The sequence below is a fragment of the Argopecten irradians genome, chromosome 5 (genome assembly GCF_041381155.1).
Source record: "Argopecten irradians isolate NY chromosome 5, Ai_NY, whole genome shotgun sequence".
Taxonomy (NCBI): domain Eukaryota; kingdom Metazoa; phylum Mollusca; class Bivalvia; order Pectinida; family Pectinidae; genus Argopecten; species Argopecten irradians.
In genome coordinates this window covers 32,855,131-32,971,936 of record NC_091138.1, presented here as the reverse complement: position 1 = coordinate 32,971,936, position 116,806 = coordinate 32,855,131, and the positions used below count along the sequence as shown (strand labels likewise).

The 116,806-nt window shown below is 35.9% G+C and overlaps 3 protein-coding genes and 1 pseudogene across 6 annotated transcripts; 2 read left to right on the top strand and 2 right to left on the bottom strand.

The window, feature by feature from the left end:
- The first annotated feature begins 1,268 nt into the window (after positions 1-1,268).
- Positions 1,269-8,454, top strand: LOC138323580 (multiple epidermal growth factor-like domains protein 6). 2 transcript variants are annotated; one of them, XR_011208571.1, is made up of 5 exons: positions 1,269-1,760; positions 2,146-4,416; positions 6,943-7,051; positions 7,397-7,935; positions 8,008-8,454. XR_011208571.1 is itself a non-coding variant. In XM_069268286.1 (4 exons), the coding sequence occupies exons 1-4, from the start codon at positions 1,664-1,666 to the stop codon at positions 7,515-7,517; spliced, it is 2,598 nt and encodes an 865-aa protein (XP_069124387.1). In that variant the 5' UTR covers positions 1,269-1,663; the 3' UTR covers positions 7,518-8,454. The 2 variants fall into 2 exon arrangements, 1 of the variants encoding a protein (XP_069124387.1); XM_069268286.1 differs by having other exon boundaries at positions 7,397-8,454.
- A 785-nt stretch (positions 8,455-9,239) lies between these two features.
- LOC138323579 (receptor-type guanylate cyclase Gyc76C-like) lies at positions 9,240-69,313 on the bottom strand. 3 transcript variants are annotated; one of them, XM_069268285.1, is made up of 23 exons: positions 69,177-69,313; positions 47,856-47,976; positions 40,310-40,850; positions 28,277-28,580; positions 24,512-24,658; positions 23,961-24,133; positions 22,747-22,882; positions 22,423-22,568; positions 21,574-21,679; positions 21,149-21,227; positions 20,506-20,623; positions 19,352-19,507; positions 18,864-18,968; positions 18,362-18,433; positions 17,815-17,977; positions 16,740-16,883; positions 15,193-15,367; positions 14,548-14,688; positions 14,080-14,203; positions 12,960-13,203; positions 12,233-12,331; positions 11,836-11,927; positions 9,240-11,064 (listed from the first exon to the last, which is right to left on the bottom strand). In XM_069268285.1, exons 3-23 carry the CDS (start codon positions 40,673-40,675, stop codon positions 10,360-10,362), a joined length of 3,795 nt encoding a protein of 1,264 aa, XP_069124386.1. In that variant the 5' UTR covers positions 40,676-40,850; positions 47,856-47,976; positions 69,177-69,313; the 3' UTR covers positions 9,240-10,359. The 3 variants fall into 3 exon arrangements, with proteins under 3 accessions (XP_069124386.1, XP_069124384.1, XP_069124383.1); XM_069268283.1 differs by lacking the exon at positions 69,177-69,313 and adding an exon at positions 56,774-56,964; XM_069268282.1 differs by lacking the exon at positions 69,177-69,313 and adding an exon at positions 49,667-49,868.
- A 6,156-nt stretch (positions 69,314-75,469) lies between these two features.
- LOC138324384 (multiple inositol polyphosphate phosphatase 1-like) lies at positions 75,470-84,795 on the top strand (annotated as a pseudogene).
- Positions 84,796-96,813: 12,018 nt separating this feature from the next.
- LOC138323578 (multiple inositol polyphosphate phosphatase 1-like) lies at positions 96,814-113,524 on the bottom strand. Its single transcript, XM_069268281.1, has 4 exons — positions 112,743-113,524; positions 110,402-110,523; positions 109,441-109,556; positions 96,814-97,242 (listed from the first exon to the last, which is right to left on the bottom strand). The coding sequence occupies exons 1-4, from the start codon at positions 113,473-113,475 to the stop codon at positions 96,864-96,866; spliced, it is 1,350 nt and encodes a 449-aa protein (XP_069124382.1). The 5' UTR covers positions 113,476-113,524; the 3' UTR covers positions 96,814-96,863.
- Positions 113,525-116,806: the final 3,282 nt, after the last annotated feature.

Below are 116,806 nucleotides of genomic sequence, written 5' to 3'. Positions count from 1 at the left end.
TATAAAACATGTTTCAATCATTGTAAATATCATGTGATATATGATGCTATATCCCTTCTTCTTCCTCAAACTTTATCTATCTAGCTCTTTCGTCTCTCTTATCTGTTTCCCTTTAAGAAAATAATTATGATATAATATTAAAAATATAAAGCCATCTAATGATGAATACATTATATGTGTTGTAAGTTGTAATGGAGTGGGTGTTTGTAACTTAGAATTAACTTGTGCCCGATCCTGTTGCTGATATGACAATACAATATGTTTTAACTAAAACGTCTGTAGAGACCATCAGCGTCAGTGCGTACATGTAACCACTTAAGGTAAATCAATAGTCAGATTGCAGTTAGTACCAAACGTCAAATATGAACATCTGATATGATGTTATGGTTAAAGAATATCTTATTATCGATGATTACAGGTAAGTATTGAATGAGACGTCGTATGTTTCCGAGCAATACATGAAACTTTTCAGAGAAAACGTCATGTATTTCGCTTACAAAATAATGACGTCACAATCGACATCTATCGCAAGGGAGGTAACTCTGTAAAATGCAAAAACACGGCGACTTGGATAGTCTATATAGAGTAATCGGAACAAGTGAATGAAAATGATTCTTTATTATGAATTTAACAATGTCAGAAAAAAACAATCCAAAGAATATGAATGCATCCACATGACATCCGTGCACACAAGTTTACAAGTGATCAAGTGTCGTTGTTTGGAACAAACCTCCTATTGTAATGTATAATTTCATTAGTGCTACGCCTAATTTACGCCATGTCTCAGTGACGGTTCCAAATGACCAGTCTGTTCGTTTTAAAACCTTATTTCAATTAGAACTCTACACGTGATGTACAGCGACAGCTTTTCTAGGTGATATAACATTAATCTTCATCATAACTTTACAGGAAATGTGTGGTCTGACGGTGATGTAGCTTTAATGTTATTTTATAATTAAACAATTGTTTAAAACACGTCTGAAATAGATAATTTGCATATGAAAAAAAAAATATTTTTATGTCATAAATTTTTTTGTGTGTCGAGTTATGCTGTCGATCAGAATACTTTTGATCCGTTAATTAATGTGACATTGAGGAAACAGATTCCTGTAAACATGTATGTAAATAGGTAACATATAGTAACTACTACTCACATTTTATGACCTTATTGACCTTTGACCTTGACGTAATGCTTAAAGAAGACTGTCAATCTCCTACTTGAAACATACACTTCAATGCCTTTTAAGTAATGTTTACTGGATCAAGTAATTAATTATGAACAGTCGCGCTATAAAAATGTATATATTTACATACAAAAATATATTACTTTCCCATACCTTTCTAACCCACGTGGGCGGACGTCGCGAAACAAACTTTTCCATATGACGGACACTATTTAAATTCGTTGCCAGTGGATAATAAAATTTATTACTGAGACAACAGCAGGTGGGTCAGTAGCGTCGTCTGGCACTGTTATGCAAACTACGAATAATTAAGGTATGACTCCCGACGTGCTAAGGTTCTTTTGCGTTTTGAATGGAGTCGTGGACAGCTTGGAGACGGATGACATAGGAACTTATTCCATCCATGAGTATGTCGCCAGCGAACAAACGTAAAATTGTGTGACATCAAGACTAAGTCGGAATTTACCACTGTGATAGATATGGCGGTCCAGTTTGAATTAGCTTTAAGTTTTGGTTTTATATTTGTTTGCTTGATGATGGGAGCCCACTGTCTGCCCTGGTCTCGTCAAGCTATCGGTGAGTACATCGTTGTATAAAACAAATCTTGGTGTAAGAATTCAACTATTTGTAGCATGTTTTGTTTAAAGTGATTTACGGTGAATCGATTTATGTGAATTATTCCAAAATCTAAATCAACAAAAGGTGAACTAATGAAACATTCTACTCTAGTATAGCGCAGATTCTGACAAAACGAAACATCCTTTATTCCAAATGATTTACTACAAGTCAGTGTCATTACGTATATAATAAAAAATGCTGGTCCAAAGAATATCTTTTTGAATTGATTTCCGTCGGTTAAATACTAAACCATACAAATAATGTCAATCTAACTATCAATGCCAATATTTGATATCAATTGCTACAGTATATATGAATTTGGGCGTTTTGATCTATTTGATAGAGTCCACGTGCAGTGAGAACTGCTTGAAAGGATGCTCCCCGGACTCTGGTTTCTGTGATGACTGTGTTGGAGGGTGGTATGGAGAACTCTGTCAATTCGCCTGTGATGAAAACTGTGCTTACTGCAATCGTACAAATGGTGAATGTATCGAGTGTACGCGTGGAAGATATGGGGAATTCTGCGACATGTTGTGTGAGGACAAATGTCAGTCCTGTCATATTCTTGATGGTAGTTGTCAAAAATGCAAAGCATCCCGCTGGGGAGAAGACTGCTCTAAGACCTGTCATGATAATTGTATTTCCTGTGATATAACAAATGGAGAATGCCGTTCATGTAAGGAAGGCTATTATGGGATGAACTGTACAGAAACGTGTGGACATTGTTGGAAACGAGATTGCGGTCGAATATCCGGTGAATGTGTTTACGAGTGTGAAGAAGGTTGGTTTGGGGCAACATGCAAAAACCGATGCCTTGAGAACTGTACCATCTGTAACGATAAAGACTCATGTTCAGTTTGTCATCCAGGTTTAGCTGGTATTAAATGTGATATCAAATGTCCGAGCGTTTGTAGTGAATGTATGTATGATCATACAACGGAACAGGTGTTGTGCACAGCATGCACGGCTGGTCTCAAACTTCCGGCAAAGGACTGTGCATGCCGAGATGATATGTGTGAGGAGTTTAGCACGAAAGATGACAAACATGAATGCACCAAATGTAAGAATGGAACTGTGCAGTATTCGGGTACATGTTGTCCCTGTTCTCATTGTAACGGAGGCAACGGCTATTGTCATAGTACGAAAGGCTGTACAAACGGATGTGAAGCTGGTTTTTATTCTACAGAGTCTGGGTGTGATCTACCTTGTGGGGACCAACATTGTAGTCTTTGTCAGTTAACACGTGGAGGTAATGCAAAGATATGTACCTTGTGTGAAGATGGCTGGTACCCCAACAATGAAGGCTGCAATCCCTGCAGCGAGAATTGTGCCGGAGACGGTCATCCCTGCAATAATGAGACTGGTGTGTGTTTGTATGGGTGTAATGAAGGGTGGCATAGCCATCACTGTGACTCCAAGTGTAACGAAACTTGCGTGATTTGTGACAATGATCAGGGTATATGTAAGTCGTGTGACCTTGGTTATTGGGGGATACAGTGTGAGAACAGGTGTCCAGATAACTGTAAGTTGTGCAACATCACTAGTGGTGCTTGTTTCATCTGCGAGCATGGCTACATTGGTCCAAACTGTACCGATGCATGTGAAAACTGTAAATCAGAGCAATGTCAGTTCGACACTGGTGTTTGTGATATTGGATGTAAGCCTGGTTGGTTCGGCGAGACCTGTACTCAGAAATGTCCGTCTGGCTGTCTTTCCTGTGAAAATTCAAAGTCATGTAAGAAATGTTTGCCAGGATTGGCAGGAAATCAATGCCAACACAAATGTCCAGAAAAGTGCAAAGAATGTTTTTATGATGATTTCACTGAAGAAGTTCATTGTGAAAGTTGTATAAGTTCGTATGACACAGAAGAAAAATCATGCGAGTGCACAATCTCCAAATGTACAGAGGTTGACAAAGATACAAAACTATGTCGAGTGTGCGAGAATGGATGGTTTCCTTACTTGTTCTCTTGCTGTCCATGTTCCAAGTGTGATCAAGGACAGGCAATATGCAACCAGTTAAACAAATGTTCCGACGGGTGTGGCTCGAACCCTAAAACTGTAGCAACATTGGGATGCAGCACAGAATGCAACATTGGTCAATGTAAATGGTGTGAGGTTAACAAGACGCGAGTGGAGATATGTTTAATGTGTTCAGAGGGGTGGTACCCTACCGAAAATGGATGCCAAGCGTGTAGTCGACACTGTTCTGGGGACGGTCGATCATGCGACAGTATCACTGGGAATTGTCTTCACGGATGTCGACAAGGCTGGCATGGCAGACGGTGTCTGACCAGATGCAACGATCACTGCAGACAATGTAACGAAGAGTTAGGTCTTTGTGATTCGTGTGACTCTGGCTTCTGGGGAGACGAGTGTGAGAACACATGTGAAAAAGGCTGCAAACAATGCACAGAAAATATGGACGATTGCGAATCTAATATGAGTTATTGTAATCGGACATCTGGACATTGCACACACGGGTGTAACCCAGGCCTTTTTGGTGAGACATGTGATACCCACTGTAAGAGATGTAAACTGGACAAATGTGACCAAGACAACGGCAGGTGCTTGTCGGGCTGCATAGAAGGCTGGGAGGGACTTCACTGTGATGGTAAGAATAATTCATTGAGAATGTTTTTTCAATGCATTTGCTATATATGCATGTCTTTTCAATGGCGCAAAAGAAGTTTCAGTTTTATATTATTTTGAAGTGTTTCAGTAAAAAGAAGATGCAATAATGAGTAGAATAAGTGTTTGTTAAGTGCATTGCTACTTCAGAATCATGATCTCAATAAGGGCGATACAGTTGTGCAACATTAGTACAATATTGAAGCTTGTTAATCCGGCTTCATTAATTAGTTCTCGTTAAGCCGCCACCTAGCTTCACACACAACTGATATATTTACTTTTTATTCACTATAACATACGGTAAATTCTGTTATTTTCTGGGGTTGGTATTTTCACGGTTTCAATGACATTGAGCTGTGGTCGCGAAAACATCATCAATGAAAGACTGACAAATGGATGAGTTATATTTTTAAAACCGCTAAAATTTTATGTTCTCGTTTTTAGTTCAAATCCCGAAAATTTCGACTCGCGAAAATGACCGGCTACACGGCACGTCACTAATCTAACCTCTTCATTATCTAACCTTTGTTTTAAAAAGCGAAGGTGACTCCTTAACGAGGTCCCTCTATAGTTTTTAAATTGTCAACCTAATTTATTCAAAATAATGTAATACATGTATGCTACAAGTAATTTCTAAAATAGGTTTGTGGTTTATCAAACATTTCTAATGTTATTTCAAAAAATGAATCATTGCTATTTTAGGAAATATGTTTAACATATATCGAATTATAATATAATTTACATATACACGTGGCCGAATGATGTACATATATATATCAATGTATATAACCATTATGGTAAGTTTAATGCAAGGCCACAAATGGCTTATTTTCTGTTTTGCGTCATTTTGAATTTATGAAACCTACCAGCCAGCAAGGCAAAAAAATTAACGCTTTTTCCATAGATACCTTATTTGAAGCTTTTGAAGCGTTCAAATTGTAATATGTTATGTTAATTGCAATTTATTCAATTAAAATATTGGTTTAATTTTATAGATTATACATCTTTTAGTAGGAAAGATAACTTTTTCTATGACACGACACTACATTATTTCATTGCTTAGTTCCTAAACAAATGTTTGGAATGTTTTTCCAAAGGCTAAAAACCTACAAACGCCCGGACGCAAATCAGAAAAAAACACAAATGCGACCTTAGCTAAATAAAAAAAATTAAAGCGTTGTTGTCAAAAATACAGACGTATCTAATGAGAGGCAAAGGTTAAAACATGCCACAACTATTTCAAAACATTGCTGAAGTTGTTTACAATGCAAAGGTAGATAAGGAAATATGTTCATCAGATTGCGATGACCTTTATCACGAATTGTCCGTTATCACGTGATGTTGACGAGACCATTTTGACAAGGTTCATGCATAAATGAATAGTAATCCGGGCGTTTAAATCACAGCAGTTCCTTACAAACACCGTCTGGATGATGGGTCGTGATTGACCTCATTCTTCATTCGGAGGCAGTGTATTATTCCTCGTGAATCTTTAAATACCTTTCTCTGGGCGTGTGTTAAACGTTTGCCAGTCTAAAAGAGAAGTGATATGGGAGACGTGACCGGCTAATGTTATGTTGCTCACCCCTGGTTCGCTTACATCATCTGTCAGTAGAAGCCGAAGAAAGTACTTTTATTAAGCATTTAAAATAGTACTTTATCATAACCATGGCCACCCAAGTGATATAAGATAATAATTGGTTAAAATGACCTTTTGGTATAAGGAAACAGTTATCATGTACATTTAATAGCTTCATCGTAAACATATAGAGTAATAAACTCTACAAAAACAAACAACGCATTCCCTCAACTAATTTATCAAGGTTTTTTTTTCAGTAATGTAATTTTATAAATAAAACAATTTGCATATAATGTGTCATTTTAATCAAGATAAATATGAAATAACATTTAAGCAAATTATCTCGTACAAGCAAATGCACTCTTTAACTTCTGATTGACATGTAGAATGTGAAAGAACCAGAATAACTGTTTGTGTAATCATATTGCTACAGAGACATTTTGTTAATTTTCCATGTCAAAAATAAAATAAGTACATACATTCCTAAATTCTTAAATTCGCGATTTAGGGTTCTGACTAACAATTACTCATTCATGTATATTTTTACAATTATTCGCGAAACAGTTGATATCGCGTTTCAGCCTCTCGCGAAATTACCCGAAAATGTGTATCTCGCATATAGTAACCTTGTGATATGTATGGAGGCCCTATAAAATAAGCTCATCAGCATAAATGATAGACCACGAATAATAATCCATACATTATCCAGTAATTAACAATCTAATCACAAGTAATAAACCACGAGTTATAAACTTTGAGTAATAAGTCATACATAATGCAGCATTATAACTTGTAACAATAAGTGATAAGCCATATATTCAGTATATTACCCACCATATTGGTTTAGATATGATTACCTTGCGTTAATATACTTTGTTAAAATCATGAAAATATTTCTTCAGCTGACGTATCATTTGTTCTTCCTTCCAGTTCGGATATCCGGTGGGTTCGAGCCGATGATGGGCCCGGTGATAGGCGGGGCTGTAGGAATGGGCCTCGTTATCATTTTCATTGTGGTAGCTTTCATTTGTTTCCTCAGGTATGTGCATTTTCATTTTTAACAATAAAATGCTATAATTAATACAGAAGCTTCAAAATGAAAAATCAGAACAAATGATATTGAGTTGAAATATAACTATCACATGGCTGTTATATTCATCAGTCCATCAATCAAATACAAAAAATGTATGACAACATCCATTTTCATTGAGTTGGCCCCCTGTGATTATAAACGACGGTTCTGTAACAACATAGTTTTATGTTATTAAAAAACGTCTGAGATGTTTAACTCTTTAAATGCAAATATTTCAATATGTTTATTCTCCTTCACGTATTTGTTTCAATTATAATAATATATATATATACATGACATTTAAATTTCCAGGAAACAGAAATTATCGGCGACGTTGAAAATCCGAAGACATCCCCAACACCGTCACCACCACGCCCATCATCCTCATCAGCATCATCACCAGAAGAAAACGTCAAAAGCATCATCTAACTAACGCGGTGTCTCAGTACTGTAAAAAGACTTTCCTTCGCGACTATTGAATTTCGCGATTTCCGTTTCAAAATTGGAATTCGCGGTAGTAAATGTTAGATAATTTTTAAACAATAAATGTTAAACATTTCTTTACAGTACTTCATTATCAAGCATTTGGTAGAAGAGTAAGAGTTACTTTTACACCTGGCCAATAGATTTGTGAATACATGTTATCTATAAATAGATTCAGATATGAAATTAATGCTGTTCACACATCCCATTAGCGTCAGAAGAAGTTAGAAGAACGTGTAAGCTCGTGAGTATGTGTGAATGAAATCATTATAGTTTGTTATAAGGTATTATTTCAATAATCCATTTCATTTTGTACGTAATCCAAATATGATTTGAGTTCTTGTCCTGCCATTCTCGATATTCCAGGGGTTACTATCATTAATTGCCGGTATATCCATGCCATAGTGAAACTGATTAGAAGGTAATTTGTGCGACAACAGATGAGCCACCAGGGAGAATAGCTCTTTGATGTACATCGAAATGATTGAATAACGCTACATTGCGTAGCTATGAAGTTGGGAGTCACTATCTATAATCTTCAATGGAAGTCTTTGTAGACCTGTGATGGGGCAGCTTTTTTCCTTATCTGGAATACCATTATTTTCACTATGAAATAATCTATGGTTAGATATTACATCAATGAGAGTAACCCCTGATATATCGATGATGTTGTGCTACTGAAATGAAGCGAAAGATCTTGGGAGATTTCCATGTCGGATGTGTTTTGCTACTCTTCAGAGTGTCTCCGGAATGGCTGATAGGTTGCGCTCAAATATAATATCCACAGGCTTCGGCTTTATTTGTTAATGTTTGTGTTGCTTGTTTATATACAGAGTGGAAATGAAAGTTTCATTATTTTTCGCAATTTGCTGGTATCATAACTATAAATAAAGGTTATTCTAAATGCATTTGTGTTATTTCATTTACAAGGGAATATCTAGTCACATTTTTAATGAATGCCCTAATTTGCTAAGTTGTTGGTTGAGTTGATGTCCAAATCGTTGAAACATAACAATAAAACAAGTAAGAAGTTTCACTTTTAATTTATTCGATTTTATAAGGAACATCACAGGGTTAAAGGAAACCTGTAACAATAAATAGTAAGCCTCTGTACAGCATGTATCGGGATAAACGAATAATTCGAACACTGTAATCAAAACATTATACGGGGACGTGTCACAAAGGGAGGTCAACAAATAAGGACAAGGGAGACAATGCAAGGGTAAATACTGACTGAAAAAGTCTACAGACTGACCTTGCCTGTGAAAACTATACGGATTGGGGACGCCAAAAGACAGGATGAAAACGAAATCGTTATGTTGACAGAATAAATTCGCCAAATGCATTGGCAACATATAGACGGAAAACAAAAGATTTTGGCTATAAAAAGGCGTAGTGTGTATAATGCGTCGATTACTGGCACAGATAGACTGAACAAAGATTCGTTTATCGCATAACTATGCATGTTTCACAATGGATCAGTTATGCAAAAAAATCCATCGGTTCATTATCGATAATGTTTAGTGTGTAAACACATGCGGCGCATCTCATTGATCATCTCCAAACTGTGTTGAAGCTAATTAGTTGTTATGGCTTTCGACTACTTTTTACTTGTAATTTCTTATAAAACTTTATTTTAAAAAAGGATAATGCTTATCGTGTCTCTAAGGATAATGCTTATCGTGTCTCTATTTTGACACAATACATATGGTAAAAAATATGTATGACGCAAAAAGTGGATAGAGATAGGGTTAAAGTTATGGACAGTTCCTTATGAGTGACTGTTACTTATCATTCGTATATAAACTCTATTTAGCTTATTTTCAAATTTTGAATTGACAAATGCTAAAGTTTGTATCTTCTCAAAATTTGCAAATTAACGAACTCGAGTATAATAAACAATAGTAACTTGTTAGAGAACCTCTATTTAACATACCGGGACTGAAATAGACTGTATACAAGAACGTTAAATCAAAAACTTTCGTCACAGAAACAGAAGTGGACTAAATAAATGTTTAGTTTAGTGGTCAATATTTACTAAAACACAGAGCTTTGGTTTAGTCTGAGGAAATTGAATCAACGTTGTATTTGGTGAACAGAAATAGACAGAGGCTTAACCAAACGCTTTGGTGGTTAGCTAGTAGCATTGACAAAAAATGAAAATTAAGGTAACATAAATAAAATAAAACCATGAGCAAAGTTTCAATAAAGACAAATATGGGACACAAACAAATAAATAGGTAAAATAGAAGGGAATGTAAAACTAAAATACTGTTTTCAAGAAGAATAAATATAATACCATTATTGTTGATATTTAAAATGGAAACAAGATTTGATTATTAATGTACATCAACAGATGATTGTGTGGTGTTCGTGAAACACACGAAGTTTTGATTTTGCATATGTCCAATTTAATATAAATATAATGCACTTTGATTGCGTACCTTGAGAGGAAACCTACAAGAAACTTCCAAAATCAGCATTGTTCACATTAGCATCATATAATGATACCGTACAGTCGCTTATATTAGCGGGAATGATATTTTCATGATTTCACGGGGCTCTACTACGATCGCATGATCCGCAAAATATCAAGAGATAGTATATTTCTTAAAACCAGACCGAGAAAATTTAAAAACCGCTAAAATTTGATTTTCTCCTTTTTAGATCAAATCGCGAAAATGTTCCTCCCACGAAAATAACCGGCTTTACGGTATGTCCCATTTGTACAGACCAATGCTAAAGCTGGATATGAGATTTTTTTCTCATGGCATGATGAATATGCAAATGAGCTATATTAGCGGGGATGAAACCACGTCTGAATTGTGCCATTGTTCCTCCAAAGCAATAGATTCCCCCTTTTGAGCAGTGTTATTGTTGATGGCACTCTCCGTGTCCATATACGAATGCCCCTTAGAGTTCCCTGGAAGTGAGTTAGGCATGTTAACATTGATATGGTTCCTGTTGCCAAAGGAACCTCTCCGTGGCTCACAAATATACGCACAAGTATCATTATCGTGTATGTCGAGCATTAACGCAGTCCTCTCCACGATGTCTTGACCAGAACCAGCCCGGTCAATGTTACGTAATCGCCGTTCCTCAAAAAGAATGCCATTTGGACTATGTCGCATCTTGGTCGCAATTGGTGATTTAAGATGTCTATTTTGATTCGGTCGTGGGGAATCCCCGCGTTCCAAACTGGACGAAAAATGTTTTGGAGAATCACACCTGATTGGGTTCACATCATTTTCTCTGAGGATTTCCAGAAGAGGCTGATCTGCCTGTTTCTGCACGATACTATTGCTATCTGAACAATTGAATTCCTGAAATGATTCGTCCAACATGTAGTCGTCGTTTACATGACGTAGATAGGCTCGTCTGCTCTCGCGAGCCCAAGGCGAGTTGTATTTGAATAGTTCGCTACAGCGCCTCAGCCGTTCATGCCGGACCGAGGGGTCTTCGTCTGTCAACCAGAATGTAAACAGTTCGCCTTTCCCCTGTAAGGATGGAAAATCAATAAAAATGATAACATATTTCATTAATATACATTTTATGAGAAGAGAATTTCTAAAACCGTTAAACTTCATACAACTGTATTGGCGGTAGCAATAAAAAGTGACTAAGAAAGAAACACATCTCAAAATATTAAGGAAGAGTGTAGATTTTTATGGATGAAAGGACTTTATCTTTCAAAATATAAAAAATATCATTTATCTATATTTCACCAATTGAAACACCTGTGGTACCGTGAATATCATACAGGGTCTTCTATGACTATGAGTGGCTATGTTTTATAAGGAGTTTAGGAAACTATTAAATTGATGTACCAGAAAGTTTTTAAACTAGAATAAAGGGCAGACAGAAACTTCGCTAGCCAAGAGTATTCAGTATGATACTCTAGGTATCGAACTGAATACCCTTGGCTAGGGGAGTTGAAGGGACAGTCGTTTTACTTTATTCACCATAAGAAATGCTGCTCACCTGCATGACGTCATTAAGGACATATAGTGTATTTCTTGCATTCATTACATTGTATCAAATAGACGATGACGTGACATAATACAAAGGTTTTGAGATACCAAAATGACGTAGGTAAAGCACGATTTACCGTCGAGTAGTCGAATCTTCCGGTAATTGTGAAGTTATAACAATTACGTCAAAATATGACGTCACAATCACCGGAGGGTCGGACTAATCGACGACAGTAAATGGTACTTTACACACGTCGAAACCGACGTATTGGTTAGATAAGTATGTGTTGATTGTACCTTCATGCTCACAAGGCCTCGCTCTTTCATTGTATATCCTCCGAGTTTGTCCAATAGTACTTTACATTCCATACTACAGTTTATCTTCAGAGCTATAAATATAATCATTCAACATACATGAAATACTTATTTAGGAGCAAATTGGTTTTAAATTGAAAATAAATTTGTTTAAAATAACGAAAACAAGGACAACTTTTTTTTCAAAATATTGAACATTCACAATCAATATCAATTTAATGAAATAATTCAAATCAACGATAAAGCACCAGCAAGAAATGAAATTGAGGTTGACCAAGGTCAATCTCTACAGGTATTGTGCAGAAAGCACCCGGTGTACTGAGAAATAAATGTATAAATATTAGATATATATCCAATAATTTTGATACATGACACAAACCTTCACCGTTGGACTCCATCCTGGACGCTGTGTTGACGGTGTCGCCAAATAAGGTGTATCTAGGCATCGTCAAGCCCACAACTCCCGCTACACATGGACCTGAAATCAACATGTATGAATTATAAGACCACTGAATACTGACATTGCAGAATCTGAATTAACATCCAGATATAAATTTTAAGACCACTTTGAATATCGCCATGACAGAACCGTAAATCTACTTAAATCCTAAACAGACCAACGCCTTCCATCACATGTAAGCATGACAACAGCATATATGTATGTAATTGTAATAACTACTCCCGCCTTATAAAAGTAACTGGACTACAAATCGTCCTTAAATATTGCATATATGTTAATGAGCTTTCGTATAAGCTTAAACGGAACTGTGGTCTGGTTCCATAAGAGCCTAGAAAGAATTCAAAATCAAAACAAGTCCATGTGTAATACTCATTATTATTCTTTAGTTTGATTTGATATGACTTAACAACATTCGCCATTTAAGGACGTGTTAGGCTTATAAGGAGAGGAAAAAAATGGAGGTTTTGCAGAAAAAATGACCCACTTGAGGTTCGAACTCTCAACCCAGAGGTGGAGGATTTATGGTGATTTCATAAAAACAATTATAAATGTCATTGATTGTAAAACGTCTATACACAGCACAAGACTGTATTTAATTTTACATGCCAAATGCCAGCTAATCGTCCAGTTACTTGAGTAATCCTACCTGAGTGTATCCCTATCCGTAGACGTAACACCTCATTAGGACGGTGACGGATTGTGAATTTCTTGATTGCTCTCAGGAGCTCCAATGACATTGATGCGATTTCGCCTGCGTGGTTGTCACCGTTCCGGTTCGGTACTCCGCTCACGACCATATAGGCGTCCCCTATCGTCTCTACTTTGTACACGTCATAGTTCCGGATTATCGAGTCAAAGCATGTGTACAGATCATTCAGTAAATTCACCACCTAAATAAACAACAGTCATAGTTCCGGATTATCGAGTGAAAGCATGTGTACAGGTCATTTAGCAAATTCACCACCTAAATAAACAACAGTCATAGTTCCGGATTATCGAGTCAAAGCATGTGTACAGGTCATTTAGCAAATTCACCACCTAAATAAACAACAGTCATAGTTCCGGATTATCGAGTCAAAGCATGTGTACAGGTCATTTAGCAAATTCACCACCTAAATAAATAACAGTCATAGTTCCGGATTATCGATTCAAAGCACGTGTATATGTCATTCACTACATTCGTCACATACATTAATAAAATGTTTAATTAATTCAAGTTCTATAAAAAGGATAAGACGCTGAACATGGTTGTGTTGTATTCATAAAAAAATCCCTGTCAAATTAACAAAAGTCACATCATCGATTAAAGTTCTCTGAAAGGATAAGAATCTGAACGTAGTTGTGCTGTAGTACACGAATTAGACGCTTCATGTCTATGAGTTGCTTTACATCACAAATATTAAATACTTAAATTTATGTGCTGTTACGCATTATATATAGTATATATAACACATCTGTCGTTTATGTACCGTATATTATTACAAATAATATGACAGAAAGAAATTATGTGCGCGACCTTGCTGCATGCAATTAATCGAATTTGTTATATACATGTAATATGATATGCCTCCTCTCTTAAATCCCGCTTCAAATATGAAAGATTGGATCTATGTCTTTGACTGACAATAGGGCATTCATATTACGTTTCATACATTTTATTTGGCTTTTAAATTAGCGTTCGAACTCTTAGATGTCACGCAAAATTACGCGAAAAATTGTATTTCTGGAAAATAAAACAGTTTTAAAATTAATTTGGACTGGATTACCTCCATTGGTGTACTCTCCGCCGATAGTCGTGTGAATTCACAGATGTCGCTGAAATAAATCGTCACCGACTGGAAAGACTCCGGCTCGACATACTCAGCCCGCTTTAGCTGTTCAGCGATGGAACTGTAACAAAGGTTTGTTATAGTTGTCCACATCTTACACATACATAAACGTATCCTAAATCTGTTGTTATAATTAGAATATACCAAACTAAACCAAAATGGCACGTAGGTTTCTTCAGATCTGAAGGCCATTTTGTGTGTCTTTATGTTTGAAGGATATCGTCCATGTTAATTGGCACTCGGAAGCATAATGCCTCGAGGTGAACTTGAAAATGGTAAATATTCTTGGAACATAATAAAGTGAGAAATTCCACCATGGTTATTCTAACTTGGACCTGCCTGGTAAGCCAATACATTGCACAATGTTCTCCCAAGATAACCTTATAAATGACAACTGGTGCTTACCTTGGTAACATACGATGTAGCAGGGCCTCAGTCTTCTTCTTTTCCTCTACCAGTTGGTCGGTGCGAGCTTCCACCAGTTCCTCAAGATGTGACTGGTATTTCTCCATTATCATCATCATATTATCGAAGATGTTCCGTTTCCTGTAACATAAATATAGGTCATTATTACAAATTAATACCTTGAGTGCAAACTTAAATATACATGACGAAATCATGTCATCATGGCAAAAATATCATCAACAGTTTCCTTATGATAACCAAAATATATACATGTAGTATATTTAAGAGTTTGAATTTACACACTCATGGTTGTTGACCACTTCGATTCATATCGTATTATAGTGATAACAAACACTCCATCTTCTATTTCTCACCATGCTGCATTCGAACAACCGGAAGTACAATAATTGTAAACAAGGTTACACAATATTACGGAACGGGTGCTGTTATATGCAGAACGAAATAATGCTACTATTTCTATATTAACAACAATAATGTGGTTTTACAGCACCATTCTGATTTATCAGAGTTACTTCCCTTCGTTTACTTCGACTGTCGGACTGAAACGAAGGGAAGTATCTCTGATAGATGAGTAACTGTGATAGATCAGAATGTGTATGCATATGCTTAATATGTTTCACTTACATGCCCTTTCGCATCGGGGACAGGGCTTTCCCTATCATCCTGAAGTCTGGCCGGACATCAGGATCTTCGTCCCAGCAGCTCTTCATACAGCTTATCACATACTGGTCACACTTGAGATACTTTGTGTCTGGACGGAATACGGGGCGACCACCTTTCTTTACGTTGTCAACGATTTCTGGAGAGGTTGAAATGTGTGGCATGAATCAACAAATCTTCTTGTTAACAGATACCAGAACATTATGTCAATAGTATCGAAACCGGATTTTTCAGACAGATTATTGTGCAGTCATACCTTGTTTTGCTTGGATTACCCTATAGCTAACTCTTTCGAGAGATAAACTTTTTCTTTAAAGGTACTAAATGATTAGATTTACATAGTTTTCTTAGGGTTTTTGACTTCCTACAAACGTTCTTATACATGAAATTAGAATGTTTTCAAAATTACAACATTTAATTTGAAATATTGGCAGTGTTTATCAACGTTAAAATAAAATATCGCCAAACACAATAAGACACTCTATCTGTCGGCATTGGCTGTTTATAACGGAAAGAACCGTGTGCATCTTTGAGTTCAAAACTTGTAGTCGATAAATTGGTGTTTTCAGTCGAAAGCAGATATGTCCATTAGACAGATGAGATTTCCTTCGGTCGGACGTTTTGAATGTTCACGCATCGCGCATGCACATAGGGATTGTTTACACTAGCCGAAAGATAATAATATGAAATAGTGACTATGTCGTTTCTATGTATTTTCAGTTTTTCTCCACTTTGAACAAAATGGTTATACAAACTTTTAGATTTTGTTATTAACACAAAGTACACAGCTTTTACAATTATTTTCAGTTCTATAATTCTTTTTATCTTTTATTACATGTTTTTTTTAAAGATGCTACACCGCCGACAGACCATAAATGATACTGATCATTTGAACAACAATTGGTGTTTAATCGTGTATATATATATCTAATTAACACAAAAAATAACATAAAATGTTTTATTATTCTTTTGGTGCATGCGCAGTCAGAACTTCATTCTATATAGAACATTGTTTCACGGAATTTTTTCGGGATGCAATTAATTATTTCTTATAGTTTTATCTTGAATTAAAATTAGAAGCTCAAACTTTCCAATGTGGGTAATGGTGTAAAGTAAGTAACTTTTGTAACTGAAGAAAAATGTCTTAAACGATTTAGTCCCTTTAATTATCTTATAATGTAACAATGAATATTCGTGGCATCGACTTTTTGGAAGATTTGGAAAAATTGTGATTAAATCTGAGTTAAGTGTGCGTGTTCGATAAGGTATAGATATCGATTTTATAGTGGTGACATCTTGAAATAAACTATAATAAAATTAATTTATTTAACCAATGTAGGGGAGAGAACTCTTAGAAAAGTTTTATAGAAAGCTTGATCATTGATCGTCTTTTCAGCGAAATTACTAAAATCATTTCGATTACATCGCCATTTATAATTGTAAAACAAAATGTAAAGAAAGAAAAAACATAAAAGAAAATCCTCTCATTACGGTAATATCTGAACTCTTACCTTTCGGGGACATATTGCAGTAGCCGTAAGGACCAGCTCTTCCAATGATCTCATGTAAAATTATTCCAAATGAGTAGACATCGCCTTTTTGTGACCCACATTTGCTCATGTTTCTAATATGTTCGGGGGCGCGCCAGAATGAATCTGTTTGAACAAAGAAAATCGATTTATAACATTTCATAGCTGACATAGATCCTAAAATAATCACGAAAAAGATTTCTCATCTGACACAGAATCTGAATGATGTCAGCCGGGTGTTAAAAATTAATCTTATCTTTATCGATCCATGTAAATCCCTGAGGTATGTTTAATTTATATTGCTTACAGCTTCTCATATCAATACAATATATTCGGCTTTATATTATCTAAGATATAAGTGGTAATTGTGTATACACACTGATCAATGGCAATTTAACACAACTATCGTTGATTTAAATGGCTACTAAGAAAGATGAAGTCTAGAATACGTGTATCCGTATAGAGCATTGAATTGTCCAGTTTATAGGCATCATTTGATATTTAATAAGTTTATCATCTTTTTGGAAAGTATGTCACGTGTCGGCCTTTAAATAGTGGTATTATCTTTGAGAGCGTAAACAATATTTATTGACTTGAAGTGTATGCACCACTACATTTCTAGTCCGACTTCCGATTCGAACGCACCTACAGTAAGATGTTTCCGTTTCCCCTCCGTGTGCGCTTAACATTTATGACCGACTCTAATATGTTCCGGCATATATACATATATCATAATACTTTACCGTAAAGCATTTTTTTATCAAATTTGTTGTTGATATTATATCATAGCCTTTATATATTGTGTCACCATAAAATTTTTTTAATCATAAATTCAAAACCGGATTTCATTAACATATTAACGAAAATTAAATTTTGCTTGCACTTCCTAAACTGTGACCTGTTAATCAACATCAAAGATAATGTTCTATATGTAACTGTTGAGAAGTAAATAGAAAAATTCCTAGGCATATGCAGGAGCCGATGGATGAGTATCCGTTATATTATCCTTTTTCTTTATTATGAACATTTCTGTCTATGTACAAGACAGTATACTTACTTCTATAGAAGGCATGTTCATCCTCCATTTTATATGTGCCCGCTCTTACATCCAGAAGTCCGAAATCTGCCACTTGTAGTGTCCAGCGACTGTTCACCACACAATTCGAACTCTTCAAGTTCCCGTGGACGTTAAGTTCTGACCCATGCAGAAATGACATACCCTTTAGAACAATAATGTAAAATATTGATTAAAATAAGTATAAATGCTTAAACATATTTGCAACAATTTGTTTTTTTTTCTTATTTATTACTTTCGGTTATCTTTTAATGCTACGTGTAACAATTTGTAGAATATATTGAGTTTATTTTCAGTTTTAAGGGATGCTTTCACTATTTGTTATTTATATTATATCATATTTAAGTTATTGTGGCAAACCTTAACGTATTTTACTGACGTCATGCAATATTATCTGTAAACCTTTCAGAAATTTTCGTTAAAGATGGTCATAACTATAAAATATTTACGAAATTTATTTTTAATTAGGATGACAACATAATCATTGTTGGCCTCATCCGTTTGATGGATGTACGAAACCATCACTAACCTGTATGATGTCTTTTACGAGCGAAGCGATGAACATTTCATCCAGTTTGATGACCTCATTCTCTAAAATGTCCTTTAAAGGAGAAAAATAGTATCATCAGCAATTATAATGTAGCTCACATGTATTTTCCAATGATACTTAAATATACACATTTCATTCAGTTTTAATACCTCATTTTCCAAAATGGCATTTGAATGAGGAAAAAATAGCATCATAAGCAATAATCATATAACTTACATGTCTTTTTATTGAAAATAAGGCTATATTACATTTGTACTTAACTAGTTCACCCCAAAGACACATTTAGGCTCTTCTAAATAAAAGACTAGACCAGTTCATTATGAAATCTTCGGGTTGAATGAGTTTAATGTCGCATTACCTCAAAGTAGCTTGTCGTTTGGAATAATTATCGATTGACCCATTGATTCAGATGAAATTTACGAAAATGTTGACTTCATATATCTAACAAACATTGGTGTAGACTTCCAGACCTTTCACCTACCTGTAGGCTGCCTTTGATGCAGTACTCAGTGAGCAGGATGAACGTGGGAGGATTCACACAAGCTCCTATAAATGGGTTCACATTGTTGTGCCGAATATCCCTCATCTAGAAAAATGTCACATTTACAACGATTACTGATACTTCTTTACTAGTCTTATGTAGGTTTTTTCCATCATTTAAATGACATAAATTTGATCTCATTATTTCGACAGTTGGATTTACTGTACCTGTGCTGGAGACATTTTCGTGGAGAATAATTTTCACGATTTTGTGTCGCCTGCGGCATACGCAAGAAATAATCGCATATTACGTTATTCCTTTCCTAAAGAGCATTTTGTCCACAATTAATCTCGTATAATCAAAGTAATTTGAATATTAATGTATAAGGTGATCTTGTTTTAAAAAGCACTCCATTCATTAAAAATGAATGCAATGAATTAACTGAACATTTATTCCATAGCAACACATTAACGCCAGAAATAACATACCGTCTTCATTTGCTTCTGCATCTTACGACTCAACACAAAGTCTTTCTTCTCATAAATCTTCAGGGCCACCATTTGTCCTTTATATGTGGCCGTCCTTGTGTAAATCTGGGTAAAGGACATCCTCGAGTCAAACGATTGTTGACTGTTCAGGGATATCTGTTGTGGATAAACATACAATTAAACATTAATATTTGGTTTCATTTCTAATATCACAATAACAATACCGTAAACCAATTTTCTTTCAAGATTTGAAATAAGAGACAAACTTTTTGCGGATTTCTGAAATATGAAACATGTTTAAAGTGAATAGTCGGGCAAAGAAAACCAGTCTAAATGCGTTCATTGGCCTTCCAAAAGTTCTCAAATATTAATACGACGGTCAAGTTCTGCTTAGTTTCCCAGTTCTGACCATTAAAGTAAAGAAAAGCTGAAAGCATTGAAAGCGAGGCTGCGTGGAAATGTAACCACGGACATTGTGAGCCGGGAGGACGTTTTAGAATTTCCATACTTTAAATTAATTTCTTCGTACGCAGACAGATTTTGACGAGACATTTTATTTTTCCATTTCATAAGAAATTATACTGGATACATTCACACCATTTTTACCGACTTTAGCCATCCTTGCCCGACTGTTCACTTTAAATAAAACAGAGACAGATATTATAAGCTATGAAGATAGAACCGTATTTTCTTTGTTCGTGAGATTTACAAAATTACAAGTTGTTTTACAAAGTTACGTTATAATAACAAATAATGATCTTATCATTTTTTCTCTTCTTTCACATAAGTATCTGATAATTGTTACAATTTACTGTGAAAGTCGCCATATACCCTCATTCAGCAGCAAAGAAATTATAATGAAACAGGTCGAACTTTTACTTCAGATGCTATTAAGTTCTTGGGGTCGTAAATTCGTTAATTTTGATTTTTTTTTTTAAATGAAAAACTCACGAAAATCATACTCAAAGGAAATAAAATATTTTAACCATATTCTTCAGGAAACGTCACATATTAGAGCTAAAGAAAACCCTCTTATTTTGTTTCGATATGCATTTTTTTTTATATATCTATCTTATATACATAATACCAAAGACACGATTTATAGAATTCCTGTGAGGAACATGAACAATGGGATAGAGAAGACGGTGTATTACCTTGCTGCTGAGGCTGTCCCGACGATCGTGTGGCGAAGAAGAATGGTTGGGCATATGGATCTCTGATACAGGGATTTTCCATAACAGACCTGCAATCTCTTGTTCGTAACGCCAGTTTCTGGAAATCACAAAATAATATCATTTGGCAATGAAAAATGCGTATATAAGTTAATAAATAATTGTTCTCGAGGATTATGGTTACAATTCAATTAGCAAAAAGGATAATTTATGGACGGCCTCTTGCATATGATGTATTGCATATAATGTTTTGGGGGACTGGGATATGTTTCTCATCATTGATCAATTAATAGTTTTTTTATACTTTTTACTGAAGATTGCTGCCAAGTCTGTGATTTATTTATTAGTGAGTAATTGCGACAGTGATTGAAGTTATACGCGGGTTTTTTTTTGTGGCACCGTGGGGGAACTGCATATGGTGAGAAAAAAAACCCAACTAGACGATGGAATCGAGGTTGACATACGTCACGTCAACCTATGCCGACCTTTTTACCTGTGTGATATATAACAACACTCGGTGTCCCGGGAATAAATACCTGTACTTTATTTGTCATGATTACAGATTTTACTTTTACGACAGAAGAGAAGAAGGCATTAAGGTTGTAAACACGGAAATCGGACTTACCTATACACGATCAAAGCTATGGTAAAAGCCACCAAGGTTATACCTCCGAGAACGCCGCCGATGATTTCTAGGGTGTAACCTAATATAAAATAAATTTGCTTTAATTCTATTATAAATTACATGCTTAATTCTTATTAAATCACAGGATATTATTCAAAGTATAAATGTTCAATAAAGTCAAAATGAAAGTGATTAAAAGCCATTCACAGCACTAATTGCATCTTGAAATTGCGGTTCATATTCCATTAAGGTGTCTTACAAGTAAACTTATTGGACATTGTATACGCCAATACTTTATTCATAACAAAAGAAATAAAACATTTTTATCCTCTAACAAGTGCATTGCTCTGGAGCAAATTCATGTTTTGTGAATTTACAAACGCTGATTTTATCGACAATATTTGAATAATTCCGATTGATCTTACCTTTTATGGGGATACATTTTTCTCCTCTGTATCCACATGTTGGCTGGTCAACGGGAGGTTCTCCCGTCACCCAATCAATGGATTGACCAGGGAAAAATCTCAGCACCTGTAGGTAAAGTCAGACAAAATATGTATCAATTTTACATATATAGATAATGCAGATATTGCAATCACGCATCAGATATCTTGAGTATCTCTATATAAACAACACTTTCTTCTATAAATCAAATAGGTTTAATTTATTCTTGATACCTCGAGACAGGGGAATCTCAACCAGAGAAGTAATATAATTAAGTTGCCGAATAAAATATTTACCATATTGTGTTTCTGATGTATTCACTATAAATGCACACGGCCAGCTTTGCGTGATAGTTCTTGATCTTGATTGGGCTTCAACACAGAACTATCATTATCATGGAATAGTTCATCGAACGCCATAAACCTGTGCTATTTTTGCCGATTGTTTGGCTTGGGTAAGACAGAGGTATCTTATCATCATCGTTAGTGTAGCAGATATATTTGTTAAGTCCTAATAACTATCGCTCGATAAATAGGGTACAACATTCCAATAACTGTTTTTACGTATTTTACTTGTAAATCACTAAACATATTAACACTGAAACACACAAAAACATTTCCCTATTGTTAATTAATGTTTATTTATTTAAATAAACACTTAGTTATATTGTATAATTAACCAATTCCGTATGGGGCGGGGGTATATATAGGTGTAAATAAGAAAAATTGTAAAAATACTCGGTTTTTAAAGAAATTTTCTATCTTGAGATTTACTGAAGCCCGCCAAACCCCTCTGGATCCGACGCTATTACTGTAGCGAATGTAACTTACGTGGTGATTCATTCCCATTTCAAAATGGCCAACTGGTAACATAGAGTACGTTGCTGCTTTGGTAACGTATGGGACTCTAGCCAGTAATGTGTAGTTACCCTCCGCGTCACCATTCTTGTCTATCTTGGTTGTTACGCCTAGAATACCTACAATAGGGTTTAATGCATGTCAAAAATCCATAGCCTTTTATGTTCTATGCATCTGTCTTACGAGTTTGACCATTCAATAACTCATTAGAATATGAAACGTTATTTTTCATTTAAATAGTTTTATAAGAAGAAGAATAAACACAAGCTCGGTTTCTTTCCTACGCTTATAACGTACTTTCATACTCCCTCGACAGAATTCTATTGATGATGGCTGTTCCATTTATAATGCTCCCTCCACTGTCTAGTTCCTCCTGAGCTGCTCTAGCGTATAGCATCACAGCGTCGTACAAGTAAGCGGCATATACTGTGATCTGTATGTAGATAAATATCGATATATTTACGGTGATTTATTCTGTATTTGCATATTACAGAGTTACCTGCCCTGTCGAGGGTGATACTGATTGTAACGTCATGTTTTTTTTGAGTGTAATTTCATAATTAAAAAACGACGTAATGTTTCCTCACAAAGTTATGACGTCATAATTGTTATATCTACGCAAGGGAGCTAACTCTGTAATATGCTAAGACGGAATATATAGATAGATATTTGTGTATTTGCTCTATTATTATCATACAGTGTGATATCGATACCTTAAAATGCAAATGGCGACCGTAGATTATCATACATTCCGACACATACATAAAAGAAGGTCTTCTTAGAAACTAAAACGAACTCTGATCATGTCAAGTGGACTGTTTAGCAAAAATGTCCGCCAAATAGACTATACAGTATTTGGGGCAAAACATGAACATTTTAGAAAGAAGCCTCAAACGTTCGATAATAGTGTCTTACTAAGTTCAGATGTCTATCGGCCGATATAAAATGATCACATAACTTTAGAGACATTCGGACTAATATTATATGTGCATTTTAATAGGTGCCGTTCTAATTTCGCAACGACTCCTCCTAACACATGTTTTTGAATGATATGACTTACTGTCACCATTGGCATTTCAAGGATGAACAAAATATAATGTGTTGTCCTCATGAAAAAAATAGATGATATTTCCTCATATTTCACCAAAATGTTCAACTAGTTTAAAAATACAGGTCACCAGCACAAAGTTAAGTCATCCATGATAACTTCTTATGTTACCTCTGTTGAAGTTTTCACAATACTAATATTAGTTGTTTAGTATCTTGAAAACATTTATTGGATTCACTTACGAACCTTCAAGCGTGCATGTAGATTATTTCTTCAACTAGTAATGACGTTCTGGTATTTATTATGATTAAAGGCACTGGATTCAATTATTTTCTCTGCTCTAACAATTTTAACCGTGAATATTATTTCAGAAATATTGACCCTGTATATTAACCTTGCCTTGCATATAAACACCCAAAGATTGGTACATGGTTTATTGGTCTATGTCTCTGAGCAAACTCACCTTTTTCCTTATTTTAAATGGGTTAGGGAAGTTAAACGGAGGTTTTTCGTTGTAATCGTTCACGGTGATTTCAAAATCTTCATAGTTGGGGTTTGATGGGGGACTTGAAGTGATGATGAGTAATGATCTTGACGCCTCGATGTTCTTAGTATCACTTGGACTGTCTGTAGTACCTATATAAGACAATAGAATATATTACTGTAAGTTACTATAGATCAATTTCTTTATAAAGCTGTTCCGTATTTACACATTGTAGGGTTGCCTCCATTTCGGGCAAGTTTCAATTGTGACGTAGTTATTTTTTAACGAAACTCACGTCATATTCGGTGAAAAGTATGATGTTACATTTGCAAACACGTGACGTCACAATTAATTACTGCTCGTATTGAAAAATGTATCTGTAGTGTGCAAATTTAGAATGAAAAGGGGTTGAAAATAATTGGTCATGCGTTAATGAGTTGACTTTTTCATCCACCATCAAAAATCTACTATATATACTCCTTATCAACTACAATGAAGTCTTTTGAGATGCCTTTGATTAACATACGTACGGCGGAAGTAAATTAGAGGTGCGTTTTTGTCAAACATCCCATGGTCCACAAAAATGACGACATACTCTCCTGTGTCGAGCAGTCCTCGATCGTAAAGATTAGTCATCAGATCAACGACACCATTTATATCGCCCAGGAAAACATAGACTACGAAGAGAGAAAAAAAACAGTTTATAATGTAAGGAACCATTTCAGGAATAATTGATTGCAAAATAAAGCAATGGGAATACAAAGTGACAGTTCATAATGTATAAATCCGATTTAGGAATAAATTAGGGATAGAAAGAGTAAACCATAGTCATCTATACCACGCAAAAGCAGTACATATTACTACATGAGTCTCTATTTAAGAATATAGTTAGTTTGTTAGCCATTTGATAATTTACCCAACCTTTTATACTAATAATCATTATTGGCATTCATTAATATTATTGGTATTTCATAAATACTCACTTATCGACTACACAACTATATGAGTTTTTTTGTTAGCATAAAACAAAGCAGAGTTTACATGTGTGCGTCTTGAACTTAAGGTAATATATATATATAGTTAATATAACACGATGGCATAGTATTATTGGCTGTTTCCCTGAACATCACATGTAAAGACTGCTAATCTAGGGCTTAGTACCAGGTGTGGAATAGTGGAACTGCTGCGAAGTACTGTTACATGTTGTGATTAGTAATACCCTCCTGTCTAGCCCCGTTCAAGTGTAGCGATATAGATTTATTTGATTTTGTCACTCTCAACAACTGTATAGTCTAGTTACTGATAACAATGTTCTAGATTTGTTTTAATATCGATCTATTTAAAACTACATGTATTCAGGTACAATGCAATACATCATTTGTTTCTTAGGTACTACGTGGTCAGCCTACGGCCTCGAGCAAACGTTCCCTAGTATTTCATGCTACCCCTGGTCAAAGATTTGACTTTGTTCTCTCATTTCTTATAAAACAATTGTAAAATGTAAGCACAGACCGAAACTTTGAATAATAGAAATATCATTCATAATGTATTCAACTATGATATAAATCAAATATAATAGATGGAAACAATTGAAAATAATACAAAAGCATTTAGTGAAAAGATAAATCTGCAAGGAAAAAATGGAAATATCAATTTATTAGTAAATATTTAAAATAGGGATACAGTAAATACTCATAGGGATGGAAGACAATGAAACTGTCAGTTAGAATTTAGTGAGATGAGACTGCATGAAGATATGATGTACAGGAAAAAACAATTAAAAATCTATTCATAAAGTAAGGCCATGGTTATGTTTTTAATTGTTTTAAGTCCGTGTTCTGGTAAATTTAATGTCCCAAGAGTGAAAGAGAAATACGAACATTTTAAGTAAATGAGAAATAAAAGATATTTATAAGGAAAATAATGTTCCTACTGCACCAGAATTGTAATATACATGTATATTTATATAAACTTTTTTCTACATTTGATGTATTGTTATGAAATGTAATTTTGGAGACAATCTACAGAACATCTTACAATTTGAACGCCTAAAAGTCTAGTTCTGTGGGAGAAATAATTTTGATGTCTTTGCTTTTAATTTATTATTCGCCTTAGCGTGCCGGCTTGTAAATTATTAAAAATTAAAGGGACTCGAAACAAAAAATAAAACAAGTATGGCCTAAACACAATGAAAGAAATAACAAAAATTGATAATATCAGTTCAGAATATAAGCATTGGATGTAGCCACTGCAGCCATACAAAGTGATTGCGCTTCACAATCTCGCATACATGACCGACTTTAAGAGAGCAGATGACTGATTTATATATTCTACGGCAATAGTATTGTCAATGATGAAATAAGCTTGACAAATCTTCCTGGTTCTGACCAGAGACATCAGTCTAAGGACATGTTCTTCTTCATGAGTTTTCTCTGATAATGAAGGTACATGTCCTGGTATGAATTGCTTTTACATTATATGTAACAACATCCGTTTTAAAAGCTCTTTTTGTCAATAAATTTTATCTACACACTGATGTAATGCATGTGGCATTAGGGATATTCATGTACGTAATGTATATGTCTAAATTACGAATCTGCAGCGATAGTAACACGATAAAGCAGGGCTAAAAGAAAATGAAAATAATGAGTTCGGTTTACAGATTAAAATCTGTAGATTAAGTGTAGCGTTGTAAGCGAAAGTCTATTGGGTCTAATGATAGAAGCCACGATAATGCAATGTCGGATTTCAGGAGTATAATTATACAAAAAGGAGTAGAGGTATTGATACATAAAACGACAAAGTTTAATGGGATTCCCTACTCAAATCAGAGGCTTTATCCTAAACATGCATTTTGTTTAGTAATCTTACAATATTTCTACATGTTCCAGTGCAGTGCATTTATACTTTGGGTAAGTAATCATCAGTTTCTTTTTTACTTCCGAAGATTAATTTGTCCTACATATTTTCAGATTCTACCAACATTGTTCTGTGTGTGATGATTTAAAACTTTTTCAGTTTGGAGGTAAATGAACATGTTTTATTCTGGTTGTCAATTCCCTGTCAGTGAAACCGAGGACGGGAGAGAAAAAATACCATAATTTCATCCTCCGTCTGTCTGTCTGTCTGTCAGCAAAACAGATGTCAGCACTCTAGTACTACGAATCAAAATGATTTGGCAAAAAAAAAGTTTGTAGGTAGGTTACCAAGTTAAGGTCGAGGTCACTCATGTCATTTTGATATAAAAAAATCGACATCTGCGCTATGACGGCTTTATTCATTAGAGAATTCCCATCGAACTGTATTTTAGATATATTTTTTTCTATTAAATTAGGAAACAAATTGATACATCTTGGACAAATACGACTCTCTTGAAACAGTGATCACGATCTTGAGTTAATTATAACTAGGAAAGGGCTTATATAGGCATAGCCTGTTGCCCAATCCTTTTGATTGATTCAATAAAATTGGTTGAAATGAAATTCTAACTAAAGGTCAAGGTCACTGTTGCTTTGTTGAGAAAGCACATGATAAGTACTCTTTATTGGATTCATACAACATCATAATATTGAATAAAATTTATCAAATACGATGAGTTGTATATCACTATTTTTAGACAAACATTATCAGCTGTGTAGCTTTTCCGATTTATTTGATATCATTTTTCTTCCTAACAGCTTGCGGGAACATGTTGAGTACATACAAAGCTTTAGGGATACTCAATCATAAGCTTGTTACTCGTTTAACGAGCTCATTAACTAACAAAAGGTACATAATGAAGGTGTAATTAGTTTGGCATATAGAATTCACTGTTTTTACTTCCTTGTTTGAGATTGAAAGTCCATTAATCTTTAAAGATTAGGTAAATCTTTTAATGATACATTCTGCACATGTTTGTTTTTATTAATGGAAATTTTCAATGGCTGTTTGCGACAGTGGAAATAAAGACATCAGAGTACAATAATTACACAGTAATCAGCGTACAACTCAATTTTTGCGGCACATAGCAAGAGCGCAGCGGCGTTTGAAACACCGTGAGAAAGTGTGGTCGCCGATAGCAAAAACAAGTATCATTTTTTGTGAAATGTGTAGTTTTAAAACTTCAAATGACACCATATGGGGGAGGGAACAACGATATGTTTGAGAGTTTCTATTAATACTGCGACATATTGTGAAATATGTAGATTTGAAATTTGTAACGACAAAAAATGGGGGAGGGGCAACGATGTGTTTAAGAGTTCCTATTAATGCTTCGCCATAGTTCTATATTTCTATATTTCAGCGATATCACCTACCTCGGGTGTCGATAAAAGTATTCTCGACGATTCCGGGGAATGGATTTCCTGTGGTTAAAGGGATGTGGGGTTCTGTATAGTCCCTTCTGTCGTTCAGTGTAATGTCGTAACTCTCTGCTAGCTCGAGCAGTTTCTCGGCTATCGTCTGCTGCTTGTGTGACGAGCCGACGATCAAGGAAAACCGGCTCCATTTAAAATGAAGAAGAATTGAGATGATGGATCTTGTCACCTGTGTGGCTGGAGGAAACGTTCTTGCAAATGTCGGATATTTCCTCTTGTCCGAAACGTCATAATCAGCACATTTCTGAAAATAGTAAATAAATCATGGCATTACACAACAAATTAGCATTAATGGACCAGACAACTTGACAAGTGCGTTAGTGTTGCACAAGACAGTTGGATAATTAAGCAGCGGACTATCAATTTTACAATTAAAGAATACCATCAGAAAGTTTCAAGACATATTTGACATGGAAAGAATAGAACAGTGATTTTTTTTAATATTAGCTGATTTGAATTGATTTTTAAATAAAAATTCGTTTAAGGTCAAATTCTGGCCAATTTCATGTAAACTTAGTACCATATTCGAGGTAAGCTTAGCTTCCCAACTCAATGCAAATATATGGTCAATGTCTGGCCAATTTTCTGTACCGGCTAGTATTGAGGGAAGGTTGGAATGGCCAATAGACCCTAAGTTGTTGATAAGACTTTCACAACAGAGTTCCTTACTAGATTATCTCCCCCTAGTTTGAAACTTAGGCGAGTCAGACATGTAGAAGAGACAAAATTAATTAAGCCAAATTTTAGCGATTTTTTTTCTATAATCTAGAGACTGGTGGCTAGTCTAAATGAGGTTTTGTGTCAATTTTCAGAGTTTGTTAAAATACCTACAAAGTGTCCTAATGCTATCTTTTATTGAATAACAGGGAACTCATACATCGTTATCCGCCTGCCATCGAGCCCTACCATTTATGGTAATAAAGAAATCAGATAAAAATCACGATAATTGTTCTTTCTTTGTCACCATTACGGAAACATGACTGACTTCTTGCCAAAGTTATATATTGGTCCAGATTCTCAGACAAAGTCAGGAGGAAACATTTAGTTACCAGGCATCCTGTGGGTCAATAGCACAGTAATTAAATCTTTCATTGATTGGCTAATGGGTTTTAACAGCTGTCGATATCTTTTATCAATATGGAAAGATTGGATAGAGATACTTTGACCGAGAATTTAAGCAAATCGCCAACAGCCTTGTTGGTTTATAGGCCAATGAAGTGGTTTGTGTTCCCATATTGCAAACAATATAACTGGTTGTATGTTAATGGCAATACTTTATTACCTGTTCGATTAAAGGATAAAAAAAATCTAAAATAGCTATTATATCACTATGAATGTAAAATTTGAGTTATTTATAGACATGTCCCTCTCATAAATAGACAAGCATTGTTGACGCATTTCATATCAGAATGCATATCATTTCAGAATGAGCTGTATATAAAAGATCTTGATGAGTGTTCATTTCATAGGACATTTTATTGAACGTGTCAAAGGCGCTTTTAGGTTTGCTAGTCTTGTCGAGTAGAAATAAAACAAAAATAAAACCTACGCTACGAGTTTCATAGAAAAAAATTTGAAAATTGAACACAAATTATTAACGGAGATGTCATTTGGCCCGTTTTCCGGGGTCAGAGGTCAAATGCTTTCATTATTTATCTCCATATTGATGAAATAGAGTAGGGATGATATTTTTGGAAGTTTTTGACTGCAAATCATAAGTTTGACAATTTCAGTCAAAAAAAAAATGGAAAACTGGAGAAGTAGTTTACAGTGACTTAGGTAAGCATGTGCTCTATTCTTTGATAATTTTTCTAAAAACTTTCATTTTACAACTGTTTGGTAACTTGACATTGATATCCAAATCTGCATGTGGATCTTGATATGACATGGTTAAATTATTTGAAATAATTTCTTAATAAGTTGAATTAACGTATATTTCTTCCTGGTATCATTAATAGCTAGCTATATGGTATACAACTGAATTCAAGCGTTTATGTGGGATTTCATTTCATAGAATAATTTGAGTTGAATATTTAATTAAAAATTTTATTGTGTTTTCGAGGTTGTGCAACGATGAATGACTTGATAGTTATGAAACAGGATTCAAACAGATTGCATCGAGAGCCAGTTTTGATTCCATTAATTTGCTAGGAATAGGGGTATGATGAATGTTATTATGACAACGAATTCCGTGTCATTTGAAACAGAATTTCCTATCGGCGACCTGGCTGGTTGTGCTGACATTTGATATACATGTTCAATGATATCTATGTATTCTTATACGACATTAATGATGGTTTACTCAACAGGAGTGTTATTGATGCTAATTCAGCATAAGTATACATTTCATGAGAGACAAATCTTTACAATTATCATTTTATTAAAAGTGGAGACAGCTGTTTCATGAAATGAAAACACTTTAAAGAATGTTGAATATTTCTGTGTTTTTGTTAACACTTTCATGGCTTTAAACGCCTAAATCACCTAAATCACATAGTTTTGATATATTTTCATTCAATTATCACGAGACTTTGCGTCATCGCAATGGCGGTCATTTAAAAATGTTTTAAAAAAAGGTTTGCAAAACAATTGTGGATGGAACAATCATCTGTGAGAAAATATCGATGGAAGCTTTTAGATAATTACTTTATCTTTCAATCCATGCATGTAAATTACACGCCAAATTGATGGTAATTTGATAACCTATTGTCCAAACGCCGAAATAGATAAATGTAAGAGAATTTGCACATTTTCAACAGAGACAAATTTTTACGCATCTGCCGTGTCTATAGCAAAGATCGTGAGACAATTCGAACTATAGGACAATTTTGATATATATTTCTAACGAGACTAATGTCATTACAATCCAGCGTTATTGGAAACCCCGTAAACTGATATGATTGCTATAAAATCCCATCGAAATATTGGCAATGTGCCAAATCTTATTCATAAACAAAAACGACACCATTCCCTGACGTCATCGTTTGTTTACGAGACCACTGGTTCTATGAATGGTTTGGTTAACAGATGGTTTTTGGGTAAATATTTTCACATAAGAAAATAAAAATCAAAATGATTAAACTTTTTATAGTAAACAACTTAATTAGTAAAATTGTTTATGTGCCGATCCCTTTTTCCTGAATAAGAGTTTTTGGCAAAACATATATTTCGAAACACATTGAAACAGATGCCCTTATTCAGTTTTCCTCACAATCACCTAGTTTTCATACACGCATGGTTTTAGAAAACAATTATCTTTATTACCGAGATAACAAAGAGTGCATGTGTTGATTTCTTATCTATATTTCTCAAATAACCAATAGGTTTATCCCATTGTTTTTACGGAAAGGAAAACTAAGGGATTGAATACAACTCATACGCGCTATTCCATTAGAAGCTAGTTCCACGTGCGCACATAACGATGTCCTTAGGGGGATGGCATTTTTCTTGAAACCATGGAAGAAATATAATCAAACATAGCTCCGTCAAGTAAACAAGGATATATGAACCATCTTATAAAATCTTACACTCGGGTTTAGAGATTCCTGTAAATCTCGAGTTAGTTTTTTAGGTTGACATATCCCTTTGCCTTATCCAGAAAGAGATGTCCACAATTTTACTGATGTGAGATTTTATCCTAGAGTAAAGATAAGCTACATGAGATCTTTGCATTTGTTCCAGAATTGTATGAAGTAGCAGCAACAGTATCATGACGTCATGACAATAATACAATCCGTCACAACGACAACGACAAGTGACCATTTCTTACATTGCTGACACGTCATTCTTAGAGACACAAAGTGGCTCACAGGGTAAAAGAAAGAGAATATTTCACCCTCATTGGGGCGAGACAGGAGACCTCAATCCTCGATTAGGATTCTTAGATTGTCAAACACTCAAAACCTCAACTTAAGATCTTACCTGTCGGGTTGTGATTCTCCTGTCCCACCCCAAAGCGGGAAAATGTTATACTAGTTCACTTAACATACCCATTTAAGATTCAATTAATCTCTACCCGATATGCAAACAAGGATATTGACTAGCTGTGAATGAAGAAATGTTCGATTGCATGATGTGAAAGTTCTACCAAGGCGTACCATGTGTTAACCGGAGATGTAAATGGAATTCAACCATACAAAGCACCGCGCATGACGCTTCAATTGATGAGCACACCTTAATACACCCAGTCAAGGAGAAAATATGGTATTCGACTATATGTCAGACCAGTTATGAATGCATTTCCTGTCGTGTAGTCGCTATATGGACCGGAGAATTTATGTATTGGTGTTCGATCATGCTTATGCAAACAAAGGATATGATTTATGAGCACGCTTCTGATGTACAATTTATTTTTGTCGGTATTTATGGATTTAAAAAGATGTCAGTATGACTTTTGATTTCTTTGTTAGGCACTGTTTGCAATAAACCTACTTAAACAACATAATTCACCGCTAGTTCATATCTCGGGTTTTCCATCAATTGACAATGTCTTTATGACTAACATATGATTTGTGTATGAATAATGAAATGAGGATTCATGAACCTATGTATTCGTGAAGTAAATTTCCTTTGTCAATCTATGAAGCGATTATTTGTGCCCAGTTAAGTGTAACTTTATATAAAGAATGCGTATTAAAATCATTAAAATAAATGACGTTAAGTTAGGACTGATTTCTGAATTGTTAACAAATTCCAATGTTGTATGACATTTACTGTTATATACAGAATTAAGAAGGAACACATGTACACAGCCTCTATAAATAGCAGCAATACTGAACAATATGAAGTAAAACAATGTATTAATCAATGATATACATAGACAAGACTTAATGATGGTTTAGACCATGCCACAGAGCCAGCATCCTCCATACCCCAGGGGTTCCGATCACTTACAATCTCTACACCCTTTGACTATATAGCTATCTCAAAGTGAAATTGAAGGCAGCTCAGCGAAAAACATTTGACCAATCACAGGCTAACAAAGATTTCCTTTAAAGACTATAGAGAGAGCGACGCCTAACATCAAAGCCACACGGTCAACCACAGTGTACCGTATATGGCTCTTTTGATGTACATCACAGGACTAAATTACCTGTTCTATTCTGTTGCCTCCAGTTTTACTATGAGATAGTCCAGGGGTGTAGAAATCGTAAGTGATCGGAACCCCTAAAGTATCGAGGATGCAGAGCCAGGTGATCAATAGTCATGCAAGATGTCTAATATCATTATAAATTGTTTTTATTCCCGCATCATTTATACTTTATTGTCCAAGGATTTAATACCAAAAAATGTGGTAAGAAGCCATATTCCCCTAAATATTGTCCTAATCTTCTAGTTAGCACACCTCGTCAATCCATGCAATTCCTACTATATATATATCAAAAAGTGAACATATTAAGAAAAAATAATCATTTGCCCACTTGAGAGCGGTACAAGGTAAATTTTAATTCTCTAGGTAAGATTCATAACCTTTCAATCACTCAGCAAGCCTCGTGTATGGCAGCTTTAGATTCTTTATCGTCGAGTTGAGATTTTCCTGTCTAACCCTCAAATAGGGTTAAGATTTATATTCATATTACATATTGTTTTAGACTTGTCACAGAAAGTGATGTCAATTCACATATTTAGAGTTTATGGTCAGTGTCTGAAAATGTAAGCTGTATTTCGGCGAGAGCTACGAAAGAAAACAATGACCATCAATTTATCTGCGTTCCCTCTCAGTAAAACTTACAGCTTATATTTTGCTATGAATATATACTTTTTATTCTGCAACATTTATAAAAAATCACATTTGTAATTTTAAAAATATAATCAGCGATTCAAATCGGTGCATTGCCTAATTTATAAATTAAATCTGTTTACCGTCATTGCCAAATACATCAAAAATATATATTCCGAAAATCTCAATAAGTACTACAGTATGAATGTTAGTTGCAATGTTTAACCCTTTGCTGTTTGTCTCTTCTAAATTTTCCTTTCTTTTATGTCTACATGTTAACATTTATATTGGTTCCTTCGACATATCCCCAAGATATATATATATTTCTCTCAAACCTACACGTGTAATACTGGCTGGTCTAGGGCAATACACTCATGTCGCCTGAAACTGTATTGCATGGCTACCCATGCAATAAAGCCTCATGACGTCACAGCGTCAACAAAATTACGACTTTCTCGGTACAATTTTAACATTTTTTTCAGAAACTATCATGTATTTACTTAAATAGATACGAACAATGGAATTAGCGTTGAAAATATCACACAATTATCATACATGGAGAAATGATTTGCATTTTCAGTTTTTTTTTTTCATTTTTTCGAATTCAATTCAAAATGGCGGAAAGTCTTAGTAGTAAAATTGTAATTAAACGTCGGATTATAAGAGAAAATACTCTTTCATACGTGGATATGAAGGATAGGGATATTCTACCCTCGGGATCACAAAATGTTGTAAAACCCTCGGCAAGCCTCGGGTTATACAACATTTTGTAACCCTCGGGTAGAATATCCCTATCCTTCATATTCACATATGAAAGAGTCTTATAATATAAATATGTTGAAGTTCTTATTGCACCTGCTCATAAGTCTGTAATGTCTCCCCTAAGAAAGTACAATATTGACATCTCTATGTGCTCTCTACAATACGAGTTTGCTGTATTTCCCCTCCAGTATTACAGACTATATATATATATGTATATGTCTGTGTTATGTTTGCGTGTGTTCTACATAACGTAACCGAATTTGTAGCTTTATATATGATGGGTAATAGATCTTGAAGAAATTTGCTTCAAGAACGTCCGATGTTATTTTCTAGCATGCTTTGACAATATTGATCAAATGAATCCATTCAATGCTTTGAATTTAAATAGCTTAGAAAGAAGAACATGTCAAATCATTCAAATGTTAAGACAAAAGCGGAAAGCATGCGAAACTATCATTAACGACATCGAATATCAAATTAGAGGGTATCCTTGGTGAAAGGAAATCATAGTTTATTGAGAACAATCATGCGCATCATCCTTCTAACGAGAATCCTGGAATAGGCGGCGGAGTTTAATAAAATACTTCTATCAGCCATAATAAGACATTGAATTTTCTTTTGTTGCAGAATGGACTGAATTAACATCGAACCGTCACAGATAAAAATAAAATGAATGCGCATATTTCGACAACTATTCACTATACAGCGCATATACATGTATTTTTATCGATTGTTTTTTTCTCTTCCTTTTTCTTGCAGGAATCAGTACATAGTTGAAACTTTGAATTCTTGAGACAGAAATGCATAAACAATGCCTATTATGGTTTACAACAATTACTTTCGGTTATTTTTAATGCATTGATAAAAGATTCCATGATGATTTTGTTTCATGAGAAATTGCCTTTATCAATCCATGATTTCGTCTAAATGAAGGTTGATGTTTGAAATAACATCAAAATTAAAACACCTTAATATTGAATTATTTCGCTTTATCTTTATACTGTAAGAAAAAGGCCAGTGCAAAATGAACTAACCACATGGGTGGAAACAACTATTCATCTGTCTAAAAATGCAGTTACCATACGTCGATCAACCTTGTGTAATAATTTTGTGATGCAAGTGTTGTTACTATTCGACCACCAATCTCGTGTCACTTTACTACCATTTATCGCTGTGACTATCTTTTGGCGCTAGTGTTTTAACTATTTGACCACCAATCTCCCGTTACTTTGCGACCACTTATCGCTGTGACTATCTTCTGAGGCTAGTGTTTTTACTATTCGACCACCAATCTCGCGTTACTTTACGACCACTTATCGCTGTGACTATCTTCTGAGGCTAGTGTTTTTACTATTCGACCACCAATCTCGCGTTACTTTACGACCACTTATCGCTGTGACTATCTTCTGAGGCTAGTTTTTTACTATTCGACCACCAATCTCGCGTTACTTTGCGACCACTTATCGCTGTGACTATCTTCTGAGGCTAGTGTTTTTACTATTCGACCACAAATCTCGCGTTATTTTACAGTAACCAATCGCTATAACTGTCGTGTGAGGCTAGTGTTGTTACTATTGACCACCAATCTCGCGTTACTTTACGATCACTAATCGCTGTAACTAACTTTTGAGGCTAGTTTTTTACTATTCGACCGCCAAAATCTCGCGTTACTTTACGACCACCGATCGCTGTAACTATCTTGTAACTGTCTTATGTTACTATCCAATCACCAAAGTCGAACTCGTGTTACTGTCTTATGAGGCCATCTTTAGCTAGAGTGGCTTCTACTGGTATTGCATGAGGCAAGTGCGGGAACCACCCTTAGTAGCCTTGTATGACATGTGCTGGTGCCATCCTATGACTACCGTCGTGGTATTATTATAAAAGGCAAAGGAGGTGGCCATCCTCTCATCAGCCTCGTGTTACTATCACTTCAAAAAAGATTTGTAATATTTGATTACTTGAGACAATCAGTCTTTGTCTAAATATCATGGCAACTCTTTGTTCTGATGGTTTTTACGTTACAGTTTAACACAAAAGGCGCACCATTAAAAAGTTTAAACTGTAAATTAGATCAAGGACATTTTGTAAAGGTCATATCAGCCGTGCCCGTTTCTCGGAGATGAGAAAATATTGTCGAGATACCATATTGTCTAAAACACTCGCTCAATTCAAGTTTATGTAGTTGAACATCATAGCCAACACAACTCAAAAGTAAACGAAAGAAAAATTTAGGGGGGAAATAAATGAAAAAAAAAGGTGTATAAGAACCTTACTTATGCAACAACTGAAACTGATTTTATTATTGCACTGGTAAATTGTAGGCATGGTTCATAAAAGGATAAGATAATACACTTCCATGACTTCTTTAAATGTTGCAGCCTTATAGCAGAGCGTCTCATAAATCAAAGCAAATGCAATGGGATTGATCTCGGCGAAAAGGAAAACCTGGCAAAGAACAGACTTTTAAAGGGACCAAAAGATAACATTAATGAATATTGCCACGAGGGGAATATTCTCCGAGATGTCGTATTGATTAAAATCATATGAGATAATGTTTGTGTTCACAGACTGTGTAAAATGATAGAATTATTTTTGGAGCTTGGAGGAGTGAAATCTGAAATGGCATTCAAAACAAGCAAAGGACTCATTATTTCGAGATATGAAAAGGACATTTGTTTAGAATATAAACATATATACACACATCTCAGTTAATTAATGATTTGTTTAATAAGATGTTTTAAGGTTCAACTCAGCGAGTTTCGAAAGTACAATGTACGATCTGTTTACTTAAATAACACAAGCAATTGTTCTGATGACACACTTGTTATTTGTAAAGCCTCTGTAGGAGAGATGACATGTTTGATTCTTTAGTACTATGATGCGAGGCAGGTATATATATATGGTGTTTGTACAATTCCCCTGTCGGTTTATGTTTACTTTCCATTTAGATAATCCGAATTTCTTCGTACATGTCTGTATTTTCGTAAGATGTTTACATGCCCCAGTTTGTCCGAAATAAAGTCTCATCGCCTACAACTGTGATCAATGTTAATTTCAACTGCTTTATTAAATATAGATAATGCTTTGCAATTTCTGTCAATTTAAAAGTTTCAGTGAAATAAAATCACTTACTGTATTAATGATTAATTTCGTGAGGAGAAAATGTAGCGATATCCATTTTAATACTAATTCGCGGCGATACCCGTTCAATTTTATTCAGGATTAATCAACTTCTCCGATTTTTTACCGCGAATATAACAAAATCAAATTATCCGTGAATTTAAGCAAACGTAAAGTATTGAACTGTATTAACCACTATGTACAATAGCATGTACTTAAAGTTATATATACCGTAATACTACATTCATGTATTGTGTCTTAGCGAGTTTTTCATTGTTTCATAATATCTGCAATGTTTTTCAAACGTGTCTGGTTCATATGCAAATGAACAAAATCTTTTCCAAATGACTTAATAATAAGAATAAGTCATCCACATCAAACTACTGTAATATTATAACAAAAGACTTCAGAAATTCTCTTACTGATTAAAGAACAAGCCATGTGTCACCATGACATTCTATTATTTCTTATATATGCGAATTTTACGCATGCAAACTAATCATAAAATAGCTTATCTATATTTGCAACTAATCAAAGATATTTCATCATCATATGAGTTAAATTGTTGAGTCTACTAAAACTGATTATATCATTTAATCATTACGTCCTTAACTAATATGAATAAGTTGATCAATGTCTTGTCCTGCTTTACCTTATCTGGCTAGTAATCAAGGGCATCTTTATTACCTAAGAATATTAATAAACATCCCATAAGGCTAGACCGCTATAGATAACATAAAAAGGCAAATTCAAGTGGACACGTTCAGGTCACCTGAAATGACAAAAAAAATCAGTTCATGGTCTAGAGTATGACCAGAAATTGGCGTGAAATTTACATAAGATTGACATGAATTTTACAGAAAGATTTTTAGGTGAATTGTGGGTGAAATTCGCCTGAAAATGACCTGAGAATGACTTCAGAAGTTTGCTTCTCGCCATAATATTACACAATTGTTTTAATAGATTTTGATAACCATTGGTAAACCTTGTGCTATCGCTCAATGCTCTAGTTCATTTTCTAATAAATTGCAACTTAGACTTGCTCCGTTTTTTCAGAAACTATGGTGGCCTTATTTTTCTGTTCGAATCTTATCAGAAAAAAAGTGACTTGACACGTGTATTCAAAGAAAATCATAGTACCTTTATCGTTCCAGGAGAACGCATGAATTGTCTTATTCAAGGTTACTATGAAAATGTCATATCACGCATTTGTCCTTGACTAATTCACTTGATGCTCGTTATTTTGAGGCAAAATCCTAAAAAAAAAGACTTTACACGTGTATGACTTGTTGTGTGCGATAGGTATTCGTTTACTATTCTGGTGAGACACCTGGTTTTCCATGTCAAGGTTTCTACGTATAATTTATGTGCACTTGTATATATTTGGCCTTACCTAATCCTCTTGATGGTTGTTCTCCTGAGATGAAATTACAGAAATAATGGATTTGTGCGACAGGTGTCGTCGAAAATGTATATAAGGTTTATTGTTCCATAATTACATTTGATTCCCTTGTTTCGAAATTTATGTGTGTGAAAATTGAGTGTTTATTATCGCTTTAAAGGTTGTACTCCTTGGTTTCAATCAACATCTGGTGTTTATGATAACTGAAGGTATTATTCAAATTTATACGAATAGATTTTGACAGAATGTATCCAAAAAAGGAACAATATTGTCATGAAAAACCGTCATCTAGAATGGCACTATGTACTAGTAGTCCCGTGTATAATTTTTTACATGGATGCCGGGTAATGTTACACTGGTGTAATAATCACTCACAATGTAACAGTAAGTATATTATTTTAGGGATAAAATAAATATCTATATCGACGGAAATATCATGAGATTGTATATAATTTAACATTGTTTTCATACAACGGAAAACGTTTAATGACTTGTTGTTAAACAGACTTCTTCTGAAACAAGAAGAATTTGAAAAACGCAATTTCAGAAACCGCCCGAGACATTTTTTCAACAATCATGCACATGAAGGATGTATTCGCTATGCATTTAAAAGGAGCATTTGTTCAAATAGTTTGGATGTATTTATATTTTTTCGAACTACGGTTTTTTAAACGCTCGATGTTTGTTCAAAAACTAAGGTAATTCACTTCTCCCTGAATCACCCATTATTGCGATCATAAGCAATGTAATTAAAAACGTAAATCCTGCGTTAGCGACAATAAAACAACCTGCAAGGTAAGACAACAACTTTCGTGAGTGATGAATTGACAGTGCAAAAAAAAATGATAATAATTCGACATTCTATAAAGCCTTCTTTGTTCCTAGACTTCTTTTCGTTGTCCCCTGAGTAGCATTTATAGACAGATTTTACCGTGGTACATAGAAAACGTTAAAGAAGCATACTCACATAAGAAAGCATTGGGAGATCCCAAGCAGCCGCTACTCTGGCTTCAACAGCGCAGCTATCCTCCAGGCCAAAGAAGGCCACGGCGCCATCCCGCCATAGGTGGGTGAGGCGTTTGGTACCCACAAGGGTACTAGCCTCCGTGTCCTTCCACACAAGGTTCAGATGGTAGTCTTTAAGGAGGGTCGGGTTCTGATTGATTTGCTCAATGGCATACGAAATTGCTCCTGAGATGAGACGGGCCTGTTTATTCCTCACGTACCCATCAGACTGGTCAACCGTCAAGTAACCCACAGTGACATTATGAACCTTCCCTTGGGTCCAATTTATCATTAACAGACACACACATAAGCACGTCAGAATCTTCATTATACCGTAAGGATAAATCTCTTGTTATTATAACAATCATTGCACACATATTCCAAGACAAATGTAAGCGTTCTCCTCGTTCACGGTTAATTCCTTATTCATCTAGCAATGAACAATACCAATAGCCTTTTGTCTTCGGGTGACATATGACAGTCAGCCATGTGTTGGTTGTCGACTGAAACAAAAAACAGTCATTAGAAGAAGGTCAGAATCATGTTAGCGTCATAAATAATACCCGTGTTTCATTAGACAGTAGATAAGCCTAGTAGCCCGTAACGATATAGACGTCTCGCCGTGATTCCTTCGTCTGCCACAAAATCAATAACAACATTATATCTAAGAGCTAGATATATTCTCACGTCATTTAACGACTGTTAATAGAATGATAACTAAGTTATTAATGCTTTTTACCGGAAAAAATCGGAATCTAATTAACCTTGTTTTACGACGCGAGTTAGTCTATAAGTGGACTGTTTAGCAATCTGGCAACGTATACATTATCATCAGAGCCTTTCATGCGGAATAATGTCGGTAGTCATTAGATTGTATATGTCTACTGTGGGTGAGTGTCAATAGTCATTAGATGTTATATGTCACCACAACCTTCTACTGTGGGTGAGTGTCAATAGTCATTAGATGGTATATGTCATCACCACCTTCTACTGTGGGGTAGTGCCAATAGTCATTACATGGTATATGTCATCACCACCTTCTACTGTGGGGTAGTGTCAATAGTCATTAGATGTTATATGTCACCACAACTTTCTACTTTGGGGTAGTGTCAATAGTCATTAGATGGTATATGTCACCACGACCTTCTACTGTGGGTGAGTGTCAATAGTCATTAGATGGTATATGTCATCACCACCTTCTACTGTGGGGTAGTGCCAATAGTCATTACATGGTATATGTCATCACCACCTTCTACTGTGGGGTAGTGTCAATAGTCATTAGATGTTATATGTCACCACAACTTTCTACTTTGGGGTAGTGCCAATAGTCATTACATGGTATATGTCATCACCACCTTCTACTGTGGGGTAGTGTCAATAGTCATTAGATGGTATATGTCGTCACAACTTTCTACTTTGGGGTAGTGTCAATAGTCATTAGATGGTATATGTCACCACGACCTTCTACTGTGGGATAGTGTCAGTAGCCATTAGATGGTATATGTCACCACGACCTTCTACTGTGAGTTAGTATCAATAGTCATACGATGGTATATGTCACCACAACCTTCTACTGTGGAGTAGTGTCAATAGTCATTAGATGTTATATGTCACCACAACCTTCTACTGTGGGGGAGTGCCAATAGTCATTACATTGTATATGTCACCACAACCCTCTACTGTGGGGTAGTGTCAATAGTCATTAGATGGTATATGTCGTCACAACTTTCTACTTTGGGGTAGTGTCAATAGTCATTAGATGGTATATGTCACCACAACCTTCTACTGTGGAGTAGTGTCAATAGTCATTAGATGGTATATGTCACCACGATCTTCTTCTGTGGGATAGTGTCAGTAGCCATTAGATGGTATATGTCACCACGACCTTCTACTGTGGGGTAGTGTCATAAGTCATACGATGGTATATGTCACCACAACCTTCTTCTGTGGAGTAGTGCCAATAGTCATAAGATGGTATATGTCACCACGACCTTCTTCTGTGGAGTAGTTTCAATAGTCATTTGATGGTTTATGTCACCACAACCTTCTGCTGTGAGTTAGTATCAATAGTCATACGATGGTATATGTCACCATAACCTTTTACTGTGGGGTAGTGTCATAAGTCATATGATGGTATATGTCACCACAACCATTACTATGGGGGAGTGTCAATAGTCATTACATGGTATATGTCATCAAAACATTCTACTGTGGGGTAGTGTCAATAGTCATTAGATGGTATATGTCATCACGACCTTCTACTGTGGGGTAGTGTCAATAGTCATTACATGGTATATGTCACCACAACCTTCTACTGTGGAGTAGTGTCAATAGTAATTAGATGGTATATGTCAACACGACCTTCTACTTTGGGATAGTGTCAGAAGCCATTAGATGGTATATGTCACCACGACCTTCTACTTTGGGATAGTGTCAGTAGCCATTAGATGGTATATGTCACCACAACCTTCTGCTGTGAGTTAGTATCAAAAGTCATAAGATGGTATATATCACCACAACCTTCCACTGTGGAGTAGTGTCAATAGTCATTTGATGGTTTATGTCACCACAACCGTCTGCTGTGAGTTGGTACCAATAGCCATACGATGGTATATGTCACCACGACTTTCTACTGTGGGATAGTGCCAATAGTCATTAGATGGTATATGTCACCACCACCTTCTACTGTGGGGTAGTGTCAATAGTCATTAGATGGTATATGTCACCACAACCTTCTACTGTGGGGTAGTGTCAATAGTCATTAGATGGTATATGTCACCACAACCTTCTACTGTGGGGTAGTGTCAATAGTCATTAGATGGTATATGTCAACACGACCTTCTACTTTGGGATAGTGTCAGAAGCCATTAGATGGTATATGTCACCACAACCTTCTGCTGTGAGTTAGTATCAAAAGTCATAAGATGGTATATATCACCACAACCTTCCACTGTGGAGTAGTGTCAATAGTCATTTGATGGTTTATGTCACCACAACCGTCTGCTGTGAGTTGGTACCAATAGCCATACGATGGTATATGTCACCACGACTTTCTACTGTGGGATAGTGCCAATAGTCATTAGATGGTATATGTCACCACCACCTTCTACTGTGGGGTAGTGCCAATAGTCATTTGATGGTATATGTCACCACAACCGTCTGCTGTGAGTTGGTACCAATAGCCATACGATGGTATATGTCACCACGACTTTCTACTGTGGGATAGTGCCAATAGTCATTAGATGGTATATGTCACCACCACCTTCTACTGTGGGGTAGTGCCAATAGTCATTTGATGGTATATGTCACCACAACCGTCTGCTGTGAGTTGGTACCAATAGCCATACGATGGTATATGTCACCACGACTTTCTACTGTGGGATAGTGCCAATAGTCATTAGATGGTATATATCACCACAACCTTCCACTGTGGAGTAGTGTCAATAGTCATTTGATGGTTTATGTCACCACAACCGTCTGCTGTGAGTTGGTACCAATAGCCATACGATGGTATATGTCACCACGACTTTCTACTGTGGGATAGTGCCAATAGTCATTAGATGGTATATGTCACCACCACCTTCTACTGTGGGGAAGTGTCAATAGTCATTAGATGGTATATGTCAACACCACCTTCTACTGTGGGGTAGTGTCAATAGTCATTTGATGGTATATGTCACCACAACCTTCCAATTGAGATAGTGGCGGTAATCATCAGATAGTTTATACTACGACAACCTCAGATCTACTTGAGTTACTGTCGATAGTCATTAGGTCATATTTATATGCCACCACGACCTTCTACTTTGAGGTAATCAATCTTTAGATGTATTGGTTCTCTGGCATACATCCCTAATCATACGAGGTGTCACGAGATAAGATATTTATCTCTCCTCTTAGGGGAAATCCTCGGACATCACACCACCTGTTCGTTCTATTAATTGAGCAAATTAGCTTCAGGCGGGTATAATACATAATGCTAGAGAAACAAGCTCTTCCATTGTAGGTATGGGAAGGTATAGTGAGGAATATAGACAATGTTCAAATCAATAACACTTGGTTATTTGTCGTCTGAGAACCTCTCATATATCACAATTTTATTTGTTTGTTCGCAAATGATTTGTACCAAGAATATACAACAAATTTTAATGATTGATATTTTTTAATCTCGATGTTGATGTTTAATTTATATAATAACAATTGTACATAAAGGTAAGCAATTGCGTTCACATTTTAATGAACCTGTCAGTGCTTTTCATTGTCGGTTATAATTGACTCGGGTCCCCTTTTGAGAACATGACCTGAGGAGAACTCGATAAAAGGTTCTATTGATAAGGATGTTCTGTGACGAAATAATTTGTCAGAGAAGAATGTTTAACTATGTAGATAACGAAGTATGCTGAGGCACGTAGGCCTACAGGGAAAATTATTGGTTTGCTGTATCTGTAAAAAAATGGCTCTCACAATTATAATTACGTGCCGTATTTTTCATACTCACAAATCAAGAGGAACTTTTGATATGTAATTAACCACCAAACGTTACCGATATTTTACAAATTACAATGCTTACAATGCATATGTTTTAATTTTAAGTTCAAATAAGAGCTGGAAATGATTTTTGACAGTATTGCCTAAATCATTATATTAACATCTATTGTATAGTGAAATTAGTACAGATGTTTAGATCATAAGGCAGGTTATGGTGTACAGTCTCATTTCATAATTTAACAATATTATTAGTATTTGTGAAGTGATTTCAGCAGGTATGTCTCCATCTTAACATTCATAAGGCTTAAAAAACAAGAATTTCAGAGCTAAAATTCATCGTTGTAGCCAACGTTTATAATCATACATATTTGTCAATCCATTTGGATGATTTTCACTGCTTTATTCATCAAAACTTTTTTGTTTTTGGTTTTTAATAGATTATTGATGAAAAATAGCATGACAAAATTTTCGTACTGTTGTGGTACATATAACATTGAGATGTGAAATGTCAATAGGATTGGACATCTCGGCATACATGTCACCTGTTTCATTTCTATCCGCCAGCTAAGCAGTGCAAACGACTGTTGCCAATAAAGGTTACTGGTGCAACTCTGTCTTCTGAATTGCTTCATAAGAGGTTTTCACCATTTCCCTACATACAGTTTCACTAGTTGTGAGTTTTAATTTACTGTATTATTTGTTGAGAAAACAGAAAAATAGCAGATGACGGATATCGTTCTTACACAAAGCCATAAAGTCTCGGTTATTTCCAAAGCTTTCAAGTGAGAAGTTTATATTCTCACATTTCAAATTCACACTTTTTTAATGTCGGAAAAAGATTATGATTTAAATTATTAGTATTTATAGAATAATATGGCTTATTTTTTAATCTTTACAAAAACTAAAACATTCAGTAAGTCATTGATACATAACCATATGAAGATATTGTTCATTTAACACGAATCATATTTAAACGGACATGACTTCGTTTGAAGCCATTTTTTCTGGTGTCAAAATGAAACTAAAACGAAAACTGTAATTTCCCAGAACAGTAAGGAGTGTGGTATTTACGGTTACTACATTGACCATACAGCATAACGAAATTTCTTAGAGTATAAAGTCACTATGTATGAATCCTGCCGGGATTATTAATAATTACAGCCAACCCCCGTGAGAACTAACAATACATGTTCACACTACACTTAGTTCTTAAATCATTCAGTAATAAATAGGATATGGTTAATATTACGGGAGCAATTAACTTTTTAGTACTGATTTATGTTTAGATTTTCAACAAAACAATCAGTGATTGAATGATTGGGCTTCACGCCCTTTTAATGGCCAAGGTCGTTTAGAGATGCTACACCGCTGACGAACGGTATTTTTCTCCATAAAAAACAGGTGCAAACGAATAAGTATGTTTCTTCAGTTAAAAAAGTTACTTACCTTACATCATTACAACCATTAAAAAGCTTGATCTTCTAATATCGTTTTAAAATGAAAATATTTAAGATAATTGATTGCGTCCTGATGAAGTCCATGGCAATATGCCTTATATGGAATTAAGTGCTGATTGCGCATCCATCAAAACAAAACGAGTTATTTTATAACATTTTTCTGCTAATTAGCCATACATTTACATGGGTAAACACCAATTATGGCTCAAATGATGAGTTTAGTTTAAACTCGTTCGGCGATGGAGCATCTTTAAGAAATCAAGCGAATCATGGAAATCTTTTAATCAGTCCGCTCTGAATTTCCTACACAATAGTTACCTGCATTAACTACACAGTTCTGAGTGAAATAGCCATTAATAGTTCCTGTATCAATACTATTTGACTAGGGTCAGTATTTTTACTCACTCGACCACTCAGTCGTACAGTTGACTGTAAAATGTTAATATCCGATACTATCTGTGTGGTTCATCCACAGGTCAGCATATAAAGACATGGGCAGGCGATAGGGTTCGTGATGAGATCACTGCAGGACAATTTGTTGTATTGATATGTGCATAGACACGTTTTGTTTGATCCTAGTTTATTTAATTACAAATGGCCCATCCTTTAATGGGTAGGTACGATTCTCTATTACAGAAGCAGGTAATATGGAATCAGGTTAATATATCTTTGTAAAATTGACATTAGTAATATATCGCCTCAGTTTAATATTTGCTCCAATTTTATTATATAATTAACTTCAGTACCATTATCTCAGATTAGCATTTGTTCCAAGTAATTGATATAATTAACGTCAGTAGTATCTCCTATATCAATATTTGCTCCAATACTTCAGGTGATATCGCTTCACATTAATATTTACTGTAATTCCTTATACGGATACACTTATTTATATTATTTATTCATTAGCGTTTCCTAAACATACACATTTTCTTAATAAATGATTAAAACTTCTGATTAATGGTTCCATATATACTTCTGATATATTTCTTCTTCAAGACAACACCGGATTTGGTTCAAATTGTGTCACCGTATTCTTATAAGTTAAATTAGTCTTTGATGTCGAGAGACACGCCAGAACAAGGGGACACGACAAAAAGCTGTTTAAGAAACCCTTCCGTCTTAACACAGCAAAGTATGTTTTTAGTAACAGAATCATTGATTCCTGGAATTCCCTTCCCAGAAAGGTGGTCAACGCAGAAAACATTAACATGTTTAAGCACAGACTGAAAAACCACTGTAAGAACCACGTCCTGAAATTCCAACCATCAACCTAGTGCAACTACTGATATATATATATATCTTACTAGGAATTCTATTATATTATATATATATACATATGCTAACGCAATCACACGTATAATTTTTTAACCATTTATGTAAATATTACCATATATCTATATAAGACAAATATGGCTTTCCAATGATGTTGGACTGATGAGATACTGATGAGTTGAGATGTCTTTTATTTGCTATGTTTGTTAATATATATTTTGCACTCAAAAATATCAAAACTACCAATGTGAAACAAATAGATTTAATAATCATCAAGTGGTTTCTTACCTACGGTGTCACATGGGAAACAAGTGCTCCCGTCCTCATTCACACTCCATTGGTATCATAAGATTTGTCTGGCGTATTCCGGAAACTGCTGTTCGCTCCGTATTAACGTCATATGTCTCACCTGCCAAAAGGATAAATAGTTATTTAGACGCTGTAATATCCAACTGCGAAACCACATTTGAAGCAAGCGTCCAACTGATCGTCGTTACCAGTTACGTAGATTTAAGGAATTAATTTATCTGACACGTTGTGTCGTATGTAAGTCGGCAGTCTATTCTGAGCGAATGAATCTCGTTGGGCGGTCACAGGTCAAGGGACATACAGCCGGGTATAATAGAGATGTAACTGTACACGATATTGATGCGGTGTAGATAGACATCAAAGTAGCTATTCAACTTGATAGTTGGAATATGTAATTTTATATTTAATGCATAAATAAATATATTTTCGTGTGTAAGGTAAGTAAAAGCGACGATATATACCAAATGAGCACCTAGATTAGACTTATCAAAAATGTTAGATACACTTTTCTATTATAAACATAATGTTTTATGTTTTATATACGAAATAAAAATACAATTTACTTGTGATGACTACTTCATTATTTTAGGAGAAGAAGTGATAAACAACACATATGACACAGCATTATGGCAATAACTACCCCTAAACCTTAGGAAATTGGTTCATAATGTTTTCAGGAAGGTGAGAAGACGTATCTAAATGACCATATGACCGAGAGTAAATAGGTTTGCTAAATGCCTTTAGCTAGGATATCATTTTATACTGAACATATGTACATCATAATCTTAAAAGCGATGTCGTTCATAATTGTAGATTGTTGTCAGCACAACTGTGACCACTGTCTATAGAGAGCTGAACGGTAAATACATATGGAAGCTCACACTTTCATAGTCTCTAATTCCCTGAAGTCTATTCGTTAAAAACATGCAAAAGTTGATCTTTTGTTCACAAGTGATTCAGATAAAACACTAATTAAGTTAATTACTATTACACAAAAAAAAAGAGAAAAAAATGGGTCCTAATTCTTTTTTTTTCTAATTTCCTAAGCAACTGTCTGAAATTTAAGTTACTGTATTTGAATGATTATTAGAAACAATTAGATTAGTTGATCAACATCTGTCTATTGTTTTTCAAGCATTCCTTATGGAAATATCGTAATTCATGCCAACATAATTATATTGGTGTTTGGGTGTCATTAAAATTTTGATAAAATTTGCTGCATTTAAAGTATTGACTTCAGTATTTTAGGTACTAATATGTGGCATACGTACAGTATAGGAGTGCAATGGGTTAAAGCCGATAGGTTTACATTGACGACAAGTCTTTAAATTAGTAGCAAGATGAAAAATGTTTCAAAATGATAATGCTACGATTCGGTATTTTTTATAAGGTGTTATAGTTACATGGTCTTCTGTGTTTTGTGAACAATTTGAAATTTGATCTGAACGTTACACTGACATTTCGTAACATAAATATCAAACACAATGCCAAGTACACTATCAAATGAAGTGTAACGTTTCTAATGTCAGCTATATCAATAGTAGACTAATAAGTATAGTATTATCATGATTGATACGTATATGATATAAACACTATAGACACTCGTTTCTCATATCAAAACTACAAGATATATATAAAAAGCAATACATCTAAACGTTCAATAAGTAGCTAGCAAGTGACGAAGTTTTCAACAAAGAAATGCACACAGACGATTCCCTTCTAACTTTGATAACCATGTATTAAACCTAAATATAAATTGTCCTATAATATATTGACTAAATAATACTCACCTTTTGATTTTTGATGGAAACAAAGTTATGTGGTATTTCACTGTACTAATTAGATTGTAACAAGAATCACAATTAGACACTTCCTTTTTATCACACAGTATATTAAATATTCAGGTATCCATTAAATAGCTATATATAACTTATTATCTCAATAGACCCATGGCGGCCGCCGCGGATTTCTTCCTTCAAACTGTATATATACCCATTGTAAATTCTGCACCAACCAGTGTATTGGAGTATCTGGGACCTCAGAAACAATGGATTATAATTAGAACGATTTTAAAACGATAGCATTCTTATATAAACTTGGCCAGGTCTTGTCACCATGATACCCATTATTCGTACATAATAAACCTCCATTAAGTCTATTCATGTCTATTTAAAGTGATTGACTTATAGAACCGTCGGAGATATTGAATACTAGGCTGAATTTAAAAGGCCTGAACCAAGTATTCGTTTCGTAACTGCATTTATTACTGCATTATAGTATTGGTTGTAGGGAATATTTCCTGTGTAGTATTGTAAAACAAAAAAACAATAACAGTTATACGGAGCGGAATTATCAAGCAGTACATATAATAAAACCTCTCTTGGCGACTACCTTTGTATAAAGACCACTTGCTTAATAATACCAAGTAGGCCTCAAAAGGCCAATTTTAACATAGTGTGACAAATGCATAAAGGCCGCTTGGCTTTATATATCAATTTCTTTGTTCATTGGGTGGCAGTTATAGTCATGTTTGACTGTTTACCGTCTGAAAAACTCAGAAGTTTATAGAAACATGGCAATTTTAAATATAAGGAAAGCTGTCTACTTTCTATTCGAACGCACATTTTGACAAACAGTTATGACGTTTCAATCGATATGACGTGGTCATAGGAATGTTTAACCACTACGTCAAGTTCTTAGTGTTTGATTGATAAAGTCAAAACAAAACCAGGAGGACTGCTACATGGTTCCTATTTTGATCTGTACTCTGACATCGATCGATGTGATGGTTGGACTTTTGACCTCTTGTGACGGGTCAGACAGGTCGAAGACGAAACTAAGACAGATGTTCGACCTTTTTTCCAGCGTTAAACCAATGTTACCTTGGCAACACGGAAAAGACAAAATGCGTAGTGATCTGAATTTGACTTGTACTGTCTTAGCAGCTTACCTTTGACCTTCGGTGTGTATAATGTACTTCCGCGTTGTAAGTAAATACATGGTATAGGTTATAACCAAAAACCAAATATATCCGAGTATTTATAATTGTTATTGAAGGTATTTCAAACAGATGGAATGGCCCCTGAGTGACAAGACCAATATTTTGCAGAATGATATGGTCAACTACATATCATAAACCATTCAAAACATCTTATTGTTACGGGTTCATGTAACATATTGAACTAGTTTACGGTATGGATAACATGTTTAATTAGAAATTCCTTATAGAATTATACCTCTAATATTTATTTATTTATTAGTTTAACGTCCTATAAACAGCCAGGGTCATGTAAGAACGTGCCAGGTCTGTTGGTGGAGGAAAGTCGGAGTACCCAGAGGAAAACCACCGACCAGCGATCAGTACCTGGCACCAGCCCCACATAATAATTTGACACTTAAAACGTATCAAACTATATCTAAACGATTATAAGGTGAAAAGTGTAATACATTCATAACTGGAACTCTCACTTCGTCTGATTTGATGCTCTGTTTTCCTGTGAATCCTACTGGTTATATGCTATGCGTTGTTCATGTATAAACATGACGTTATGGCATGTTTTATGATCTCAGCACATCTATTAATTAAAGCGTTGGGACAGACTGCAGGTGTTTGAACAATTCTGGATACGTGACAGATTACTATGTGTACTTCTATCACATGCTTTACTCCTGAGTTTACGTAGCACTATTTTAGCCTCCATATAAGTCGAGGATGTACATCGTAAATGTCAGCATGAATTCAATCATGATCGTAGCCAGGCCCTGGGTTTACGAAACAGTCCTGCCTTGAATTTTTTCTTAACCAATCAAAAACGACGTAACTTTTTGTGACGTCATCTGTGACTGGCTAAGTTTTTAGGTAAGACTGTTGCATGATCTTGTGGCCTTTTAAGATAAATTTCATTATAGTCCTTATCATTTACATTTTATAATACATTTGTTAAATTATTTCATATATATGTGTTTAATTGACGTTTGTGGGGGGAGGGGTTCCTTTATTATTTATTTCAATTTTACAATAGCATCTAGAATTATCCATTGATTGCAGTCTCTAGATAGAATCTGTATGTAGTGTTTATCATATAAGTGCTATTCTATACTGATACTTATCACAAGGCATGTTTTCGGTACTACTACATTCATATAGAACATTGAAATATCAGTACATGTTCATAGAAATATGAAGCTGACAAGCAAATCATGTTATTTACAGAATTATGACAGCTGAAGTACAAATCCATGCCACCTAGTGTATATGTTTATATATGAGAGTCCTTTCTGATAAATACTTCAACGTAAATAAACATCGTGGAACACTTTAATTATTTTCTTCCGCCGAGCGCATATGGCGGAACCGCATTAGAAAGCCGGTTCATGGCATGCTTATACACATATCGAATAAATCATCCATTGTGGCTCCCAAGTCACTCATGTGCATGTTCGAGTGGACAAGGAACGCTCCTTACGTCTCCATGAATAAATGAGAGCCCCAGAAGTATGAACGATCGACTGCAAAAGGCCAATACTTTATTATGAAGAACACACTCTTGGAGAATTACAACGTTAACCAGGCAAGGGTCAAAAGTTTGAAGACCATTCTTAACAAGATTGACTCCTTCACTTCAAGATACATAATCAGATATTAAGATACAAATGGTTTTAAAAGCTTTCAGATTTGGAATAGTTCCACAGTTTTGCATGCTCTGGGATGTATAACGGTCACTTCTACATGTAAAGTACTAGCACAGATAGCGGTCAAGCTGAAAGTCTTGCCAATGATCTCATCGATACCCCAAGAGGAGCACAAGACATACGTAAACTCCTGAACAGATAACACGAATAGAAACAAAACCTAAGTGCATTCCTTACAAGTAAACAAGTAAAGTAAGAAGTGTCAAACCGTAATTAAAGATGATCCACCGCTGACAAATGGTATTTTTTCACTATCAAAAACAGGAGCAGACGGTTTGGTATTTTTCTTCAGTAACAAAAGTTACTTACTTCACACCATTACCACCATTGAAAAGTTTGAGCTTCTAATTTTACTTAAAGTTTAAAATATAACAAATAATTAATTGCATCTCGAAAAAAATCCCTGGCACTATATCCTATACGGAATGAAGTACTGATTGCGCAGGCACTAAAGGAAAAATAAATTATTTTATATTATGTTTTGTGTTAATTAGACATACATATACACGATTAAACACCAAGTATTGTTCAAATGATGAGTATCTTTTATGCTCTGTCGGCGGTGGAGCATCTTTAAGATACGCATGTGTTTAAATAAATCCAAATTGATTGAAAGAGATACATGTGATATGATCCCCTTAGAAATAACAAACTGATAAATATTGTCAGGAGATAAGCCATTCAAACATAGCTAGATTTGTCGAATGGTTCTAATATTGATTAATATATTAATATTAATATTTCTTTGTTTCTTCTCTTGATCTTATTTAGTTGTTTTGAACCAGTACTTGCGTTCTGTTACATAATAATGGAGTACTTGCAACAATATAAACGCCACACATGACCGTACATTTAACATAAAAATATGTTATGGGTTTGTTTTCTTCTTTCATTATGACCATCACACACTCGTTATCATTTTGTTAAAAAAGATTATAAAATTACGTGGGTTGGCAACTATTGTGTGGTTTTGAGATGCATTTTGATTACTTTGAGCAGAAACCTATAACGTATTGTAATTGAGCCAAGGATTTGTAACGTGAAAACGAAAATCAAAAATTTCTTCATAAATGAACCGATCGAACGACATAAGATTCAATTTATTATCCAATTTACCCCTGTTTAGAGAAACAGAATATGAGATTCAACTAAAGGAAGTACATGTAAGTTATTTTTATTGGATTCGGTATTCAAACATTTAAACATAATGATCTGAAAAGTGATAAATCCAGTTTGCCATCATCTTGGTTATAAAATACAAATAACAATAACATTTTATACAGTCAAACCTGTCTATAAAGACCGCTCAGATAGCATGGAAAAAAATGGTCTCTGTAGTCAAGTGGTCTTTATACACAGGTTAAATTGTGCTATAAAATGGCTATTTGGGACCCTAAAAAATTTTTACGCACATGGTCTTTAAACAGAGGTGGTCGATAAGAAGGGGGGGGGGGGGTTAAACTGTATGATTAATTTAAGCATGTTATAACCGAAACTGACATCAGTGACTTTGGGATTCATCATCAGTGGGCATTCCAATCCATATAAGTACTTCATTTGTTTATATGTCCAATAATTTTTGACAGCATAATGAACGCTTTACAAATTCAACATCATTATTCCTAATGCATTTATCTTCACGTGGTTTTGCTCAGATCTTCACAATCAAATATTATACAAAACGGCTCTCAAATGTGGTTTTATCCATGAATGGAGTGCTGCATCAACAACGAATTATCCCGGTATTTCCCCTCTTTATTGGAAACCTACTGCATTGTTCATTAACCATAAGTACCATCATTAGGTTATCAACTTTGTATCATAAGGCAAACTCTAATATCTTTATGATTAAATCACATGATAACAAAGTAAGAACAACAAAATGATTTTATTTCATCGACAGTATGGCTGTTCGTCCGTCAAAATTGATCGTCATTTTAAGAAACTAAGTTAATTCAATGTATCGCATGCAAACCAAGGGAAATCATTTTTTAACGTTTTCTAGAAAATCTAATTAATTGCCACTTTCAACGAACGTTTCCCGTATAGGTTTAGTGTAAAGTACAGAAGCCTGTTAGGGTCACCTTGAAAAACTATTATGTCAATGACTTAATATCTCGAAATAACGACATAGTTATGTCGTCATAAGGACTTAGTGTCTTGTGAAAACGACATAGTTATGTCGTAAAAAGGACTTAGTGTCTCGTGAAAACGACATAGTAATGTCGTCATAAGGACTTAGTGTCTCGTGATAACGACATAACGAGATAACGACATACGTATGTCGTTATTGCTACTTTGATCTCGATAAAATCTGTTGAAACAGCTTAGGTCTACGAGGACATTCTTAACCAAGAGATAGCACCCGACTCTTATATTTATTCGTACATGAGAAATAAATTTAAAATTCGATAAAACAAATTGCAAAAAGCGAAATATTGCATTTACATACATTTTTTTTAATTTGCTGTTTAAAATGAAAACAGAAAAAATAAAATGAACTTTGAAGTAGTTTACTTAAAAAAATATTCAGTAGATTTTGGCCATAAACCATAACTAAATGTCAGCAACAGATGGCCATTTTGAAGGTTAAAATTCATCTAATCTTTATCTTCCATTTTAATTTATAAAGCGTTAATAAATGGTGTCAATATTTGGAGCGACTCGCTCATTAAGCGTCCATAGTTAACGTCAGAAAAAAAATCTCTCAATGACCGACCTTGAGGAAGAAATCCTTAGTTCTAATGAATACCAGCTGGTTAGGACAACACGACATTAGACCCATTGAAAAAAATGCGTTCCCTGATCGCACGATAACATTCTATACTATTGGCAGTATTCATAGCGTTCCGTTTACGTGAATTACCCGCTCCGTTAATTTGAATAATGAATACCAAATAATCGAATGAAACTCACGGAGTTTCTAAAGAATTTTTTTTATGCTTTGAGGACAATAAATGCCTCAATACATTGATTGAATCGAATTGAATGGAAATACTACCCGTGTCACTGTATTTAATCATCAGATATGGTTTTGGTAAAATGAGCAAGTCATACTACTTTAATGAAAAACTATTTGTTGATAAAAATTGGTACATTAGCGTCTACTTTTATATTATTTTTGAACGAAAAGGAAAAATATGTAAGATCATTTCTTTGTCTAGTACTCTTAGATGTTTTCTCGTAAGGAATCATATATCTTACCAATGGCAACGATATATAAGTGTTCATAAAATACAAAATATGGACATTTCTTTCGTGTTTATCCATTTTCTGTAGATCACGTGTAACATTGTTATTAACTACAATAAGATACCATTGATATATTTAGTCATAAGTTGAAATCGATAAAGGCATTTTATTGGCCTTCTATTTACACACGCCATGAGAGAGTCACACTAAAAATGAAGGCATCGCTAGCTGAGAGTGACCTCTTGTGATAAATTGATTATGTACGACTCGTGCCATTTTCACGGGTACTAACCGTATTTACTTAAAACCAACTATATAGTTCTATTCGAATTCACTCTTCTTAATTTAATACTTGCAATGGCTTTAATGTTCAACTTTTTATTTCAAGCGAGATATTTTCTTCTGAGTTTCTACTTATATTTTAACTAATGAACTATACTTATTGAGACAAATATGCATGCGAAACTTGGAGAAGTACCATGCTTTTTCTCTCTCAATTAATTCCATGATCAATTGTAAGGTCACATCACAATTTTGACTATTAATTTCATTTTTACAACGTGGAGTCGATTTCTAATCATTGGATTCCACATAGCTGCAGTATAAATCATATTCGATAAATGTGATAGCACACTATGACATGGGAAAACAGAAAATAATGCACATTAACAGTTCCACATGAATGATTCCCATTAACTGTATTGTTATTTTCCTGCATATATTACCACGGGCAACTATGGTGTTCTGATTTGATTTAAATGTGATGAATTCAAAGTATTCAATAGTTTGAACTTCAACTTGGACAAGCAACAAGTATATATATAGCAGAATGAAATGAACTTTGTTTGAATATGGGTAAAACAAAAAATGATGTAGTATAAAGAACATATCGGCAAAAATGTATCACAACATGAATTTCAGACCTATCAATCCCAGTATGAACAATTTAAACAAAATAACATATTTAAACCAATAGCACACGGTTGTTAGGTCCATAAATAAAACAATCTTACCTTTCATTCCAACCAATCCGAACGGTACACTTACGAACACTAGTACTAATCTATCACTAACAGTACCAGTTGGTCGGTCAATATAACGGGTAGTCGGTCAGTAACAATCCGCCTGTCATGATGTCTCGTACGATAACGTACTAGTAGTGTTATTCGATCTGCAGTATGAGCCCTATTGAATACTCGTACTGTTGTACAGTTGTAGTATATGATCTAATGACTGCCTTTAGCAGATTACCAAACCTTGATCACTGCCAAGGGGAATTGTTCACGTAAGATATGTTAAGGTGTATATGTAAATTAAATATAGTGATATCTTGCCTGCATATAAATCGTTACCATAATGCTGTTGAACATTTAATTTGTTTCATGTCGAAGTATGTTTAGGTGTATGTAGTGTAGATTTAGCGATATTTTGTCTGCATATACATGTAAATCGTTACCATAATGTTGTTGAACATTTAATTTGTTTCATGTCGAAGTATGTTTAGGTGTATGTAGCGTAAATTTAGCTATACTTTGTCTGCATATAAATCGTTACCATAATTTTGTTGACCATGGAAGTAATTTGATAAGAAGTTAATATGACTTAATGCCTTGCTGTTGCAACTTAGCCTTTGTAGAGCTGCTTGTAAACTTTGGCAAATTATTTAAAATGTATCTTTAAAGTGATACAGATGTAAATTGCATCTGATTCCTTTATTCTACAAGATATTTATTTTAACCGTGATAAAGTATACTATTAATTTATAAAGTTGCATCTGTTCACCAGCGCCAGAGATCTACATACATACATAATATCACTAGATTGCGCCCATACATAATTCCTCAGATTGTCTATATATGAATAGTTAAGTGCAAATGTTAGTACAGAAAATTAATAACAGGTAACTAAAAGTTTCATCTTGGACGTTATCATATCCATTACTAATTTTGTATTTTTATATTGCAGAGTTATCTGGCCTTGTAGGTAGGGATTGAGTGTGACATCATGTGTTTGTGAGCTTAACGCCATACTTTTCGGAGAAAACGACGTGAATTGCGCTCACAAAATAATGACGTAACAATCGATACCTACCCGCAAGGGAGCTAACTCTGTAATATGCAAAGACGGAATGGTATTTTTAAAGTTTATGATATTGGTTGGTTGGTTTGTTGATTATACTAAACGTCATATCAAAAGCTATTGCCATTAAGGGTGGGGGAGGGGGGGGGAGGGGGTGGACCATATCGATAAATTAGATAAATATACCAAATCACACTTTTTGTCCATAAAAATTGTTTGTGAAGATATGATCCAAGTATTAGGTGTTTCTTTGTTAATAAAAGAAACGGTAATGTGTGCTACGGGGCTGCTTGCTTATGAAGTCGAAACCAGATTGAATGGTTAACAGCCTCCTCTTATGTAATGTGGTGTTGGTGCGTGTTTCTAGTTGATTAGAAGTTATCAATTGGACAATATATAGTAGTCATTGATTAAATATATAGAGATTGCCAGCGGTCACTTAAAAAAACATTCCACGTTATCAAAGACTTTGCAATGTCTGCAATAAAATTAAAGATGAAAGTCACTTTTTCTTCAATTATCAAATTAATCGAAACATCATACTCAAATATACCAACCATACTTCCAATTTTTATATTTGTTCATGTTATTTTTCTGTTCTGTTGAATATACATTGCCGTTGAATTATTATGTAATTGTAAAAGAGCATTAAAGAATGGAATTGAATTGAATTGAATATAATTTTTTTTTTTTGAAAATATGAAGCAGTACAGTTGGAAATCTATTAAACAAATATGTGTCGAGCTCAATAGTAAAATATTCAATTTATCATCTATCATTATAAAAATCGGGTAAGATAGACAATAGGACACGGATAGCGTACTCGTCTGAAAATATCTAAGCAGTTGATTCAACACCTGATATCGATTGTATTCACGACGAGTAAATAATGGTGAATTGTCTCCTTCAGTGAATAATACCACGGAAGCTGAATTCGCACAGACTGATAACAAAGGCTAAAATAGCCCGAAAGCTTATATACCATACATGGAACAATAGCTGGCCCTGCACTGCATCAATCTGCCATCCAATACCTCTATGATACCGCGATGGACGAATAGTTCAGGTGTCCCGACACATCTTCACTAACCACCTACCTCTTGGTAACACATTCGAAACCAGCCTTGGGTTCTGCTGGTATTTTGACCTCCGATACATGACACGTTCTTTAATAAACTTGCCATCGATATTAAATAGGCAGTATATATGGTAGACTGGCCACCAGACCCTAAGTTGCTGATAAGACTTTCTCAGAAGTTCTTTACTAGTTTTCTCCCCCTAGTTTTAAACTCTAGAATCAGACATGTAGTAGAGACAAAAATAATCAAACCAAATTTTAGTGATATATGGCAACGTCGCTCTTTATGGTCTTTGCTGACAAGCGTGTCTAAAATGTTTCGATGACATAACATTTCATTATCACAGACCTTTGGGTGATTTGAAGCCTCGACAATGAAACATCCCGTATACGATCTTAATGATCGATTTTTGTAAGCTGAAATATCAATGTTTTGTGAATATTTGTAAAGTTTGACGCATGTATGCATAATTTGACAGACCATCAAAGGAGAAAGGTAGTGTGGTTATTTTCATTCGAATTAGAAGCATGCGAATAAACATGAAAATGCCAGCGACATTAAACCAATAACCCAGTTCACAAACCATATATACGCTCACCTTGCTAGCAGTAGTAAAGAAAAGGGGGCTGTAGGCAATGATAACTACGTCAATATTAGCGGTAACATTAATGCTTTTAAAGGAGGGAATTTTGCGAGCTAGGTCATGGCTCTCAAACGACCAAGCTATATGCCTAACATAGATCATGCTTCTCCAACTGCCAGGCAAGACCTATCATCAATTAACTAGAAGAGATGTTTTACCGTTTATGGTAGTTTAGAGTATGAAAATAATACATTTAAGATAAGTTTGTCATTCAATACTTGTCATTACACAGTTGGGATTCATTTAGGCATACAATTCAGATTTAGTTTGTGGTTTGTTGACTTGCTATGCCCATGCCACTATTTACCAATCAAGGATTGGACGCCTGGACGTCAAGGAAGATTTGTTACACAAAACGCTTGTCCTATTCCTATAATGTTACACAAAATGTCGTTTATTCCTTAAAACAATAAAACATAACATAACTATCTGTAATTAATTTGGTTAATTAGGTTTGGCCTCCAGTGTCATTTTAAAATTAACTGCGTGTGTAAAAGTTTGTAAGGTTTGGGAGGCTGCAGTATGTTCGTGTTGTATCTCTTTGTAATAAATGGAACTCTTGTCCGTTTTATAGTGCTATCTCACTGAAGCTTTCCACCAGAAACACCGAACAGCACATCCCACTTTGTTATATTATACTGCCAACGGGAAAACCAGTCGTCCCACTCCATTAATGCTAAACGCCAAGCAGGAGCAGAAACTACCACTTTTATAGACATGGTGTGTCTCGATCAGAGGACAGAACCCAGTACCTTCATCACATTGATGAGCGCTAAACTCAAGTGAAGAGGTGTCAGAAGAGACGTTAGGAAGAAGACAATCTATGGTTTGAATTGCATGTACGCACGGCATGGTACATATTTCCCATATTGCATTTGGCGCTAACAAATAAAAACATAATGCAGTTTTATCCTTTGATGTGTTATAGTTGATTTATTGCAGATGAATATATGTTGCTGTTTGAAGCAAAAACAAAGCTGAAGTAATATTTTCAAGGTTTATTTATTTAATGTTTGATAAGTAATGGTTATATTAATATGTTACGCATCTGGTTTGTCCGAGATGTGTATCAATTTGTATTAAACTTACATAATTTTAGTTATTTTCGTCCCTTTCCTTGTTCTGAAGCGATATAAACCTTAACATCGACGGCTAAAGCATTGCCACGCCTGCTTTCCTTTACAAGACAGCATTCTGTTTATCGTATAATTTTCATTACTTTTGCAGATGTTGCTTGAATTATTAAATCATAAATCGTCATAAAAACGCAACCACTGACATACAATACATCATAAAATAAGGGCATGGTTCTTACAAATATCAAACTCATATCAACATCAATGTATAGCACACCGGCGTGATTACGACGGGAAACCCTCGTACAAAGTCTGGATAAGAGGGATTTGAGTTAGAATCTATTTTATCGTACTCATCAAAGCCATGCTTAACAGGTAGTAAAATATGAACTCGAACAGGCTTAAGAAGACATAACAAAGTTATTCAATGTGCCACATGTTAAACGTTGCGAGGATTCATAATGTGATAAAACCTTGTGACGTAATTTTGTAATTTACTTTGAAATTAGACCCCTTACTAATAATATTACTAGTAATTCACGTGTTTCAATTTGTTATTAGCATTAGTGTATATTCAAGTATTCCACATTCCACGCAAAAAATATTCGTACTTTTTCGGTTGCAGCGTTTGCGAAATTTACATTCGATCTTCAATGGCGAGTAGGTGTATCTCTTGCGAGGTTCGATATTTAATATCGATTAGGTATTATGACTTTCAATCTTTAATAGCGAAAGCAATCATTATTATTGAAACTTACGGGGATTGTAGAAGACATGGTCATTTGTTGCCAATTACCAATATGCTACCCACTAACCAATCACTGAAAGGGAGATAATGACGTCACTACCGATACCTTCCCGCAAGGGATATAATTCTGTAATATGCAAAGACGGAATATGTAATTACACATTTGTAAAGGAAGACTTACATAATATGAAGAGAGAGTTCTAAATCACCAAAGTTTTATATCATCAGTATATGAAACCCAACCAGACAAAGTTGCACTTTTAGAACCTATAAACTGACTGGCTAAAAGCCCTACTCCCTTAAAACATTTCATGTCCCAAAGTTACCATAACAACCTAATTATATATTGAAGTATCAAAACTTTTACGATAGCTGTCTGTCAGCTTTCACATTAATCTCCGCGGTATATGATCATTTTTATCAATACTAAGAAAATTATAAGCACTGACGTATCAAGTTACATATAAGATTGATTTCTACGGAAACGATGCAGATGCGATGTTCTGAATGCGTAACAAATGGCCGGGACTTAAATGCCAACATTAAACCAGGTCCTCTTGATAACCAGGACTTAATCTATTTTTTCTATATTTGGTTATAGTAATACAGTTTCTGCGGTAATGTTTTGATTTTAATGGAGAGTGCTATTTTACTGAGCTTTTAATTACGAGACTAATGGTATTTGACTTTTTCATTCACTTTGTGTTTATACATTACATTTATTATTTAATGGTGTGGGTTCCATTCACTTTGCGTCGATACATATCGCATTTATAAAACAACGTTACTTCTAGAAAAAAACGATCATTGAAAATTATGGTCCATTATAGGGAGGGGAATCACATTGACATTTTGCTTCTATATAAAGGGAGAGAATAGCAATTTATTCTGTTGCGGGTTTTTTTCCAAGGAAACAAAGGAAGGAAATTTCCGTGAGCGTTTTTTTTTCCATTTCATCACATAGATAAATGTAATAGTTGTTGTTTTTTATTTTGACTTTTTGGTTTTTCTTTTGGTTGTTTTTTTTTTCTTTTTTTTTTTTGGGGGGGGGGGGGTGGTTAGGGGGGAGGGAGACATAAAAACATGTATCAGTGTTAGTGAATGTTTCTATACAATATAAGCCTACTTTCTATGCCTTCAAAATGAATGAAATAACAGAGGTAAACTGGGCAGAAAGTCGGAGAACAGGTATGAATCGGTTTTTACATATTAGGAATTCAGTATGTTGCCGATACATTCTGAAAAAATACAATGTCACTGTTCAGGAGACATCCCTTTGTCCCTAAGAATCAGGAAAGTGTTATTTATATACAAAAAACAATACTTAAAAAATGATTGCTAGCGTCTATCAGTATTAGTGCCAATGCCGAATTGTACGGAAAACAGGGAAAACAGGTATTGTCAGTCATTGCAGTGTCCGTGGAAGTGAGTTGCTCTGAGTGTACTTCTGTGGCATTGTGTAGATTTGTACTTTTTTATACTTTAACTGTGCAGGTGAAATACAAATTTCCCCAGTTAGTTTTATCATGGCACTATAGATCCATGTCAAACGAATCTCCGTTAATGTCAAAATTTGAATTCCCGTTCCAGCTGCCTCGCGAAATTATGAGAAAATTTTTATCTCGCTAAAATAAAGCGATTTACAGTACATCGTGTTGTAATATGATATCGATTATAAAATACGGTTTATGTAAATCTGTCATTGCTCCAAGACATGTTTGAGGTTCTGTTATAATCAAAGTCAAGAATACTGACATGATTATATGCTGAACATTTCCTCATTTTACACACAGATTTGTACGGAAACCAGAATAACCACACCAGGCCTTCCTGAAAGGCAAGCGCTATCTGCATACTAACCATTCAAGTAACCAATTTGGTCATATAGTTGTGGTAACGGAAATTGTTCAATGTAAATGAACTCAACCACAATTTAATATCACACAGGAGTAATTAAGGTTTGACGACATGATGATACGAACAGATAACGTCTATCAAAAAATACATTTAGGAATTTACAAGCGCTTTTAAGACTACAAAAACAAAAATTTAATGATTTTTTTGTTTTATAAAATTATTTAAAGTACAATTATCTCAAATGGTTTGTTTAACTCAAAATGTTGTACACAAACCTGTTGAAAACTATTATCCAACATGACTCTGAGTTTGTGCACGTAGGAAGATCTCCTGAAATTGTTGATATATTAAAAAACTGACTTTCATAAGATTGATATACGATGTTAAACTTGACTAGTAATGACAGGATTACATCCTATGTATCGTTCAACAACATAGACAAGGACAACTATTGTATACATAATAATGTCGCATTGCAGCGCCCCGCAGACATGGAACCAATTTTCTGTCGAAGGACACAATCCCGTGGCATGGAAAACCGGAAGTGTTTTGATAGAATCACAGGAATCGGTAGAGTTCCCGAGAGACAAACGCAAAATTATGGTTAGAAACAAGTTCTTATTAAACGACATGAACATTATATCTGCAATACACCGAATACAGGAGGAAAGCCGATCTGAACAAATTATAGGCTGGGATACTGTGTTCGGTTATTCATCTGTGAAATTCGTGACCAACAGGCTCTTTTTTCTGACAAATTACAAATAAGACCCGATGCTCTATAGACCGTACGGGGAGAGCCCATTAACCCACCAAAGATTGTTTGCCAGCAATGTCACAGATATTATCAAAGACAAATTAATATGGCCATCGTTACTTAACCAGCCAGGGCCCTCTGGTCGGACAGACTGACCCCAATGTTCTAACAAGCTATCGAGATAGTCATCAATTCTACTTACCCAACGTAGAATAAAAGCAGTAAGCTGGTGTAAAAGAAACACGAGACGTTACCAACGTTAGGACCAAGGATAGCCGTGATAGATTGCCCAAATAAGTGTTTCGTTCTCGTATAAACTGGGCAGTGTCCAGCGCGAATTAAACCATATATCTGTCTAGTCTTTTTAAACTGGACAGTGTCGGAAAGGCGATATGGCCTAAAGTGTTTAAAAAGAGATGGGCGAAGCTGCGGTCACCTGGATTAAGTTGTTAACACAATCAAATGCTACAATGGTCATCAATACTGGTTATTTTACAATTTTATGGGTTTAGTAAACAAATCCTGTACACAGTTGTAACACAGTTGTTATTACCATTTATCTCTGATCAGTTAAGTAGCTCGATTTCCCACGTTATATAGGTATGACCAATAGATATTGATCATTGTTCGTTGACGTATACCGTATATACTGCTTAGTTATTTTGTATGTTGTAGTTGCGAATGTTGGTGCAGAATTTAACCTGAACGTAAAGTAAAAACAAAATGGGTTGGGTTTATTAGTTTAACGTCCTATTAACAGCCAGGGTCATATAAGGACGTGCCAGGTTTGTTGATGGAAGACAGTCGGTGTAACTGGAGAAAAACCACCAACAAGCGGTCAGTACCTGGCAACTGCCCCACGTGGGATTCGAACTCGCGACCAAGAGGTGGTGGGCTTGTGGTAATATGTCGAGACATATTAACCATTCGGCCATCGCGGACCACTTACAAAACCAAAAAAAACAAAGATAAAAAATAACAAAGCAATAGCATACGACTCCTGGATCCATACCAGACTTAGAGTTCATATATCATGGCGAAAAGGAAAAAGTCATAAAGACTTCGACAGATAAAATAAAAGTCTAAAATTGGAACGGAAGATGTCTTGAAAACTATTTTGACCTTTGAAAAGAAAATAATCAAATTTTAGGACAGCAGAAGACTTTGCAATTTACATGTTCAGAAGCGCGTCGTATCACTATATTAAGATGAGAACTGCTTTACAATTACCGGGGTTTTGCATAATTTACTTTTTTCAGCAAGTCTAGACACAAAAAAACATATACATTGCATGCACTTATCAAGTTATATTTACATTTTCATTACAGTCCTACTATGAAACCTTACCAAGCGCAGTTGTCAGTCATATAGACTATGAACTTCAATCGCTTATCATGACGTCATTATCATTGTGACGTCACAATTGTCGTGCCAGACATCACGGAAAACGGCTATTCATATGACTGGTCCATCCTTGACGATAACGAATGATTAATTCATTATAGACGCAAAATCCTTTGATATTTCAACATAAAATTATAGTCAAATGTAAATATAAGCATTGAACGTCTTTCAGTTGGCATTCATTGTCAATATGAATGCCAACTGGACGGAGGCAAATCCAACATGAAGTGCTAGCGCGCTTCATGGAATTCGCCTCTGTCCAGTTGACATTTATATTGGCTATTAAATGCCAACTGAAAGACGTCCAATGCTTAAATAGTGATTAATGAACATTTAACCACCTCAATAAATTGATTATGAAGCGCATTAAAAGTCATACTTTAAACTACAGTATTCATTATGAAAATTGAACGAAGAAAAGTCTTCGGCAACAGGAAATTAGATCATAACTATTTCTCATCTGACCTGGTGCTGCCTGTTCAGTTCATGGACTATTTAGCGAGGAGCGATTTGCAAAACAATGGTAACACATTATATGATGTTCACAGAAAGTGACAGATAGATGGCCTCGTCAACAAAAAACCATATCCTGTTGTTAACGATACGAATGATAGATATGACAACATTGGTGATGTCAGATAAGTTAATCATTAACGTATATTGTTCGCTTCACTTGAATAAGTTGAAATTCAAGATAAACAGAAGAGAACAGGTACAAACATACACCTAAAGATTCTGATTCACATTCTACAAAAAAATGCGATGGAATCACTCCAAAACTCTATTTGATTCAATGTGATTTCGAACCCTCTTATTAAACTGCAATATAATTTCATATTTCCAGAACTACACAAGATAAATGCTATTTCATATTCTCTAACGCGATAACTACGCTAAATTTCAAAGTTATTTCATATTTCCCAAATCTACACAAAAATGCAACATAATTTTATATTATCTAACTCAAAAATAGTATACACATACAGTATATGTATTATAATATTGTAACTAAGTTCCAACGGCAAACGTGATGTCGATAGTGTGCACTGGATGTCAACGCTAAATACAAAATTAAACATTAAACAGTATAAATATCCCTTCCACAAAATTAAACGACTCTTTTTTTTCTCTCATCGATGACTTTAATTATTCCCTAAAGAATTGCCCATTGTATTAAACTCAATCTCTGAGCAATCAACCGCTATTCCATGTAGAGTTATAAATACACCGAGTTTTCCCGCAGGAATTACTGTACATGTTTACATAACCGGATAAACAGGTTACACACTTCATTGTTACCCTTTATCACATGTGGAATGCATTCATGTTGCATTTTCTACATCTGAAACCCACTAAACTTAGTTAACATTTTTAAGTCCTTAACGCAATTACAAATCCGGCCGCTTTGTTCTTACAATGTGTATTAAGATGAAAGAACCAAATGTAGAATGTCTTGTGTTCTGTGGTTATTCAATTCGATGGTAATTAATGATGTTTACATTGGCTGTTTGTCTGTGGCATATGCACGGAGCGATTCATATGCCCTCTTCATACTCTTATATTTTTGGCTGAAAGGTATCCAAAACCAGATCCATTAAACAGTTGAAGGGAAGTAACGTTTTCAAAAAACACATTTTATTTGAGAACATACTCAGTATCACTCTTTTGTTCCAAGAAATAAGCAGGCTGTTTTCAGCTGCCCTTTCATTAGATGCATCTTAACTTCACAGAATATTAATCTAATTACATAAGTGGGGACCATTCCACAGAAAACCAACGTACAGAGTACGCTAGGCGTGTAATGTTTATACATCACAGTAAAGTTATCAGTAGGATAAGACGGTCATAAGGGATTGATTTAATGTAATTATAACACATTATATACATTTGTTAACTGAGTTTGGAGCCAACGTGTGCTATCATAACCCTGGGGACCAAACTGATGTCTGAGACCGAATGTCGAAGAAAACAGTTGGGAACATGTGTGCATACAAATGTTTTGTTATATATATCTTTATTAATTAACAAATTCGTAAATCGTATCTTGTTGAATATATTCCAATGTATTTTTAAGCAAAATTGGCACAATGCATACGTATATCCGTGAGCGAAATTGTGTTTTTTTGCCATAAATGATATAATAGAAACGTTTGCAGACTGTACGTGTTTGAGGTCAACCTATTTTATATTTAACCCGCAGACTTTTTTTCGTCTGTCTCAGACAACAGTTTGGTCTCCTAGTTCAACGCAGCCGTCGGTCTTGGACAACGGTACGGTTCGGTTCTCTGCTTTAACATAGCATATGTTGACCTCAAACTAAGTCAATAAATGTATGATATTTTGTACCATGTTTCCTATAGGAGCTACAAGTAATAATTTATAGTCATTTCCCTCACAAAACAGGTTTATATTCAGTTCTTACAGTAATGGCAAATAAGTTGGACTGGGTATTTTCTTTTCCTGTGGGTGCAGTGGCTGTAAAAATGATTTACTACAGTTTGTAAGATATATGGCGGCACTTGTTGTTGCTGCTTCGTAGGTGTTTGTTGATTACCGGTGAAATTGCATTTTAACGAATGATAAGTGTTCCTACGAGTTAAAGGGTATGAATTATACTATAAGTACAACTGCCTGACCACGCTAAGTGGACGAGATAGTATTCGGTTAATTCTTTCTTTTCACTGGCCCAACATCTACTTGGGATACATATTTCATGACGATCGCATGCATCGAGGGCGCCGTATTTACCCCTGCACGCATCACCCCTCCCTGACCCCTACCGCACGTGAATGTGTATTTTTATGTCTCCTTTTGCTTCATTGTTATTTGATCTATTGAGTTGTTTTCAAAATAAACACAAACTATCTGGAAAATTATCTCTCCGAAGAGTGAGACATGTTTATAGGATAGAGAGTAGGCTAGTCGACCTAAACAAAGATAGCAAGGTTTAATGCAGAGATAACTCGATCAAACCACTTAGGAACATTTCGTATCTAAAGGTGATTATTTTACAACGATCCCCATAGGCGGTACTGAAATATTTAAAAACAAACAAGAAAATTGAACATAATTCCAATCATGTTGTAAGGATATTTCGTCGAGTTTATTATTTTATTTTGATAAGCAGTTTACATATACCCTCTATATACCAATTATAACAGATCCTAGCTTATCCGCGAAATGTTGAGGTTTTGTTGATTTATTTGTCTCAGGGCTGATATGTAGCTTCATTTGTCAACACTGGTAAAATTTGTTCATTAAACACAAAGTTGATAAATAATTTGCCAAAGAATTAGAAAACTATTTGTTTGCCATAAAGGTCTGGTAATAAAGCTTCATATTTTTAGTTGTGACAGAGTTGTTGGACTAAAGGTTTAATTGGCACGTGGTTGGTTAGATATGTTTCATTGTCACGTGGTTGGTAACATATAGGTTTAATTGTCACGTAGTTGGGAAGATAGGTTTAATTACCATGTAGTTGTTGAATTAGGTTTGATTACTTCGTACAGTAGTTGGTAAAATAGGTTATATTATCATGTAGTTGGTAAGATTGCTTTAATTGTCACACAGTTGGTAAGATAAGTTTCATTATCACGCAGTTGGTACGATAAGTTTCATAGTCACGCAGTTGGTAAGATAAGTTTAACTGCCATTTAGTTGGTAAGATCAGTCAAATTTAATATAGATGGTAAAACAGGCAATTGCAATGTTGCTTCTTAGATAAAAGATTCACATTTGTTGTCGTACAAAGATAATAAATATGATTTACTTACCTGAGACACTCGTTATTATCAACGATTATATCCCACCAAACATCATCACTTTTTAGTAGAAGTGCTCTCGTATCATCAACATAGCAAAATCCACGCTTGCAGACTTCCGTGTTGACGAGAGTTTCACAAAGTGAATGGCACTTCAGCTTCTATTGTATATATTTATGTCATAGCACTGCAAGCTAACTGGATCGATCCCTTTGCGTACCCATGATCAGTACTTCCGTTAACAAGCAATAGTGCTGTTACCTTTACGAAGCTTGTAGTCCCATATAGAGTACAACCGTATCGAAGTACCTGTGAGTCTTCTGATTCTGCGGAACCTTCCTAGTCAAGATGGTTATCTCTGCAGAAATACTATACGCCAATAATACACTCGCTGATGCAGGCTTGATCAGGGCAGTACACAAACAACCAGAAAATCGTGTAAATTCTAATAGACGATAATGTTTTGTCTGATATGACAACTTGTGCGTGTAGCTTCATTTAGCCAACATGCAATGTCCATTTTATTTGCAGTGTACCTTGGAGCCTTTATAATCTTATTTTCAAAAGAAAATCCCAAAGGGACCCAGGCAATTATGTTCATCGATTTCTAGAGTGGAATAAACGGTCAAAATACACCGACATATTACACCCCACAGCAGTTTATAGCTGCTTCTGACCATAGCAGGCCATAGATTTCCGTACTACAGCAGTAACATATGGCGAAAACCAGGCGAAGGTGACAAATATCATCAACTGACTACCGGACATAAAATTGACAGATAATGGCCGTCGCATGGTAATTAACGGACCTGCGTTGATTAATTAGTTTACCAGGTTCCTGGCATACTCATATTTTACAGACCAATGTTGCTGGTCATAATCATCGTTACAAAAATTGAAACTAGAACAGTTGTCCAGGGCCCGGTTGTTCAAAAGGCAATGAGCTTAATCGTATGGTTTTCATTTCGTATTTGCTACAAAAACTGTGATTAAATGTTCACTAAAATCAGAATATAGGTAATTACATTGTAATGATATCATTAAAATCTATAGTTTTACAAAATATATTTAATCTTTATTTGGAAAATTGTCGTTAAACTGTGATTAGCCATTTTGATTAGCTTGGCTCGTCACAGTCCCTCACCTTGGTTTTGTAACAATGGAGCAAAACTTTAAGAATAATAAAAGGGGGGTATCTTGTTCCGATATATAGATTACACACATCTACACTGCATAAGAAATATTGATATCAAGTATGGTTGAAATCCGTCCAGTAGTTTTGGAGGAGTAGTCGGTCGGTCGTTGTGTCTACATACGGACGGACAGACAGACGGACAACTTAAATCCAGTATACCACCTAATTTCGTTGTGGGGTATAAATATCGACTGTGTAAAACTATACACGTCCTGTCATATATTCATTAAAGTTAATAAATCACAGGCCACGCTGAATATTGAAATTCTAACGAAAATTGAAATTTGAAATATTAATGGTGGCTTTGTCATCATCTCAATTGTTGCAATCAATCAAACAGTAAAAATCACATTTTATATCAATTTCCATCACCGATTGATAATCAGCCTAACTGTTCTTCTTTCAAGACAAATGATGCTATTTAAGCACAACATGCGTCTAGCTGTTAAAATGTTGAATGTTCTACTCCCAACTGTGTTATTCTAATCGTTCATCGTTTGTTTGGAATTTTCATATGGATCAGTGATACGGTTTTTGGGAGAAGAATATTATGGAAGAGATGGTTTGTGATATTTTGTGAAAGAACCGGTCCGTAATGCCATTATTTGTGTATATCAATAAGTTTGATATCCCCATGAGATTCGACTTCTTAAGGACGCTAACGCGACAAAAACTATTGGCCTCGTTCATCTTGTTCACTTTTACTAGATTATCTCGCGATTCTTTCTGCGCAATTCTTTAGTATATGATATTCGGAGGGTCGAAATGGTAGTCAAACTCCTTGCAATTTAAGACGACGCTCCATTTAGAAACCAACTACGACGCATTAGTTCAAACATACGTACCATCACAATTACAAATCATGTACTGTTATAAACATACCTGCTTTAGTAGAAATTATATTTTAGCACATTCTGCTTCAGTCCCTTTTGGGCTACATGTAACATGGTAGCACTTAATTACATTTTCTGTATGTCATTATATTTATGTAGCAAATAAATGAATTAACGAATTAAATTGCCACGTTTACCGAGTAGTTAAAAATGTCCGAACATATTACTACAAGCCATGTGAAGCAGCTGTCATGGATTGGCCGTTGATCGGTGGTTTTTCTCTGGGTTGTCTGGTTTTCCATCATCAATGAACCTGGCAAGTCCTTAGATCATGTCTGTTAATACGACGTTAAACTAACCAACCCAGGCGTCAATGTAACACTACGTTAAGTGAATCTCACGCTAAAATTTGATCGCGTCAACATAAGTTCAGATAGTAAGACAAAATAGATATATCTCAGCTTTACGTCACGCCGGCTCTATGACTTCCCTTCCAATAATCACTAAGACTTTATGTAAAATACGTTACATTGTAAAAACACATGATTCAATCTCTTTCCTATTACAGGGATTCCACAGGGGTGCACGGTTTATTACTACATCAAGAGATACTAATCTATCGATGGTCTTATAAGATTTTCTAGGTCAAGGGAATTCTAGACTAGTATTACGTTTTGTTGGAATGGTTGGGTTGGTTTATAAGGTTTAGCGTTAACTGCCAGGGTCTCCTTGTAATATAGCAAAACTACTGCCCTTTTCATAGTGCTATGAAGCATGCCTTGTTTAGTTTCAGTTTTGTATTGTGATTTTACTTAATTTTACTTAGAAATGATAGGCTTGTTGGATTTTGTTGCGTGGTTATGTTTAACTTTTAACAGTATTAACGATAAGTAACGGTAATTTTGGAACGCCGGGCCATGTTCCGGCACCTTTTCGGTGATTAGTAGCGCCGTAGGGACGTAGTGACGTAATCGGATGTAGTTAGTACTATGGACGGAAAGCATAGCTGAGTTGCAAACGAAAACTACGAAATACCGTAAACGAACTGATGAATTGGTGTTGATATGCAGCGTCCTGTCTACGTTATGACACAGATTGTTTGTACCTAAAGGGCACAAAACAGTAGGTTACATGTTATAACGTAGTGAAGTCAGAAAGGCGTGCTGTTTACCGAGATGATAATAGGAGTTTGATGATGGTACTGCCCCATCATTGTTGGCAGCTGGCGGTGTGCAGTATATTTATACTTATTTTACAACCTTACCTGAAATGTGAAGTTTGTACAGTTATATTGTTACGACGAACTTTCAAATAAATTTATGCGTAACAAACCTCTGTTATTGTTTTACTAAGGACCAAAATCTATAAAAGTGACAGTTTCTGCTCCGACTTCAGTGTTCAGCATTAAAAGATTGGGACGACTGGTTTGCCTGTTGTATAATGTATGGTATGACCGGATGAGGTGTTATGTGTTGCTTGGTGTCTTCGGTGACGCCTAACATTATATTTATAAGACCAGTTTGGCGGTTTTTTCGTTCAACTTTCCTTATAATAATCAATTAGTTAAAATAAAAGGCTTCCCCTCTATATCAGGGGTATGCAAAAAATTAAATGCCATCATATTGTTTACTTTAGTGTTTATTTCATGAATATTTTGAACAAACAAAGCTCGAGGTATTGACCAAGAAGCCTTACTTGATTGAATATAAGATATGTATATATATATATTGTCTTTAGCAGGACAAAAATGACCTTTCACCGCCCACTACAGATCTATCGAGCGGTGATTGGTCGTTTTTACATGTGTACACATGTTTTAACACATAATCAGTACCTTTTACATATAAATCTTCATAGATTATTAAGTAGGATATATTCTGATTTAAAATACTATGCTATCAAATCAATACTTGTTATTCAGCTATATTTATCTGCCCTCGTCGACAATCCATGTTTCTTCTTAATTATACAGTTATTGTTGATCACCTGTAATGATGTTCATCCAAATCCAGGCCCCTCCCACATTTTAATGATATATCTTTATTTCATCTTAACATTCGCAGTCTTAGAAATAAGCTATCATATTTAGAGAATGTAGCATCAGATTCTGATATAATACGTGTTAGCGAGACTCACCTTGATATATATCGATAGCAGACGACGACATGCTTCTAGATGGGTAGAATACATGTATGTTCCGTAAAGACCATGGGGCTCCCGGTGGGGGTTATTGTATATATATTGTATATATACTTCCAATGTTTTGTGCACTCGTCGTAGAGCCGACTTTGATTACATATTGGTGAAGTTGTATGGACTGAGATCCAGTTTCCAAATAAAAAAAATACATTCTCTTTGCAGTCTACAGACCCTTCGAATTCCTTCCGGTTCTCCCTTGAATCAGCATTTAATGAAACTTCACATATACTCATTTTAGGCGATATCAATGTAGATCTTCTTACAGCAGACAGAAATCACCCTTTCATAAACATAATAAATTGCTTTCACCTCACCAATGTAATAGACAGACCGACTAGAATAGAGCGCACGTGCGGCACACTCCTTGACGTTATTCTTCTATCTGACACGTGTAATCACACCTTCGCGGACACTTATGGATATAGATCGTGATATCTCCGATCATCAGCCGACTTGTGTAGGATTGACTGTAGGCAAAACGATTACTAAAAATTATCAGCGTAAAATCTGGTGTTATAATCATGCAAATTTTGATCTTTTTAACAATAAACTAGAGACGACTGGACCTAACTTTTTTTTCTACAACAGCTAATGTAGATTACATGTGTCAGTATTTTTTCAGATAAATATTGAGGTATAGCGGACACATGTATTAGATCCAAAATTGTAACAATTAGGCTAAATGGTAAACCATGGTTTGATTCGGACATGAGACGAGAAATTAGGAAACGAGAAAGACTGCTTCATAAATATAAATCTAATTGCATTCCGTTGAATTTAAATAATAACTTCGAAAATAACGCAATAAAGTTAACAATCAAAAGAAAAAGAAAAAACGAATAGTTTTATGCGGACATTAATGGTCTTCTGGATAACTTTAGTAATTGAAATCCTAGAAATTTTTGGAAACTTATCCACAGGCTTATAAAAATTCTGATGTATCTAACTGTAATCCTCCTCTGCGGAGCACGACTGGAGTTATTGAAATTGACGACTACACAAAGGCAAAATATCCACTATTGATGACAGGGGGGCGGAAGTTCCCATTGCTGAACCTAGAACTGACTCTATAATCTCTGTCGTACCAGTTACCGTAAATGACATTATTAACATCCTTAAATCATTAAAATGTGGGAGGACACGATTCAATTAGTCACATTACGCTAAAAACACGACTGCAAATGCAGTAGCCTATCCTCTATATATTATCTTTCAGGTCTCATTGAAGACTGCATTGTTTCCAACAAAATGATAACGTGCATTAGTTATGCCAATATTCAAAAAAGGTCACAAACAAGATCCTTCAAACTATAGACCCATTTCATTATCATGTACCATTGGTAAAGTGTTTGAGAGACTAGTTGCAAATTATTTACATAATTATTTATTAGATAACTTGCTAATTTATAAACATCACTTTGGTTTTCTACCTGGTCATTCTACTGCTCATCAACTTATAAAATATTTTCAAAATATATGAGATAATTTGGAAAAAAAAGACAACCAACCTGTTTAGTGTTTTGTGATATTTCTAAGACGTCCGACAGAGTGTGGCACAGGGGGTCGGAAACAAAATTGACTAGCTATAGTATATTGGGGAAATTATTGATATGGTTAACTGATTATGTTAAGAATAGGTCGCAACAACTATTTCTGGGGAATGCTAAATCAAATGTTAAAATTACGAAGGGTTGGGTGCTTCAGGGGTCTGTCCTAGGTCCCCTTTTATTTATCCTTTATATTAACGATATTACTGATAATTTAGGCAGTCTATCTAAGCTTTTCGCTGATGACACTTCTCTTCTATGTACGGATAAATCCCAACAAGTAATAGAACGAAAAATAGATAATGATCTCTCGAATATCCATCTGGTCACGCGTCGAGCGTTTATCCCTATAAGGTTGGCCCTGGTTCTGTCCCCTCACCGAGACACACTGTAGTCTATAAAGCGGTAATTTCTGCTCCTCTTTCCTAACGTTCAGCATAAAAGAAGTGATACGACTGATTTGCCGGTGTCAGTATAATGTGACCGGGTATGCTTGTTTGGTGTCTTTGCCGGTATATCTCAGTAAGCAAAATGGTTTGGCTGAAGGAGAGACTGGAAGCGGGTCCGGAACCGTTTCCCTAATGTAAAGTGGAAACCCTTTTATAACTTTAAACGCTGAAAAGCGCTCACAGTCAAACACTGCACGGATATGCTGCATCCTCTCAATGATTTCAGACGCAAACGCGCAGTACATTGCATATAGGCGAGGGTGTCGTTAAATGACCTAGGCTGTTAATAGGACGTTAAACGTAAATTTCGTTAACGTCTTTCTAAACTACACCTCCCATGCATGGTCAATTTTACATTATGTGCAGCTGAAATTACATTGTCATAGCCTTTGGACATACCTATGTTTTAGTTAAATATTTCTAGTGTCTATCGCGTTATCTGTGCCGCCCCTGACCTTTTTGTCGGCGTGTCTTGCCAAAGCATGATATATGACGCGCATGTTTTAAAGGGACAATTCAGTCCAAGAGAACATTAAAATTTGTACATATATCGGAAAAAAACCCAGCTCTAATGGAAATTGGATCAGTCGGTTTTACTGTGATATGCCAGAAAAGCCCATGGTGGTGAAATGCGTGTGAAATGTTCAAACTCGCTCGCTGTCGGCCATTACACATTGTGGTCGAACATCTTGTATGCCGAAATCTGTCCCTTGCTCGTAGAGTAATGCTACTTTTGTCTAGAACTGCTCAAATCGCTCTGACAGTATTGTGTTTACCTTATTAGGTTAATTGTCTTGCCTAAAAAATCATTTTATCACCTTCACAATGGTTATGTAGTTCATTTGTTTAACATGCGTGACATGCTGTACCTGCTTAATCGTATTGATCAACGATTTGTAATTACAACGGTATCAATTAAAATACTAAACAATGACGTGGAATTTGTCAATATTTTATGTTATGTTTCACAATTTATGCCATATTTTGCTTCTTGGCTATGTAAAAATATTAGCCTGAGTGAATTGTTCTGCCAGTTTTTTCAACAATTTGTGTTTCTTTGACAGCCGCCACGCAAGGGACGTTTAATTTCTATGGAAATCTTTATTTGGATCTTAAACCCCTTATTTCTGGGAAAGGGATGCCAATGAGTCCATCGCCTTGGACTCTGGAATGACCATTACCCCCACAACGGACAAACATGTAGGGCAATTTACGTGGACGCACTGTTACGTCACGGCGCGCGATACCCTTCGTCATGCTACATAGTCCATATGCAGTCCTTAGTTCCTAAACTACGGAGCCTTCCGTCCGCATCGCAGCATCCCTTCCTTAGCACGTGGGTTGATAGATTTCCTATTGCCCAGAGTTCACAGCTCACATCTAACAATATATTAGGGAAACGGTTCCGGACCCGCTTTCAGTCTCTCCTCCAGCCAAATCGGATTCAGTACTACGCTACAAAAAGACAAATAACACAGGACAGTTCCAAGATTTTTGAGCAGGGTTTAACGGGACGCCAGATGAATGAGGACTTAAGCAATGCTACCCAGCCGACTATCGACAACATTATGTAACGATTTTATGACAATTGTAAGAAATATTCTATACATGTTCTCCATAGCAACGCGGCAATTTACTAGTACTTTAAATTCCAGCGAATGCCCGAGTTTTCAACAATGATCCGGAGAGTGAGTGACCGCATTACCAACGGAGATACGAACCTTACTAAAAGTAAGTTCTTCTGTATGACATATATTCTGTACTGGTAATAATGTGTTTCTATTGCAAAGTTCGTTGGTTGGTTGGTTAGTTGGTTGGTTGGGTTGGTTGGTTGGTTGGTTGGTTGGTTGGTTGGTTGGTTGGTTGGTTGGTTGGTTGGTTGGTTGGTTGGTTGGTTGGTTGGGTTGGTTGGTTGGTTGGTTGGTTGGTTGGTTGGTTGGTTGGTTGGTTGGTTGGTTGGTTGGTTGGTTGGTTGGTTGGTTGGTTGGTTGGGTTGGTTGGTTGGTTGGTTTGGTGGTTGGTTGGTTATTGGTTGGTTGGTTGGTTGGTTGGTTGGTTGGTTGGTTGGTTGGTTGGTTGGTTGGTTGGTTGGTTGGTTAGTTGGTTGGTTGGTTGGTTGGTTGATCGTGCTGAACGTCATATTAACAGCTTGTGTCATTTAGGACAGCTTCCCATGGCGCGGTACGTGTGCTTTAGAGAGACTTCGGTATAATCGTGGTGTGTCTCTTTGCTATAGTGTGGCTCTTGTCAGTTTTATAATGCCATCTCGACACCAGACAAAGATTATTACGAGTGTTAATCAGGAGCAGAAACAACCATTCTTATAGAGTAAGGTGCGCCATGGCCAGGGGACTTCCTCACATGGGAGATCGCTCGCCCAACTGAAGGCCAAAAGTAAGAGGAGACTTCGGAAAGAATAAAGACTGTCAGGAAGAAACTGAAATTTAATATCTCAAATTGAGTCGCATTTTAAAAGCATGCAGTGGGGCAGCAGGTACAATTCTAACGTCCTACTTGTAGAGTAACTATTGCAAACTGCTCATATATTGCATTTACTTTTCCTTTAATTGATTTTTTTATTTTGATTTAAACATATATTATTGTCAAATGTGCAATGTGATTGGCACAAGTTGTATAACTTATGTAAAGCCCGTTCCCAAAAAATTCAAACAGACAAGATGGCATTTACAATATAAGAAATACAAAATATATAAAGTTGTATTTCAGCGAGGGAGAGAGTGAGGGAATAGAGAGATGGGGGAGGGAGAGGGAGAGAGCTATTTTATAACCAGTATGCTCTTCAAGGTGATAATTTCACCTCCCAATATATTTTTATTTTAAAATCTATCCCTCCAATAAAGACGACAGAAGTTCTAAACCACTTTTCATAACCTTCAACTTATCAATATTCATATCATCCTTTCTTTCGTTTGACTTTCTCCTGATCACTCTAGGCTTCCTTTTAATATACGTTTCTCTTTTGTCGTCAGGATCGGAGGGTTATACAAATATAATTTACGTGTAAATACAAAACCAGTAAGATGTTGGGAGTAAAATAGATAGGGGAAGATATGATAATAATAGAAGGACGAAGTGCAAATCTATGAGTAACTTTGATATATTGCTGATTGTGCATGAAGATTAATTCATTTTAATGAATTTCATCTTCCTGACGTCTCTCTTGATACCGCCTTACTGTTAAGTAGATTTTGTGTGCTTTCCCCAGGCAGAGACATGCCTTAGTCTATAAAAACGGTAGTATATATCACAGGGACCTGGCACGAAAATTTTAACCAACCGTATACATATATATATTATAGTACTATAATAATATTATTTATATATGTATAACTGTTGGTTAAAAATTTTCGTGCCAGGTCCCTGTGGCATATATATCCTTTTAACGTTCAGCATTAACGGAATTTGACGCCTGGTTGGTCCGTTGTCAGTATAATGTGGCCGGATGAGGCGTGCTGTGTGTGATGTCTATGGTAGTAGGCTTCAGTAAGATAAAAGGGTCAAATGCTTCATTAATTGCAAGGATATGCAACATGAATGTAACACTGTCTCCTAAAACACATAATAGTGTCCATTTTAAGAACCGTCCACTTATCAAAAGTCATTGGATACCATATTGATCGTCATGCAGGTTGACGGTCGTCCTAAATCAACCCTATAGGCTGTTAATATAACGTCTTTACAAGGAACATAGTCATTCAGAATCCCCCCGGCCAATGGAGATATCAAAGCTGAAGTTTCGTTTGATTGTGCAGAACCACTAATGCGGTAATTGTGTATGAAAAAAAACAGTATGCAAATGAAGTATTCTTAATTAAAGAATGCTTTGTAATGAGATAAGATTGCATCTTGTAGATGGAAAATCGACACAAATGGCCGATAGGAGATGGGGGCCCCGGCAAACAAGGGGATTTATTGCAAGTAGACGCGGAAGGCTGCAATTGTTTAAATCAGGTAAAACGTACAGCCTTGACATTTATATTAGACTATATACAAGTACACAAGATGGGTGGAGTTTTGTAAAGGTAACATTTACATTTTGATTTACCATGATATAATTTCAGCAATGTTTCCATGGTAACGGAGAAAAGTGCAAAAAATGAAAACCTAAAAATAGCACAAGGTACTACTGTGAGACCATAAACAGAAAGTGCCTATGGAAGTTTTTCCTGTGGAAATATCTCTGCTGGTTTTTAAGTTATGCTCAGGAAATGATAGCCTGCTACAAAAATGAAATGATATTTTCAGCACAGAGTCAGCAATGTTTCTATCGGAAATGAGCCTGCTACAAAAATATGATATTTTCAGCAATGTTTCTATGGTTACAGAAATAAGCACAAAATTTGAAAACCTAAAAATAGCAAATGTTTCCATGGGATAACGCAGGAATGTCAAAGGCCTGCAAATAAATAGAACCCAGCAATTTTTTTTTATCTGAAAAACCTTATAACAATAAGAAAAATTTCAACTACTAGCAGACATAATTAAACAAGGTGGTCTATTTTTAAGTTTTCATGAAATATCTCACTGGTGGGTTTAGAGTTGTGCTCCGAAACGATCTCTTGTTCCACATAAAAAATCTGCCATTTTGGCTGCAATACATTTCCATGGTTACAGAACACAACCAGTACAAAAAGTGAAATACAGTTAAAATAGCAAAAGGCAACTATCTAGACCATAAGATAGATCAATGTGTCTATGGAAGTTTCGTGAAAATATCTACAATTTCTGAGTTTTTGAGGATATGACTCCGGAAACGAACCTGTACAAAAAAATTTTGTAATTTTCCCCGGTATACCTATTACTACTTTAAATTTGTGGAAAAACACTAAAATGTGTATGCATTTTATTCTTATAATACTAATAATAGTCTTTAAAAGTAGAATACAATTATCTAAACTAATGTATTTCTATATAGTTGAATCATTTTTGTTTGTTTGGTTGTTTGTTTTAATTCAACGGCCCATCGACAGCCAATGTGATTAAGGACTAAACGAACATTAGCATTGGTACAACTTTTAAAACAAAACATAGTGCGATCTAAAATACTTTTATGGTTTGGTAGGCCTCTTACATTGTATCTATTTAAGAGATCATGTGTCCGTTTGTTAAGAATTACAACAAGTACACCAAGGTCATTAAGTGTTAAAAAAGGCGGCTTGGCATTGTTTTACAGGCTGTAATACTACAAGGCTTGGTTTGATTTCATACTCTTTATCGTAATGTCAACGACCAAGGTCATTTAAGAAGGAACAGTCGGGCAAGGATGGCTAAAGTCGGTAAAAATGGTGTGAATGTATCCAGTATAATTTCTTATGAAATGGAAAAATAAAAATCTCTCGTCAAAATCTGTCTGCGTACGAAGAAATTAATTTAAAGTATGGGAATTCTAAAACGTTCTCCCGGCACACTATATGTCCGTGGTTACATTTCCACACAGCCTCGCTTTCAATGCTTTCAACTTTTCTTTACTTTAATGGTCAGAACTGGGAAACTAAGCAGAACTTGACAGTCGTATTAATATGCGAGAACTTTTGGAAGGCCAATGAACGCATTTAGACTGGTTTTCTTTGCCCGACTATTCACATTTAAGGAGGGCCTCTCCAATTGGAATGTCTTGTGTGTGGTGAATGTGAGTGTTTTGGGTACGTTCGGGTTATGCCTCCTTGAAATAGTGGTATTCTTGGCAATTCTGTAGTGTTATTTGTAATTCACTAAACGATTATGCCCAAGACAGAGGACATCACATCCTACCCTATCCTATCATACTTTTATTGGGCAAACCAGTCACGGTGACACATTTATGCTGACCCCATGTGGGAGTAGAAACTACCAATTTTATACTATGGTGTGTCTGGTCCTGGGGACAGAACCCAGAGCCTACTTCACAGGACCGAACGTTCAAACCTGCTCTGCATGAAACCTAATTACTTTCTAAAACAAAAGAAAGCCTTTACATTACATTGTAAAAAATGCTCCACCGCTGACAAATGGTATTTTTTTCAGTATCAAAAACAGGAGCAGGCGATTTAGTACTTCTCTTCAGTTACAAAAGTTACTTACTTTACACCAATACCGCCATTGAAAAGAATGAGCTTCTTATTTTATTTAAAGTTAAAAATACAAAAAAAATAATTAATTGCATTCCGAAAAAAAAAAAATCCGTGGCACTATATCCTACATGGAATGAAGTACTGATTACCCATGCACCAAGGGCAAAATAAATTATTTTATGTTATTTTTTGTGTCAATTAGACATATATATACATGATTAAACACCAATTATTGTTAAAATGGTGAATATCATTTATGCTGTGTCGGCGGTGGAGCATCTTTAAATGAAGAACAAATTTAGTTAGAAAAATATCTTTCTCTTAAAATGAGATCATTGTGAGTGACATCGAATTTTAGGCCACTTTTGCTATTATCCTGATACCGTCGCTTCAGTTACAGAAGCTTCTTAGCTGATATCGGCGTTTTCCTTTAGTCCTCTTATGACGCTGAGTAAGAATGGGAAGTTAAACCAATCAAACCTAAACACGTCCTCCAATTAGTTATGTTATTTCGATTTTTGCATGTATTTATCTCTTACTTTACTGATGTCACCTCAATGACAATGTCTCTTACGTCATTGCTGTTACATTCATTGTCGCTGATGTCAGTGATGTTACATCGCTGACATTGTCGCGTGAATCACATTTTGCTTTATTAATGTTAGTTAATAAGATTTCCCAATTTGAGGTAAGAAATAAAAAAATTTAAATCTGAAAATTGTTAAATTATAACAGCCTTAAAAGTTTTCCAATGTGTGATTAAGAAGGATGAGAGAGTCAATATGCTATGTTGGATGGATCTCCTGTGTGAGGACAATCAATCTGGAAGAATCATTAAAATTTACTGTTGAACTTGAAAAAACAGCATATATAGTAACTTAACATTCTTCAGCGTTTGGTCATTACCAATTTACCATAATCTATTGCGTATTCCCAGCTGACGTCATGACTATTTACCAATACAGCTTGGTATGTTCAAGTCCTCGGATTGGTGTTCCTTCTTTACAGAAGAAGATGCTGAGTTGATCGAATAAGAACACGACCTATACGTACGTACATTCATTGCTCAGGGTAGAGTATAGCCGGTTATTTTCGTGGGAGGATTTTCGCGATTTCACGGGACATCAATAGGATCGGGGAAATTTGATTCGAGCAATAATAAGAAATAGTTGACTTTTTTATGCCCTAAAAGTCAGGTCGCGAAAATTTAAAACCACTAAATTTATTTTTTCTCATTTTTACTTATAACCACGAACATTTTTATCCGCTTAAATAACCGGGTATACGATGTAATTTTATACCTATATCCACAATAGTTTAGGTTCTGACTTAAAAATAATACATGTGTGTACAAGAGGCCTAGAGGGCCTGTATCGCTCCTCTGGTTTGTAATGCCAAGTTATGTTCTGAATACAGGTTAACTTTATTTCTTTTCTGAAAGAAGATAAATATTTATTTCTAATTTCCCTACTTGATCCCACTCATTTTGCTTCAGGGGGTCAGAGCCAAAATGTATACAAACCTGTTTCCCTTCCCCTTAGGATGTTTCTGACCAAATTTGGTTACGATCCATGCAGAACTTTATGACTAGTAGTGATTTAAAGGATTTACCTCTAATTCATATATTGGGTCTCGCCCTTCCTTTCCCCTAGAGGTCAGAACTAAAATTTATACAAGCTCTGTTCTCCTTCCCAAAGGATATTTCTGACCAAATTTGGTTACAATCCATGCATAACTCGATGACTAGTAGCGATTTAAAGGATTTACCTCTTTTCCCTGTTCCCTATTTGCCCTGCGCCTCTTGTCCCCAGAGGGTCAAAGCCAAAATTCATACAAACTATGTTCCCCTTCCCCAGAGGTTTCATGCGTGGATCTCTTTCGGTTGTACAACTTGAAACGCATTTAAAACTTACTTGAATTATGACGAAAGAGTATGGAAATCAATATTGCATTTTAATCAAAGACGATTGTTGTGATGGTAATGTACTTTAAAATCAGAATTTCTAATACGTCATTTGCGTCAACCAGATGTTAGCATTTCATTGGATATTTGTTGTCATTGAATACAGGTACACGTAAGTTCTACAATTATATGTTGTTGGGTTTTTTTTACAATTATATGTTGTTGGGTTTTTTTTACATCTTTTGTTCAAGAAACAAAAACAACGCTCAAAAGGGGTGGGAGAAATGGGAAAGAAACATTTCAGGTATAGCTTGATCTGAACTGGACTGGTGTACATATACATGTATATTCCTGCTGCTGAAAAAAGCATTATTTTTCAAGATATACCCCAAATGAACACAATTGAAATGTTCTCCATTGATTTCAGAACTACTAGAGAAAAGCCTACGGCCACGCCATCAATTATGAGATAACGTGTTCTATGTTTGTTGATGTTTTCGGGAACATGGATAAGGCCATTGAGGCAGAACGCAATGGACACAGGTTAGTCGTGTGTACGTGGATAGACGCAAAAGAAAAGTGCGTTCATTAAATCATAATTATTAGTACTGTAGTTGGTCACATGCGTACACTAAATGTCTGTGTTCCATCACGTTACAGTAGAGCCGTCTCAACAATAGCCATTTTAATCAGAATTTGTGCGTCTCGTGATTGTCATGGGATACACACAGAAGATTGCAATCGTTTCTCCAGCCAGACCTTTATCTCATTGCTCTACTAAAAAGTTAAGGTTTATCCCTGTCAGTCATACAAATTTTGCCAATTGATGTCCTCGGCCGCATGTTACAATGATAAAGCACTATGGAATGTCCAAGAGTTCTTCTATACAAGAGGACACAACACGAATATACCGCAGTCTCCCCAAAACCTCACACACACAAGACACCACACCCATGAGAGGCCGTACTTAAATGACCCTGGCTGTTAATCGGATGTAAGTATAATAAACCAAACCAAATTATCTAAACATATATCATGTTATTTTCCTGTATTTATAGGTATACGCTGGGGACGTTAAGATTTGGACACGCTGAGACCCTGCTGCCCATCTTCAGTGCCCTCTCACTCTTCCACGACGCCACTCCTCTTCTGGCAAGCAACTACAACTTGCACTGTAACAGGACGTTCAGGACCAGTAAGATATCGCCATTTTCTGGTAACATCTACCCAGTCCTATACAAGTGCGGGGATGGCCTCGGTGATATCTATGTGAAGATGTTCGTTAACGAGGCAGAGACATATGTGAAGACTTTACCAGCATGTGGTAACAAACTGTGTCCGTACAATCAACTGAAGAGTGTGTATGCTAACGCGATAAACAACTGTAGGTTTGACGCTTTATGTCACAACGTCCACTCTCCTGTGGTGGGGTAATGATCTCATTTCTGGGTTAACTTTATGGGATTCTACTTAATAAAGTACTTATTAGAAACGTTGTATATTGTTCGTCTGTTGTTCGTCGTAATATAGGTCGTATTACATATTACAGTGTTGTCTCCCCTTGCGGGTAGGTATTGATTGTGACGTCATGTGTTTCAGAGGGTAACGTCATACTTTTCAGAGAAAACGACGTAAGTGGAGCTCACAAAATAATGACGTCACAATGGATACCTTCCCGAATGGGAGGTTTCTCTGTAATATACAAAGACGGAATAAAAGAGATGTCAGTATATTTTGAGAATGATTTCCGGTTTGCGAAACTGCTAAACCATCCTATACCGAACCGAATGTAGATGCCGCTACCACAACAGAAATTAAAATAGAATTAATAGTCCCAGACAAAAAGCAAAACATGCAAGTGAAATATACAATATACTGTTTATATTTTAGTTGCCCATATTCACGGGGTAAATATGCAGTAAAATTTGTAAAAAAGTAAAAAAAAAAATGAATGGAGAAAATGGGAAAAACTAATCAAGTTATAATTGCACTTTGTCACACATTACTTCATAAAACCTTTTAAATCCATATTTATTATCATTTATTTATATTTTTAACCAGTGCACTCGCACCCTCAGTCCCCAATCTCCCTCTTCCCCGCACATAGCCGAAATTGGTTTTTTATTATTATCATACGGTATTCAATTGATCATATTGTTCCTCCGTCTCTTTCCTACCTAGACCCTTTTCAACTTTTCTAATCAAGTTATAATTGCACTTTGTCACACATTACTTCATAAAACCTTTTAAATCCATATTTATTATCATTTATTTATATTTTTAACCAGTGCACTCGCACCCTCAGTCCCCAATCTCCCTCTTCCCCACACATAGCCGAAATCGGTTTTTTATTATTATCATACGGTATTCAATTGATCATATTGTTCCTCCGTCTCTTTCCTACCTAGACCCTTTAACTTTTCTTCATATTTCTTTTTCTTTCTTTCTAACTCTGTCGCTCTTTTTTTCTTGTCTTGTCCTGTCTTTGATATTTTTTCCTTTAAAATATTCAGTACAATATGATGTTTTGTTCTCATCTCCAAACTCCAAATTTGTGTTATTTTCCTCCTTATGTACTACTAGGCAAAAGAAAAGTTTTATTTTTAATTGTTATGTATGTGTGTTGATGTATATGCATGTGTTAAATATAGGAGGGATTTTTGACAGTATGTATGTATGTGTTTGTGAGTCTATTGAGTGTATTTGTATATTGTACTTAATGAAAATCATGAATAAAAAGATAATTATAAAAAAAATATGCGGTTTCATCGAAATTCGCAAAATTAAAACTACTCGAAAAAATTTATATCGTGGTTTCACATATTATAGCCTATCGTAAGAACGACGCTTTCGTAGCCTACTAAGATAATTCGCGAAAATAAGCCCCTGCGAATATATATCAAACAGTAAATCGAGAAATAAAAATTATACAGCATTGTTAAATTAGCTTATTCATCCTCTGGTATACTCTGTCTGAAAGACGACGAGGCACTCTCTTTGAATCTACTGTCCAGGTGCAGAGTATCTCGAAAGGAAAAAAAATATTATTTGGTGTTACTATGTGCCCAATGTGCTTCATTCAATTTTCATAACTAGGGTATTCATAGGAGAAGATCCAGGATGAAGAAAGACGCTTTGTGTAATGACTTCGTTTTGCTCTCGGCATGTATATACATGTAGCAATTATAAATTATATCACGCAAATATGGCATATATAAAAGTATTTCAATTATCAAAAATGCGCCTAGACATTTAGGAACACTGGTTTAGAGAGAAAAAAAAATCAACGGCTGTGTGTCATACATATAATTTTGAAAAGTTCAAAATAATGAATTTAAAATTGTCTTTATTGGTATCAATTGAAACCCCTCCATATATGCCATGTTTGTTTGAGAAAATTTACAACCGTTATGACAAGGTCAAAAAGGGCTCAATGTGTAAGTAAAATCGGGTCAAACGAACGTTGATAATACATTGTACCTGCAATATGAGGCATGGTTATTTTCTGACAGAAATATTTTACGAACCAAGTAGATTTTTTTCCTGAAAAGTGCATTTTGCGCATATAAATGTCAAAATGTACAAGCTACACAGCAAATTACGAGACAACGGTAATACCTAATGTTAGCTATTCATGAGTAGGCGTGTAAGATGTATCACAGTTTTGATCTACTTACATGTCGTGATGTTCAAGTGCACATAAAAAGTGATAAATAGGAATGCAAGTACCGTTAGTTTAAACGGGGGATAATTCCTTAACGGAAATTACTCTTGTCAGAACATTAATTTTACTTACCCCACAAGCCGACGTTACTATTAATAGAACTGCTGTTTCAAGTGTGAGCTACTTAAGAGATGAAGGCTCAAACATCACATGACTGTTTGAATAGTTAAACTCTTAAATTTGAAACCCTTGACTTCGTTTTCAGCTAAAAAATCTTTTTACTTCAGAAGTTTCTGTTATCTAATCCATTTCCACTAATGAATACCAAAAGATGAAATAAATGTCTTGTAACCCCCGATAAGTATGATAGATATCTTATAACTTCTTCACACTATGACAATACATTAGCGATTGTTCCTATTAACCTGGACATTGATATCAGCCATTTTCATGGAATTCCTTGCACGTGTCACTAGAAACTTCATTCCATGATCTCGCATACATACGTCTGTTGCTAGGGAGTTTATAGTAACTAATGCGATACATAATTGTACACCAACAAATAGTATTGATGACATAACTTATAGAAACCATGAAGCGAGTAATATAAGAGTCTGGCCCTGCAGGTAGGGTGTTAGAATTGTAACTGCTGTACCTATTGCATGATCGTGAAAGGCGACTAAATTTAGGATATTGTCTTTTCTCTTCATCTACTGACTTTCTTCTTTCTAACACCGCCTCACTTGTTGCCTTCAGCTGGTTTTGTCCCCTAGCCGCAACACACCATAGTCTTTAAAAGTGGTAAGTTCCGCTCCTGATCAGCGTTCAGCATAAAGGATGATAAGAAGGATAGATAACAAAGAATCAAATTGGAAATAAATCGTGTTCAAGATTAAAAGGAACGGTAAGTGATCTTGAGACATCGAAAAGTAATAATTAAGTTGTCAAAATGGTTTAAATATTATATGCCAAACATTTTTTTTCAATTATCAAGAACTATATTCATTAAATACGAGTGGTCTGTCAATATATTATATGTAATAAGGACATAATTGATATAGACCATGAAAGGTATGTCCTATCCTTGTGTAAATCATGTCAAACCTGTCTATTAAGATTGCAGAAAGGACTGAGTAGTCATGTGATCATTTTACACCGGCCATTTTGTATTGAAATTGGCAATTTTGGACCCAAAAGACTATTCTATTAAGAAGGTAACTTTAAAACAGAAGTGATAAATAAGACAGGTTTTATTGTGCCAATTACATTTGTACGTTGACATGAAATTAAAATTAAAATCCTATTTATGTTTGAAGGTATATGACATTTTGGAGAATAAGATGATGAGAAAATGTAATAGGCTGAAGACGTCTTTCAGCAATGCACGCCTTAAACAACGTTTCCCAGGAGTTCCAAATTAACATCTGAAATAAAGAGCATATCGTGTAGCAGGTGCGTTTTGTAACTTTTTCTTCTTGATCTAACATGTTGATGGAATAATATATCAAATAATCGCATGCCTTGTCAGTGTTTAATCACGAATGTTACGGTATTTCTCATCTTCAAATCAGGCGTGAATTTCCATTTTTTTCAGGAACTGAAGGTGTCCATCATCAATGGATTTCTCTCATTCTACGGTACACGCGTGTAACCGATTATTATCTTTGTCTCAGCCGAATATCAAAGATGACTTACTAGTTGGATATTAGGACTGATCACGTAATCATATCCCTTCTCTCCGAGTAACAATGGAGTCGTGTCAAAACCACACGTGTTGATGGCGACACGACACAAAGCCTAGAAAGTAATTACAACGTCACACTCATGCTCATGACAGGCCAAACATCTGAATGTCGGCAGCACATGGCATATCCATTTGACCGAGACCGAGAAGAATTCTAATGAATCATAATTCAGATGTTTACATATTAGTGTTACAATATGGGTTGTACTGTATATGTACAAGAACTCAAGCAAGGTTCGTATTTAAAATACTGTTAACGTAATATGCGAAAGGCAGAAAATTTATTTCTGCTTAAGTACACCATGTATTGTTTGCATGCTTGCGAAGCATATCCTTAAAAAGAAAATACCTAATTAAAGACATGGTTTTCAATTGGATTTAATGGTTGGTATTTAGAAGAAAAAAATCACCTTTAACGTAGCTTTCACACGCCAGCAAAGTTAAATAAAGCAGATCCCTTCGGCAAAGTCTAAATTATAATCTGCAAGACAGATCGGGCGTTACCTAACAGTATGTAAGAAAATTGCAACAAGGTTAGAATGTCGAATTTAATTTCTTATTATTTTGAGATAGAAAGTAAGATGATATTGATGTTTACTGATATGTCTTATACTTCGTTATCACCCATCTGACTCCTTAGAAACCGTGCAGAGTCCTTTGTATAACACTGCTGGAGAACCAAGGTTTCCAAATCTCTTAGATATCGCGCAGGCAATGCATTTCTTCAGGTTTACTTCTATACGAATATATCTTTATATATGTTGGAGGCAGATGACGCTTACCATTGAAGAACATTTTGCACGTTTCATGTTTTAAATAAAATAAAATCAATTTAATTAAATTTGGGACGAGGTCTTCTTATTAAGTCGGTATGTATTCTTATCGACTGCACAACATTTTATGTATAATTATATATAAGCAGATATGATAACCTATATATATCCTTCGTGCCAAGCGATATAATCTTATCTCTTTATCTTATTTATACGGTGTTCCATCCCATGCTTATATATAATTCATATTCCGTTTTAAAAGAAAACGCTCTGTGTTATTAAGTTTGTTTTTTCCATTATACGTATATAGTTTCCATTTCGTCCAAAAGAGTTTCGAAATATGGACCTTGTCAATACATGTCGCCGTGAGATACAGATGTACCGAACGATTTATGTCAAGGCTTGTTCATCCGTCATCATTAGTAAATTCCTGGGAGGATAAATGAGTATCTGGAGGCGGCACTATTGATTCCGGAACTATATAAAGCCAGCTAATCACGTGTCCATAAACGCGCCTTTAACTGTACATGCATAACGTGGAAGCAGACAATAATATGATCATGAAAACCGGAAGCACAGAAATATGTCATGCGCATTAGATCGGTCGTTATGCATTGCGGCGATATTGCAAATAAACTAATATGCGGAATGCAAAGTATTTTTAAAATAAAAAAAATGAATTCTACACTAATAGTTAACCATAAATAGAAAAGCCATTTATTTCATATTTTTATAGTTATTATTTTGAAAAAAAAAGAAATCCAACGAAGAATATATTAAATAACATTTATAGGTCTACAATATATAGTCAATACTATTGCTTATTTATTGCAATGGACTTCACATGTTTGAAATGAAGATAGCGTTGTGCAATGTCCCTTGAAGTGTTTCTCTTACGATGAAATGGAGAGGGGTCATTCACATGTGAAAGTGATTTACTAAAACCTTTATTGCCTGGTTGAGAGGGCACTATTGTCTCATAGTATTGTTTCGTGATGAGAGCCGAAGGCAATGACACTACATGTATCTCATCCCTCGACATGAGGCAACAGTGCCCTCTAAACTAGGCCATAATAGATAAGTTGTATATTAGTTCGGATGTGATACATATGCATGTCATAAAACAAGATTATTTTCTGTAATTCTATTGCAATATTAGGCAACAGTGCCCTCTCAACCAGGCCATAATAGATAAATTGTATATTAATTCGGATGTGGTATATATGCATGTCATAAAACAAGAATATTTTCGCATGTGAATATTTTCGTTATGTCTGCTTTTTAACATTTCACGATGTTGAATTACTTCTTTGCCCTATATTGACTACTTTAAATAAATCGTATCCAACAGACACATGTCTATAAGAATCCATCGTTATATGGAAAACATTATTTTATATATAAATATTATTATGTTATTTACATGTCAAGATTTGCACTTGTTGATAAGTTTACAGAATGTATTTATAGGGATATGATGAATCCAGCGAACTAATTCAGTTTTCCAGTACAATGTAGTTCACATTGCACAACATCGTTTTAAAGGTATAATAGTATATACATTTTATAATCAAAATGTTGTTCGGAAGCACAGTCATGGCTTTATTATCATATGCTGAAAGAACCCGTATCTTTTATTTAAATAAATGAAATATATTTGTATTTGAATAGTGTAGGGATAGAAAATTTCGCAATTGAACAATTTCGCGACTTTCCATTGGAATTTACTCGCGATGGTTTATTTTCACGAATCATCTTTGTGGTTTTTGAAAGCGCCATTTATGTGACAGAATTTGATTTGTAAAACGATAACTTTTGCTAAGTATTAAATTGCAGATAGTGAAAATTGTGGAAAATAAATACTGCATTTTGGAAAAAGGGCAAGGGCAGCGGGAGTTAGGTTGGTTTGAAGGGAATAGTTATTATTTAAATGTATATTTATTTGATTATTGTAAATTAAACGTAATTATAAAAAAGAAGTTTTTCTCTAATTTTTTATGAACAATATGCGTAAATAGGATCGTAGCAGACATTTTAAAATTAAAAAAATACCAAAATGTCCCGTAGTGATGAACCGAAATGGAATAAGAAGACAAGTGTATAAATGATTAATCTGCTTTAAATTGGTACGAGACTGTTTGACAGATTTGGAGCGCGTTATACAGTCAGCAATTGGTCTGAACCTGCAACGCATATACGTCATAAGGAACAGCGAACATCGTTACTTATATATGTTTTATTTGACAGGCGAATGGATGGGTAGGGACTAGATCATATAGATATTCTCACCGGGACGTGAGGATTTCTTTCCCACAGGTTAACCAGACATCTTCAGACGTAACCATGGAGGATATAATTGATTATGGAACTTATTCGGATGATTTAGCAACGTGTTGACAAATTAAAGATAAACTACTAAGTCAATGTATAGTTAATTTTCATGTCAAGGCCAGCGAACACAAACAAACAATCGTTTATTCCAATTTGTTGAACGTGTCTTGTGACTTCAATTGATAATTGTTTGGTTTGTGCCAGCTGTTCTGAATTTTTTGTGTCAGTTATTGAATATGTCTAGCATGTTATGTAAAGCGATACTTCTTAAGTTGAATGTTGCCAATTGGTTTCAAGAACAACTTATTATTAATAAAATGAAACACATGTAAACAAGAAATGTCATCGACATACAGGTAAAACAACAATACCACAGTTCAGGATTAGACTCAAATTTGATAATATACGATTGAAAGTAATGTAATGATATATATCTGCAAAACAATATAACGATGTTGAATTAGACGCTTCAACAATCTGGCGGATTAGACACTACATTAGTATGACAATGGATGCCTGACTGCTACAGCAATATGACAACGAAGGACTGGGCGCTACAAATAGACTTACAAAATGTATAGTGCGACGTAGACGGCTTGAGGGTTTGATGTAGAATTGAACAATAAAACGATGTGGAATTGGACGCTGTAATATGACAACGCTTCAACAACATGACGATTTACGATCTGCCGCTTCATCAACATGACAATTTAGGATTGGACGCTACAATAATAGGGCGATTTACGATCTGACGCTTCATCAATATGACAATGTAGGATTGGACGCTTCAACAACATGACGATTTACGATCTGACGCTTCATCAAATGAATTAGATAAGAAGTAGGATTGGACGCTTCAATAACATGACGATTTACGATCTGACGCTTCATCAACATGACAATTTAGGATTGGACGCTACAATAATAGGGCGATGTAGCATTGAACGCTATTTCAACGACGCTACATTATTGTATATTAACAACGAAGGATTTGTCGCTACAGCATTGAGCGATGTAGAATAGGACGCTAATGCAGTATGACGATGTATAATTAAATGTTACATTAATCTCACGATGAAGTAAAGTATGGACAGTTTGACGTCTTGGGAAGATGTTTATAACAGAAAGACATATAGAATGGTATTGTTTGGCTCTATATTCCCATTATAGATGATTTACTCCTAATAACCTTCAAATTTAGATATTCTGACGCCATATAGAAATTGGATAATCAATTTCAAAACACAAAAATGAGAATAACAATTTTGTATTTCTACTCAACGAATCATTGTTCGTGGAAGGGAGGTGTAAATTTAGATCTTTCCACGTGTAAACGCACAAATAAATCAATGATACCGGAGATATGTTAACTGAACATTATAATAAACCAGGAGAGTGTTATTAGTTTAATTCCAAAAACGTTCTAATATCACGTAATATTAGCTGGTTTTCTGTCATAACCTAATAATTACATTGTAACAATCAAAATTTGAGAAAAATTTATAAAAACTTCCAACGCTCACTTGTAATTACGTTAAGGACAGACAGTGTAATTTCACTTAGAAAAACAACGAGATTTTAAAATATGACAACATCCTATATCAACTGCTTCTTTTAAATTTCATATATATGTGGGCACTATTTGAGGATATTTTGAAAGAAGCATGCCAAGCACAGGAGACAATATGCATATACAATGTATAAGCTTTTACCTTAGAGATGTTCCAAGGGAGAAAAATATGTTTGCTGAGGCAGCTCTTCAACATCCACCAGATAGAGTAGATTCAGAACTAAAACACAGACGGGATCGAGCATCCATTCGGTCCAATAATTATATTATTTGACTAGTATTTTAACCTTTTGTCTTCGGATTCTGATGCTCAGCTCGTAATCGAGTTGCTTAGGTATTCCAAGATATACGGAGGACCAAATCTATTTTGCAAGTATTAAATTTCAAGATTTTCGTTTCAACACACAAGTTTGCGAAGATTAAAATCGCAGATTCAGAAATTGAATGGATATTCCCATCAATAAATATGATCAAATCGGATATTCCGGGGTATGAACTTATAAATCTTGTCTGATACTTAATGTATTGTTTCACTCCTGATACTCCGATTTTCCTCCATCTGCATTTCCTTTGATTATAGCGACTGAACGATATCTGCTTTCGTATTGATATTGGCAGACGCTGGAATATTGAGATGAAGGAAGCTTAAATACTTCATAAAGAGGGTTTTAACACCCCATCCCATCCCCGGCAATAAAATAAAATATAAAAACAAGAATCCAGTTATCTTATGTCGGCATCTCCAGTTATAAGTCATGGAGATAAGCCGAAAACTGTACAATATTAGGGAGAGATAATTGTATCAAGGCCGTCAGGGCCGAGATCTGTTTCACCCCCACATATTGTACAGTTTGAGGCTTATCCCTTATTTAAAACATGGTCTTTTTGTGAATAAAGTACACTTTTATTTCTAATATAAGCTAGTTTTAAATAGAACGCGACTAGCGTTTGTATTAATGCTATCCTATTTACCATGATGTGTAGGACTGTGTAGGACTTGCCCTACAATGACATCTAGTGGTGACATCTTAAACCATTTCATTCATAAACTTCCATTCACAAAATCCTTATTTATTGAATAATATTCCTTTAGGCCAATCAAAATGTTGCATTCCCTTAACTGCAGTATGCAGTCATGGGAAGCTTGCCTTATGATTGGTGGAATTCACACAGCCTCTGTAGAATATACACACTCATACTCCCTAACTGTGTCTACATGTGTATACATGAACATACAATCTACATCTGGTGGTGACTCCTCTGTCCAACTTACACAAACTGTTAATAATAATACAAATTGGAATTACTATATATAAGACTTATAGACCTCAGAGTTAAAAAGTAAACAGTTCAGAGCTACTTTCTGTGTACATTATAATAATGCTTTAAATGATTATTGATAAGGCTGCCCTCATGTGTGCATGGTTTTACCTACATAAGTGTGCAACACGAGTCAAGAGTGTAGGAGAGAAATTTCTTTTTTTTAATGAATATAAGACTTAAATGCTTTCTTTACTTTGAGTAGGGATTTAAATTAAGAAGAAGAATGTCAAACAATATTCCTTTAGACAAATCGAAATGTGGCATTCCCATTGCATTTGTGTGTATGCAGTCTTGGGAAGCCTGCTTTCTGATTGGTGGAATTCATACAGCCTCTGTGCAGAATATACACACACCTACTCTACATGTGTACACACTCCTCTGTCCAACTTACATAAATACTGTTAATGACAATACAAATTGGAATTACTATCTAAAGCTAACAAATCTCAGAGTTAAAAGTAAACTAATCTGAGTTTCTTTCTGCGTACATTATAGTTATGTTTTAAAATGATTATTGATAAAGCTGCCCTCATGTGTGCATGGTTCCACTATACATACATAACTGTGCAGCACAAGAGTCAAGAGTGTAGGACAAAAACTCCTTTTTAATGAACATAAAACTTAAATGATTTCTTCATTTTTAATTGTTTAATTCCTGCAGGAATTTTAATTAAGAAGAATGTCAAACAAAACATATACATTAGTTGAATATTCTTGAAATAATTGATATCAAAGTCGGTCACCCGACCACCAGACATTAGACTGCTGATAGATATGCAAAGCCTTCAATTAAACTTAATTTTCCAGGACATACAGTATCTGATTTTTCTTGGAAATGTGACATCTGCCTAACAGCTTGATGTTTTATATGGATGGTCAAATATTCATCATTCAGAATTAATTTTTTTTTTTTCACAAAACCAGAGTGGTGTATCAAATCTCATATAGACAACAGGACTTAATGGCAGTACTTAATTCATCAAATTCATTTCATTTCATTCTAATTTTTCTGTATCTGCTGCGTTGTATTTGCAGTACTTTGAGTACTTTGATTTACCTTTGTCTATAACTTCAGGTAACTCTACCAATGTGCATTCAACCATGAAAAATCCAATATAGACAATGGTATCATATTTGCCTGTTTTATATGTGATGAATAGCATTCCTGAACGGAATGCATGAAGCATGCTTTTGAATTGGACAACTATCTGTAAATTCATTTTCACCATGTCCATCGATAGTGATGGATTGATATTACTTTCTTAATTTAAGCGATATAATAAGGTGGCTTTAGTGACTTTTATTGCTAAAAGAACATTTTTCCAATGTCTGATGTGGTAAAGAAATGACATGTGAAACTAGACTTGCAATTCAGGCGTTTGTTTGAAAGCGTCTTGCTAAAATGATCGCATAAAACAGTGATTTAAAGTCAAGTTCAAAACATTCGGTGCCCCCGCAGCTTTCATTGAATTCAAGGCATTTAAAATTTCGACCTCTCTAGGGACAATCTTGGATTTATTTTTACCATGTGCAATTTCATTCAACAAGCCAATAGGATTTAGGGAGTGTAAAACTATAATGTAGATGATTTGGAAATTAAGAATCAAAAGTGGCGTACAAATACAACAGGGTTTCAGAAAGCGGAAATTGGACTTAATGATGTAGATAAGTGTTAAATAGTAAATTTATGACAAGGAGGAAAACTCGATCTGGGATATATACAGAAATTCCGTGGATGTGTTTAATTCCGCATTTATAGAGGATTAAATTCTTTTCTTATTAATTGTGTGGGATTTTTTCGTAATTTGAATTAGAAAATAATGGAATAGTCTGGCAGGACACTCGCCCTATTGTGTAACTCTCCCAAATGATACCTTTTACTGTCTTATAAGTGACTGTCTTATATCAGAGTTCACGTATAAGACAGTAAAAGGTAACGTATAGGACAGTTACAGGTAATGGTTCGATAATCCGGGAGTTAAAGTACAGAAAAATCAATAGATGACACCACAACTATGTTTTAATTACAGAGTGAGATCAAACAATGTTTCGAACAAGTATTTTATTTTTCACACAGATAATCCAGAAATAGGATCATTATCCCACCACGGGTGCCGGCATGGTAGAGTGGACATTGTGACATAAAGTGTCAAACCTACAGTTGTTTATCGCGTCAGTATACACACTTTTCAGTAGATAGTACGGACACAGTTTGTTACCACATGCTGGTAAAGGAGTCTCTGCCTCGTTAACGAACATCTTCACATAGATATCACCGAGGCCATCCCCACACTTGTACAGGACTGGGTAGATGTTACCAGAAAATGGCGATATCTTACTGGTCCTGAACGTTCTGTTACGGTGCGAGTTGTAGTTGCTTGCCAGAAGAGGAGTGGCGTCGTGGAAGAGTGAGAGGGCACTGAAGATGGGCAGCAGGGTCTCAGCGTGTCCAAATCTAAATGTCCCCGTTGTATAGCTATAAATACGGAAATATCAAGGAGGTGATGCATGTTTATATTATAAACAAAAAATTTCTAACTTACAGGAATAAAAATGAACTCAAAAGAAGAATGAAAGAAATATTTGGACATTGGACATTCGAAAGAGACCAAATAGTGTATTTGTATTAAGAATGTTACTTAACCTGGATTTCAAGGTGGGAAGGCCAGACTCATCCTATAACTGAAGACATCGAGGGATGAGAAGGTTAGACATTAGACATAAAGACACAGTCGGAGTAGTACATCGTATATCAGGACAAACATGGTCTAGGTACAAGTAGCAGGGAGAGGAGATACCTGGTGCCAAGTGATACAAGGTTTCAAGAGGAAAGAAAGAAGAAAGCAGTAGAAGTGGGATGCAAAGACGCATGAATATGATAGGATGTAAGTAGAAAAAAATCCCAAATTTATTCGCCCCTACATGCAAGTCTGAGGAACTAAAATTTGGTAAATTACAGTTGGTAGTAGACTAAAAGTTACACATTGTGCACATGGTGTGAACTACGAGTGGACACGGAGTGCACGAGGTCTAAGCTACAGGTAGACACGGAGTGCACGAGGTTTAGACTGCAGGCAGACACGGAGTGCACAAAATTTAGACTACAGGTAGACACGGAGTGCACTACGTGTGAACACGGTGTCCACTACAGGTGGACATCGTGTCTAGGTAATATGTCTATTACATTCAGACAACAGACAAACTAGGTGATGTGTTACAGAGATATGGGAAAATATCTATTCATTCTGCAGTCTATATGGACTTTGACAGATAGAAATATTTATTGCTATCAGAAACATACATGTAATATTTATTGCAACATAAAAATGCCCTTAATTACTTGAAACCATTCGCACGGTAATGTTTATTTGAATTGATACATATAAAGTAAAATGTATCAATAAATATCATCATACAATTCAATTTATAAATCAGGACATTCAGTAGAAGTTATAAAAGCAAATTTACTGCGTAGCAAATTAACTGCGTACAGGTCGTTACGGTAAACCACGTACTGGTTATGTCTCATCAATGGATCGTTCAAGTCCGCATTTTCCCAGTAAAAACTTTTTTTCTTGCTAGTAATATATAGTTTAAACATTGACTTTTTATCTTATAAATCTTACTTTGGATAGTTCGAACCAAGGACGTAGATGAAATTCTTGTAAGAACACATAAAGTGATGAACCTTACGTGAAGTAAGATTTTCAGTGTTCCAAGAGATATTTTGATCAGCAATTTTTTTTATTAAAAAGGATATATTGATGGGCATAATAATAGCAAGGACATATATAATAAACATAAACAGATTAAGACCTTCATAAAATGTTTAACTTTGTATGCATCGAATATAATTTTCAAAACGGCAAGGTGTGCGAAATAGTTTTAAGCCCTGTCAAATGTGTATACGTGTGCATTTGCTTCATGGAACCTGGTGCGTTGCAAAGCATTGGAAATATGAAAAATCGTCCATAGACGTTAAAAGACGGCATTCGAAATTGCATTCTATTGTGTCAACCGATTGAGGAACCTGTAAGCACTGGCTTAAGAAAGTAATAATTTAGTATTGGGCATGTGGCTGCTTGCTAGCATCAACACTGATCAAAGGACCGATCACTGAAATGTAGGTCACATGCCTGATGATAAATTAAACAGACAGAGTCAAAATAAAGTCAACTTCTGTCCATTTAAACTGCAAATACATAGTTGTTGCGCCAGTAAATATATAGCGCTTTAATTGTATTCCGGATATAGTTTACCGGTGCCGTATCCTTTTGTAACGTTTTACGTCACCCTCTCTCTTTCCGCCTGTTTTTCTCAAGTAAACAACGTGTGTGTAACTGTGGCTTCCTTTTGTTACTTACTGGCGTGGTGGCAGCGGATTTCGGACTACACGCCTAACAGAAGAGTTATAGGTATCAATGGTATAATTATTGATAATTAGGCCACATCGTAGTAACATTTCTACGGGTAATTACACATCGTTTGTTGTTATTTTTTCACCGTGAATAGAGCACTGCAACAAAAATGAACACTCACCGTGCACCGAAACAGTGGTGCCTCAGTAAAACTGAGACGGTCAACTCGTTTGAGAACTGGCGGCAGAACATTTTATATACTTTGTCATTGGATGCAAACTTTGCTCCATTCCTGAGTGATGATGTGAGATGGGGAAAAAAGTCTAGGGCAGCACCTCATAGGGGGTTCACCAATGATGCCCACCCGATACCAGAAAATCAACGTCGAACGCGCGAGCAAAAGGTTGCTCATCTGGAGCTTATGCTCGGCCAAATAGCAAATTATTGCCCAGTGATATCGCGAAACACACTCATTAAAAACTCCACGACTATGGACTTTATTTGGCAGCAAATAAGATTACATTTTGGCTTTCAATCAACCGGGGCCCATCTCATAGACTTTTGTGATATCAAGTTGGAACCAAACGAGCGACCGGAAGATCTGTATCAACGCCTTATGGCATTCTCTGAGGACAATCTCCTTCGTAGAGATCTTGGCATTTTACATCACGGCGAGCAGTTACAGGATGACGAGGAAATGACTCCGTCGTTAGAAAACTTTATCGTTCTCACATGGTTGCGCCTCATACACCCTGATCTGCCAAAATTGGTAAAGCAGCGTTACGGCACGGAATTTCGTACACGTACATTAGCATCCATAAAACCTGAGATATCCCAAGCGTTGGATTCCCTCCGTGAGGAGCTACAGTCAACTGAGGAAGCCCGTGCCATGAGGGCATACGTGCTAAAACCGAAACGCGATCAACACCCCCCGTCGAAGGCAAAACGAGTGTGCCCACTGTGTAAGGAAGCTGGAAGACCAGACAATCATTTCCTTAGTAAGTGTTCTTACCTTCCGTTCGATGATAGGCGGTTCATTGCCAAGGCTCGTCAAGTTGCAGATTGCGAGGAAACCGAAGACCCTGGCAACATCCCGTGTAATTCCACCCCGCTGATCAGTGATAGTAGTAAGGTCAATCGCGTGGCAATTCGGCAAGCCCGTACCTCGACGTTTTCTATGGACATCATACTGCCCGGCTTACCATCGATAGCGGTGCTACAGGGAACATGATGCGACTTTCGTGTGCTCAGTGGCTAGGTGCGAAAATTGCCTGTAGTTCCCACTCTGTCAGTCAAGCGGATGGTTCGTCGCAGTTAAAAGTGGTCGGCGAGACACGCTTATCATTCTCACACGAAGGACATGATCTTTACTACGAAGGCATCGTAGTGGAAAACCTTGACTCTGACGTCTTAGCGGGTATACCGTTTATGGAAAAAGATGACGTTTCCGTCCGACCGGCCAAACAACAAATCCTCATTGGCGACTCGTTAGTGTGTTCGTATGGCTCGACCAGTACACCTGATAGATTTGCCGTAAGACGTGCGCATGTTCTCCGATCGTCAGCAAAGTCCGTAATTTAGCCTGGTGAATTTGTTGAACTTGATCTCCCTGACGATCTGGTTAATTATGAAGGAGAAGTCTCAGTCGAACCTCATGTCGCGTCAGAGTCTTGGCCGTTCCCGTCTCTTGTGTCTAGTGTCGCAGGTAAAATTCGAGTCCCGAACCTCACCAGTGAACCACAATCTATTGGAAGGAACGAACATGTTTGCAATGTGCGATCTACATTCATACCCGCAAAACCGGACAGTCAGCCTGCTAAAATTCCGAAACTCGTAAAGTCGTATGCTAAAACTAGACACTCGGAGCACGTTAAACTCGACCCCGATGGTATCATGACCGCAGATATGAAAAGAAAATTTCGTGACGTGTTGACGGAATTTGACGAGGTGTTTAACCCCAGCTTCCATGGATATAATGGTGCAGTCGGTCCTCTACAAGGTAAAGTCAATATGGGTCCGGTCCAGCCCCCACAGCGAAAAGGGCGCGTACTGCAGTACTCCAAAAATCAGTTGGACGAACTTCAGTCTAAATTCGACGAATTGGAGGAAATAGGTGTCTTTCGTCGACCGGAGGATGTTGGTGTGTCCGTTGAGTACGTGAACCCGTCATTCCTAGTTAAAAAACCAAGCGGTGGTTTTCGCCTTGTAACCGCGTTCGCCGATGTTGGACGCTACAGCAAGCCCCAACCATCTCTGATGCCGGATGTTGATTCCACTCTACGACATATTGCTCAATGGTCTTACATCATCGCGACAGACCTGACGAAGGCATTTTACCAAATTCCACTTGCAAAAGAGTCAATGAAATACTGTGGGGTCGTTACCCCGTTCAAGGGTGTAAGAGTTTACGCGCGAACTGCTATGGGCATGCCCGGTTCCGAGACCGCTCTCGAGGAGTTAACATGTCGCGTACTAGGTCACCTGGTACAGAAAGGCGTCGTCGCCAAAGTCGCTGACGACCTGTACTGTGGAGGATACTCAGTCGATGAGCTACTCTCAAACTGGAAGGCCGTGTTACAGGCCCTACACAACTCCGGATTGCGTTTATCCGCTACAAAAACCATCATAGCTCCACAACAGACAGTGATTCTAGGCTGGGTGTGGCGCTTGGGAACCCTTCAGGCTAGCCCACACCGCATCGCTACACTTTCAACATGTCCTATAACATCGACTGTCAACGGTCTCCGGTCATTCATTGGAGCATTCAAAGTACTAGCACGTGTCATTCAGAACTGTTCGACGATCTTGTCTCCTCTTGACGACATGGTTGCCGGTCGCGAATCAAAGGAAACTATGCATTGGTCTGATGAACAATTGACGTCTTTCGAGAAAGCTCAAAAGTCCCTCAACAACGCACGCTCCATCACGTTGCCCCGCGCTACTGATCAACTGTGGATAGTAACCGATGGTGCTGTTCGTAGTCCTGGAATCGGCGCCACGCTGTATGTTACTCGCAACAACAAGGCTCGTCTGGCTGGATACTTCAGCGCTAAGTTCTACAAAAATCAGATAAATTGGCTTCCGTGCGAGATTGAAGCTCTTTCTATCGCGACAGCGCTGAAGCATTTCAGCCCGTATCTGATTCAGTCATCGTTACAACCGTGCGTACTCACTGACAGTAAGCCCTGCGTGCAGGCATTCGAGAAGCTTTGCAGAGGTGAGTTCTCTGCTAGCCCACGAGTGACATCATTCCTGTCTACGGCAAGTCGCTTTCAGGTGTCTGTTCGTCATGTTGCTGGCTGTGCGATTCTCCCATCTGACTTCGCGAGTCGTAACGCTCCACCGTGTGCTGAACCCACCTGTCAGATTTGTACGTTTGTCAGCCAAGAAATGGACTCTGTTGTTCGATCGATCAGCACAAGTGACATTCTCGAAGGTAACGCCAGGTTGCCTTGAAGTCGGTCTGCGTGGTTAGGATTACAGTCCGATTGCTCTGATCTTCGTCGCACGTGCGCTCATCTTCGACAAGGTACGCGACCGTCAAAGAAAATCACCAACGCCCGTGATGTGAAGCGCTACCTAAACGTCTCGTCACTATCAGCCGATGGTCTCGTAGTCGTTAAACGAACGATCCCGTTGTAACATTCGTCCGAGCTTATAGTAGTCCCTAGACAGGTCTTGGACGGTCTTCTGACTTCTCTCCGTGTTAAACTCGACCATCCTACATGTCACCAGTTGAAGACGATCGTACACAGATATTTCTATGCTCTTGACATGGATGCTGCAATCCAACGTGTCAGTGACAATTGTCATCGTTGTGCATCTCTGAAACATGCTCCAACCTTCGTGCAGACTCAAACTTCCAGCGTTCCTCCGGTAACTGTATGTAGCCAGTTTGCAGCTGACATTATAAAACGCGAAAGACAGCTCATTCTTGTAGTGCGCGAATGCGTAACGTCGTATACAGAAGCCATGCTACTTGAAGACGAACGTCGCGATACCCTCCGGGATGGACTTATTCGTTCGTGCATTAACCTTCGTCCAATGGACGGCCCGTATGCCGTCGTGCGTACTGACTGTGCTCCAGGGTTTCGTGCTCTTTTCAACGATGAATTTTTGTCCCGTCATCGGATTTCGGTAGAGCTAGGAAACGCCAAGAACTGCAACAAAAATCCTGTCGCAGAACGTGCTGTTCAGTAATTGGAAGAAGAGATACTCCGACAGGACTCGTCATCGCGATCGGTATCTCCCCTGTCGCTATCCTTAGCAATCAACCGTTTGAATTCGCGTATACGAAAGAGCGGTTTATCATCCAGAGAAATGCTAACACAACGGGACCAATTCCATAATAACCAAATACCCATTAACGATGAATCTCTGATAGCGCAACAGCATCAACGGCGACAACTCAACCACTCGTATAGTGAAAAGTCCAAAGCACCTTCAGGGCGACATCCCGTCAGTCCGGATATACATGTCGGCGACCTTGTATATTTATACAGTGATAGAAACAAGTCGTCTGGCCGTGACCGATACCTCGTAACGCACGTGGATACAATGTGGTGTAACATTAAAAAATTTGTGGGAAATCAACTTCGCGCTGCATCTTAATATCGCGTCAAACGTTCTGACTTATATCGTGTGTCTACCACTGTTGATGAACGCATTAGGTCTCCCATGGATTCGCTCGCACTCGTTGATATCGATGATAATTCTGATACCGACGCATCGCCGGCCAACTCGCCACCGCAACCTCCAGACATACCTAACGTTATATCTGTTCCTCCAGCTCGCGATACGACTCCAATACTTTCTCCTGCTGTTGATGATGTTCCTACCTCAGATAGTAATCAGCTAGCATCAGACACGTTTGAATCGGACTCTCTAACCAATGATTCCTTTGACTTTGGTAATGATGATGATGATCTGACTCCTTCGATGGAACCTCCAAGGCGGTCTTCTAGACCATCTGTGACCCCTCGGTACCTCAGTGACTATGTTCGGTATTAGTTAATGAGTTTCTCTGTTAACATTCCATGTGTTATTATAGTTATTAGTTTCTAGTCAAGTTCAGAGAGAACGTTATGTTTACAGTAATTGAGCACTTCTAATAGCTTTATAATGTATACCTAGTGATGTTACATTGTATGTACTGATATTTGAGAGACTGTTAAATCTGATCAGTCAAGTGAATTTAAAGTTTTCTAAGAACTGGAACTTTGTTTTCAAAAAGAAAAAAGGGTAGCGCCAGTAAATATATAGCGCTTTAATTGTATTCCGGATATAGTTTACCGGTGCCGTATCCGTTTGTAATGTTTTACGTCACCCTCTCTCTTTCCGCCTGTATTTTAAGGAATGATTTTTATTTTTTTGTTGTTTACTGGTGTGTAAACTGCATTTTTTGTACAGATATTTTAAATGACGCGCGTCAGCGCGTCATGTTGAAATATCTGTACAAAAAAGCTGTTTACACACCAGTAAACAACAAAAAATTAAAAATATTCCCTATATTTACATTTCGACCGACCATTTCATTTAAATTTAGTGTTCCTGTGAAATAAACCTTCGTTTTTTCAACGCTATACGATTGATAGAACAGCTACGTAATTGATGAATCGCGAAACAGCTGGCTCCAATTTGGCGGGAAAATATGTCAAGTTCCGGGAGTAAATAAAATATAGTTCCAAAATAACTTTATCTTTTTTAATCCATTTATTCCATATGTTTTCATTTTTTTATTTTTAATATTAACACAATGCTTTCCATTGCATTCAAACTGATGTTGATATCGAACCTTTGTCATGGCATTTATTTTGGCCTAACCGGATGCGCATTCATATAAGGGCGGAAGTCAGTGTTTCGGTCTGTGTTCTTGTGCAGCAGCCCCTCTGCGTTTACGAAAGTGTAAACGATTGCCCGGTTAGTAAGGTTATATAGGAAAGTGAAAACGGAAATGTAAATATTCTCAAGTAAACAACGTGTGTGTAACTGTGGCTTCCTTTTGTTACTTACTGGCGTTGATTAGATTATGAATTTGGCACAATTGCTTTAATTTTAGAAACTGATAATTTGACAATATCCTTTTCTAGGCTTCTTTTACAAACCACGTGATTTACGTGGTAACAAAATGCGTGATTCATACATGTACAGTATATATTGTACACTGAAAATATGCCTGCTCGAAAGGTAGACCGCTAGTCTAGGACTGCAGTTGCCATGGTCACTTGGACTTCATACTGTTCAATCAACCACACGGGTATGATAATTTAAATTACCTAACATTGGTCAGACTGGGGCCTGGAGCCTTCATTGGCCCCCTTCAATATGTTCAGTCAGGTGTATCACAGCTAACAACACCTGTATACGTACCTTATCCCAACCCCAGGAGGTCCATTTATAGCATGCTGTACTTAGGTGGCATCCTCTCTACATATATACATTGTACTCATCATACAAATACGTACAGTTTTACAACGATGCTCGTCAATAGGGATATGTATTTTAACTGGTTGTTGCACTTTAATTAATTTGATAATGAAGCTTTGTATATTAAAATTTAAAAAAAAAAATCAAAATACATGAATCATTGGGAAATGCATGGTTGTGACTGACATCATGCTTGATTAACGCATTGTACAGCTCCCGTCATCTCCACTACACGGCTGCCTGTCATGACAATAATTGAGGTGTATTCAGCATCACTTACTGTGTTTTCCCAGCTAGTTTTTACCTCATCCCAATCTACCCCCCAGAATACGGTGTACGGTGTACCCAGGCTCTCCAACATGTATTTATGTGTTTCAAATTCATATAGGGATTGGATTTCGTTTTTATGTTAACCATGCTTGTATGGAGCAATTCCTCTAAGAATATATTCTATGGGGCGCGTTAGCGCCCCATATTGAATATATTCTTAGAGGAATTGCTCCATACAAGCATGGTTAACAAAAAAAAAAACGAAATCCAATCCCTATATTTACACTCACACGACTTTTTATTTATATTTTATGCAATAAAATCGTCATTTGAAAGTGCCGTAATTATTCAATAAAAGTCGGTCAAAAGTGGGAGGAGCTTACTCATTTGAACAGCGAATGGTGACGCTTCACGTAAGGTAGAATTATTCATCCGTGACGACAAAAAAGTTCAATATTTTAGTGTAAAATAAACATGACAAACAAAGTAAATTTCAGAGATAATTTTATTTAATCAGATCAGAACTTTAAATATATATTCAATTTTGCTAAAAGTTAATATATAGCGTAATAACATAAAGAATTTGTACACGGCCACATGTGTGAACTCGGTGACCGTTATTGTGCAGCGAGGCGAAGCTGACGCACGCTTACACACTTTAGTTTCCCGAAGTTGGCAAAACACCGATTTTCAAGTAGCTCAATGTGTTTGAGATGTCGTCTGACTTGACGGTATTACATCCTTGGGGGCCATGTGATTATATAATCTACGCTTAGATCCATATCGCCATCGATAGATGAAACAAATTCACTTGTGTTCGATGGATACAATGTATTTGTGGTGACGCGGAACTGTCAACACGTGGATTATTAGCGGTGCATGTTTTATAATACACATGATTAGATACTCAAAGAACAAAGACAAGAGGATATGTTTATAACTGACCTCTATCAGAGGGTCTCACACCCGTCCACCCCAAAGGCTCGATCGTAGGACGAACATAGGCACAGAGGTAATGTTTACATTTGACACCCATCATTTTTAACAAAAATGAAAGCACGTCGCCCCGGTCGGGATATTTTTTCGTTTCTTTATACAATTGTTAATTTAAAAATTGTTTGAATCATATATAAATATAAAACATGTATATATTGTTTACATTTTTCCAAAATTCTATGAAAAACAACAATATATACGTAATGTTGCGTCAAAATGTAAACAAAGCCATGTGTTTCTTTTTTAAAAAAAGTAGTCCTTTTACGTTGCACAGAACATTTCCTTACGCAAGTTCAAAGTTCAATGTTACCATGCAGTTATGGTAAACAAAATCGGCTAGTATTAGCGTATAGTGACCAAGCCTAGCAAGTGTAAATATAAACCTATATGATTTTTAAACGGTAAAGTATATTTGTTTGTCTTAACAAACTTCCATTGTAACAATTTCTAAAAATCACATGTACAAAGATAATACTGCCCCATTCTCATAAAGCCGTGCAAACAAAGAAGGCAACGATTCTGCCGTCTGGCTATATCTATCGATGGTCACCGTGAGGTACCTAGGACAGCTGGATACTGGCTTACCTGTATGTTTGACAAGTTATAATTATTGGACCATGACGCAATAGACGGTCAAGATAACTTGCGGGGTTGGACATATTGTGTTTACTGCTAATTAAGAATCAAAACAAGCTGAATTGGGTACTTGTAGGTAGACTAGCCACCAATTAGTGGAGGACGTCATATAGTTTGAAGTGGATTTAATCTGCATGGTCTTTTATAGACGTTCAGTTTTTAATAAAGAATACGTAATTAAACTATTTTTACGTACACTACGCCAGAACTTAAATTAGCCAAGAAAAATAATATACAAGTGTATATATATATTTTAATGAAAGACGATCTAGAAGGGTATCGCTAGATAACTGATTGATATGCATCAAATCTTTTTTTATTTAAAGCTATGTATTACCCGGTATATGATTGTATTACTTACAGTTTATTATAAAATAAAAAGTGTCTCAAAAGCACAATAAGACTGGTTTATGCTGCAATTCACAGTTGTTTTTGACTTGTGAAAATGCTTGTATTTCATGTAAATGATATATATATTTAATGCAATCTACCAATAATACATTGACTTTTGAAAACGTAATATATTTTAGATATGAAATGGAAACTACAGATATAAAATCAAATAGACATATATTTAATGAACATAAATTAATCTTTTTTACTTTTGCAGTGAAAAGGCTTTATTAATGTAGCAGAGATGTATTAACTAAGAAAAATAAAGTATAGTTATATATACTGTACATTTCATCGTAGATGTTGTAATTAAAAAAATAACTCTAAAACATTATAATTATGTATTCTTTTAAATTGAAGAATGAATTCCCCCGATCCCTAGCTATAACACATCAACTTGTCTGTTTAGGTATGAATGCACCTGGACACCATGCCCACCCGTAGTGGACACCGTGTTCACATGTAGTGCACTCCGTGTCTACCTGTAGTCTAAATCTTGTGCACTCCGTGTATACCTGTAGTCTAAATCTTGTGCACCCAGTGTCTACCTGTAGTCTAAACGTAGTGCACTCCGTGTCTACATGTAGTCTAAACGTACTGCACTCCGTGTGCACAAGGGTGTAACCTTTAGTCTACTACCAAGTATGAAGAGAGATGTTCCCATTGACTTCATTGAAGATGGTCAGCTTGCACAGACAAAGGGCAAAAGAGAAAATAGGAAAACTTGCGATGGCAGTTGACTTGAACATAAACGTGGATCTGTGTATGAGATCATCTTTCCCAGATATAATCAAGACTACGCCAGACCCTTTATCGTTGTCTTACAGCACAATGAAACTATTGTTACCATAAGAGAATGTGCCATGAGAAGAGTTGTATGGACAAACGAATGGGAGGACGCGTTCAAGAGGACTTGTTGTCTGTCATGGTGTCAGGAACAGGCATTGCAGACACGGAACTTTCTCGTGGAGGTCAGGTGCGTGAGTTTTAATGTTAAGAGACTGTTCAGTTTATCTGGCTGGAAATTACAGGCCCGCATCATAGGCCCGGAAACGAGACAAGCAGTACAGATGTTCGCCATAGCAGGTGCGGGTACATTTTTGTGTCTCCATTTATTCTGTATTTGCATATTACAGAGTTATCTGCACTTGCGGGTAGGAATTGATTGTGACGTCATGTGATTGCGAGCGTAACGTATTACTTTTTGGAGAAAACGACATGATTTGGGCTCACAAATTAACGACGTAACAATCGATACCTACCCACAAGGGAGCTAACTCTGTAATATACAAAGACGGAATTGGTGGAGGCTGGGAAAGGAGAGTTCTTGGTAGTCAGCCATTGGTGAATAGTGACTTCTGTTTACCACTGTGGACTCCCCATCCAGAGAATGTTCTAATCTAAAGGTCTATCATTATACTATAGGATGATCTCGGCTGATGATCGGCAGTTCCAAATACCATTAAAGGCATCTGTACTGTACTGCTTAAGTTGCCATTAAACCGATTTTTTTAATCAAAACATTTTTATATGCGTCTGCCTATGTCTGGTCATTAAAGATAACTGTCCACCTATAGATGTTACACATGACTGACCTGTGTCCATGGCGTTCTGCCTCAATGGCTTCATCCATCTTCTTGAAAACATCGACAAACATTGGACAAGTGATCTCACTATTGATGGCGTGACCGTAGGTCTTTCTCCAGTAGTTCTGAAATCAATGAAAGAGGCTATTTCTATATGTTCGATTTGGAAAAAATAACTGAAAGAAAAAAGTAAGCAGAACGGTATTTCTGTTGAAGCTATAAACATACATTCCAGTCTAGTCCTATTTTGACCGTTATACATGTATGTATTGTCCTGTTCCAAATCAATTTTGAGTTTTGTTTAAGTGTTATTGCACTTTTCGCAGTGAAATAAATGTTTTACGGTGAACATAGAAGCGATATACTTCAGTGAAAATAACAATTTTGATATTTTCACTAGCTTTTGATCAATCGTAATGCAGCAATGAAAATATTATTTGATTGTTACGCCATTAGTTTGTGCGCGAAAATGACGTCATATGTTAGTGTAGAAGTGTAACGTAACGTTCACAAAAATACACCGTAATAATCGAAAGGGCAAATAACTCTGAATGATACAATGGCGGCATAACCTTCGGCGGAACTAGTAGTGATGGTCTTCTGTAAATGGAAGCGAGAAAATAAACGTGATATTAATATAATATTCCTTGCTTCTTGATGAATACCTGTAATATTTCATCTCTTGAGGTGGAATAATATAGCTGGTTTTCATCAAGAAACAAGGAATATCCTCTATGTTCCCCGATACCTACGGAAAATTCAACAATAATAAAACAACTGTACACAATTCTTTACGCAACCTGAAACCAAGGAAGTACGCATTGGAATACAATATTCAATTCTATGAAGAAAGCTATAACATGTCTACTTAAGCTAGTCTAAACTTATCAACGCTGTCATTTGTGCAAATATTACTAATTCAATTATATACTTTATAAAACAATATGTAATACACAAAGTATGGACGTACGTATAAGTCGATCTGGTATTCTATCACTTCAGCGTCTTCTTCTGTAAATAATGTACACCAATCCGAGGAATTGAACATACCTGTCTCAAGTTCACAGTATTGGTAAATAGACAGGACGTCACCTGAAATTACAAAAAGTAATTCTATTAGACCCAGTTATAAGATATTTTGGTAGAGGTTAGAAATCGATGGTGGTGTAGAAATATTAACATTGGTTCTTGCAAAAAGCGAGACACCGTTAGGAAGAAAAGTGAGCTGTTTAGATTTCTTACCGCATATACAAACCATGATAAGTAACATCATTGACGAACGTGGAGATGTAACATCACTGACATGAACGACAATGAGGAAGAAGCACAATAGTGTCACTTGCGAAAATGTCAGTGAAGAAACATCCGTCGACAGCGAAAATGTCAGCGAACTAAATAAATGAGTTTATTGAATTTAATGGACGCTGGCTAAAAGCCTTTTACAAGAAAAGTATATCGTCACTTGCAAGTACTATGTAAATTGAATATTGGTTATCTTAATTTATTTCTACATGCATATAAGATTTTTTATAATTAACATCTCAATTAATCATTTGATTATATGTATTGTTCGTCAGATGTTCGTCTGACACTATCTAAATGCCAATGAACTAACAGCAGTGAGACGCGCTGTACTGATAATGTAATGCAAAAATGAAGTAACATGAAAAATATAAGTGACGTTAGCGATAATGCCGGTAATATAACATCAGTGACGTTTGTGTAGGCGGAATTCACACGTAAAAATTGTCATCGAAATATCATCCGTGACGTAATGCACAATGTAGGAGTAACATCAGTGACGCGCGCTACATTGAATGTCAAATAACATTAGTGAAGCACGTCACACTATCAGTAAAGTAACATCTGCGTCTTCAAATATATTATATCCTATTACCAATGTGTGGCTTCTACTTTTCTATTCCATTAACATTTTCAAAACACCAAAATTCTTACCTTCAGAAATAATTAGATTTAATTTCATTCTGAGTGATATGTCGCTTATCTAAATGGGAGGCCGTATTTGGAATACTGTGAAATCAAACCTAGCATTGGATTGTGTTATCAAAACAATACCACATTTGTTTATATTCCCATGTAATTGTTGTATTAACTGACCTTGACAGTTGTTTTTTTCTAGCAAATGGACATATATGGATGTATATGCTGTCTAAATAGAAAAGAAGTGTGATTCCAAGCATTGAGTAAAACGTTAGCAAACCTCATATGATTGACGTCTCACATTACAATTTACATTGTTTAACTTTTGTAATCTCCAATATGGCGTTACATTATAAATAAGGAACTGCTATATAAAGTAATGTTTTAGGTATCTGAGACTTTTGCTTGGATCTTTTTTTACAAACTTACTAGAAAAATGCACACACCCGTACACGTACACATATTCTGACCTCAACGCTGTCATAAAACAGGTAACTTACACTCCTAAAGAACGTGATAGGCTAAACGGTTCTCTCACGGTCGTATAACACACACGGCAAATATTAAAGGATTAGTGCAGAGAAAGCAAAGAGAAGAAGGCAAGACGCACATCAGAGGGTTGAAAAAAAAGCAAAGGGTTGAAGCAAGACGCATACTTAGGTATCAAAGGATTGAAGCAAAAACAAAGAAAGCAAAGGGTTGAAGCAAGACGCATATCAGAGGGTTGAAACAAAAAAAAGAAAGTAACGGGTTGAAGGACGCATATCAGAGGGTTGAAACAAAAAACAGAAAGCAAAGGGTTGAAGCAAGACGCATATCAGAGGGCTGAAACAAAAAAAAAGAAAGCAAAGGGTTGAAGCAAGACGCATATCAGAGGGTTGAAACAAAAAAAAAGAAAGCAAAGGGTTGAAGCAAGATGCATATCAGAGGGTTGAAGCAATGAAAAGAAAGCAAAGAGTTAAAGCAAGACGCATATCAGAGGGTTGAAGCAATAAAAAGAAAGCAAAGGGTTGAAGCAAGACGCATATCAGAGGGTTGAAGCAATAAAAAGAAAGCAAAGGGTTGAATCATGACACATATCAGAGGGTTGAAGCAAAAATGGTTGTATAAAACACATCAGGCAAGGGCGAAATGCTGCACAGAGACACAACATATATGATCGTATAAGGTATCACCACATCAGGAAGTGACAAAAGGTAACATAAGACAACAGATAATATTAGATAATATGTTACAATAAGACACCAGCTAATATTAAGACGCAGGACTGTAAATAACAATAAGTCACTTGCTAATATTAAGACGCGAGACAAGGACAAGGGAGAGGGTACACGAAAAGCTTGCAGTACAAAGAGAAGTCAAAATCTTACTGATAGTAAGGTTCATATTCCCATCGGTGATACGGTCACTGACTGTCTTGATCATCGCAGAAAACTCTGGACCTCTCTGGAATTTGAAGTACTCCTCGTATGCAGTGTCGTTATTAAGAACATGTATAGAGTATTCTTTGCAATTGTCGAAAAATCGTAACATAATGTTGTCTATAGTGGGCTGGGTACCATTGGTAAGGTCCTCACTCATCTGACGTCCCGTCAAACCTTGTTCGAACAACTTAGAACTGTCCTGTGTTCTTTTTTTAAACGTTGCGTAGTACTGGGTCCGGTTTGGCTGTAGGAGAGACCGGAAGCGGGACCCAAACCGTTTCCCTAATGTGTATTGTTCATTACGCCCAAGAGAGGAGAGTTGTGAGTTCAGGTTCATAGGGAATTTATCAACCCACGTGCTGAGAAAGGGATGCTGCGAGGCGGACGGAAGACCCTGGAGTTTTGGAAGTAAGGACTGCATGTCCACTATGTAACCCGACGTCGGATATCGCGCGCCGTGACGTAACAATGCGTCCACGTAAATTGCCTTGCATGTCTGACCGTTGTGGGTAATGGTCATGCCAGAATCGGCAGCGATGGCCTCGTTGGCATCCCTGGCCCAGAAATAAGGAGTTTTTGTTCCAAATAACAATTTACCATAGAATTTAGACGCTCCTTGGGTGGCGGCTGTCAAAGAAACACAAATTACCAAAAATACCTGCAGAACTACCGAGTCCATCTTGTTCTGTCTTTGGTCTGTATAGACTGGTGTCTCAGTAGGCCTACATACGCCAAATTTATCGAGTTCCGATGACACAGCGAGACCAACAGGTCAAAAACGTCACAGATAACACGATAGGCACTGATATAAGAATAGGTTCACGTGTCTTGATCCCGACTCACGGAAACCTATTTTACGGATTTAAAAATGTGTAATAGTGTACTATGTTAGACGTAAGTATAATCTTTCGCATTCTTTATTCAAGCAGTGATTGTTGCTCATAAAGGCGTTGTATCTATATAATACAAATTTGGACGTTCTTACTTAGTCATTCAAGTGCATTAGTACACAAGGACTTGTAACGTAGGTTGTGAGAAAGTCTGTTGTGTATACATGTGTACTAGGCCTATATACTATATAAAAGGACTAATGCCTAGTACACATGTATACACAACAGACTTTCTCACAACCCACGTTACAAGTCCCTGTGCATTAGTATATGACAAGCTTGCGGCTACATGTATGAGACAGTTATCGGTAACTTCTGAGCCCGGTGGTTCAAAACGTGATTAGTGAAACTTGCATTTCTTATTTTGTAAAACCTGTTATTACAGTTTCTTTACAGTTGACAAGTAGGACAATAAATAATGAGTGGTGTACTTCAGAAATTTTAGAAGTGTTGTCAAGTTATCTTCAAAATAAATCGGTTAATCTTAATTTGATTGTTGTTAAATTGTGATTAGCCTTATCACCTTTTAATCAACTGGGCCGGCCATAGTGATTATATACTGTTATGCCATTTCTTTACCTATATCAACGAAATTTTGACTGCAAACATTATAATATACAATATACATTTTCCAGGAATATTACAAAGTGAAGAGCAGTGTGTTCCTTTGTCTTTTCCTTCGACTACACCCCTGACTTAAATATTGGCCAATTCCAATAATACATTCCAGTCCCAGGACATCTGAATCAAGGAGATCACGTTCAGGTGACCCCAAAAAGCATTCAACATTTTTTTGACGCTAATCAATCAGACTTTCATAACGCGTTGAATTTGACGCTGCTTTGGAAACTAACAAAATACATGTACATATCACACTCTAATTTGGGCTTTATCTTTTGTCCATTTACTTGAAGAATGCATTCAACTACTGTATTTTAAATTTTGTAATGGTTCCAATAATTACCATTGATTCCGTGTCCGGACGCACGGACAAATTCATATTAATATCCCTGTTTTCTGTGAAATGTATGATACAAATGTATATTTGCAACGTGGCCAATGAGGATCCAACGAGAAAAACCGTCCTTCCTATGCTTTTCCTGGAATCATAGGTGGGACAAGATAGACCACGTGTCGATCATATAGTTTATGGTCGTTCAAAAAAATGCAACACATTTCAAGAGCTTAACTGGATGCTGTACTTTGAAATGTAACTAACATGAACTAATATTGCAGTGACTAAGATTCTAGTTTAGGTGGCATACTGTTTTCTAGGTCTTTGATCCATCCTATAACCAGGCCAGACATTGACGTGATATTGGTTACCTCTGTCATGACATCATAATTTGATTGTAGCGCTAGTGAGGAGAATCTCTCGTGTACTTTCAGTAATCAAACTATGTACTGTCACTTTCAAAATACTTTAACCAAACTTTTAAATAACAGTCGTTCTATTATAATCATAGGGATTTGAAAATTAGTTTCAGTTTATATAAATTTGGACCCACCAGAGTGCTTATTGACCATTTTAGACGTTTAAGTGCTATATATCAAAAATAGGTAATCTACAACATGGTACTAAATACGATTTTATATAAGATTTTCATCGATTTTTGACCCATAACTCGTCTAAAATGGTCCAAAGGCACTCTGGTGGGTCCATACTTAAATAAACTGTACTAGGCTAATTCTCGTATTCCTGTGGTCATAATCTGTACAAGCATGTTTTACTGTATCTAAAATGAGTTGCTATTTATAACTTGTGTAAACCCTTGTAACACAATTGAATAATTGTTCAGAAAAAATGAAAATGATATCTAATCAAATTGTTCCTATGGTATTTCTTAAAAAAGCACCTTGTTTTTTTTGTGCTTGAAGGGAGGTAAATCGTACATTCCCGATATCTGCCTCAACAAAGATTAAATAGTGATCATGCTCAATTCACGTTACTTTAAATTACACTATTTACAACTATCCAGAATAAGATATACTAGAGGGCACTTCACATAAATAGTCTATCCTAGTTTCCATCTACATGTATATTAGAATATTTCCTATCTACTGTATATTGGTTAAAACTCCTTCAATAATATATAAGGTCTCTATAGATCAAATACCGATAAAACCATACATGTACCTCAAACTCATAAAAAAGGATTTTGTTATCCATTACTCAGAGTCGATCTTCATAGTTGGAATTTCTATTCCCTTTTCATGCCAGTTTCACTTTACTATAAAGAAATACTTCCAAGTTTGAAAATAAAAGCATTTCAGAGGCAAAGTTCAACTAATTCTCTGTTATGTATTTGGCGAGCAATGGGGATACGAGTAATGTTTTGTTATTGAAATTTAATGTAGATTGATAGATTGATTACGTTTTAGAAAAAAATAAACATAACATATGTTTCAAAACAAAACAAAAACACTATAAACACTCTGCATAACTTTATATATACGTGTACTTCACTGGAAATTGGACAGTCATTTAAAATTTCTAACGTCAAAGATAGTTTATCTAAAAAAATACGTCTGAATGTAACAATAAGAAGAATTCAAAATAATTGATTGAAAAGTGAATTACAAAATTGAACTTAGATTCATAAAAACGTAAAATTCAATATTTCCTCTAAAAAACTTTATTTACAGATTGATTAAAAAAGAATTATATTTATAACTCATACAAATTACTTTCGATGACGCGGATGCAAGCGTGCGAAGAGTCTTCGAGTGAAACCGGAGTGCTTGAAAAAAAAACACAAACACGTTGGTTTCTCAGCTACGGGAAATTGTAAAAAAAAATCTTATTAGGAATATATGCAAATCTCGACAAACCTTCCTACATTTCATATCTCGGAATGTAGATTTAGATTCATTAACTGAGAAACGATCTAATTAATGGAAATCTATTGAAAATGTTAACATGAATAAAATTTACATTTTCGACTTAACTAAATTGTCAATATAAGGACAGCATAGAAGCAGAGATTAAAATTATATCTCTGATAGAAGCTAAAGAATAAGTGACTTTTTCTAAGTGACCAAATATACTTTATTGTCACAGTACACAATGTAGTAGTTAGTAGGATGTCTAGTAGTTTTAAGTTAGGTCATACGTTAGAA

What these genes read in the sequence shown, in the direction of transcription:
- LOC138323580 (XM_069268286.1), top strand. Translation starts at nt 1,664, where the DNA reads ATGGCGGTCCAGTTTGAATTAGCTTTAAGTTTTGGTTTTATATTTGTT. An exon ending in CTGGTCTCGTCAAGCTATCG is followed by an intron (nt 1,761 to 2,145) that starts GTGAGTACATCG and finishes TCTATTTGATAG; the next exon opens with AGTCCACGTGCAGTGAGAAC. An exon ending in GCTTTCATTTGTTTCCTCAG is followed by an intron (nt 7,052 to 7,396) that starts GTATGTGCATTT and finishes TTAAATTTCCAG; the next exon opens with GAAACAGAAATTATCGGCGA.
- LOC138323579 (XM_069268285.1), bottom strand. Translation starts at nt 40,675, where the DNA reads ATGAAGATTCTGACGTGCTTATGTGTGTGTCTGTTAATGATAAATTGG. An exon ending in AAAATGTATCCCCATAAAAG is followed by an intron (nt 21,228 to 21,573) that starts GTAAGATCAATC and finishes ATTTTATATTAG; the next exon opens with GTTACACCCTAGAAATCATC. An exon ending in GCATCAAAGGCAGCCTACAG is followed by an intron (nt 18,434 to 18,863) that starts GTAGGTGAAAGG and finishes TCTCCTTTAAAG; the next exon opens with GACATTTTAGAGAATGAGGT.
- LOC138323578 (XM_069268281.1), bottom strand. Translation starts at nt 113,475, where the DNA reads ATGGACTCGGTAGTTCTGCAGGTATTTTTGGTAATTTGTGTTTCTTTG. An exon ending in GAATATGAACCTTACTATCA is followed by an intron (nt 110,524 to 112,742) that starts GTAAGATTTTGA and finishes TTGTAATTTCAG; the next exon opens with GTGACGTCCTGTCTATTTAC. An exon ending in GCAGAACGCCATGGACACAG is followed by an intron (nt 97,243 to 109,440) that starts GTCAGTCATGTG and finishes CCGTATTTATAG; the next exon opens with CTATACAACGGGGACATTTA.